The 143,576-nt window shown below is 43.3% G+C and overlaps 1 protein-coding gene and 1 long non-coding RNA gene across 2 annotated transcripts; one reads left to right on the forward strand and one right to left on the reverse strand.

Annotated features, from left to right (window-relative positions):
* Window positions 1-46,867: 46,867 nt before the first annotated feature.
* Window positions 46,868-52,441, reverse strand: slitrk2 (SLIT and NTRK-like family, member 2). Its single transcript, XM_037260986.1, has 2 exons — window positions 51,795-52,441; window positions 46,868-51,633 (listed from the first exon to the last, which is right to left on the reverse strand). The coding sequence occupies exon 2, from the start codon at window positions 51,571-51,573 to the stop codon at window positions 48,925-48,927; it is 2,649 nt and encodes an 882-aa protein (XP_037116881.1). The 5' UTR covers window positions 51,574-51,633; window positions 51,795-52,441; the 3' UTR covers window positions 46,868-48,924.
* A 22,732-nt stretch (window positions 52,442-75,173) lies between these two features.
* LOC119128524 lies at window positions 75,174-97,109 on the forward strand. Its single transcript, XR_005099036.1, has 4 exons — window positions 75,174-75,252; window positions 94,639-94,647; window positions 95,809-95,810; window positions 97,097-97,109. It is a non-coding gene; the product is annotated as an uncharacterized LOC119128524 (long non-coding RNA).
* Window positions 97,110-143,576: the final 46,467 nt, after the last annotated feature.

Raw genomic sequence — 143,576 nt, forward strand, 5'->3', positions numbered from 1 at the left:
AGGGTATTTATTTGCATCTGTGTTTTGGGAATCTCAGCTACGTTTGACATAATTGGATGAGTAAATGATTGACAATATTTAGCTGGAAAATAAATCAAGTCTAATTAGTAAATCAGTTTTATTTTTAAAAACTGTTACAATCATTTTCCAATTCCAATTTTGCGGACCATCTGTAATACATCCACGGACCACTAGAGGGCCGCGGACCAACGGTTGACAATCCCTGTCCTATTTGATAAGTGTTGACTCGTACATGATAAGTTCTGCAAGCATGATCGCCTCACAGGTGTGACGGTGGGGATTCAAATCTTTCCTGTGTGCAAGTAGCATGTTCTTTCTGAGTTTGTGTGGGTTCTCTGGCTTTCTTCCACATTCCAAAAACATGTTTCCTAGGTTAATTAAAGACTAAATTGTCATTAGGCATTAATATGAGTGTGAATGATTGTGAGTATACATATGTGCCCTGTAATTGGCTGTCAATAAGTCCAGAGTGTAACATGCATCTGACCCAAAGTCAGCTGTGGTACGCTTTAGCTCACCCACTATCCTAATGAGGATAAGTGGTGGGTATAATGCAAGGATGGATGAGAAGTGTGCTGATCTGGTTTTAAAAACTACAAACAGTGATTCCCTTGATATGTCTTTTGACCAACATATTATGCCAATAGTGGTAGGCTATTGAATGTAATCTTGCAAACATAGTCATAGTTAACCATCAGTAATGACAGGACAGCAATTATGTTATCCTGAAACGTACAATTATTCATTAACTTGTAAGGGGCTATTGTAAGTACATCAGTCAACTTTTTACTGTGCAATTTTTTTTAAACGGAAGGTGGTCCTTAGAAAATTATTTTCAAAAAATGTTTTAAATAAAAAATAGATAGCTAGATAGTTGATACATAGATAGATGGATGGATGGAGATAGATAGATAGATAGATAGATAGATAGATAGATAGATAGATAGATAGATAGATAGATAGATAGATAGATAGATAGATAGATAGATAGATAGATAGATAGATAGATTCTGTATTGATCCACGGGGGAAATTCATGTCACCATTTTTAGCATCTATCAAACCAAAAGCTCCACGAGTTTTGCTCTTTTCTGTTTTGCAGAGTGAAATATTCACATGTCTTTGAAAGGGAGAAATGTCCCCCAGAGGAGAAAGGATTGAAGGAGGGACTTTGTAATCCCACTTCTGGTGGGGCATCTGGAGGGAGCTGCCTACTTTAATACGCCAAAGGACCTGCTCTTAACCTCATTCCCTTCAACATCTGTTGGAGGTTTTTATGTTAAGTAGACGATCACGTGCTATTACGACGGGTCTTTCACCTGAAAATATCATTGCAGAGAAAGGGTGGAATTTATGGATGGAACATTCTGATAGGATTGGTTATAGATTCTCAAGGGAGAAAATCTTGTCACTTCAAAGTCAACCTCTTTACAGTCTTAACGAGATTTCGGCAGCACCAATATTGGTCTCCCTGCAAAGATTTTCCTTAGAGAGTTTCTCTCCCCATTCTGCACATAAAACCATCGGGAATGAAACTTGCAGATGTTAAACTTGTTCATATTTACATTTGCAAATCCCCATGTGTGTGCTCAACACCAAGGTTGGCTTAGTCACAGACTCTGCAACTGTGTTGTAAAATGGAGCAAATGCCAATTAAGAAAGGACTAGACAAATCGAGAAGCAACTGCTTGTATTAAGAGTTTGTTTGCATAACGTCTTCCTCTACAATAAAAAAATGTCACGGAAGAGAGTTTGCAACAGACTACAATAGGTTTTGGGGGAGAAGACTCAGGATTTTTGGTGGCAATATAATGCATATGGTGTGGTATGTTGAGGAGACCACACGCTAAGAGCAGTAAAAACACACTTGCCAGTTTTCATCATCATGCTTGGGTTAGAGAAAAAAACAAAAAAACAAATGTCAGTGTTGAAAGAAGTCAGATGAGGTGGATCGGGCATCTGGATAGGATGCCTCCTGGAGGGCTACTTGGAGAAGTGTTGCGGGCACTTCCCACCTGGAGGAGGCCCCAGGGACAGCCAAGGACACAATGGAGACGTTATGGCCATTTCTCAATATGAAGAATGCAATATACAATCTCGTAAACTTGCCATGAATGCTCTTTCTAAGAATGGACATGAAAACATTCTTCCGAAGAACGCGGCCTTCTCTGCTGTGTACATGTTAACTCTGAGACTTGTAAACTGAGACTTTTAAAATAATCTGTACTACCGTATTGGCCCGAATATAAGACAATGTTTTTTGCATTGAAATAAGTCTGAAAAAGTGGGGGTCGTCTTACATTCGGGGTCTAGACATTATACCCATTTTCACTTGTGCGCAGCGATAAGTTAAAGGTTGCTGGCATCTACTGAGTATGTTGCTGTGATCGTGTGCGTCCTTGACACAAAGTGAGAATATACATTTCATTGTTACTACTGTCCACTGTTGTGCCGTTTATCCGATCGCGGTTTGCTTCGTGTGCGCACCGTTTGATTGACAGCTCCGGCGCGTTCCTTTAAGTTTGCGAGTAGCCGTTACGCAGCGACACAGTGACTTACGGTCGCCAGCAAATGTATTTTGTTGTCTCGATGACTTATTATTGGTGTGTTTCCGAGAGTATTTCATTTATGGTTATTTAGTATAGCGGAACCGTTACGCGCAGTTAGTTATGTAATGTGTGCCGTCTACTAGTGTTGTGTGACGTCAGAAATTGAGCGTTGACTTACGTGCTGTATTTCTGTCTGTTGCAGAACCACACACACACACATCACACACACACAACCTTCACACGCTTCATACAATAATCACACACACAAGAATCACATTCACACACCCGATGACTCACCCATGTACACTACACACACCTGCTCTCACATCCTTACGACCAAACTTGTGCCTATACCAGTCATCGGCAAACTACGGCCCGCGGGCCACATCCGGCCCATGGGGCCGTTTAATCCGGCCCGCCAAACCTGAATAAACTGTATTATTAAACTTTTTTTTTGTGGTCATTTTCCCTGCAATGACTATGTTTCCCCAGTAGATGGGGAAGCGCCTGCCCGCGCATTTACTCCCGGAAGCCGTGTCAGAAAGCTCGGTGCACACTCACAAGTGCGTGTACGTAATTTCGAGTGTGGACTGTGACGTCAGCATTCTCGTAATTCGTGCGCTGAGCTTTCAGATACAGTTTTACGCTAAAGCCACCCACAAACCTTCCCCTGGAATCCTTCCATTAAAATGAGTGGCCCGAGGAAAAGAAAAGTGGACACTGAGTGCCGAGTGTTAAAAAAAGAGTGGACAATTTGGCTCGACCTACGTGTGTGAGCAGACGTTCAACCACATGAACGTCAACAAAGCCCGTCACAGATCTATGTTAACGGACCGACACCTCGGCTCTATTCTAAGAATTACCACAACAAATTTTACTCCAGACTATGATGCAGTAGCAGAAAAGGGAGACCACCAATACTATTCCCACTGAAAATGAAGGGGAGTTTCTCTAGTTTGTTGTAAATAATATAAAAATAGTTAGCTAATGAGTAACTATTCGCTGTTCAATAAAGCCAAATAACAAATATCCATCCATCCATTTTCTTTACCGTGGGTATGCTGGAGTGTATCCCAGCTGACTACGGGCAGTAGGCGGGGGACACCCTGAACCGGTTGCCAGCGAGGGCAACACGGAGACAAACAGCCATTTGCACTCACAATCACACCTACGGGCAATTTGGAGTGTTCAATCAGCCTACTGTTTTTGGAATGTGGGAGGAAACTGGAGTTCCCGGAGGAAACCCATGCTTTTGAAAGGAGAGCGTTTGGTCAAATATTACCCCGAGATTAGTTACAGTATCGCTCTGAGTGATAGTACGGTTATCTATAGTTATAGTGGTTTCCTTAAATAAGTGTTGATAACGAGTTGGACCAATTATCAACATCTCAGTTTTATCTGGGTTAAGACGAAGGAAGTTGAGAGACATCCATTGCTTGTTCTCCGCAAGGCACGCCTCAAGATTACAACAATCCCGCGGCCATGCAGGCACGGGAAGAACAGGCAAACTCCACAAAGGAAGACCAGAGCATGCAACCTCTGCACTGTGAGGCGGGTGTGCTAACCAGTGTGTCACTGAGCCGCCCTAAATTCCAAATAAATCCTTTACTTTTAATCCTTTTGAATGTCAAGGGCGAGTTTTGAAAGTAGCAATTATTGTATGTTCTATTTGGCACAAGTACAAGTATGTTTATTTTGTTAGATTTTTATAATTAGGGAAGTATTAAGTGATACAATGTCAATACATTTAAAGAACACTTCACAAGAGCTTTAATGAATTAATTAATTGTAATAGTAATAACTCCTATAATGGCCACGGTTTTTTTAGTAGCTTGGTTTGTCAGGAAAAAACGAGCACCAAGCCACAACCTCACCAATCACACCAAAATTCATTTTGGTTCTACATTTTGTAATACTGGACAATACAGAAATATTAAACTGAATCAAGTATGATTTCCATGACTGATTTACTATATAGAACCACCGAGTGAAAAGAACAATGATTAATAAATAATCCCACCCGCATCAGTGTTTGTGAAGAGCCATGTGCTCTAACAGCATGTGGGAAGCAACATGGGGGCTTGAGATCTTTAAATAGCATTGGCCTGATCTGATAACAAAAGACAGAAACTAAACATAGATTACACCAGAGGGAAAGATTCCATTTTGACCCTTCTTAAACTGCATGAGTTGCTTATACTGTTACACAATTATTTTATTCCCCAGAAAAATCTGTGGTATTACATGATGGTGGTTTTTGATTAAAGGCATCCAACCCAGTGGGATGTAGAATACCCTCCAAATTCCAGAATCAACCATCCACCATAACGCTTAATTTTGCGAGGTCCTGGAGAATTGAAGCATATCCAACTTGGCACTGTGCAAGAAGCAGCATACACCCTGACCAGAAGACCATTCACTTCCAGGGCTGACAAGCTGACACCAACGATCTGGACCGTCTGATGAACCCTGTGAATCTGAAGAGATCCCACACAAGCACAGACAGAATATGAACATACTGTTTTAAAACAGATGTCTAGGTTGAGGTGAAAACCTGGCTTGGTGAATTGGCATGATGGACATGTCATCCTATCCAGTAATTGTGTAAAAATGCCTTTAATTTAATTAATATCACCGTTTATTCAACTTGAAATAATTCAAGAGATTTGTCCCAAAAGTATAATTATTTAAATATTTGAAATTGAAACCCTTGAAAGATTTAACTTGCAGTTTCTTGCGTCTTACTAATTGCTGCTAAATATTGGTCCACCACAACTGCTTTTCTTTGCTCTTCCCTGAGTGTCCTCATTCAGCAACTTCTCCAATTATTATTTCCATCTATCCAGCACAATACAGGCACCAGTCAACAGATTTCCATCTTTGTTCTTAATCAGCCTAATTTACTGCCCACTCTATTAGGCCAAGCTTTGAAGATTCTTCTCTCTTGCATACCGGTAACTCTCCAACTGAGCATTCATGTCATCATAACTTTGCTTTTTCTCTGCTTTCTGCTGTCTCCACCACAGCCCTATGTTGGGTTTTTATGTATTCTTGTCTCCTTTCCTCAGTCCTCTCTGTGTCCCACTTCTTCTTAGCTAACCTCTATTCTTGTATCCCTTTCTGCACTTTACAGTTTCACTACCAAAGTATCTTTCGAGGCTTTCCTACCAAAATACATGCCAAGTACTCACCTGCAAGTCTCTCTAATCACCTTGACTGGAGTGACACAGCCTCCCGCAAGCCCCTCCCAACACACTGAGGGCCTGTCTCTCACCTCTTCTCAAAAGGTTACACTTGTACTGTCTCACCTTACACCACATGGGTCTTTGCTCTGCTTTTGTCTTCTTAATCTTCCTCATCACCAGAGTCATATTGCATACCACCATTCTATGCGGTCCAGGCAGACAGTTCCCGACCACGACCTCACAGTCAGTAACCTCTTTCAAATGCAAGATACAGTGTTGCACCTGAATGCGTTCAATGAACATAAGTTCATGAACTCGTTCATATTTTGAATGAATGTCGTTCATTATCTTCTTCTTTTCCCTTCGGTTGACTCAATAAATAAACACAGAATGGTTTCCTTTGTTGCAACACACTTTTTCCATGACAATCAGGCCATGATTTGGCATGGTTCAATAAAAACAGAAAAACAAGTACAATATATTAGATGTTGAGATTCAAAAACTGCTGTAGAGTTGGTAGATGTGTGGTGCTGATCACTTTTGTGTAAACAAACAAACAAACACACAAAGAAACAAACAAAACAAACAAAAAGATTTGTTTTTTCATATTGTACAATCTTGATTATTAATGTAATTCTTCGGTAATTCCAGTTTTAAAAAAGTAGATTTATCCCTATTGTCTTAAAATAATAAACAAATTGCAGGTGTTCCACACACAGACAATCCTTGTCTCCAAATGCCCATTTCAAGGATCTGTGATTTCCCCCGGCCAACTCCTTATTACCCGCCCGTGGGGCTCTGCTTTCAGTGCTAGAAAACATTCTTTGAGTGCTTTCAATTTCCATGTCAAGGACTGCTCCTCTCAGACGCCGAGTCGCTTCATTTAGCGACGAATCAAGTCGGCTGTGTTCACACCCACAACAGCAAAAAACACCCGCTTATAAATGCGGCAAGCTGCGTGCGTCTGTGAAAATACAGAGACCCATGCTAACCCTTGCACAGATTTAGACTGTGCCTTGTGCGAGACTTGCACTGGGCATAACACAGTTTGAAATTACATTTCAGTCTTCCTGCACATACACTCGGCTGCCACTTAAGAAAGAAATACGAAATAGTCAACATTTGGATGTTTGACAGAATGTCTGGTACACTTTGGCCTCAATTGGAAGAAAAGTGTCATCAGATACAGCACAGTGCATAAAACATGAGACACAAATCAGCATGGCAATGTATCACCGAACGTCTTAGTTTAATCAGCTGCTCTATGAATTTTTAAAAAGGATACCTTTCATCCCACATCCTGCAAGCGTCATTCTTTGCAAATCCTTCTGTAATGTAATATATGATATCAGTATGAGACATTGACGTTCTAGTTAGCGTCATGTTTATGAGAGTCTTGCACAGCTTGACTCCAAGTATGTGTCACATAATCTTTCCACCTACCTTTGCACAACCATTCATTTTTTCTTTCACCAAATTCCCGTGTGCCTGTCTGGCATCTTTTCAGTTTTAAGTAAATTGTTCATGTTATTGGGTCTATCCTTTGCTTTCGTCAAAATAGCATGGGATTAAAATGGGAATTAATGACTATTACTAACCAAAAAATATTACATAAAGGTAAGTGCAGTGTGTGTGTGTGTGTGTGAGAGAGAGAGAGAGAGAGAGAGAGAGAGAGAGAGAGAGAGAGAGAGAGAGAGAGAGAGAGAGAGAGAGAGAGAAGAGAGAGAGAGAGAGAGAGAGAGAGAGAGAAGAGAGAGAGAGAGAATTTTAAAATGTCTTTCACTCTAAGGTCATTTGTTCAATCCAGGCTGTCTTTGAGTCTTACTCCAGCTTAGTGGCCTAGAGAATGGATGGTTGTGGGTTCAAACCCCGGCTGGGTCATACCAAAGACTATAAAAATGGGACGACCCATTGCCTCCCTGCTTGGTACTCAGCATCAAGGGTTGGAATTGGGGGGTTAGATCACCAAATGATTCCCGAGCGCGGCACCGCTGCTGCTCACTGCTCCCCTCTCCCCCAGGGGATGGATCAAAATCACACGGGGATGGGTTAAATGCAGAGGACAAATTTCACCACACCCAGATGTGTGTGTGACGATCATTGGGACTTTAACTTTTAACTTACTCTGTTGTGGGCTAGAGGCAAGTTTCAATGTGGCAAGTTTTTTTTGTATAAAAAGTAGCTTAGGGGGACGAAAAGGGGACTTATTCTCCATCACAAAGCCCTTCTCCACCTCTCTTTCAGTAATTGAAACATTTTCAATTTGACCCCCAAGCTTGGACTTATCTTAACTTATCTTATAACCACGGGGAGAATGCCAAGCCTGCAGTGTGATGGATGGATGCATGTTTTTGATACAGACACTTTTGCACTATAGATGCTGATACCTTTTTTGGACAAACATTTCTAGATGTTGCAAGCTAGGGAGCAAACAGTGACTTTTTCTTTTTCCTTCATCAGTTTGGCTCATTTTTCTGAACAATTACAACATTCTCAATATGCTAAAATCTTTTGGCAAAGCAGTCTTACGCACAACACCGATACTAATGCCCACCTGCCAAAGCATAACTCTCACTCGAATCATTTATCATCTGAACTGCTTCTCCCCACGAGGGCTGCGGGCCGGCTGAAGCCAATCCCAGCGGGCAGCAGGCGAGGGACACCCTGAAGTGGTTTACAGCCAATTGCAGGGCACACATAGACACCCTCATTCGCACTCATACCTATGGATAATTTGGAGTGGTCAATCGGCCTACCATGGATGTTTGTAGAATGTGGGAGGAAACTGGAGAACTCTGAGAAAACTCACGCGGGCACGGGTAGAACATGCAAACTCTACATGGGAAGGCCAGACCTGGAATCGAACCCCGCACTTCTGAACTGTGAGGCAGACGTACTAACCAATGCTCCTCTGTGCCGCATTACTCAAATCAATGTATTGATATCAAAAGTGTTTTCTCATATTAATAGTCATAAATAGTCAGACCTCAATGTCTTTGAAAACCTTTGGTTTATTGTCAAGTGGAAAATTCAAGCCAGAAATTTGCAGACAGGCAGTCATACAAGCCAAGGGGTAGCCATAAAATGCTGAGAAAGTGATTGTTGTAAATTTAATGAATTGTATTTTAATTCAGTGAAATGGTTTCTCCATTATTCTAATTCAATAAAACAACAGTGTCTGTAATTACTCTAACACAGGGGTCACCAACTCCGGTCCTCAAGGGCGCCAATCCAGCCTGTTTTAGGTGCAGCCCTACAACAACACACCTGATTCAAATAATCAGGATCGCTATCAGCCTTAATAGAGCTTGCTGATGAGCTGAATCAGGTGTGTTGTTGTAGGGCTGCACCTAAAACAGGCTGGATTGGCGCCCTTGAGGACCGGAGTTGGTGACCCCTGCAGTCTAACAAGTAGGACAGCTAACCCACTTTTTATGCGGCATACCTGATTTGGTTTCTGCACAAAAAATACATGAAGAAATTGTAACTGCAATTTCACAAATTGTTCCGATTCATTGACAAGCACCTGTATACTGTAAATGGCACTTTGCTTATCCAATCATGTCGCTCAGACAATTGAACGGATGGAAATTGTACCACCAATTTACCCTGCCAATTAGTTCAGTAAGTTCATGAACAGACATGCACAATGTTGATAGTATTTGACAGGGTTCTTCTATTAAGTAACAATAAGACATGCACCAGAAAGAGACAGGAGACCAAGAACACAACCTGAGCCAGCAATACTTGTTGCGCAACAAGGAAAAGTGGAGCGCTCAGCGCTCCAAGATCTTTCAAAGTTCTACTTCCCCTGTGCTGCCTTTAACTGCATTCAACTGAAGGAATTCAAGTGGGTCTCATGTTTCTTGCTAAAATCGTGCCATTTTTCTTCATCTTTCAATTCCTTTTTAACATTTCAATTCTTTTTCAACAATAATTGTATACATAATATTTGTATGTGCCCTACGATTGGCTGGGAACAGGTTCAAGGTGTCCCGCCTACTGCCCGATGACTGCTGGGATAGGCTCCAGACCACCATGTGGACAAGCGGTACAGACAGTGGATGGATAATACTTCCATCCATTTTCTGAACCGCTTAGTCCCCACGGGGGTCGCGGGAGTGCTGGAGCCTATCCCAGCCGTCAACGGGCAGTAGGCGGGGGACACCCTGAACCGGTTGCCAGCCGATCGCAGGGCACACAGAGACAAACAACCATTTGCACTCGCACTCACACCTAGGGACAATTTGGAGTCTTCAATCGGCCTACCAAGCATGTTTTTTGGGATGTGGGAGGAAACCGGAGTGCCCGGAGAAAACCCACGCGGGCCCGGGGAGAACATGCAAACTCCACACAGGGAGGGCCGGAGGTGGAATCGAACCCGCACCCTCCTAACTGTGAGGCGGACGTGCTACCCAGTGCGCCACCGAACACTGGATAATACTTGTGTGCCACAATTTTCTATAACTTCTGATATCAAATTCAATTCAATTTAACAATCAATTGCCGGTGCCATTGTGTATATGAAGAATGTGTTGAGGTGCCGTTTTCATAGTCATAACAAGCCCCTGAAGAAAACCATTACTATGTGGCCCATGACAAAAAATGAGTTTGACACCCCTGCTCTAGGCTTGTATCGTTTTTCCGCCCGTGTCCCTCAAATTACACCAGTAAATACATGTATATATTGGTTCTGCCTGCCTTTCAAACCAAAGTTAAGCCACTTAAAAATGTTCTTTTTATTTTATTATTTGTTTAATAATTACTGTTTTATACCCTTCTCATGATTTCCAATGACTCTAAGTTAAGATTCAGAACTTTCTACTATTGCTGCTCTGGTTCTCAGTTCTCTGTGAGATTCCATTGAAAGAGGTTAACTTGGGAACACGGAAATGATTACCTAAGAGTATTTGCCATTGCGTCATTTACAATGACAGTTTGTTGTTGTTGTTTTTATTGTTACATAATATACTAGTTTTAAATCAAATGCATAATTTACCTGTGTGCATGTGTGTGTGTCCTTACATGTCACTTTTCTCCCACAAACCTGTGCTTGTCATGTCTTGTTAAACAAACTCAGACAAGCTGTCACCGAGTAATGGGTTTAGTCTCAGCTTCACACCACAGAAGAGCACTAATTATTCCTCTGATTGAATTCGACGACTCACCTTAGCTACAGTGCCGTATTAGTGACAATATTTAAGGGAGAATGACCAGACAGGATGGGACAAGTGAAGACACGTTACAGGGTAAGGCTAGTATTATCTGAACTCTTGTTTTTGTTATTGTTGGTTGATTGATCCAAACAATGACAAATGCAAACGACAACAAAAAATAATAATAGAAATATTGATTGATTTGAAACGTACGAAAATATTTTGCTTCTTCAATGGATCATAGTACAAATGGACTTTGTAATTTGAGTGTTTATTGTTTTAGACTACAATTTTACTTTCATCCTTTACATTTTAACACAAGTACATTTTTGGCTGTTGGCCATGTGTGTCATGGGGAAAAGTATTGGACAGGGTGCAGGTGGAGCGGAGACGTGACAGTAGATGGTTCAGCAAACTCTGAATTTAATAAGTCCGACTTCTTCCCACTCCTTCTCAGATGTGTAAAGTTGCATCTCTGCGCCTTATGTGCTGTATATTGTATTTTGTTTGTACCAAGTCTCATGCAAAGCCATAATCTACATGACTTTCACTTAGATTTATTGTTTACATGTTTGAAATTAAAAAAAAAAAAAAATATTACATTCATTCATTCAATCGTAAGTTTGGGTTGACTTACCATGAGATGGGAAATTGAGTATCCAGTTCCATAATCGCTGATATAATTTTGGTAAATCAACTCTGCCTTGAGTTAAGCTCGTGCACTACGCCATTGGAACACTGATACCTTTAGTCATCGTGGTAACCATGGAGAGAAAAAAAAAAAATCGATCTGCATACTTCACACATATTGGATTGGAGGTTTTAATGACGTCGTACGATGACTGCAAGTCCGTTCTCATGATAGAGTAACATCTCCGCAGCAGCAAAAGAGAGAGAAGCAGCATGGGGGGAAATTGTTGACCGAGTGAATGCGCAAGTCAGAATGCACTCATCCGATTATTTGAGATTCAAGCGCAAATCTTAGCACATTTGCTGGAAAAGTGGTTCTGAATTATATATTTTTTTCATATCAGTGCAATCCCACAGGAGGGAAACGAACTTGGCTGTAGCTAAAGATGAAATATAAGAATATAATTCAGAGAGGTAAGGCATGTTTCACTTGGCAATAATTGTGTGCCTCCCAAGTTTTATTCATATTAGATTTTTTTTGTGACATCTGAGTTGTATTAAGCCAACAGAACGAGGGCAGAGGCCCGTAAACCAGGTGTGCGAGGGTGCACCCCCTGCACCTCTGGCCAATGTGAAGGAGCTGGCCCTGAGCCAGACTCTGGGCATCTTATCACTGATGGGCACGTTCAACAAAAGCTTCTTTACAGGGAAATAAATGTGTCTATGTGAGATGTAATTGTCCATATGTGTAATTGAATTCTTTTCATCTCACCCTGTCTCTCTTCCTATGTATCTTTACGTGCCATGGTGGAGTAAGTGATTAGATGCAAAATTACCTGAGGATTGGACGTGACTTACTACCTGCACCCCAACCCCCTTACAGTTGTAGATTGTGTTCTCACTTTGATGATTACATTTGATATATGTGGCTGCAGAATGTTGTTGATAAAAATGATGGATGTGCATGTGTAACGATACCCCAGGGAATGACAACACATCAAGATGGGGTCTGAGGAGCCTCCACGCAAACAAGGGAGCGCAAATTAATTGTGCCTCGATGTTGATCAGATTTCTTTCAAATGATTACGACATATCTTACGCTCGGCAAAAGGGAAGAGGCAAGGGTTTCCTGTAGAAAAGCTGCTCGGGAGCAGATTAGCTTCACAGTACCGGTTGCCATGGTGAGTGACTCGGAGTTTCACTTACCTCTTTTCTTGGAACTAAAAATCCGGAGATTTCCTGATTTCTTAACATTCTTAACAGACTCAGTTACTAAACCTGCTTTCTGGATTACACCCCTGAAGAAAAAGCAAATGATGTTTTCTGGTTCAGCCAATCATATGAAGCGCTACACTCGCCCCCCCCCCCCCCCCCCATCCCATCTTGTGATTGGCTCTCTGTCAAATTATGATATGATATGATTATGGTATGAGTGAGTATTCATACCAAAGTTATACAGGTAATTGTAATTATAGTAAAGTACAGAATGTCAGTACATTTCCCATCTCTGAAAACTGGGTAGAGGGCATGTTTCCTGGGAAATAAACAACAGCTAGGGTGCCATTTGTTTTGTTTTTTTCCAGACAGAAGAAAAATCTGCTGCAGTCTCTCACTTATTCTGCAGATCAGATGCTTCAGTTATTTGCTTTGCTGATCTCAGCGATAAGTCTTGAAATTACTTTCAGCTTTCGTTGTTACTTTGAAAACATATTAATAAAGAGAATATATTGTAAGTTCCAGTTCAAGTACGCTTTCATCCATCTAAATGCTTACTTTTCAGGGGTCAAAATAGCATCAAAGCCAAAAAGCCACTTGCTTAGTTGTGAAATTCACATACAAGTGGTACTTTAAAGAACTAGTACCCCAGCTTCTAAGATTTTCCGAGTTGAGTGACCTTTTTATGGTATCTGCAGTGTTCCCTCGTTTATCGCTGATAATTGGTTCCAAGACGTGATAGGTGGAAATCCACGATGTGGAGTCAATATTTTTACGATATCCACACAATACTTTTATAATTGTATTTTTATACAATTTCTTGTATTTTAAAACACTTTTCAAAGTTAAACTGACTTTTAAAAACATTCTTTAGGACTTCACTAAAACTCACAAAGTCACAAAGTAATTAATCCCCGCCAGCCCGTCAATCTGCAGTGGTTCGTCTGCCTCGATACAAATATGGTTGCCACCTGGTTCTCCTATCCCATTTGCCTGATCCGCTGTGTAGCGAAAGCCTGTTTTTATGATCTGCTTTGGACTCTGTTTGGCTCGACCTTCTGCCTGTCCCCGACCGGCTCGTCAACTTGCCTCGTTGTCCTGCATTCCAGCCCTCCTTTAAACTTTGTGTGAGCCCGTGTTGCATTTGGTTGTCCTGCTTCGTTCGTGACAAATGAAGTGCAAATCAGAGATGCTGCTGATTCTGCTGATATGAACGAAGTGGAAGAGTGGATACGTAGCGGGACTGCAGGAGGCTGAGATGAAGCGTGTAAAGTCATACGGGCAGACAAAGCCCCACGCTCCAAGTGACGCCGCAAAAAGCCGCAATGCACCGAAATATCTGCAATGTTTAATATTCTTAAAAACCTGCAATGCACTGAGGCCGCAAAAATGAACAGCGAAATAGCGAGGGATCATTGTATTCTATCATACTCAAGTGTGCCATGTGTAGTTTGACAGATTGTGAACAGTTAAAAAAAAGCTCTGGGCTTGATTCAAACTGGATAATATCACTCACAACTGAGGTTTACTTTAAAACTAGACAAAACAAAAAGAGAATTACAGAATGTGTATGAACCAAACCTTATCACTGCATTGTCCGCACCATAAGGCGCACCTAAAAACCTTTAACTTTCTTAAAAACCAAAGGTTGCCTTTTAATAAGGTGTGCCTTTTTTGTTGACCAAATTCCTAAATCTGTAAATGTTGTTGTGTAGCTGTTGCCACGTAATATGTAGACTCGATGAACCAATCAGAGGACATTAAATTGTATGTAAAATACCTAGACTGGGGCGGTAAACCAATCAGAGAACTGATTGATAAATGAATACTATCGGTTTGTGCAAAACCGATTAAATGTTTCATGTTGAATAATTTAATGAACTGTTCAATTCTGATACAGAAGATGAGGACTTGGATGGATATCCGTAGGAATATTGATTAACAATAATGTGAGTAGAGTACAGTACACGGTTAAATAGTAGAATAAAGTACAACTGAACTCACTGTCTTGGCCCTGTGAAGTTTTTTTTTTGTTTACCGTAAGTCGTGGCATGCATGCGCCCTATAATGTGTGGAACAAATACAGAAAAGACCCCAAAATTTAGTCTGCGCCTTTAAACACAAAGCGCCTTATGGTGCGGAAAATACGGTATATCATCTTACAGAAAAGTCTCATCTTAAATTGTATTTGTGGCGCTCAGAAGGAAAGCTATATATGGTTTGTCAAGAAAACCTGTATACAGATGTGTTTTTGGTTATACTGGCTGCATTAAAGCAAGCTTAATGAACCTATTTGACGAAATGCCTTGGGTGCACCCATGTTGACTGAAAGAAGGGGAGCCCAAGGGGAGCCATGACTCAGGGGCATTGACAGCTGTTTTGACTAGGCCACCTCCACAATACAGCTAAGCCTCAATTTTATACGGACTTTGGGGTCCAGAATTTGGGAATGGCGTTAACCCAGAAAGCACATTATTTTGAAAGTCTTCGAAGGGGAAAGAAATTCAGAGCCATGCATGCGAGTGTATTGGGAAATTGCAGTTAGGAAATACGTACTAAGATACACGTGTTTGCATTTGGGGAGTAACATCATTGTTCTGGGTGAAAATTAATATGATATAGGTAATTTACCACGTAGTTTTTGTTGTGTCGTCACCCTGCTTCTGCTTACTGCCGGTGGGTTTGTACAATTCTGCTAATGTCTAACCTTTATGTTGTTGCTGTGGTCTGTTTAAGAGAGATGGACAAGGGGTTGATGGGAGTGACAAACACTGAAGGAGAAAAAGAACGACACGTCGTTGCGTAGTCAAAAGAAACTGCCTCGTCTTTTCGCACTGCAATTTCTACAGTATTGTCCATTTAAAATACGGCGAAGAAAATTGGAATCCATGACCAAACTGTGTTTGACAGAAAGTCACCTAGAATCAAAGCACGTAAAATTGATGTTTAGCTGTACAATGTGGCATTTTCCTGGTCAGATTCTTATGAATCTGATTCATTCTGGCAATTTTCCAGCATTAATAATGAGGGAAGTTAAGTAAGTAATAAATATATCCAACTGCTCGATGTTAAACGTAGAAGCTGGAACGATCTGTCTTAGCCTGCCGTGTTTTTCCCCACTCCTCCCCTACATAGGATATTAGGGTCACCTCGCAATAAACAAACCCCAAATAAGAATAAAAGGCAGTTTGACAGTCGAAGGCGAGCAATCTGGCGTATCACTCAATAGCAAGTGGAGGGTGCAGGGGACGGCCCAGTCAATTATTTGGCATTCCAAACATGGCACCTTGCATTCAAATAAACCGGGGGGATTATTCTGGCAAATTCAAGACAAGACACAAAAATGGGAGCATATAAAACTTTACAGTATACGTAGCTCCCTCCCCCCATCGAGAGCTCAATGTGGGAGCTCCGGAGGTACACTTTAATGTTAATCTTAATGAACACACCGTAGACAGGCAAAACTAGTAATGCTTTTGCACATAAACATTTGACTGTCTGATATTTAAACACAAACCGTTTAGCAACACAAAGAAAGCATTTCTCACAGCCATTAGTATATTTCATATGATCTTACGTAAATGTATTTTTAATATATCATCAAACCGACCGGCCAACCGACCTACCTACCGACCGACCGACCTACCTACCTACCTACCTACCTACCTACGTGCATTGTTTGCATGTACCGTATGTATGTCAGGTATGTCTTTGATATTAGTGTTCTGTCTTAACTTGTAAGTGCTTCTATAGGTCTGACCTTCTCTATCCCTCAATCTTCTGCCACAAATGTCTGTTCTCATTATGGCCTTCCTTCCCTGAGAGTTTGCAGTTCAGTTTACGTCCGTTTTCTTAAAATGCAGATTTGGCCATTGCTTTTGCAACTACAGTGATCCCTCGACACTTTGCGCTTCATCTTTCGTGAATGCAGTACTTAGCGGGTTTATAATTGACGGAAGAACGGCGTTCAAATACACGCTGATAGCACGGGGCGTGCGTCTGAGCAATGTGCGTCACTGCGCACAAGCGCGAGAACCACGGCAGCCAGTCTGTCAAGGCAGGACAATCAGGTGCAACACTGATTATTTAAGGAACGCAAAAAGGGGAAAAGGAAGGTTGAAATTCCAGCAGAGCAGGGACAAGAGGCAACTGACAAGCGGGTCCGCGAGCTTGCGTTGTGGTAGCATCTCTTTACACAGCGGATCAGGCAAACAGGAATCGGGTGGAAGGCGTGTGTGTGTCAATGCAGCCAGCCAGCCAGCCAGCCGTACCGCTACACACCGGATCGGGGAAACGTGAATCAGGTGGCAGGCGTGCGTTTGTCAGAGCAGACGAAACGGCGAGGACTGACGACGATCGGTGTCTACATGTAGACACGCCCGAATCAGCGGGACAGGTGGTGGCGATCAGCGCCGATTGGCACGCGGAGTTCCTTATTGGCAACACCTGCCCCTGGGGTCTAGCGCGGAGGGCACGTTCGCCGGCCAGTAGGGCGATAGCGGAGATGTGACAGCCACGCACGAAGGAAAAATGCACTGCCATGCAGAAAGAGTCGGGACAGCAACAATGCGCGGGCCGCGGGGCGTGCCTCTGAGCTATGTGCTTCACCGAGGACTCGTGTCGGCGTGCGCGGATTGCTACTGCACACATCGTACAAAAAGCACTGCCGTCCCTACTCCTGGACGTTTTTTTTCTATGTGCACCGGACACTGGCAATGAGCCGATAGCGCGGGGGCGTGCCTGTGAGCAATATGCGTCACTGCGGACGTGACTGAATTCAAGCGCTGGAGGCAGCAGCCGACCACACGCATAGACCGGTGCAGTGGCAGCCGGGACACGTGAAAATTGTCACGTGCCGTGCCACCTGTCATCTCCCGGTAACAATCTGTCACATTGTCTCCATGGATGCCGTTCACAGCCACGCCCCTCTATCAAATCAATCGCCCACACCTGTTCTTGCCCGTCACCGGTCCTCTATTTAAACGCCCCAACCACTCCCATGTCAGATTGACCACGGGTGTTACCCGTCCGGTACTGTGTGCTCTCTGTTTTCCGTCTGATTCCCAGTTGCCGACCAGCTCCATGTTCTGACCGACCCGTCCAACGACCAAGTCCAAGCACCGCCTGCCCACATCCACGCCCGATTAAGGACCACGATAAAGCCTCGACATAGAGCTTCCCAAGCCCGATCCGAATCCCCTCCATTCAATAAAAGTGTCACCCCGCTCGTCTGTCAATCCTGATAAAAAATATGTTTATTCTTTTATTTACTATAAATGTGCAATACATGCACAGAACCGTGTGGGAATTGTTAATAAGGAATTAAGAAATGCAATGATGGTTGCTGTTTCATTTGGTGAATTGTGCACTTGAATTAATTTTGTCTGCACACCACCGTCCTTACAATCAAAGTACTGAATAATTATTGGGAAGATTTTTACGGCATCGTGATTGCTCCCATCGACAGATTTGGATGTGTTGGAGTGCTTCGGGTGCCACTTCAACAGAATGAGCCGCCAGAACACCATGAACAATTGCCTCAGTCTTAGCACGGGCACAATTGACCTTTTTGGCAATGTCAGAATCGGGGAGGGTCTTTTTCAACAATGAACTAGTGCTGTCCATAGATCGATAACTGTTATGATGTTTCATTGTGTGGAATGACCATGCAACCTTCACTGCATCCTCATTCCTTGGTTTTACAAAGTGCTCAGCTACAAAGTTACTCTTGCCTCGCACAGCTGTGTTGTGTTTCTTTGTGCCCAGGTGGCTTTTTAGATCCCTTCCACCTCCATTGGACAGCAAGACATATGTACCTGCTTTGCACACTGTGCACAAGGCTTCCCACTTGTCTCGACCCGGTCTGAAAGCGGGGACACTCGTAAATCGTCGGTAAACATACATTTGTGCTTCGGCATGTTGCTGGCGTACCAAAAGTCGTCTATCTTCTGGTTATGAACAGGGCTGCCCACACCGACGCGGTTCAGTAATTACGTCATGCACAGCGCTGTGCGCAGTGTGCTAGTGCCTGTAAATTTAATGGCCCTATGAAGGTAATTTAAAAACCAGGACATTTCCTCACTTTCAAAGGATAACCCAGACACCTGGGGACAGGATGTGACATATCCCAGGAAATACGGATGATTAGTCACCCTATTAAAGATAAAATAACCAGGAAAATATAACGCTTATGCATGGTATCTTTGTTTTTTATTTATTTTTTATTTATTCCCATTTCATTTGCTTCAGATGGAAACAGATGGTTCGATGTGACGACCCCTTAGGGGGAAAGCCGAAAGGAGAAGAAGAAGAAAATTAATTGGGAGGAAAACAAAGATTAGATCGTATATCATTGACAAGTAGATTAAGTGAAGAATTGAAACATACTACAGATAAGAGGTTGATGCCATGTCTGCAAGGAGAAGTCCAACATGCAAGAGTGACAACCAACTGTCTCTTTCCATTTCATGAAGCATGCAGCTTCAAGGTAAATACGCCTGGGTGTGTCCTCTTGGTTCATCCTTCGGTGTGGCAGGTAAGAATCGACATCACACTTTTTGACCCTTGGAAGTCACTCAGCCTGAATCCTGAAAAATGACATTTATGCAGAGGTCCAGGCTCTACGTACCATTTTCCTTTTATGTGATGCTGTCATGTCCTTCCATTTGGTCTGGGAATTAAACCAGTAGTGTAAATCCTCTTGTCCTTGGGCAGATGAGACAGCCAGATGCAGAGAGGAGAACACTTCTTGCCGGCACCACGTTAAACACCAGGTGCGATTCTGTGTCTCAATAAACAAAACATGCTGTGTACACCCGCAGGAGCTCAGAACAGGCCTGCTGCTTAATGTCCTCGGGATACAGACTGCCTTTTGGTCCACGCAACATCCCCCATTTACAACAATGACTAAAGATCCTAATAAAAAGCTGCTGTGCATGCTGTATAGTGTTTATTACTTCCAATATCACCACATTCATCATTGTAAAAGAAGTCTGCCTGACTCAATTTATCCCTTTGGACATCATTCATTATTCACACCGGCTACTGAATAAAGCATTCAACCAAGTAAAGGTGACTCCTGTAGTTGCATTTTTTTTTCTCAGCTTGGGTCAAATCCTCCATATGGCTGCTACAAACAGCTTTTATTCTAAAAAGTAAAGATGTTTGTTGCTATGAAGGTTTAACACCAGTAACATAAAAGGAATTTTGAAAACTTACAAATCAGATCTAATTAAGACAATCATTCATGTACAGTACATCATCTCTCTTTCCACACATTCCTGCAGTACCCCTGTCATCCGAAATAAATTTATTGTGACGTTGTATTTACAATCTCATACTGTACATAAACCAAAATGTCAGTACCATTTTTACTGTAACTTATTAAAATATGTCTTAAATTCTAACAAGGATATCACTTTTACAGGCACGATTCGATTACTTCAAAAGTACTTCAAACCTTTAATGCAGTACCTTGGACCTGTTATTGATTTACAGAAATAAATTGAGATTTTTTTTACATTATGTACTTGAGAAATTTAATATGGCCATAATCATCTTCTTGAATTTCCATGATGGATGTATACACAGCAAACCCTTGCCCTCCAAAAATTGTGAGTACCGTATTGGCCCGAATATAAGACGACCCTGATTATAAGACGACCGACTCTTTTTCAAAACTCAAGTTTGAAAAAAGACTTTTTGAACACCAAATTTAATTTTTATACAGAAAATAATTACAGTACATCTGAAACAAATTATTATAACAATATATTCGAGAGAAAAAGTATGTTAGTTTGCCTCATTCAAAAACTGTCTATCACATCTTAATATCTGAACATTTAAATATGTAAACTAAAATGCAATCACATTTGTAAATGAATGGCTTCTGGTTTTTGAAATGTAAATAAACCTACTGTTTCTCTATTTTCTGTTATCTCTTCTCTTATTTTCTTCTCTTTTCTTTCTTACCGCTATTTTTTTTTTTCTTCTTCGTGCTACCGCTATTTTTATTTTTATTTTTTTGTGACAGGGGTTCGCTTTGGCCTGGGGAGGTAAGTTCAGCATTCACTTTAAAGATATCTGGCGCCATCTAGCGTTGTGAATGGGTATAATGTCTAGACCCCGAATGTAAGACGACCCCCACTTTTTCAGTCTTATTTCAATGCAAAAAACACCGTCTTATATTCGGGCCAATACGGTAATTGATATTGTTCTAAAAATGTTTAGAATTGACTACATTAATGATTTGAAATGTAGGTATACCAGCAAGTAATATCATTTCAAACTCATAACTTCAGGATACCCTTAAAAATGACACTTTGTCGGTAATTGGATTTTTTAAAATAAGCACCAGAAGTGTGCATGTATGCTGCCGTAGCAACTTTTTCTGCCATTATTGGAGACTCCTGAAAACTCTGAGACTCTCTCCAGAGCAGATTTTCATCCCTGAGCATCTAGAGGGCTTGCACAATAATCTATAAACAACCGATCTAACAGAGTACAGGAAATGATTGCCCTGATAAAAGTGCGTTGCCCAACAACTAATGTGAACACATTTTATAATGCCATTTGATAATGAGCATCTCTAATTGGCAGAGAGAAGTTTCTGACAAGCAGCGACGCAGCATGCTGAATGAAATTCAACTTTGTCAGTGTGACAGACAATTTTGGCTAATGAAATCATTATTTTTGCTCAGATGACTGACAGCAAAGAGACATCTTTACCTAACTGTGTGACTTTTATATTATTCATTTTGTCAACATTTATGTTGTTTTGTGTTTTGCCATTTGATTTAAATTTTATTTATTTTTTTCCCCAAAATGGATGGGCTACTTTATTGTTTCTCATTCACCACTGTAATGAGAAACTCACTGCTGAAACAACAGTTGATTGATGGAATCTTATGTAACATAACTACACAAATACAAGATTTTGACCTTCTGCTGAAGTTCGAAGAACAGCTTGTTGACTGATTAGAGAAGCTTGAGTCCTTTGAAACAGTTACATTGTTGTGAATCCCTTCATCGAGATGAACATGGACAAGATTGCATTACAAAATGTCCACCTATTGCACAGAACATTCATAATAAAATAAATGCTTCCTAGATTTAAGTAATTAGCAACAGAATAAGAAGATATACACCTATAAAATATGAAATGTTGGTATCTTCTGCTTTAACATACAATGCTGCAGTCTATTTAGAATCTAAATAACTATCTAAATTTTAGATAGATACTTTATTGATGCCCGGGGGAAAATTTGGGTTTCCAGCAGCATTCATACAACAGAGTGAGGATGTAAAAGAGGCAGCCTTTTCTAGAAGCCTATTGAGTTGCGCTCATGTCATCAGTATGTCTTATTCCTTTTGTACAAGGTCATCATTAATTGCTGGCCAGAGGAGCTTTGGCATTAATCATTAAACATTTACAGAGCTTGAACATGCATCCATGAAGTTACACCAGCCTAGCGGATTTTAGGTGTTGAATTGACTGCCCCTAGTGTTATCATCACCCTTCACTAATTCTATCCGGCTTCGTCTTAGATCACTCTTTTACGTTCATCTCCATTCCTCCCCTTTGTCATCAAGTCTCTCCTTCCCCTAACCTCTCACTCTACGCTCTCTCTCTTGACATTTAGATCAATATCGGTGTAAGGCCGCATGTTCCCCCCTGTAACCTTCTGCTAGCCGGTGCTTTCACTCACTCAGTGTGTTTAGACTGCTAAAATTAGACACACCTGTCGGCATGCACAGATGAAGACACATGACAGAGGCATGCAGAGAGCTTAGACCAGGTGTCACCAATTCTGGTCCTCAAGGGCTCCTATGCAGCCTGTTCTAGGTGCAGTCCTACTGCAAGACACCTGATTTAAATGATCAGCTAATCAGCAAACTCTGTTAAGCCTGATAACAATCCTGATTATTTAAATCAGTGGGGATGCATCTAAAACAGGCTGGATCGGCGCCCTTGAGTACTGGAATCGGTGACCCCTGGCTTACACTGATCTCACTCGACTCATAGATGCTTTTTGCGTCTTGCCTTGCCTGGCTAGATCGGAGTATCTTTTGGCTTTTCTTGCTCCCCCACCAACCTTTGTATCAAATCCTTCATCACCTTGTTATTGCTGCTTGTTTTTCTTTTTCTCTCATTCGCTTAAAGCTGACGTACCACCACCAATATATCACTCGACAGGTCTAATCCACACACGCTCATCCCTGTGGCAAGAAAATTAAGGTGTCTTGGTTTTAAACTATGCATTAACTATGCAATGAGTTTTCTTGCATTCTGGTTGTTGTTTGGGTATGAATTGAGCATAACAAAGACAAACTAGTTTTTGTGTCACAGCTGAAATTCTGCATTAGTCATTCGAGCATGTGAGCCAAACAAAGAGCAAGATTATCATCAAATCTTCTGCAACAACACAGACGTTTCCTTTATAATAACGTTCCACAATTCCACAAAGCCACTGAGTTGGAAGCGCCACACTCCTTTGTGATGAGATCCTCAAGTGCAGGACGTGATCAGAGTGAATATTATTCCCTTTGGAATGAAAAAAACATGTTTTATCCTTCCAAGTTTTTTTTAATAGCTGAGCAAGGGGTACTTTTTCTGATGGTATTGAGGCAAAAATAGAAAACTGAGCTTGGTTTCAATTAAAGTGGGCTGTTGGAGCTCAACCACGATCAGCTCCAGGAGGCAATTTTATCTTTTAGTTTGTGTCAAAGTTTATCCGTTAAATCTCCATCTTGCAGGCACAGCATATTAATTTCCTTTATGAATGTGGCAGACATTTTCAGTGTTGTTCGGCTGAATGAAAACGATTTAAAATCTAAATTATTGTGTCTGTGGAAAGAGATACCACAACAAAAAATATTAATTGGAGACTAGCTTTTGACTCTTCTTGTGCATTATAGTCTTCTAAAATTAACTCAAAAGACAGGAGTCCATCTCTGCGTTTTGGAGTCGATTGCCTTACCCTAAAGCATACTTCCCACTTGTTGTTTTAACCTGTGCGAGCCTACTCATCTAGTATTCAAATTTATTTCCAATGCCACAGGACACGATATGGTTTCAGAAAGCAAAACAAACCGAAAATTCGAACAACATTTCTGTTGGAAAAAAAAGGTTCGCTACAGAAATGAGCTCAATCTCAGTCTTCTAAATTAATTCTCCTCTATAAGTCCCCTCAACCTGTTTGAAACTCCAAACCCCAGTGCCAATGAACTGTACATCTAGTCTTAAATCATGTTTCCCCTGAGACATGCCTATTGGAGAGGCAGTGGGTTATACAATGCAATTTAATTATCCTGCACTCAAGCCGAAGTCATTTTTCTGAGTCATTGCCGTCAGTGGCAGACGTTCCAGCAGGGAGGGATATGGCATTGATTAACCACCAGTTTTTGAGGTGCTTGGTCACATCGTACATTTGTGAGAAGTACACAGGCGAATTGTATCCAACTAGAATCAAGTTATCCCCATGGCCATTGCCCCAGAAATGACCTCTAGCATACTAAATATATGAGTGATTTTTCCATTCAAAGCATCTCCGTGACCTTAACGTCTTTTTCAATTGCATCACATTACAGGAGCTCTCACTGTTATGGTCGCCGGAATGCATCTAACCGTACATCAACATGACATGATGGCTCGCAGTCAGGAGACGAAGTTGTCTTCAGGCCAAGTTGCCCTTCCAGCAAAAAAACACATACACACTCAGTTTAATTGCAAGAATTTTATGTTGACTACTTTCCCTGAGGCTAATGTTAACCTCCACCCCTGGTGGTGGCTGCAATACATACAATTGAAAGCTTTAAGTAAGAAAATCGGTAGCTTCTGAAGCGTTTTATAGTTTCATTTACGATGGTATTGATCGGAAAATTGATTTATGTTTGAGAGCTTTGGGTCACTCACACGAGTGCCTAATGTTCTGTTTTGAAGTAATCATTTAGCAAATTTCCTTCACATAAGTTGTTGCATTATTCTGTGAAAATATCTCATTGGTTAATAATGTTTACACAATTCACTCATGCAATTTTTGGGCAGTCCTGTCTCGTGGAAGGGGCACTACTGGCCAGGTGATGGCCCTATATACTGCTGATTTTGTTGCAGTGATGACTAGGGACGGAACTATTTGCCTTGAGTCTAAAAAATAAAACAAGCTTGAATTGCAGTGCTTGCCAGTTTCACAAAAACTGCATAGATTGTGTTTTCTATTGTTCAATGCATCTTACACTATGTTGTTTCAACAAGTTGATATTTGCAAATCTTTTTTTCTGGTTATTTTGATAATATGTGGTCTTTTTCATAATATTATTGCTTGATGCTGTAACCAGTTTGCTTTTTCTTTTTCTTAAGCTTCTGAAAACGCAAACTGCAAACTTTAGTGTCGCCACTAAATGCAGCTCCTCTTACTTTTCTTGCTCTGACAGTGCGTCAGACAGTGTAGTCGGGTGGTAAATTGAAAACGGCAGATCTTCACCCGGCCTCGCTGCCAACACATGGTCAGAGAACCCAGTTATGATGTCACTATTCAGAATACTCACGGACACAATTTCAGAAAGTGAGGGGTCTTTTTGGGAAGAAATTCATGACAATCTGGCCCGCCCACTTTTGGAATTTGCTTCCTGTTTTTTTTTTCCCCCTCCCATCTAAGCCTGTTAACGTCACAGGAGGCAGGCAAGAAACCATTCTAATGCGTATTGTTTCCTGGCTTGGTTTGTCACCTTCTGTTGTCACCAATTGTCTCAAATGGTGATTAACTGTCATCAAAATGTAGATGCACATCCCTACTCTTGTTCACTTCAACCTGTGTAAAGCACAACCAAAATTCAAGATATTGTGCAGATTATTTCTTAACATTTTCTTTACAACGGGAGAAATGTGCAAATACGCAAAAAACTTTGGTGGCGATTGGTCATAGTTTTCGAACGTTGAAGATGCTAAAGTTGTTACAGTTTCATAGTCAGACAGCCCTCGTTCGCTGCGATGGCTTGTCGAGGTAGAATTAGCATTTGACGACTAATCAGACACGATCAGTAAGGTTAGCAGAACAATTTAAGCTTCTTGCCAGCCAGACCTCTGCGTCACAGACACCTGCCATCAATCAGCAGCCAAAAATCTGAGCTCACCGCTGACCGCATTAGCCTGCCACCACCAGTGAGCCAAACCCACCAATTGGGTGATGCGTATTTCTGAGGCGGGGCAAACCTGAGCAAACAGGTAGTTTGAATATTGGCAATATTCTGTTCTTAAAAGCCATATCAATGCACACAAAAAAAACACAACTATGCTCTTATTCTGGTCTTTAAAACCAGAAAGCGACGAACCCAAATATTTCAGCATGTACATCACAGGTGTCAAACTCAAGGCCCGGGGGCCAGATACGGCCCACCACATCATTTTATGTGGCCCGCGAAGACAAATTGTGCATCAAATTCGTGTCATTACTAGAATTGCAAATTGTCTTCACTTTTAATAATATCTTTTTTTTTAACTATTTGACCAGTTTTTACTCGTCTGATTTGAAAACAAGTTATTTGTTTTGTAGCTTTTACTGTATATAATATGAGGTGCTCATACAAATGTTGGGTTGACAGTCATAATGGCCCTCCGAAAGAAGCTATGACTACAATGCGGCCCGCGAAAAAAATGAGTTTGACACCCCTGACTATCGAATTGTGGTTGAGTTAAGAAGTATGGTTTGTGTTATGAGGACATAGCTGCTAACAATAGTTGTTAGCTGCCAACTGACAAACTGCTATCTATACATGTGGCAAAGGGCTTTGTACATGAAGATGCCATTTCTTTTAATAAAATAATAAATTGTGACCATATATAGATGGAGGCCATGGTGACTGCTAATTTTGGCCTCAAGCAAAATTTGATCATTTCTCACGGTAAACGAGCTCTTTCACGAATGTGACCCAGCAATGGCACCTTGGTTCATATTTACTGATCCATCCTTCCGTTCATCCACTGTATGCAAAGGTATATTGTAGCAATATACATTTTTTCCTCTTTAGCATATTTGAATCCAAAAGGAATTAAAAGTACAAGTTAAATTAATTAAGTAATTTGGTAACAGTTTATTGGAATTACGACCCAACCTTGCACGTCAACATACTGCTGCAGCTAGACTGGACAGCAGGCAATTTCATTCAGAGGCGTAGCCAAGCCGGGGCGAGCCGGGGCGGCGCCCCGGTTAGGACTCCCTGCGCCCCGGTTGGAAAAAAAAAAATAAAAATCGAGCTTTTTCGATTCTTCATTTTCATGCCGTTTTTTTCTTTCGGTCTTGCGGCAATGTGCTTGCGCTATTCTATGTGCGCGATGTTATCCATTCACCGTTTGCCTCCCGGACGTTGTTTTAGCGATCAGCGAACGGCGTGGGTGATGTTCGATTTTTTTTCCTGTGGGCGTGCGCCCCTACTGGAAAAATTCCTGGCTACGCCTCTGATTTCATTCATATTCATATGGAATGAAAGGCAGCTGTCATGAATGAGTGAAGCAGGGGCAACCAAATGCAACTTGGACCAGGGTTTATTGAAGGGAAGGGAAGTGGGCAAACAAAGACACAAGCGGGACAGACTCACAGACAGCAGACAGGCAAACAGAAGTCCACTCGGACACGGAACAGATTCTGCCCGTGAGACTCCACACAAGACCAGGGGGAAAATGAACGAGCAGGACAGGAACACAAGGCGCCGACACAGATGGGAGACAACAGGAGACACCGCCGACGAGAAACACACGGGCAGGGTTTAAATACATGAGACAACAAGAGGGATCAGGTGACTGACACATTCATTATCATGAAGGGGTGTGGCTGAAGGAAGTTGCCGGCCGAGCGTCCTCTGGCACGGGCGTGACAGCAGCTCCATGATATACTGGTAAAATTCCAGCAACAGCAAAGACAAGCAAATATACCGTAATTTTTGGACTATAAATCGCGTTTTTTTTCATAGTTTGGGTGGGGGGGCGACTTATAATAAGGAACGACTTATATGTGTTTTTTTTCAAAAATCTTCCCCCCCAAAAAAAAGTGAAACCGCGATAAACGAACCGCGATGTAGCAAGGGATTACTGTAATTTGAATTTCAAGTGACGTCAGCAGCACGACACGGCGTGGCGCGGCGGTTGTTTACATAAAGGACAAAGATTGATCACGGGATGACGAAGATGACGAAGGGCCCCACGTACTACCTGCATCATTAGCGGCTTTGTTTCTAAGTGACGCGGCGGACGAAGAGTTTGAAGGATTTAAGGATTTGGAGTGACACAGAAGGTTTGAAAAACTATTATGGCTTTTACCCACGTCTGGTCCTACTCCCCGGAGCTCTCTTTCACCTCCGTGGATTGAAGTCGGGGGCCGGCGCTCGGCCGGGTGGCTGTCCAGGGACGGTGGATGGGGCTCGGACATGGCTTTTACGCACGCCCGGTCCTACTCTACCGAGCTCTCTTTCACCTCCGTGGATGGAAGTCGAGGGCCGGCGCTCGGCCGGGCGGCTGTCCGGGGACGGTGGATGGGGCTCGGTCATGGCTTTTACGCACGCCCGGTCCTATTCTATGGAGCTCTCTTCCACTTCCGTGGCTGGAAGTCCACGCCGCCACACGCCTAGAAGTTTGTTTTGTTAAATAAAGAGCCGTTTACCAAACCCACGTCTTTCCTTGAACTTTGTTAACACTACAATATAGTTATATAGTAGATCTGTGGAATAACGACGAGGCTGACGTCAGGGCGCACGCGCGGCGTTGTTGACGACGGACGAGGAATTTGATCGATGGATTTAATGATTTAGAGTGCACAGATGGTTTGATAACATTATTGCTTATATAATAGTTATTTGATATCTAATTTATATATCGTTATATGGGCCTGTGGAATATTTTGAAGCGCAAGTGCCGTCAGCGGCGCGCACGCATTGTTGACAAAGGACGATCGATGGATTTAATGAATTGGAGTGACACAGATGGTTTTATAACGTGTTATTTATGTACCGTATTTTCCGCCCTAAAAGGCGCACCTAAAAACCTAAAATTTTCTCAAAAGCCGACAGTGCGCCTTATAGGCCAGTGCGCCTTATATATGGATCAACTGATGAATTTGTTGATCCATACTGGTTGTACACAGTGCTCTGCCAAAATGTTTCAGTACGTTTTAGTACGACTAATAAATTACAAGGTCGCATCGCTTCCCAGCATTACGGCAACTGTAGTCAGGGGGCGTCACCGAATAGCTGTTGTACCCGCGAGGCTATTTCCTGTCAAAATAGGCTGCTCTGTTAATGTTTCGAGTAAATCTACGGATCGATATGGAAGGGAAACATAGGTAAGTAGTACCAATGCGTTAGATCGAACTTTAGTCAGTTCCGATCATTTTATAGGAGATCGTTTGAGAAACGCGATTGTTTACACTTTGCTGAGGCTCATGGGAGATTGCGAGGTGAGGCTCGTGAGACTTTGCGGATGGCTAATGCTATTGCGATAGCTGCTATACGTACCAGGCTATTTCATGCCAAAATAGGCTGCTCTGTTAATGTTTCGAGTAAATCTACGGATCGATATGGAAGGGAAACATAGGTAAGTAGTACCAATGCGTTGGATCGAACTTTAGTCAGTTCCGATCATTTTATAGGAGATCGTTTGAGAAACGCGATTGTTTACACTTTGCTGAGGCTCATGGGAGATTGCGAGGTGAGGCTCGTGAGACTTTGCGGATGGCTAATGCTATTGCGATAGCTGCTATACGTACCAGGCTATTTCATGTCAAAATAGGCTGCTCTGTTAATGTTTCGAGTAAATCTACGGATCGATATGGAAGGGAAACATAGGTAAGTAGTACCAATGCGTTGGATCGAACTTTAGTCAGTTCCGATCATTTTATAGGAGATCGTTTGAGAAACGCGATTGTTTACACTTCGCTGAGGCTCGTGAGACTTTGCGGATGGCTAATGCTATTGCGATAGCTGCTATACGTACCAGGCTATTTCATGTCAAAATAGGCTGCTCTGTTAATGTTTCGAGTAAATCTACGGATCGATATGGAAGGGAAACATAGGTAAGTAGTACCAATGCGTTAGATCGAACTTTAGTCAGTTCTGATCATTTTATAGGAGATCGTTTGAGAAACGCGATTGTTTACAGAGGGCTCGTTGGTTATTGGCTAGTGGATGCATACCGCAACCCTAGTCAACCTCAGTTTGATGCAGTATAGCTTCTATTTTATGCGCCTTATAAGCCGGTGCGCCTTATATATGGACAAAGTTTTAAAATGGGCCGTTCATTGAAGGTGCGCCTTATAACCCGGTGCGCCTTTTAGGGCGGAAAATACGGTAATAGTTTTTTGAATAACTCTGAATTTTACGTCAGGGCCGTTCTCAGCTCTTCGTTTGTGTTTATGTCACGTTAGCATACCTATCGTTTGGCCTGTTGTTGCTCGTTCATGACTGTTCTTGGTGTTGGATTTTGTCGAATAAATTGCGACTTATACTCCGGACCGACTTATATATGGGTTTTTTTCACATTTTTGGGCATTTTATGGCTGATGCGACTTGTACTCCGGAGCGACTTATAGTCCGAAAATTACGGTACGTAAGTCCTACGATTCCTCTCTTTCCTTGCGATATTGAGTTGGGATGGAGAATTGTTTGAAACAAAATCAAATGAACTTTGACACATTCACTGGTTGTGATTGGAAAACAGATGCAGTTATGATGATGGTGGCGTTAATTTTGAAATAAACAATTTAACAGTTTATTTGTTGTAATTTTAAAATTTACTGAGGGAATGAAACAAGTGCAAATATTGAACACTGTGTGCATATGCCATCTGTTCACAGTACACACAATAGAGCAATTCCATATAGGACGTTTTGAAACTGAGGTTCTTTTTTCTTTGCTTTGAGATTAAGAGACTGACCAAATTGCTTGGAAATGGTCCAAAACTGAGCAAATAAGATGCGACCACCACCTGTGAAAAGGCTGTGTAAGGCAATTGTCAAAATTTGCTTTGTGTGCACGTTTTTGTCCTGGCGAGCTCAAACAGCATAATGGAAAGCATCCAAACAGCAAAGCACTAATTTTGTGCCCATTGCGCTTGTTTCAGGACACAAGTTCATTTTATACATACTAATGGATAATTGAGCGCCATTGTCTCAGTAGCAAGCTGGAGCTGCTATAAGAGACAGATGGGGCATCTGACACTCGTTCCATCTGTTTTAGCCCCAGTGATAACCCACTCACGACTGGGATATTGCGTGCTTTACTTTATTTATGCTTGCATGTTCACTTGCTATGAGCATCAATTAAAACATACCCATACAATTACCACAAAACTATGTGGAGGACTAATTAATTGTTTGATAGACAATCCTTCTCTTCCTCCAAATTACAAAGCTCTGACAAATATGGTGCAGTCTTGCATCTGGCACAGTCAATTTGGTGAGCAAATTCCTGAATGTATCTCTCTTGACAATCATGCTATTGTTTGTGGTTCAATAAAAAAAAAAAAAAAAATCCTGTTGTGTAGCTTTCAATCGCCCGATTTGAGGCAGGGTGGTTCTTTTTATTTTTTTTCTGCCTCTCCAGTTTTCCCTCATTCGACTTTTGGCTCAGTATGTGCAAATCCATCTCTGATTAAAATTTGCAGTTGACCAGTGTAATTTACATTCTAACATAACAGTGACGCTCCCACCGAAGATGCAACTGTCTGCTGTCATATTTTCAAATGTGAGATTTTTTCATTGTCCTTTAAAATAACTTTAAAAAAAGAACCAATCAAAATCACTTTCTTTTTCATATATTATTGTTCCAAAACAAGTTGGCAGCAGTGTTTAATATTCGTTTGTTTCTCTGACGTTTGAATCGGATGACCACTCAAGCCTCTTGAGCTCCAGTCAGAGATTTCACCTAAGCCTCTGTTATCCTCAATGAAGAGCTGAATCGCTGCAGTCACATTACATGAATGACAAATAAGTCTCCTACCATAATAAAACTATCACAAGGACCCGAGGCTGCTTATCATAGCATCATCTAAGCTCACACTGGCAGGGCACCCAGAATTTGCTCTTCCACATTGAGAGAGCTATTTGAGTTGGCCTGGGCATCTTTTTCAGATGCCAACCAGATGCATTCCTGATGAGGAGTTCTGGGCATGCCCAACCAGGAGGAGGCTTTGGGGTAGATTCAAGAACGCTGCAGGGCCTATGTCTAACAGCAGGCCTGGGAGCGCCTTAGGCCCACCCCAGTCAAATTGGTGTTAAATCTGAGCTTCCCTGTTTAGACTGCTTCAAATCTGACTTTGGCTAAAACTGCTGTTGACAACTAATCAGTCTTCATGGTACATGCATTCACTGCTAAGCCAGAAGAGGGATCTATCACTATTTGTCATTCCAGTGTGACCTCCAAAGTCAAACGCAATCTATTCCGAGTGCTATGGTTGCTAACGGGACAAAGCGAAGAGTAATTGATAAGCTCCCACCAGGCATGGATGCGTGATTGAATTAAAATTCTCCAGTAATACAGGAAAATGAGTCTATAAGTATATTCACACTTGACAGAGCTGATTAGTTTGATGCACATTCAAATTTTCCTCTCTCTTCTATGCTTAACTGTACTGAATGGAGCAAACCAGCGCAGAGATTTGAACCACCTTTTCTCACAAAATTATAGCGTATGTAAAGGCACCTTTAACATGTTTTAAAAACCACTCAGAATGTTCGATTGTATTCACCTGTATCCAAATAATATTATAGCATTTGAAATAAAATTGCATTCGTAAGCCAAACGCAGTCAATTTGTGTGTATTTCTCGATCTTTCCTGCCCTTGTCATGAACCGCGCCCTTCTGAATCACATGGTACCGTGACGTAATGATAGGACTGCCCCCATTGTTTACCGATTGATAGCGCGAAGATCCATACAATTTCCTGGTGTTTTGTCTCCAATACTTCACATATAAGCATAATAGAGACAACGGAGCCCCCCCAAGTTCTCCCATCCCCCCTCGAAAGTGCCAAGACAGAGCCGTGCAATTGCCAAAAGGGAGATTCTTGGGGTATGAAAATAATAATGATAATAAAATGTTACCTTTATGATTTTTGAAAAATAAAGTTTAGGCTTATAACTACAGGTGTACCGTATTTTCCGGACTATAAGGCGCACCTAAAAACCTAAAATTTTCTCAAAAGCCGACAGTGCGCCTTATAGTCCAGTGCGCCTTATATATGGATCAATTGATGAATTTGTTGATCCATACTGGTTGTACACAGTACTCTGCCAAAATGTTTCAGTACGTTTTAGTACGACTAGTAAATTACAAGGTCGCATCGCTTCCCAACATTACGGCAACTGTAGTCAGGGGGTGTCACCGAATAGCTGTTGTACCCGCGAGGCTATTTCATTTCAAAATAGGCTGCTCCGTTAATGTTTCGAGTAAATTTACGGATTGATATGGAAGGGAAACATAGGTAAGCAGTACCAATGTGTTAGATCGAACTTTAGTCAGTTCCGATCATTTTATAGGAGATCGTTTGAGAAACGCGATTGTTTACACTTTGCTGAGGCTCATGGGAGATTGCGAGCTGAGGCTCATGGGACTTTGCGGATGGCTAATGCTATAACGATAGCTGCTATACGTACCAGGCTATTTCATGTGAAAATAGGCTGCTCTGTTAATGTTTCGAGTAAATCTACGGATCGATATGGAAGGGAAACATAGGTAAGTAGTACCAATGCGTTAGATCGAACTTTAGTCAGTTCCGATCATTTTATAGGAGATCGTTTGAGAAACGCGATTGTTTACAGAGGGCTCGTTGGTTATTGGCTAGTGGATGCATACCGCAACCCTAGTCAACCTCAGTTTGTTGCAGTATAGCTTCTATTTTATGCGCCTTATAATCCGGTGCGCCTTATATATGGACAAAGTTTTAAAATGGGCCGTTCATTGAAGGTGCGCCTTATAATCCGGTGCGCCTTTTAGTGCGGAAAATACGGTAACTTCGGTAGTAACATACTGTGTGCAAAGGGAAAATAAGAATTAGCACACCAAAGTAATAATCGTTCATGGGTTTTCCCAGTCCTAAAAATCAATTTTCCTACTGTTTTCTACCCTATAAAAAATATATGTTGCCGAATATATTATTAAAATAAATTTTCTTTGCAACTTTCTTAGAATTTATTAAATTGGACACCCAAAACAATATCAGTATATAGCCATTGATTTTCTCCCGATCTGGCTGTACCTTCCGCGCCTTCGTTTTGCGATGCTTCAGTCGCTGGGGTACTTCTCACGGGTTCAAATTGGTAGCCTTGTACCCCAAGAAAGAAATCATACTCTTCTTCATTTTCGTCAGAAGGTGAAGAATCATCTGAGGGAGATTCGTCAGACGACATCGCTTCGCTATTTGTAAATGAGACAAAACAAAAACGACATCGCTTCCACTTCTGTATCCGCCATTATGCTTACATGGGCTAAGTAACTCGGCAACACTCGCCCTCCTATAGTCTACGCAACAGTCACTTCGGCAATTTCCGGGATGAACTTCAACGATCACATACAAACCGTTGATTTTTCATTGATTACTCCTCAATTCGCAATTTTATTCAAAAATTAACAACAGTTTCCAAAAATACAAGTCCATCTTTATCAAATACATTTTGGGGCCCCATAGTGTCTTTACATGCCCTTTAAGGGCAATTTTTATTTCATTTCGGAAAAACGTATCCCCTAACGCCCCCCCACCCGGTTCGCTGACGTTGCCATGAGTTACCAATGCAATAACTTGCCAGCATGACGGTCTTGCAGGTTGGCATGGTTTGGGTTTGATTCTGGCTGGTTTTTCGTGTGCCTGCATGCGTTTCCTCCGGGTACTCCGGACTCCTTCCATATTAAAAAAACAAAAAACAAGCATGGTAGGCCGATTGACCGCTTAAAATTGCCTGTAGGTGTGATTGTGAGCATAACTACTTGTTTGTCTATATGTGCCCTGAGGTTGGCTGGTGATCTGTTCAGGGTATACCACGCCTATCGGCCAAAAGGCACCGGGATAGGCTCCAGCATGCAACCCTCGTGAGGATTAAGCAATATTGAAGATGATTGAATGAAGGAATGTTCCACTTTGATGCTTCCACAATAAAAGGTGTCTATGTTTTCTTTGAAACCATGGCTTGGTTGTTTCCATATTCTGCTTTCATTGCACATTTGCAGTCCTTGAAGAACTTTGTTAGACCAAAAATGAAATGTGTTTCATGAATCAATTGTAGTTTTCCTTCCCTCCTCATTTCTGCTGTCACATTTCCTTATTACTGCCATGCTTCTTTATGCCATTTTTATCTAAAACATAGTCTTGCATGTGGCACTGGAGTATGTCACTGAAACTAATAACCATATTCAAGTTTTACTTGATGAAACATGTCAGTGGTATTAAATACAAAAAAGGTCGTGATGTGAAGTCATAAGTGTATTTCATTATGTATCAGCGGGGTTGAGTTACAGGCAGTCAGATTTTAAGTGCTGCTGTTCATTAATTCAACGGCTCCATCCTTTTTTTTCCTGCCACAACCACATCTGCCTTTCATCACATCGTCCTTTACAGTATGTTAACTGCTTCATTAATATTGGTGTCATTCCTTTGATTTCTTCAGTCCCCACTTTCCTTTAGCAGTCTATTCTCTTGATGACAACTAGCTTTTTTCTCTTGAACCCTTCCAGAAAGTCTCAGTTGTAATGGAGAAATCATACTATGGGTTTAACGATAGTTGGATAAAGATAGTACCAGTAATCATGTACTGTATGCATGATGTACTTGTGTCAAACAGCCAACAGCAATACTTACTGTAGATATACACTAATTCGGAGTCACTTTGGGTAATTAAGGTCCATTGAAAAAAATAGATAATAGCTAATTTCTATGACTATGACTAAACTGGCTTGAGGCAGCCCACGCACCCCTAATTTCCTTTTCCAATGATTCATTTGCATATATGAAGCTTTTGTGTGTGTGTGCGTGTGCGTGTTTATGTGGGGCTGTACCTCTGTTTATTTCTAAACTTAAACCAAAATGGATCAGTCACTGTGCACATTGAAGAAGGAATCTTCAGGTGCTTCATTTCACTTACAAAGCGAAATCCAGATATTTTCACAGATAGACAGATAGGCAGATAGATAAACAGACAGACAGACAGACAGACAGACAGACAGACAGATAGATAGATAGATAGATAGATAGATAGATAGATAGATAGATAGATAGATAGATAGATAGATAGATAGATAGATAGATAGATAGATAGATAGATAGATAGATAGACAATGTGAGAGAGATAGAAAGACAGTGCGAGAGAGAGAGAGAGAGAGAGAGAGAGAGAGAGAGAGAGAGAGAGAGAATGTTGGAGGGTGTTGTGAAAGAACGTGTGACACAATGACAGGGTGTGGGGAGTATGTGCAGCAAGGGTGTGTTAAAAGTGAGAGGGTGACACTACTTCGCGAATATTCACATATCGCGGGTGGGCTTGGAACCAATTATTCGTGATAAACGAGGGATTACTGTATTCTGATGCAAACTAATTCTTTAGCTCCTATTTCAGGGGTTTTCAACAGTTTTTCCCCAAGGGACCACCATTATACCCAAGAAGCAACTCGAGGACAACTGCTTTGGGGGAATATTATTTTATTTTGCACCGGAGGAGAGACCAATACAGGCTATTTATTTGCATCTGTGTTTTGGGAATCTCAGCTACATTTGACATAATTGGATGAGTAAATGATTGACAAAATTTAGCTGGAAAATAAATCAAGTCTAATTAGTAAATCAGTTTTATTTTTAAAAACTGTTACAATCATTTTCCAATTCCAATTTTGCGGACCATCTGTAATACATCCACGGACCACTAGAGGGCCGCGGACCAACGGTTGACAATCCCTGTCCTATTTGATAAGTGTTGACTAGTACATGATAAATTATGCAATCATGATCGCCTCACAGGTATGACGGTGGGGATTCAAATCTTTCCTGTGTGCAAGTAGCATGTTCTTTCTGAGCTTGTGTGGGTTCTCTGGCTTTCTTCCACATTCCAAAAACATGTTTCCTAGGTTAAATAAAGACTCTAAATTGTCATTAGGCATTAATATGAGTGTGAATGATTGTGAGTATACATATGTGCCCTGTAATTGGCTGTCAATAAGTCCAGAGTGTAACATGCATCTGACCCAAAGTCAGCTGTGGTACGCTTTAGCTCATCCACTATCCTAATGAGGATAAGTGGTGGGTATAATGTAAGGATGGATGAGAAGTGTGCTGATCTGGTTTTAAAAACTACAAACAGTGATTCCCTTTATATGTCTTTTGACCAACGTATTATGCCTATAGTGGTAGGCTATTGAATGTAATCTTGCAAACATAGTCATAGTTAACCATCAGTAATGACAGGACAGCAATTATGTTATCCTTAAACGTACAATTATTCATTAACTTGTAAGGGGCTATTGTAAGTACATCAGTCAACTTTTTACTGTGCAATTTTTTTTAAACGGCAGGTGGTCCTTAAAAAATTATTTTCAAAAAAATTTTTAAATAAAAAATAGATAGCTAGATAGTTGATACATAGATGGATGGATGGATGGATGGATGGATGGATGGACGGACAGATAGATAGATAGATAGATAGATAGATAGATAGATAGATAGATAGATAGATAGATAGATAGATAGATAGATAGATAGATAGATAGATAGATAGATAGATAGATAGATGCAATAATGCAATAAAAACTGAAAACTGGAGGGTGGAAAAAGTGCCTTCACTTATATTAAAATGACATATTTACACATGCAGTATTAATGATCAACCTTGCCAGGTGTGCTGTAAGTCTTTAAGTTCATCCACAATGTCGGTGGGTCGGCTTCTGGTAATCATTTTTGAACCACGAAAAAAAATTATGTGCACCCCTCTCCATGAGAAGACCAAAAAACAAGAATATATGTCATATATTTAAAGCATGTCTTCATTTAAGAAAAAGTCACACACATTTGCATTTGTTGCATCAGCGAAGTTTGGTGATGAAATCATTCTTAATAAATGAACACTTTTTACATTGGCCTAATTTCTGCATTTAATTATTATTCATTGTCTTTTTTTGCATCAATGTACTCCCTGCGATGTGTTCACGCTACTTGTCACTGCTTTTTTGTTGCCATTGATGAGTTTATCGACTGTGTGAACGCACCCGGGGTTGACTGCATAACGTGATCGAAGAGCAAAAATAAACCCAGTGACTAAAAATGGAAATTTACAAGCACTAAAGCATTTGTGTCAAACTCAAGGCTCATTTTATGTGGCCCGCGAAGACAAATTTTGCATCGGCTTTGTGTCATTACAAAAATTAAAAAATAGTGTTTACTTTAAAAAAAAAAGAGACATTGCTTGCAATTTTTATTACCATTCGTCTTTTTAAAATATTTGAACAATTTTTAACAGTCTGTGATTTCAAAACTAGTTATTCATCAGTTTGTTTTGTAGCCTATATAAAAGACATTGACAATCATAATGGCCCTCCAAAGGAAACTATGACTATGATGCAGCCCGCAACAAAAATGAATTTGACACCCCTGCACTAAAGTGTCATTGGGGGCCTGTCTCGACCAGGAGGCTTGTCCTGGACCGCGTCACAGCGCCCAAAGGTCGCACCACCAGACTTCCAACGAGGAGACCCTTCAAATGAGTGCGGCCATTCAAAGCACCTGATAGGCGGTGGTACCCCATACGTGTACTTAGGGGGAAATGTGAGTCAAATGAACCTTTACCGATTTCAATTGACTATATAACGACGTATGAACAATTCAGCTTACACAAAGCCTCTCGGACTGTGTGGTGACTGGTGAAAGGAAATGGACAGGCGTGAAAGGGCACTGCTCATTTCTTGCTCTTTAATCAGCCACAGAGAGGCTAATCCTTGTGATATGTTGAAGTCGTCGTAAGTAGAAATGTCCATGTACATTTTGGTGCCAATTGATAGCTTTTTTTTGGACATTTTAAGCGATAGTCTGTACAATGATTTCCAATTGGGGAATTATGATCGCTTTCTTCCGTGACATCATCAACCAAGACATGGAGGGGAGGGGTGTGTGGCACTATTTCTCATTAAAAGTGGGCATTTTTAAAGTCATTCAGCGTATCATTATTTCTCCAAAATGAATGGTAAAATAGAAAATGTGACCTTATTTCATTTTCCTAAAAGATAAACTAGGCTAGTCTTTACAATGATTTCCATTGGGGAAATTGTCTGTAGGTGTACTGCCCTTCTGTTCTCAAATACCGTTAAATCTCCTCTGAGTTTGTTTTCAGAGGGTAATTGTAGCATTGACATAATTTTTAATACAGTTCTATCACATACGTGTCAAAATTGGGGTTGTTTTACCCTACCTTTGAACAGGTAGTTATATGAGAACACAATTTTAATGTAACTCTCCCAACACTGATTGTCCATCCCTTTTACCTTCGCGAGGGTCCTGGATTGAGCTTGGTCTAGTCCCAGCTGACTTTTAGCAAGAGACGGTACACCCCAGACTGGGTGCTGGCCAATCGCCGTTGAAGACATTGTCAACCCTTCAAGCCTTGATTGGATAAGGTAAAGACAGTGAAATTATGGCTATTCAGTTAAAAGGAAGAACAACAAAAAAATATTTTCCCTTGTTGTATATAAAGTGCGTCTATGGTTATGAGTGCCTCACATTGAGGTAAATCAATTGTAGAGTGTTTTGGCCCATGCACCTTCCGCATCTGTTATTGACAAAATGAGTGTTGTGAGACCCTTAGGGCGGTCACAAAGCTTCGACATTTGATACTCACACAAACACTGTACATTCCTTAAAGGAAAAGCATCCAACCTAATCGATTCTGCTGTTTTTTTCCTCTATCCCTCCTCCGCCTTCGCCTCGTCATTCCTTCTCTTGAAACTGTACAAACTCAACATGTGTTTCCTCTCTCCCACTCTGTAATTGATTCTTCTCCCTTTTCATTCTCCTGTTACAGGATGTCTTTCAACAATGAGGCAAACCTAAAATTCGAGACAGAAAGAAATCTAATCCCAGCAGTTGCTCACCATCTACAGTAGAGGCCCGGATCTCAACGCCAATTCCTTCTAGAAGGAACGTTGAGAAACGAAACCATTGAGTTCCGAAGCAATATTCCACATTGGAAATAACTGAAAACACAATAATCCATTCTCAGCCTGCAAGTTTTTATCCTAACGTTGCCTCTTTTATACCAAAATTGTGCAGCGAAAATGTGCAGAGTTGAATATGCAACATAAATAAAATAAGGAACACATCATTAGAACAGTACATTTAAGATCTACATACATTGACATTGATGAGGCGCTGAAACTATGAACGCAGAGGTGGAGAGGAGGTGTGTGTGTGTGTGAGTGTGTGTGTGCGTGCGTGTGTGTGTGTGAGGGGGGTGGTCATTGTTTGGAAGGGGAATGGACAAATTGTGGAGGAAGTCAAAGTTTTTAAATATCTAGGGGTTTTGTTGGATGACTGCCTATCTTTCTCCCAGCACGCAGATACGGTGTACAATAAGGCACAACGTCTGCTTATACTTAGGGAACTCAGGAGCTTCCAGGTCAATCAAGACATTCTGACAACTGCCAACAAATCTCTCATTGACCCCATAATCTCGTATAACAACATCACATCTTGGTTTAATTTTGTGACTGTCAAAAATAAATCCAAATTAACCAGAGCTATCAATCAAGCAAACAAGATAACGGGCAAATCCCAAGACAGACTCACTCAACTCCAAAGCCGAGCAATGGAAAGGCGAGCAAAGGCCATCTCAGCTGACTCCTCCCATCCTTTGAACAAGTATGTCCAGCTCCTTCCAACATCGTTGTCTTCGCAACTTTCCTGTTCTGCTTTTCTCCTGCGTCTTTCTTGGCACCCATGTTTTTTTCGCTAGTACAGTGTAGCCTTACAGTGGTCTACAACCCGCCAAACAACACCAACCGACGCCGAATAGCGGCTCGCGGAACAAACTGTGTTTTGTTTGCAAGATGGGTTGGTTTCCAAAGCTTTGTCCGAGAACTGGGACAAAGATTTCCTAACATTTTGGGTTGAAAACCGAATATGTTGAGGACCGAGCTAGTTGACTTCCGGGGTTCCACCGTATTCTACTTGAGAGCCAAGTAAAGAATAAGCCTTCAAATTAAAATATGATCTATCTATCTATGCATCTATCCATCTATCCGTCTGCCCGCCCGCCCGTCCGTCCGTCTGTCAAGATAACTCAAAAGTGCATCTTTGATGTCATGAAACATTTGTAATTTTTTATATCAAAACTATGTAAAATGATATTTATATATTTACGAAGTAAAATTATATTTATCATATTTATTATTTATATTATATTGAACACATTTTGCTGCTGATGCAATTAAATGTTCAAAGTGCTTGGAATTTCCAAGTCAATTTCAAAGTCAATTTCATAATCATAAAAACAAAACTGGCCTACTTTATTACTTTACAACTCAACATGTACTGTATGTTGTGGGAATCATATTTACAGTTAATATTCTAGGAATGTAAACAAATGCATTATAAATAGAAATCATACTATATTTTTCATTAAATAAAAGAGAGCAAAAATTCTCCAAATATTGACTTTGATGGACAAAAAGCCCAAAATACTGTAAGCTGTTAGACAACAGGTAAATACATTTTCTTAGATGTCCATCATATCAAAACAAATTTTTGCTGATTAAAAATGAACAAAAGATTTTAGGTTAAATATTACTGCCTAAAATATAATAATATATAATAATTAAATTTAGTTCTGTGGCAAAAATCAGAGTTATTTAACATCACGGACCTAATTTGTTCCCATCCTCAATAATAGTCCATTAGTGCATATTGCACCCAGCATCACAGCCTCTTCCACTCCAAGTGGTACTCAACTGGAATGATTCCAGAGTCAAATCAGATACTGGATGACTCCAGGTTCACTGTGTCAAACTAATAGAGCAGACTGATAAGGAGAAGAACCTTGAAGCCCAATGAGCCTCCCTCCTGCTGAAAGCTTTTAATCTGCGAAATGTCTGCACAGTTATTGAATCACTGGCATGCTGACATGGTTTTATTGTACAGTTCAGCAACTTACATCGCATGATAAATGGTCTGTCTGGTGCTTTGCTCATAATATGCAGAAGGAAAATTAACACTTGTGCACTGCTATTATTGTGAAAGTCATGTGCTTTACGTATGTTTCCTCGATGTAGAATCTCAAGCATGCAGATGCCCGGAAAAAGGGAAAAACTGATAGACCTGATCCATTATCCATCATTGGGCTGATGTACTTTTCTTAACTCTCCTCGCAGAGATGCTTGCACAGCCGTCAGCACCACGGGTAGCGCATTATAAAAAGCGAAGACAGAATGCTGCTCTTGCCACGACAAATCCTAAAAGCAAAGCGAGTTAATACAATACAAGTCTTCTCGGCAATATTTTATGTGCTACCGAATGCATTCGAGTGCTAGAGGGTATCACAGCTTTTAGATAATAAAATACTTTGAGCGTATATATGATCAGGGAATTTGGGGGATTGTGGTAGTTTAAGGTGATTGCAAAGAATGAAATAGCTAATTTTGATCAATATTTCATGTCTCTAAATGATTTAATGTGACGTGCTCTTAAGAAATCAATTCCGCATCACTAAGTTTTATTGTTGCACCTTTTTCAAAACAATGCCACATGGAACGGGGCTCCAGAGCTCTGACAGCAGCATTCATTTGTTTGATGATGCCAAGCCGCAACTGAAGTGAAGCAACCATCTGAAAACCTCTTGACTCCTCACTGAAACAAAGGACACCTACAACATCACTCCATTTGCTTTTCATGCAGTCTTTTTTTTAGATACAGATGCTATTATTAACATTCAAAATGTTTCATGTATTTTATGTGAACAAAATTGCAAGCATTTTTAAAATTGATTGTTTTAAAAGTTGTTGAGGTCTCTCCACTATCTGGTTCAAGTACTGGTTGGAGTGCTGATATGCTTTCTAATGAGGTTATTGTTTGGATGTTGTAATTCTGAGACTGAATAACAAGCGTCAAAATCTGGTTGATATTCTCAGACCCAATGAAATGATGATGGGTAGAACAGTGGTCCACTACTTAGCAAGTCTGCCTTACAGTGCAGAGGTTGTGGGTCCGATTCCGGCTCCGGCCTTCTTGTGTGAAGTTTGTATGTTCTCCCCGTGCCTGCGTTGGTTTCCCCCGGGGACTTTGACTTCCTCCCACATCCCAAAAATATTGCACTGTAGGCCGATTGAATACTCCAAATTGCCCATAGGTGTGAGTGCGAATGGTTGTTTGTCTCTGTGTGCCCTGTGATTGGCTGGCAACCGGTTCTTGGTGTCTCCTGCCTCCTGCCCGAAAGTCAGCTAGTATAGGCTCCGGCACACCTGCGACCCTCGTGAGGATAAGCGGTTCAGAAAATGGATGTCTTTGATGATTTTGTTATTTACAGCCAAGCGTTGATCAGATACAACCTATCAGGCTTTGAATATTGTGGCAAACCTGCCACATCATTGCTGAAAGATTACAACAAATATTGTATGTCCTTAACATTTACAATTAACATTTTTTATTACCCAGATTGAAATTGTCATCTTTTCTGAGAATCCTGGCTAAGACAGCAGCATCCTAGTACCGCATGCTAATATTTAATAGGTGCCATCCTTACAGATAAAATAGAGCACCAGTATATTAGATTATCATAAACCACACACATCAGTGTTCAGGCAAATATTTACAAGCAGATGAGTCATGCCATCAATTCATCCATCCATCCAGCCATCCATCCAGCCATCCATTTTGTATAGCACCTGTCCTGATGTGGGCCACTGGTAAATTGAACCTATATCAGGTGACTTGAATCACATGGCACACAGTCAAGCAAGCGTTTACAATTCCATTCACACCTATGGTCAATTTAGACACATCAAATAACAAAGTCACATGTTTTGGCAATGTAGGTGGTAATTGGAGTGCCCTCTGCCAACATGTTGCCACATTGCACTCCACAATTCCTTTTCCCATTTGACATTTTGCAACAAAGGGCAAGTAAAGGGTACCGTCGCTTTTCAGACAAGTACATCTCAGCTGGGCTGGTATCTGAAGCAATGACTGCACAAACACCAGTAATTTAGCCTCACTCTAAGGTTCTTTATGTCACTGATATCCATTTTGAGAATCAATCCTGTCATCCTCACAAAGGTTGCACATAGATCGAAGAGCTGTACAAGTTTAGAAGCCGCCGATCAATGGCAATGAACAAGAATACCGTTTCCGACAAGAGTTGTCTGATCTGCGGGGCAGTGGAGGTTGATCATGTGCATAGCTTCGGACACGTGCCGGATCTCCTTAGTTACAGCGCACGTCCGATTTAGTTGCTAGCCACCTGGCGGGGCTTCCTTTACTTAAAAAAATACCCCCCCCCCAAAGCAGTAGCAGGCTTCTTGTCAGTCTGGCTCTCATAGGTTATGCATGTGCCCATTCCGATTCAAGGCATAACTGAGAAATGAATAAAACCTAAAGCTCCAGAATTTTGAGGGAAAATGTTCTTTATTGAAACCGCTGTTATGTACTGTGTCTGCTTTCCAACGATTAATCATTGGAAATTTATTCTGTCAGCACAGCAACATATTTTCCACAAAATAAATTACAAAAGATGTGACCCTGAGGCAAGTCTGTGCAAGATTCTGTCAGTTCAGTTTTTTTGGGAAGCCTAACCAATTCATGCAGTGTGATCAGGTAAGCAGACTGATAGCAAATTTGTGATTTCAGCAACCAAGCAAAGATTTTGTCTGTGTGGTATAAATTTAGTCATCTTTAACCCACCTTAGGTAAGGGACAGTTGGCATACCCACCTTACGTTGTAACAATACAAATAGCCTGTACATAAATACATTGTCTCTAGCCTGTGGACATAATCTCTCACGATACTCTTTCGGCCGTATGTGAAACGCATTTTTTAACAGTATCACATGAACGAGACCGTCGGTGCAGCACAGAAAAACAACTAGCAGGATGCAAACTAGGCGTTTCAACAACCTCTCTCGGGATCTTACAATCGAGCAAAAGCAATAACAAACGACTATGATCTTTTCATAATTTCTCTATTGGTTTAGTTAAACCACTTCTAAGTTAACATACGTACCACAACAGATTCCATTCAAGAGCCAAACATTTTGTTGTAAAAAAAAAACACGCTTTTTACATATTCTCCCAAATAGATTATATTTTGCAAGTACACTTGTTAGTGACGCCTTGGTAAACATAATAATGATACAGGCATCCTAAAAGATTCACAAGCTCATCGGTCCGGAAAGGAAAATGAATGGGAGCAGTCAGTTAGGGAAAAAATGATTAAAATTGCAGGTGATAAAATCACCTTTCACACACAATATAACCCACACAATCACGCACCAGAAGAAAAATGGCAACATCCACAGTCACATCCACTAGAAAGAACACGGAAATGGCCTCTATAAATCAACTCAGAGCAACAGCCCCTGTGCTTCAAAGCAACAGCCCTTATGCTTCAAAGTCATCTCTGAATCGCTTAGCCACAAATTGAGCCACTCAACAAGAATACCAATTTATAGTTCTCTATCATATCACTCTTGTTGGGTGAGGTAGAGAGAGAGGCAGGGAGAGAGAGAAAAGTCAAAGAAAACGGCAGAGCATATTAGATGTAACATTTCTATTTTTCCATTTTAATCTTATCTGAGAGCTGCGACGATATCGTCACACACACAAGCGCTGTACAAGTATACGAATGGAGTCTCACCCGCTCAGTCATTCATTCATTCGCTCTCACACTCATACGCCAGAGTCCCAGGGCTTCAAGATAAGAGAAAGGAGTGTTCTGGTGGAGAAAGCCTCCTCATTGGTGTGCAAGGCGACACAATCTAAGCCTTCCATATATCCCGTGTGTGTGTGTGTGTGTGTGTGTGTGTGTGTGTGTGTGTGTGTGTGTGAGTGTGTGTGAGTGAGTGTGTGTGCGTGTGTGTGTGCCTGTGTGTGTGCATGTGTGTGCGCGTGTGTGTGTCTCTTACAAAGAGAGAAAGCATTTTCTCTCCCCTTCCTTCACTGCCACTAAAAAGACACAGAGGAGCAATTGTGCCCAAGGAAGGAAAATCACTCAATTTTCAGAGGAGAGGAGGAGTGAACAGCACACTTTCTCGCTCGCTGGCTCGCTCTCTTTCTGTTCATTTCCCCTAACCTCTCCTTCGCCCCCCTGCTCTCTCTTTTTTCCCCATCCCATTCACCAAGCAGCTGAAATGGCAATGCTTGTTAAAAAAGAGGGTGAAAAAGAAGACCACATGACAGCATTCACAGCTTTGCCTGCCGCAGCATCTCCTCTGCTCGCCTTGTGCCGCTGCACCAGAAACCACAAATGAAAGCAATTCTGCATAAAAAGTTAAACACTTGGGGGCCGCAAGTGAGAGCAGAAATGTTCAAAGAATAGGTAGAAAAAAAGCTTCTGGGTTTGGAGAAAATAAGCGATTGCATGCGGCAGCAAGATTAATCACAGCATTAGAGGCGATTGCTTTTTCAGCTCCTTCCTTCTACGACAACGTTGTGCAAAACTCTGCTTACGGAGAGAAACTGTGATACCGTGCTACTTTATTGAAACAAGCCATTAATCAATGCCTGCTCCTTATAAGGTTTCAGCCTGATTGAAGCGAGTGATTGCTTGACATTTGTAACATTTGAAGAATATATTTTTAGTCTTATCGCTGCGTTCGGCCTTATATCTGCATCAAACTAAAGCAAGCATTACATAATTACGAGCCCCGTTATTCCCCCCTCCCTGCCTGAGCTGCACCTTTTTACGCACACGCGTATCCCTAGAAATAGTAATGCGATAGAATGATAAATGAATAGACTGTTTCTATGCTCATCAGTAGGCAAACACAGTACTGCTGCTGTCTACAGTGCCTCAAATGCTGTCAAAAGTAGGAAACTAAGGTATAGGTGGAGTTTAAAATAGAAATGTTACACAATGGGTTCACTGCTTTTAAATGCCAAAAATATTAAGATTGCTTTTTTTATATACTAAAATAACATCAAATAAGAGCAGATTCAGATTGGGCTGCTGATGTAAGCTGAGCACGGATTGATTTGTGTTTATTACTTCAGCATGTCACAACAACAAGAAAAAAAAATTCACACACGCACAAGCCTGGAAAACAACCAGCTTACATGCAACCTTCTCTCTCACTCTCACAATGGCCTCAAGGTTAGCCAGATCTATTTTCCGTAAATAGTTCCTTCACAGATTGTCACTGTCATCCTGACATCTTAAAATCCAAAGCAGGATTATTATATATATTTTTTTGCTACCTGAATCTCAAAGACATACACCCATAGTTGGCTCCTCGTACGCAAGCCTTGAATTTGGCTCAGCCATCAAATTGGTGCGTGGCCCTCCTGCACAGCATTTCAGCACCTCGGACAGATACACAATGGACAGCGCGGATCCAGCGGGGGAGGATGAAAACACGGGAACAAAAGACACAGGAAACGGTGGAGTGAGTTTGTGGTGGAACAGAAGAAGGGTGGGATTAGTTTTGAAGGCCAGTGACAGAGGAAAATGACCTCATGCGGGAAAACGGTTCCTCCATGTCACTCTCGACGACAGCAGGCTTAAAATCGACCACATAAGCTCGGTTTTCTCACTTGCATAAAGTCCTATTTTAAAATGTGGATAATCTATTTCATGGCAGATTCCAGAGTTTTTGTGTTGCATTGCAGTGCTCATTTAAAGAGGCCAACATTCTTTCACTTCCCCACTACAGGTTGCTCATAAAGATTTTGTATGCGTGTGTCCTTGTGTGAGAAAGACACCAACAAATCAGCACTTCCAGAAATGCATCTACAAATCTTGAACAGTTTCTCGCCCCCTCATAAATTGCATTTTGACACGCACTCTTATCAATATTAAACTGCACTACATTCTATCTTTGATACATGAGACACTTAGTTCTCTGAAACATTGAATACAGCTTCAGAAAAGGGAAACTGAAAATTTCATTGAACTTTAGAAGAAAGTGTCATTACGTTTCACTGGAGAGAGAGAGAGGAAGCACGAGCTGCAGGCAAGCTCTTATTTTCTATTTTTCTGCTTCCCACCACACACACACGCGCATGTGTGCACACACACACACACACACGCGCGCACACACACGTACATACCCTCATTAGAGCAACTCACAGCGTGAGCCGCATCCAAAAATAATCACGAGGTCTAAACAAAATGCACCTCAACCTCAGGATCTTGACAAAGTGCCTCAGTGAAAATTTAATGGCGCAATTGTACCATTCTATGTTGCTCCCTTATAGCATACAATGTTTGTTTCAAAGTTGTACATAGCCAAAGACAATACTGAATTAAAATACATGTCCTCGTCAAAAGATATAGAGCATGTCACAGCCATTTTCAAGTACATTTACTTTGCTTTTTTTCCCGAGCTGACAAATATATTGTTTTAAAAATTTACATAAAGATTTGCTTCCTTAAAATACACTTTCCAGTTAAAATCAATCAGCAGAGAACATCAATGACAAAAAAACAGAGTGCAAAGGCACATGGAGTGAATGCAGTGAGTTTGCTCAGTACATTTCAAGAGGTTATTTTTGATGGGTTAACGCTCACCTTTTATATGTGCAGTCTATGTATGTACAGGAATGTCATTCTGCAGCTTTTTCTCCATCTACAAAGACTCATTGATTCATATTTTCTTTGTCTTGGGAAAAATAAAATTCCGTGTTATAAAACCAATGCACAAGGCCATATATTTTACACAGTCTTGCCATCATTCAGGTCTTCAGGGATTTACTTTGAGGAAGGAAGAAGGAATAATTTATACTCTCTAGGAAGAAAAAAAATAGAACGGGATTCTAATATACTTCTTTTATACATATTGGAAAGAAAATAGAAGAGATGTAATCCGTAAAAATAAGTTTGTTTTCCGTCCATCATCTGAGCTTCAACACAGAAATAAGACAGCGATATAGTGGGCTATAATAACAGTTGCTGATTATTATGAATGTTGCAAAGATCATTGGTGGAGGGGGCGGAGCTTGGGAGGATATTACATCATTATCTTACAGCTGGCTCATAGCCGTGTGTTTCTCCAGAACTTCCAGATAGTCCGGTTCTGTTTTTAGCTTCCCATGAAGAAGAAATTGGTGCTCACTGTTTTTGGAAGGGAGCTCGACCCCAAAGCATTTCCTGGGGGTTCCGTACACCACAGTTTTGTTTAACCTGTCTTGGTTGGTGATATGTCGCGGGGCTGTGGCAGCCTCGTAGGGGGGCACGATGCAAGGTCTCTTGGGTAAAGTGCAGAAATTATAACTGAAGGGCGAGGTACCAGCCGCTGTTGGAAGCTCCTTGTTGGGCCTCTCGCCTACATTTTGATATAACATCTCCGGCGGCGATGTTGGCGATTTGTCCTTAAAATCCACTGCGCCGATGGTAAAAGCTCCCGGGCTGCGTGTAAGAATATCATCTTTCTTCGCATTCAGAGGCCCAAAGCTTAGCTCCTTGAGGTTACGGTAAAATGCCACCTGCTCGCCATCTTTTTGTATGTAAATTGGGTTTTGGCACATGGAACCCATGGGTGGGGGGATGTAATTATACACATGACTTTGGGAATTTTTATCTTGGGTTGGTTCTGGATTGTAGGAGCCATACTGCACTTGGAAGGAGTTCAGATCTATATTGTTAGAGCCCGTTGGGACATGTTCCACCCCTTTGCGTCGTTTTAGAACAAAGACAAAGAGCCCTGCTCCAAAACAGACTGACAGGATGAAAACAATAAGAAGCCCTAGAATGAGAACTGAAAGCGGGACTTCTGGATGCAGCTCAGGGGTTTGCAGTCGGGATTCAGTGGGTCTGACTGAGCTGAAAGAAGAGGAGGAAGAGGGTGTTGGTGACTCAGTACTGGGACTCACAAGTGTCGGGGCTTTGGTAGGGGGGGCATATTGAGGTGGGGGCTCTTGGCTTGGCTCGGGACAGATGGCCTCATTGCGCAGTGAGCGCAGCAGGCGACCAGCGTGCTTAGAGGGTGAGTCACAAGTGATTTCATTAACCACGACACTGGTGCTGGACAGCTCCATCCAGTTTTTGAGTGCCACAATGTGGCAGGTGCAGTCCCAGGGGTTCTCCTGGAGGTCAATCTGGATAAATGCCGATAACTGGTCAAGCACACCCTTAACGGGCAGATAGGAGAAGTGATTATTCCGTAAATTGAGTCGTGTTAGCATGGTGCCCCCGAAGACGTTGTCAGGCAGTGATCTCAGCAGGTTATTGTTGAGAAAAAGCAGCTGAAGGTTATGTAAAGCGTTGAAGGTCTGCGGTAAAATGTCTTTGATGACATTGTATTCCAAATACAGATACTGGAGCGATTGCAGGCCGGCAAAAAGCGATTGTGAAAGCGACTCGATGTAATTCCCGTTCAGATAGAGCCGCCTCAGATTTGTCAGGTTCTCAAATGCACCTTCCTGAATCACCGCGATCCGGTTATTTCCTAAATGAAGCAGCTCCAGCAGACTGTACTCCGTCAGATCGGGTCTGTAGATCACTTGAAGGTAGTTACCGGTCAGGTGCAGTTTCTTTGGGTACGAGGGCTTGGGGTTCAACTCACTGATGTTATGCAACTTCCGCTCTTGACAGTTGATGTTCAGCCCACTGTCCGGGTTTTGGGATGTGCACACGCACACACTGGGGCACAAAATAGGCACAGGCGAGCGTGTCTGGTAAACCATTATAGGCCCAAAGACGTGTTTGTCCTTTGCGATGCGAGGAGTCGGCCGGTAGCGCATTTTAGGGGGTCGCGAGGCTTTAGGGAGACGGGTGGGGGAGATCATGCCGGGGAGGTAGGTTGCGGGCAGCGCCCCTTGGAAGTGAGAGTCAGAGGCAGGGTGAGCACGCTCGCCAGCATTTCTGCGTGGGCACAGATCCTGCTTTATCAGCTGCGTGATGTCTTTACCGTGGAGCCTGAATGGTGTCTCGCATACAATGTCCCCCACAAAGACTGAAATAGTGTCCAACCAGGATTTTAGAGGAATCAGATCACAAGTACAATTCCACGGGTTTTCTTCCAGCTGGATCTCCATGATCCCACCAATGTGCTCCAGAACCCCTGCAAAGGGCAAAGTCTTGAGCCTGTTGCCACGTAAATCCAAATGGGTAAGGAGCACGAAGCGGAAGATATTTGGAGGCAAAGACAACAGGAGGTTGTCATTGAGGATCAAGACTTTAAGCTTGTTCAGCTTACTGAAAGCGCCTGGTTCAATGGTGCTGATATAATTATAATCTGCCTGTAAATACTCCATACTCTCGAGTCCCGCAAACATGTCCTCCTTTATCCCCTCCAGGTTGTTGTTGTTCAAGTGCAGCCTCTTTAAGAAGCGCAGCCCCTGAAAAGCATTGCTCCCGATCTCCTGTAATCCATTATTGCCCAGATGCAGAGAGGTGACATTGCCATAATTGACAAACTCATTTGCACCAATACGAGACAGGAAGTTCCCATTTAGAAAAAGCTGTGAGATCTTATTTGGGGGTGCCTGGAACTGGCTGACGGTGGTAAATCCTTTATTCTCACAGTTAATATTCAAAATGTTCTCTCTCTCCTCGCAGGCGCAGCGGATCTTGCAGATATCTTTGGAGGCTGAAGTTTTGCGGCTCTCCGTCTCAGATGGCGACAGGCTGGTGACCGTGAGGACGCTCAGAAAGAGGACACCGCTCAGCATGTTTACAACCAAAAGTGCTTGTTAATACATGGATCCGGCATTTACGTTTGCATGGTGAGCCTTGAGGTGAACAAAAAAGTCGAGGAGAGAGTTGACATATTAGAAAAATGACTCACACAAGATGTCACGCACACACGTACCAACACGCTGACAAAAATCAAGCAATCATTAAGCTTATATCATATTAATATGTGAGCTTGACACTAAAGATGTCAACTGACCTCCACTTTGGAAGAGAAAACAATTCCAAAATTCCTCAGCACGGAAAAAAACCCAATCCTGTTAAAGACAAAAAGCACTGGAAACGAACGGGATCCTGTGTGGAAGATGGATTTGGAACATTGTCAGACGCAGAGAACCATTGCAAGAAAATCCATTCACTGCCTTCCCTTTTTTGCTCAGGGTGACCACATATTCAGTGGCTTCTTGGCGAGCAGCTCGCCAGCAGCTGCAGCAAATATTCAGAGGGTGACACGGATAGCAATACGCTCCCTCTCTCTCCTCATATCAAATGCAAAAAAGCATGTCATTTTAGTCAATAAAAACCATCTGTAAACATCCCAGAAAATAAAGTGCAGTTATTGCACAGTGATGCGCGACTGGATATCCTTTAAGGTCTTGAAAGAAAACAAAAGAGGGGAATAAAAAGGAACTCTTGGGGTGGGAATCAGCAGGAAGCAGCACAAGCGAGAGCATGTGATAGAGACAAGGGGGGGGACAGAGACAGAAAAAGAGAGCGAGGGAGGGAGGGAGGGAGGGAGAGAGAGAAAAAGAGAGAGAGAATCATGGGAAATCTATCTTCCCTGAGCTGAAGCTTAAGCGGAGCCTATGCTCCTAGTCCTCCTGCTGCGCTCTATACAATGAGAGCAGTACTGAGCGTCTGTTGCTGCTACTGCTGTGTGCGTGCGTGCGTGCGTGTGCGTATGTGTGCGCGTGTATTTGTTTGTGTCTGTGCATGCGTGTGTGCGCGTGGGAGAAAGAGCAAGAAAAAAACCGAAGGAGGCAAACTCACGGGTCATCACATCAGTGACTTTGACACGTTCTATAGATTCTATCTCTCTCTCTCGCTCTCCCTCCTCTCTCTCTCTCTCGCTCTCCGCCCCTCTCTCTCCCTCTCTCTCTTGCTCTGTCTTCTCCCCACCCACCCCCTCTCTCTCTCTCCCTCTCTCTCTCTCTCTTTCTCTCTCTCTCTCTCCGTCCCTCCCTCCCATGCAGCTCATCCTTGCGAAAAGTCACATTAATAAGTCACTTAACCAAATCAAAGTATAACAGTGAATAGAAAAAGCAATGAAAAAAATATTCCATAAATAGAAAACTTGGAATCATACAAAACAGATTCATTATAGCCTCCTCCCATCGCTTTTTTTTACGAAATGATTTTCAAAATGTAATACAGTTCAAAATACCAATTTTCCCAGTGCTGTTATCAAAATGATGAGATGATGACAAAAATCTGTCGCGCGAACATAAAAAAAATATTAATTTCAGTAATTGAAAACATGCTTGTATGATTTCAATGGGCTAAATAGGTCAAAAGAGGAGACCATTTTTCAATCAAGTTATCACATTTGCTTCTATTTTGGTTGGATAGCCTGCATTCATGTCTATTTCTGCCCTTTCACTACTTAAAGTATGCAACTGTTCTTATTATTCATCAAATTCATATTTCAAATATATACAATGTGTATGTACGAAATGTCAATCGTGCTATTCAATTTATTAATTCCAAATTTTGATGCAAATTTAATCGTCAACAACTTTTAACATGCAAGGTATTCCATGAGTCAAACTCTGCATTGTCTTCATCATATTTCCCATTCAACTCTTTATCTCTCAGGCCACCAGGAGGCAGGAAAGGCTGCTTTTCCTACCCAGAGTGTGGCTCTAATTTACCCAATTTGGCTTTGGCATGTTCACTCTCCCAATCAATCTCCGTCACTGTCACCAGTTGTGATCAGAAATAAATGACATATACACATGGACCAAACTGTTGGCACCCCTCTCTTAATGACCTAAAAAATAATAAAAGAAAACATAAATAAAATACTTTTTTTCCAATCCAAATCAGCCATCTTGTGGATCAACCAAATATCCATCCATCCATTTTCTGTACTGCTTTGTCCCCATGGGGGTCGCGGGCCTGCTGGAGCCTATCCCAGCGGTCATCGGGCAGTAGGCGGGGGACACCCTGAACCGGTTGCCAGCCAATCGCAGGGCACACAGAGACGAACAACCATTCGCACTCGCACTCAAGCCTAGGGGCAATTTGGAGTGCTTAGTCGGCCTATCAAGCATGTTTTTGGGATGTGGAAGGAAACCGGAGTGCCTGGAGAAAACCCACCCTGGCACAGGGAGAACATACCAACTCCACACAGGGAGTGCCGGAGGTGAATTTGAACCCGCACCCTCTGACCTGTGAGGCGGACATGCGAACCAGTGTTCCACCGAGCCACCATCAACCGAGTATTTACAGTGATCCCTCACTACTTCGCGGTTCGTTTATCGCGGCTTCACTGCATTGCGGATTTTTTGCAGCCAAAAAAAAGTTCTTATAATAAGAGTTTTAAAAACATATTTGCAGTGTTGGACTTTGTTATAAAATAAGTTATAATAAAAAACTTCCGAAACTATTATAAAAAGTTGTTATAATAATAAAAGAGTCCTAAAATCATACTTACAGTATGTATACTTTAGCTACATACACATCTACAAAATGCGCATAGCGCTGCTATGGTAACTTGTGACCACTAGAGTTCCCTGTTTAACCAAGGTTAACAACAGAACATCACATCTACATGTTACACACACGCACACACACGCACACAAACACACACACACACACACACGCGTATAATATTCATATTTTCAATATTTATACAATATTTCCTGTATGTTATTTCTACTATTAATGTCATATTTACATGTTTGCGACTATTATTTAATGTTATAATAATAACATATGCACTTAAATGGTTTCATATACATTTATTGACACATAAAATATATACAGATACTTCGCGGCGTTGTGTTTTGGTACGAGCTGGCAGTTCAGAAACAATAGTTTCTTTATGTATTCATTGATCAGCTTTTGCTTCACAACCACACAGTGCAGGTTGAGATCTTCCACCCTCCTGCCCCAAACTTTATATAGCTGAAATAATTTTCTCACGAGCCACAGGCGGGGGGCTTCACGGGCTCCCTCTGTAACCACTGTCAGCACCTGCTTAACTCACTCTCATTCTCTTGTAATTGTGTGGATTCTTCCATCCATCCATCCATCCATCCATCCATCCATCCATCCATCCATCCATCCATCCATCCATCCATCCATCCATCCATCCATCCATCCATCCATCGACGTGTTGTAGTTCTTTGTAAGATCATCGTTTCCTACATCGCCATACAGTCTGCCGGTACGCGTCGCAGTGGGTCATGTGGTATGTTCCCGAAGCTGATTGGTTGACTCGAGGCGTAACGCGTCAAAGGTTAACTCATTTGATATCCCGCGGATCGGCGGACTGAGAGTCCTACGCCCCAAATCTCTGCACTCACTTCATTGAATGTGATTGAATCGCGTTGTGAGAAATGCAAGCAACAAATTTGGTGTGAACGCAACATAAGAGGCAAGGATATACCGTAATTTTCGGACTATAAGTCGCTCCGGAGTACAAGTCGCATCAGCCATAAAATGCCCAAAAATGTGAAAAAAAACATATATAAGTCGCTCCGGAGTATAAGTCGCATTTTGGAGGGCAATTTATTCGACAAAATCCAACACTAAGAACAGTCATGAACGAGCAACAACAGGCTAAACGATAGGTATGCTAACGTGACATAAACACAAACGAAGAGCTGAGAACGGCCCTGACGTAAAATTCCGAATTATTCAAAAAACGATTACATAAATAACACGTTAATAAAACCTTCTGTGTCACTCCAATTCATTAAATCCATCGATCGTCCATTGTCAACAATGCGTGCGCGCCGCTGACGGCGCTTGCACTTCAAAATATTCCACAGGCCCATATAACGATATATAAATTATATATCAAATAACTATTATATAAGTAATAATGTTATCAAACCATCTGTGCACTCTAAATCATTAAATCCATCTCGATCAAATTCCTCGTCCTTCGTCAACAACGCCGCACGTACGCCCTGACGTCAGCCTCGTCGTTATTCCACAGATCTACTATATAACTATATTGTAGTGTTAACAAAGTTCAAGGAAAGACGTGGGTTTGGTAAACGGCTCTTTATTTAACAAAACAAATAGCCACGGAAGTGGAAGAGAGCTCCATACAATAGGACCGGGCGTGCGTAAAAGCCATGACCGAGCCCCATCCACCGTCCCCGGACAGCCACCCGGCCGAGCTCCGGCCCTCGACTTCCATCCACGGAGGTGAAAGACAGCTCTGTAGAGTAGGACCGGGCGTGCGTAAAAGCATTGTCCGAGCCCCATCCACCGTCCCTGGACAGCCACCCGGCCGAGCGCCGGCCCCAGACTTCCATCCACGGAGGTGAAAGAGAGCTCCATAGAATAGGACCGGGCGTGCGTAAAAGCCATAATAGTTTTTCAAACCTTCTGTGTCACTCCAAATCCTTAAATCCTTCAAACTCTTCGTCCGCCGTGTCACTTAGAAACAAAGCCGCTAATGATGCCGGTAGTACGTGGGGCCCTTCGTCATCTTCGTCATCCCGTGATCAATCTTTGTCCTTTATGTAAACAACCGCCGCGCCACGCTGCGTCGCGCTGCTGACGTCACTTGAAATTCAAATTACAGTAATCCCTTGCTACATCGCGGTTCGTTTATCGCGGTTTCACTTTTTTGGGGGGGGAATATTTTTGAAAAAAAACATATAAGTCGCTCCTTATTATAAGTCGCCCCCCCACCCAAACTGTGAAAAAAAAACGCGACTTATAGTCCGAAAATTACGGTATATTTGTCAAAGCCAACCCCATATTACAAAGCTTGAGTTCTACATTGCTGATGTAATGTATTTTTCAGACAGTGGTTCCTTTTCATAAATCATCGTATCATATAAACCAGTGGTTCCCAAACTTTTGCAGGCTGGCGCCCCCTTTGGCTCCCCAGTGAATTCCTAGCGCCCCCCAAGGCACATATGGAAACAAACACCTCTTTCTTGATATTTGGTTTGCTGCAATTTGAAAAGAGAAAGGTTAAACACAAATGTGTATTTCACAAATAAAACCCAATTTAGTATTTAGTAAACCAATTTATTTTTTAGCAGTTTTAACTGTTTCAGCAACATAGAATCGTAAATAAACATTCCACCAATAACCTTCATTGTCTCACACGTAATATTAATGGGATGGATGTGCTTGGTGCAGGGACATAAGCTTCTCAACATCAGGCTGGAACTCACTAAGAAGAAGTCGTAGATCCCCGCGGTCAGTAATTTTCAGTCGGTTTCTTTGCTTGGAAAGAAGCAAGGTGACTGCACTGAAGCCCCGTTCTACTAAATATGATGTTGGGAAGGCAATGAAGTACATCTTGACCTTGTTCCACAGCACTTGATAGCAGTCAGAGATTTTTTTTTGTAACCAAAAACTGGCTGGGCCAGAGCGGCGTGTTGTGTACAAATCGACTGCCGCCCCCCTACCGCCCCCCTACCGCCCCTTTCTTCCTCACCGCCCCCCCAGATCGTTCCACCGCCCCCAGGGGGGCGGTACCGCCCACTTTGGGAACCACTGATATAAACCGTCATCATACGTATTTGTTGTACAGTAATCCCTCGCCACTTCGCGCTTCATCTATTCGATTTATAAGTGATGGGAGAACGGCATTTATATACATGCTGATAGTGCGGGGCGTGCCTCTCAGCCACGCACAAATTTAAAGCACTGACATGCAGAAGAAATCGAGACAGTGATAATGAGCGCTGGTAGCGCGGGGCGTGCCTCTGAGCAATATGCATCACTGTGGGCATGACTGAGGAGAAGCGCAAGAGGCGCGGGAGGCCGGCAGCCGGCCACGCGCAAGGGAACAACACCAACTGGTGCAGGAGGAGTCGGGACATGTGACAATATTACGTGTTTATTTTTTTGTTGACTGTAATGGTACAATACGTGTACAGAACAGTGTGGGGATGGTCATTAAGGGAATGGGAAAGGTTTTTATGTAGTGTAAAAATATTGGGGAGGGTTTATAAAACTTTAATATTGTGTACTGGACCACAATTCAACAGGAGAATCATGCGCAACCGTGACTCACTGCGCGTTAGTGTAGTGTGTTAATCCTGAAGATGGACACTTTGCATTGCTTGACAAAGTAAACCATACTTCAAATTAGTTTGCAATACATTCATGCCCTCTAGCGGCCAACAAGAAACACTATGTGTTGAAAATTACAATACAAAGCTGTTTAAATTCTTAATTAATACACGTACCGTTTCTACTTCACGGATTTTGTCTATGATGGGTTCTATTCGCCCACGAAAAATGAGGGTTCACTGTATTTGACCTTTTAATATGTTAATATTTGACCTTTCAAAATGTATTAATACAGATTAAAAATTGCAAAATGATCCGACACATTTGTAGGTTTAATAAAATGCAAATAAATTAAAGAAACTAAACGAACGAATCTGTAACTGCAACACAACGAACGTTCCGTTTGCACTTCAGCCTTGGTAGACATGATCCCGTACCTGCTCGAAACACGATCTTGTTATGGGTTCCTAACTTCAGAGCCAATGGATCAGCATTGAAACGAAAATCAATATAAGACGATGTTTTTTGCTTCGTGTGCACGCCGTTTGATTGACAGCTCCGGCGCGCTCATAATCGACTGAGTATATTGCTGTGATTGTGTGCGTCTTTGACACAAAGTGAGTACCGTATTGGCCCGAATATAAGATTATGTTTTTTGCATTGAAATAAGACGTCTTACATTCGGGGTCTAGACATTATACCCATTCACTTGTGCGCAGTGGTAAGTTAAAGGTTGCTGGTATCGACTTAGTATGTTACTGTGACCGTTTGCGTCCTTGACACAAAGTGAGTATATACATTTCATTGTTACTACTGTCCACTGTTGTGCCGTTTATCCGATCGCGGTTTGCTTCGTGTGCGCACCGTTTGATTGACAGCTCCGTCGCGCTCCTTTAAGTTTGCGAGTAGTCGTTACGAAACGGCACGGCGACTAACAGTCGCCAGCAAATGCATTTTGTTGTCTCGATGACTTATGTTTGGTGTGATGCCGAGAGTATTTCATTTATGGTTATTTGGTATAGCGGAACCGTTACGCGCAGTTAGTTATGTAATGTGTGCCGTCTACTAGTGTTGTGTGACGTCAGAAGTTGAGCGTTGACTTACGTGCTGTATTTCTGTCTGTTGCAGAACCACACACATCACACACACACACACACACACACACACACACACACACACACACACACACACACACACACACACCACAGGCTTCATACAATAATCACACACACAAGAATCACATTCACACACCCAAAGACTCACCCATGTACACTACACACACCTGCTCTCACATCCTTACAACCAAACTTTTGCCTATACCCTTTTGCCAGTTTGCCTGTATGCCCCTATGAGCCACAGTGCCTGTTACATTTTTGCCAATAATTCAGTAAAGCAATCAAAACTGAACCACATCTTCCCTCCTGTGTTCTGACCGACACCCGGGGGCGAAAAGAGCATAACCATCCGAGCCAACCCCCTACACAGTCCTCAGGCTCCCCAACAACAGCAGTAGCATTTTACATTATTTTATTGCAATGTTTTTCCTTATTCAGATTTACTTCAAGACTACAGTTACAGTTAGACTTCACTTTGATGGTTAATGCAGTTATTGCAATGTTGTTGTTTTATCACAGTAGATTGGTTTATTTACATTTCAAAAACCAGAATCCATTCATTTACAAATGTGATTGCACTTTAGTTTACATATTTAAAAGTTCAGATATTAAGATGTGATGGACATTTTATGCATGATTTGAATGAGGCAAAATAACGTGCTTTTTCTCAAATATATTGTTATAATCATTTGTTTCAGATGTAATCATTTTGTGTATAAAAATTCAATTTAGTGTTCAAAAAGTTTTTTCAAACTTGAGTCTTGAAAAAGAGGGGGTCGTCTTATATTCGGGCCAATACGGTATATGTAGTTTTCAAAAAATAAAAAACTTTTTTCTTTAATTTATTTGCATTTTATTAAATCTTCAAATGTGTCAGATCATTTTGCCGGACCCTATATATTACCATTGGTTAGAAATGTTTCAAGATGCCTACATTAGAGTATATAAGTTTGTTCTATTATCATGGATGCATTTCCCAATTATATATTCACAAAATCGCCGTGGTCAGCAAAATTTCCTCAGAGTTTCTGAAGCTCCAATCCTAACCATTAAAATCTTTCAGGCCCCCGACATTGGCCAGCATGGCAGGTTGAGTACCAGCAGCGGAATAAATCTGTGCCATCCATCAAATATTGATTTCATAGCCAGCGTTAAGGGGGAGTATTGAATTATAAGAAGGCTGCCAGATTGATCTGTGACCAAGCATCTTTGAGGTCTCATACTTTCTTCTCTTTGGTGTAGTCTTGTGAGAAAGCTTCTCAGCATGTTGCTATTGTGTGTGTTAATATATATCTCCACTGAATTTTGAGTGTATAACTTGTTGATTTTTCAAATGCATAGCAATCCGCCTTTGGTATAATGTTTCAATTTTCTTATTCGACCAAATACCCCAAGACAGTCATGAATCAGTCCAGAAATGCATTCCCAATGGGACGTGGCTTTAGCTCTGTTAATTAAGGACGTAATTGTAGGAATGGCGTCTGTCTGAGCCATTCAATGGTCTGAACAGTTGTTTGTTTACCAAAGCGCTGAGTTTGAACCTACTTTGTGTTAATGCTGTGATAAGAATTTTGAATAAATAGCGTGATGTCAAAATGGCATCCCAAATCCCAAGTGTTCGTCATTAGCATTTTTATCATTTCACTTGTATCATGCATATCATTAATGAATAACCACAACAACTTTGTGGACACCCATGTTACATAAAAAGCCAACCAGCCAGCACAAATATTGAAAGAATGATGACCTTGTCTCAATTTACTTCCAAAGTTATTTAGGCAGTCTTAAAGCATTTGATTATACTGCCTTTCACGATACTCTAGCACAGTGTTTCCCAACCTTTTTTCATTCACGGCACACCTTTTCATTGGAAAAAATCTCGAGGCACACCACCAACAAAAATCTGTTAAGTGTTACACCAGCTTCTATATTAAAATCAGTTATATTACAACAAAAGACGTAAAGTTCTATTCCTATATATGTATGGAGAGTCGACTAATTGAAGAAAAATAAATACTAAATATTCTTTAAATTGTATTTCTTTTGTAAATAAAAGTGACAGTTTTTGAAAAATGTTTTAGACAGCATAAGGAATAAATTATTGAAAGTGATTGTGATCAAAATCCAAAAGAATCAATATGACTTTGTTTACTGTTTTAGACTAGCTCTATAAATATTGCGACATTAAGAACAAAGTCACTTTTAAAGACGCTCTGCTGTTCTGACAGCGGCTGAGTGGCTATCACAGTCGAGGTGTCTCGACTTGACTGTGTATTTTATGTTGGTGAAAAATGAACAATCCAGGTTCTCCCATTGAACTACCTGCTCTGATTTCCATCGGACCGAAAACGCACCACAGCCGTCATAGTGTCACTGTTAGTAAAAGCACACAGCAACACACACATAAACTGAGTATGTGCCGATGCCACAACATGAAACCTCAAGATTCTCCGATTTGCCCCGCATGCACAATTAGCAAGTGGCTGACCAGACCTTGTGCTAACTGACCAGTGGTTTGGCCAACCTGTTTACAATGCGCTCCGTAATTAATGTTGGACAATTTCCCACGGCACAGCTGAACATGTGAACAACCGCGGCACACTGGTTGGGAAACACTGCTCTAGCAAATATAGATCAGCTAAAATTACATCGGCAGAATCTGGGAATCACTGAAGGTTCTTTAATTGAAATTCAAAGGGCGCCGTTTGCAAGGAATTTTTTAGGGCAAAGGTCTGTAACACAGACTATTTTAATTAATGTAGTTGAACCAGCCATCCATTCTTTGTACCACGTATTTTCACAGGGGAGGCAGATGTGTTGAAGCCTATCCCAGCTAACTTTGGGCGAAAGGCTAGATGTGCCCAGCAGGGCTGTGGACTCGGACTCGGGGACTCGGACTCGGTCGGACTCTGTCATTTTTGCCGGACTCGGACTCGGTGCTGATTTTGACCGAGTCCACCGAGTCCGACAATAAAAAAAATACGCTCTTTGGCTGGTTTCATGCGGCTCTTTTACGTTCATATCAACATTTGTGTTTATTTTTCGTGCGTATTTGCTTCGCTTGAGTTCAATATGGTTTTTGGTCAAACGCGCATGCGCGTGAGGGGAAATCCCGCAAAGGAGGAGGGACAAACAGAGCGATTGGTTTTGCTGACTTTTTAATGAATGGCGACTGTGACTACGGGGGCCCATTAGGTCCAGAAAAGCTGACAAGACGCTTGCCAAAATGGCAAGGAAAAAATGCACAGCTAAACGAATATATGCCGATGAACACAGGACGTTTTTAACAGAGTTAAAGTTGTTTTTTGTTGAACGCTATGGCAAGCCATTCTGCCTGATATGTCGGACGTCATTGGCGCATTTAAAAGCTTCAAATGGTCAGCGCCACTTCAGCTCACTTCATGCCAATATCGATAAGGACTTTGCAAAAGGGACTGAATTTCGCAAGCACAAGTTTGGAGACTTTGAAAAGTCACGCAGAAAAATAGGTACAGTTTTTCAAAAAAATTACGAAGCACTCAGAGACTGTCACACTTGCATTGTTTCAACTGGCTTGGAACATTGCACGGGCTAAACAGCCATACAATGAAGTGGAGTTCGTTAAAATATGCCTCAGTGACGTTATTGAATTTTATTTTCATCATGCTGCTGAGAATGCGCGTAGGAATACTGTCCACAGCCCTGCTTGCTTGTTATGAAGGCGGGAAGAGCGATCCAGGGTGCTTGCTTATAGCACTGTGTTGGCTCATATGTTGAGCTCTTGTTTCGTGAAATAAAGAGCCGGATACCAAACCCACGTCTTGCCTGGTACTTTGGTAACGCTACAATATAGTTATATACGTAGATCTGTGGAATAATTGGAGCCGCAACTGACGACGAGGCTGACGACGAGGCTGACGACGAGGCTGACGTCAGCGGCGCATGTAGTTCCGGAGTCAACAGCTGTTTTTTTTTTTTTTTTAAGTGACACAGCGGATGAAGATTTCGATGATTTTAATGATTTGGAGTGACACGGATGGTTTGTTAAAATTGATGTTTATATTACATTTATTTGATATATCTAGTCTGACGTCAGCGGCGCACGTAGTTCCGGAGTCAACAGTTGTTTTTTTTTCTTTTTTTTTAAGTGACACAAGACAAAGATTCCGATGGATTTAATGATTTGGAGTGGCACGGATGGTTCGATAAAATTGTTGTTCATATTATTGTTATTTGATATATAGTTTATATATTGTTATATGGGCCTGTGGAATAATTTGAACTGCAACGGACGACGAGTCCGACGTCAGCAGCGCGTCGCACACGCGCCGTTGTTTACAGATAGGACGAAGAATTCGATCGATGGATTCAATGATTTGGATTGACACAGATGGTTTGATAAACTTATCATTTATGTTATAGTTATTTGAATAACTTTTAATGTTACGTCATGCCCGTTCTCAGCTCCTCGTTTGTGTTGGTCACGTTAGCATACCGTATCGTTTAGCCTGTTTTTGCTGGTTCATGTCTGTACTTGGTGTTGTATTTTGTCAAATAAATTTCCCCCAAAACGCGACTTAAACCCCGGTGCGACATATATGTTTTTTTCCCCTTTATTGTGCATCTTATGGCTAATACGACTTGTACTCCGGAGCGAATTTTAGTCCAAAAAATACAGTAATTTAACATGTGTTTTCGGAATGTGGGGGCGGAGGACCAGAGTACATTCAAACTGCACATAACAGTGCCAGAAACTGGATGAGACCTTGACTCGGTCCGGAGCAGATTGCGGTCTTCTATTTGATAAAAGCCGGAAGTTCAGGTACCTCAGCTATTTAAATTAGGGCACAATCTGTAGATCGCCAGTGCTGCACGGAGGCAGCTGGCTTCAGATATGCTGCCAAAGTCTGTCCCGCAATGCAGGAGAGTCCCATAAAAGCTTAATGCTTTAAATATGGTGGTTCAATGACACGGCTCTCGAATGATAAAACAAGCTGCAGCATCTGAACCTCAGCTGAGCCTTTCATCACGTTCGCACTCAAGCCTCTCCTGAGCGGCTTCCGTCTAATAACTCCCACATCCCATGGCAATCTGTGTGGAACGTGCTTGACGGTATTGTGTGTGTGTGCGTGTGTGTGTGAGGGGGTGTGTGGACCTGAGAGATTTGATGTAAACAATAAACTGTGGACGTAATGTACTGTAGATCGCCTCTAAGAACACACTTATGACTGTTAAAAAAAGTAATCTCTTGTCAGAGAATGATTTCATTACACTCAAAGCAAACACACACAAACACACACACAAACACTCACACTCTTCCGAGTATACGAAGGTCCTGAAATACACTGGCCTCTGGAGATGATAAATTGTAACATGCTTGCAACCAAATACATCTGTGGGTATCAACATGGAATTTAGAGGTGGAGTTTGTATGGTTGATAGATAGCAACTATAATGCTGTTTGTGTATGTGCATGTGCGTGCATGCCCATATGCTTGTGTGTGTGTGTGTGTGTGTGTGTGTGTGTGTGTGTGTGTGTGTGTGTGTGTGTGTGTGTGTGTGTGCGTGTGTGTGCGTGTGTGTGTGTGCGTGTGTGTGCGTGCGTGCGTGTGTGTGTGCCCAAGCATGTCCGCGCTATAACTCGTGGCGTCTTAGGGATATTCCTAGAGTAAGGTGATGTATAGTTAAGGGGAAGGCCAATCTGAAAAGTGCTGAGGTTCACAACGTGGTGCTCGTTTGAAAGAGCCATATAACACCATAAGAAGCAGGCAACATGAATGATGAACTGGAATGTTTGGTAAGATCAATCTACTGGAGTTTAGTTTCTCTCCCGCTCTCTCTTAGTCTCTCCATCTCTCTCTCGCTCTCTCGCTCTCTCTCTTGCGCACACCAACTGAAGTAATGTAATCAGCCTGCAAAGCTCACAATGAGTCATTGTGTCCTCCATTCTTTCATCTTGAGCTCAACATGATAGAATGAATGAGCAATACCCTTATCCTACCATTTCTCTATTGGTCTGGCAGTTGGTGCGACCCACCATCAAAAACCACCAACCCCTGCCCTCCATGGAAGTACAGATTTGACACCGTTCTTTCAGACTGCACTTTATAATGCTCAGACAGATCACTTATAGTTGGAAACACCTTGATTTTAGAGCTTTCATCAGACAGCTGTCACGAACGGAGTGGAAATGGAGCAGGGCGACCAAATGCAGCTTGGACCAGGGTTTATTGGAGGAACTCAAAACACATACTCGGCAAACTGACATAACTCTCTAACCAAAACCAACCACAGGACTGACCAAAAAAGACGTGGAACAAAGAGACAGGGTGACATTACCAAAGACAGGAACCAAAATAACCTCATGACAGTAACAAACAATGCTCCGACAGGGAATGATACACAGACAGGACTTAATATACAAGACAGGTAACAAGAGGCAGGTGAGAATGATCGCACTGATCATGGGCACACAGGAGGGGAGAGCACACAGACACACGGACAAAACTATGACAACATGGACGTGACCGGGGACGAGTCGTGACAACAGCTCCAGTACCGAAGATACAAGAACTGATCTTAAAAAAAAAAAAAAAGGTTACATCCTAAAGGGAAATGTACTTTCGGCAGTTTGCTAACATATTTGATTAAGGCTGCGTTAGACATATATAATCATATCAATATAATTTTTAGTGTGCTCGTGTGGTGATTAATAAGTGGAAAGGAATGTGCAGGCTACAATGAATTTGTTCTCTACAAAGTATTGTGGAACAGGATGTCCAGACAGGGAGGATATCTCAAGGCCGGTGAGGAACAACTCGCCTTTGTGGTCCAGACACCTGTGCTGAGCAGGGGAAAAACCCAAACGAGGAGGAGACGACCATCGACCAATCACCACACAATATTTTGCATGCTTGAATATTCATATTGTGTTTCTTTAAAACTGGGCAACCCGGAAGAATGTGTTGTCTTTTGATGGTCACAGAAGGCACACTAGTTTTTGTGTTAGGGACCCGAGACCCAGGCGCCTGTATTATCTTGCTTTGTCAGGATTAAACAATTGGTAAATTCGGCCTCATTGATCTACTGGTCTTCTCTTTGACAGAACGAACTCGCAAAATTGTTAGGTGTACCAGTGTGTGGATTAGGACGTAACAATTTTGAGTGGAGTGTTGATCGTAATTTGGAGTCAGATCAATAACTAAAATCCGTAGCCTAACACATCCTCATATAAAACTACAAATGCAGATGGCATTCATTAGAAAAAAACAAGGCTGTTAATATGTCCTCTCAAAAACAAAGTCAAGAAATTGCTCAACTGATTTTGACCCTTCACCTGTTAGTTAATAGAATGACTGGCCTCACTGGATTTAAGTGAGATTTATATTATTTACATTATTTGGTTTAGTTCTATGGGATGGTGTTTCCCAACATTATACCATCATAGATCAATTTCATGTCAAGACATTTTAAAAGACTGCCGTAATCCATGTGCAACAAAGCCTAACTCTGGCCTCTGTGCTCAGCCACCATCGCCATGGAGAGAGTGGCGCCTTTCTGGGTTTTAGACGGTTTTACAGGATGGCAAGAAGTTTTTAACCATGTTTGTGGTTACTGTAGTCTGATGCATAGAAATGGTCTGCCAAGTGGGACAACTTCACTGCAGCGCCGCAGCAGCGCCAGCTTGCTTACATCAAGGCCTTGAGCACTGAGACATAGTAACTTCTGAGCTTCATAGAAGATATTAGACAGTAAACTCACGTTTATCTACAGCAGAACACAGCTACTGTATGGCCTCTCTCTTGCTCTCTCTCTCTCTCTCTCTCTCTCTCTCTCTCTCTCTCTCTCTCTCTCTCTCTCTCTCTCTCACTCTCTCTCTCTCTAAACTGTATTGTTACAGTACCGTATTTTCCGCCCTATAAGGCGCACCGGGCTATAAGGCGCACCTTCAATGAATGGCTAATTTTAAAACTTTATCCATATATAAGGCGCACCGGCCTATAAGGCGCATAGAATAGACGCTACAGTAGAGGCTGGGGTTACGTTATGCATTCATTAGAAGGAGCTACGCTACAGGAAATGTCAACAAAACAGTCAGATAGGTCAGTTAAACTTTATTTATAGATTACAAACCAGCATTCTGACAACTCCATTTACTTCCAATATGAATAAACAGCTGTTTTTTGTGATGAGGTATTTCGTTTATCTTTTAACAACAGCAGGGTATAACATGTAGTGCAACATTTATCTCACATAATGGAGGGGAACTTTTCTTGGATTCAATAAACACGTAAGAAACAGTCTGATCAAGTCTGATTAAGGTAAATCAAACGTTAGCGCTACAATACAGTAACACTCGAAATAGTGCAAAGCAATAACAATATATAAATAACACAACGTTGTTCAAACGTTAACGTCAAACGTCACACAACACAGCACACAAAATAAACGTGTAAAGCTCACTTTATAAAGTTATTCCTCATCCGTGAATCCCTCGAATTCTTCATCTTCAGTGTCCGAATTAAACAGTGGGGCGATTACGGGATCCAATATGCCCGGCTCCGTCTCGTCGGCGTCGTCACTAATCGAGTCACTGTCGCTGCTGTTGTCTAGCAGTTCAGTGACAATTCCTGCCTTCCTGAAAGCTCGGACCACAGTTGAGACTGATATATCAGCCCAGGCATTTACGATCCACTGGCAGATATTGGCGTATGTCGTCCGGCACTGTCTCCCTGTCTTGGTGAATGTGTGTTCGCCTTCTGTCATCCACTGTTCCCACGCAGTTCGCAGTCTAGCTTTGAATGCCCTGCACCAATATCTAGCGGCTGGAGTTCTTTTGTCAATCCACCCGGAATGACGGCGAGTATCGAATTAGTGTGCTTCACTTGTTTTTTGACACCATCTGTGATGTGGGAGCGCATGGAGTCGTAGACCAATAGGGACGGAGCTGTGTGAAAAAAGCCACCCGGCCTCTTCACGTAAATTTCTCTCAACCATTCGCTCATCTTTTCTTCATCCATCCATCCCTTCGAGTTAGCTTTGATGACGACGCCGGCTGGAAAGTTTTCTTTTGGCAAGGTCTTCCTCTTGAAAATGACCATGGGTGGAAGTTTATGGCCATTAGCCTGGCAAGCGAGAACCAAAGTGAAGGAGGACTTCTCATTCCCTGTGGTGCGAACGTTGACCGTGCGTGCTCCCGTTTTATCCACAGTGCGGTTCACAGGAATATCGAAGGTGAGTGGAACCTCGTCCATGTTGATGTGCTCTGGCCGGATGTTTTTTTCAGCAATGTTGTTTTTGCAATATGCGCGGAAAGTGGCCAGCTTTTCTTGGTAGTCTTTTGGCAGTTGCTGTGAAACAGTAGTCCGTGTGCGGATGGAGAGATTACGTCTTTTCATGAACCGAAAGCACCAAGAAGGACCGCCTTTAAAATCGTTAATGTTAAGTTCGCTTGCTAGCGCTGTTGCCTTCATTCGAATAGTGATTGTACTGACACTTCTACTTGCTGCTCTCTGTTCAACAACCCACTGTTCGAGTTTGTCCTCCAACGTTAGCCATCTCGCCTTGCACCCTCGGAAACTCCGTTTAGTTTTCTTTACTTGGCGCAGGTCGTCTTCTTGCTTCCTCCAATTCCGCACCATTGATTCATTAATGTTAAATTCCCTGGCTGCTGCTCTATTCCCGTGTTCTACTGCGTGACTGATCGCCTTGAGTTTGAACTCTGCGTCGTAGGCGTGTCTCTTAGTAGGAGCCATTTTGGGGTCTGCACGTAAACAAACATGGAATTTGAATCTACCGCGCGCTTCTTCTTCTACCGCGCGCTTCTTCTTCTACCGCGCGCTTCTTCTTCTCCCGCGCACTTCTTCTTCTACCGCGCGCTTCTTCTTCTACCGCGCGCTTCTTCTTCTACGGGGGAAAATGAAATCAGCCAGCGGCTGCTTACTGTATTGATCCATATATAAGGCGCACCGGACTATATGGCGCACTGTCGACTTTTGATAAAAATTTAGGTTTTTAGGTGCGCCTTTTAGGGCGGAAAATACGGTACTAAAAAACAACAAAGAAAAATAACCTTCTTTAGAGAGTTTTTTAGTTCAGTTTCAATTTTTGTTGATCAACTTAATGATTTTGAATTAGTTATAATTCAATGCTTTTAAAGTGTACATAGTATGTATAATTGAAGCAGGTAACAAAAGAAAGCAAAATGTTTTGGATGAATGAAGGTTATACAAAAAGAAAAAAGCCTTCACAAATTAAGTTAGTGCTCAATATTAAGCAATGTTATTCTCATGACATGCATAGAACTTGCCAGGGAATGCAGAAAATGAAGCCGAGAATGTGTTGTGTGTGTGTGTGTGTGTGTGTATTTGTGTGCGTGTGTGTATTTGTGTGCGTGTGTGTATTTGTGTGCGTGTGCATTTGTGTACACGCCAACTAACCTCCTTCCACCCTGTTGCCACCCCAGGTAAAACTGACGAGTACCGCCAGTGTCACGCAGCACACACTCGTGTTTGAGCTCAATTAAACTGAGGAAGAAATGAATCAGGACATGAAATGACTCCATCAGTATGTGCACCTAAAATGCTTTGTACACTTGAAGGAGTCATTCGTGAGTGATGCAACACTACTTGAACTATGCAAATACACAGTGACAAACTTGATTGTGTTGCAAATTCATATTTTCAGCGCGCATCACTCTCATTCGTCATGGTAATCAGCTAACATTATTTGATGTGACTAGCTTCTTACTGATTGTTGAAGACACTTTACCTTTAATCCAGCAGGCTTCTTTAGGCATAATTTGCTGGAGTCCTCCTATTTATTTATGTAGTGGGTGTGTCCCTTGGGACTGGTTACGTGATGACTGTTATTGTTCATGTTGATATTTTTTGGCTGGTGAATAGACCGGTTTGCATTGTTCACTAGCCTTCTGGCAATATGTCTCCTTAGAGGCCACTTTTTCCATGGAGTGACACAATTTCGCGAGGGTAGATGTTAGAACATTGTTGTAATAAGCACATAAAAACGCATGTTTTTTCTTGTCAATAGTGTAAGGAAAGATGAAGGACAAAGAAAGGAATTATTAGAATTATTAAACTATTCATCCAGCCATTTTCTATACTGCTCGTCCTTAGTGTGTTGGGCGAGCCAAAGCCTATCCCAGCTGTCTTTGGGGGATGTGGGTTGGACCCTGGACTGGTCACCCTCACACTCAGATTCACATCTATTAGCATTTAGGGGTCTATTTTCGTAGACAGCTCACATGCACTCGGGTACAAAAACTGCCACATTTGTTATGGCAATTTTTCAGACCGTAGTCTGCTATGCTGGGTGTTTCCGCGGACCAAGAGCATTTTCTTTTACATGACCGCGGCACACCTGACAATTTAGTTGAAATTATGTATTTTTAGGGTTATTTTTGTTTGTGCAAACATATATATAGGACTGCGGGATAGGGACAGAGATATGAAGGAATATTAGGAATTTCATAAATTTCATTGAGCCAACTCTTTCAATGTTCTATCCGTTTATTCATTTATTTATTTGATGTCATTTTTTTGTTGATATTTAGAGAGTTTGTTGCACTTAAAAAATGGATATATTTTTACTAACTCAATATTAATGTTCAAATATATTTGGATTTTTGTGTGCAAAAACTAAATTTGTATCATCCGCACATAATACTTTATGTAATACGGAGGAGGAACTAACAAAATATTTTATATGTATATAAGATGAAGACGAGCAGCCCTCCATGCAGGACTCCATGATTGATGGGTCTGTATGATTCAAGATTCAAGATTCAAGAGTTTTTATTCACCATGTTTGAGCGTGCCAAACAAGGAATGTGACATCGGTAAATCACAGCCTCTGTTCAACATTTAGGTGACTAACAACACTCAGGACATGTGAAAAATTACAAATATTCTCAAACATCCCCTGATCTTAAACGCCCAAGAGGGCAAGGAAAAACTCAAAACTCCAGCTAGGTGAAATGAGAAACCTTGAGAAGAGACCACAGATGGGAGGGTCCCTCTTCCAGGATGACCAGGCTGCAATGGATGCAGAGAGGACACATAGTACAAACAGTGTAGACAATTCAAAAAAGGTGTGGAGAGCAGGATGTTATTGCACAGCAATGACTCTGAGACTCTAAGAGTGGTGTGAGTTCATCAGCGCAACAGCCTGGGGGAAGAAGCTGTCTCTGTGTCTGCTGGTTTTGGCGTAAAGGGCTCTATAACGCCGTCCGGAGGGGAGTAGTTCAAACAGACTGCAACCTAGGTGAGAAGGGTCTGTAGAGATGTTACTTGCACGTTTCCTGGTCCTGGACAGGTACAAGTCTTGGATAGATGGGAGGTTGTTTCCAATTATCTTTTCTGCAGTCCTGATTGTCCGTTGCAGTTTGTGCTTGTCTTGTTTGGAGGCCGATCCAAACCAGACAGTGATGGAGGTGCAGAAGACAGACTGGATGATAGCAGTGTAGAAGGTCTTCAGCAGCTCCCGCGGCAGGTTGAATGTCTTGAGCTGTCTCAGGAAGTACAGCCTCTGCCGGAGTCTATGTGGCCGGTCCATTTCAGGTCCCAAGAGATTGTGGTTCCCAGGAACTTGAAGGTGTCTGTGGAGAGAATAGTATTACTGCGGATAGTGAGGGGTGAAAGTGGTGAAGGGTCTCGCCTGAAGTCCACTGTCATCTCCACGGTCTTGAGCGGGTTCAGCTCCAGGTGGTTTTGGCTGCACCAGTGGACCAGCCGCTCCACCTCCTGTCTGTACGCAGTCTCATCACCGTCCTGGATCAGTCCGTACGTTCCTGGGGTGTCCAGGTGGTGCAGGATGTAGTGCAGTCCCATGTTGACCGCATCATGCACCGACCTGTTTGCCCAGTAGGCAAACTGGAGGGGGTCAAGCAGGGGGCCCGTGACATCCTTCAGGTGGTTCAGCACTAACCTCTCGAAAGATTTCATGACCACAGATGTCAGTGCGACAGGTCTATAGTCATTCAAACCTGTGATGGCGGGCTTCTTGGCCACTGGAACGATGGTGGAGCTCTTGAAGCACGAGGGCACCTCACACAGCTCCAGGGAACGGTTGAAGATCCGTGCAAAGGTGGGTGCCAGCTGCTCAGCACAGACTTTCAAGCAGGAAGGTGACACGCCGTCTGGGCCCGGTGCCTTCCTGATCTTTTGTCTCCGGAACATCTGGCGCACTTCCTCCTCGCGGATCTGGAGTGCGGGCGCGGCCTCTGCAAGAGAGAGAGAGGGTGACAACGGTGATGGAGGTGTGGACAGAGCAGTTGTGGGGGGAGGTGAGTATGTAGATTGTGCTGCAGGAGGTCCCGTTGTGTGGGAGAACCGATCAAACCTGCAGTAGAACCTGTTTAGCTGGTTAGCAAGCCTTGGGCTCTCCACAGGACGGGAGGTTCGTTTCTTGAAGCCCGAATATGAATGAATTCAATGAATTATGAATATTAATGGGAACATACTGGTGTCTTTCGATCAAGTGTGAGACCTCTAATACCATAGTGTTGTAGCTTAATGATGAGAATGTCAGTCTATTTACATAAACATCTAAAAATTTATGATATCATTTTTATAATGTCATCCAGTCCTCCTGGGGATTTATCCCGTCCCTTATTGCCTTTTCTGTTTTTGTTGAACTAAGATTACATGGCCATTTGACAGGGGTTTTTTGCTCCTGTCAATCTATTCACCAGGAACAACACCTTTCCCATCCACTTTTAGTGGTATCTTTAGTTCACGCGATCAATTCGACCCCCTTTTAATGCCATAAATTTTGTTTCGCCAATAAAATTTGAACTCTTTTCACATACCGTATTGGCCCGAATATAAGACGACCCTGATTATAAGACGACCTGACCCCCCTTTTTCAAGACTCAAGTTTGAAAAAATACTTTTTGAACATCAAATTTAATTTTTATACAGAAAATAATTACAGTACGTCTGAAACAAATGATTATAACAATATATTCGAGAGAAAAAGCATGTTATTTTGCCTCATTCAAATCATGCAAAAACTGTCTATCACATCTTAATATCTGATGTTATATTTTTAAGGGTGTATTGAGACCAGAAAAGTCCTTTAGTCCGCTTGTTTGGTCCGGACCAAAAGCGGACTTAGTAATTTTTTTCGTTTGGTGTGGTTCCTATTCAGACTGTACATTTTGCAATTGAAGTACACACATCCACGCTTGTGACAATCTGCGCTCCCATTGGACAGCAATGACCAGGGCGGCACACAGAGCACGGACCCGAAAATGGAGAAAAACATATGAGTCCTACGGGGTGCGTTCCTGCGCTGCATATTTGTGCTGTTGGTGCAGATCTTCGCTGTTTTTATTCACACCTGAAGCGAACCGCACCAGAGTTCGTTTGGAAGCGAACCGAGACCACTTGAAAAAGTGTGTCTCGGTCCGTTTCTTTAATCCGCACCAGGATTCGTTTGCGTGTATTCACACCTGCACAAAAGGTCCAGACCAGCCTTCCAATCGAACCCTGGTCCGTTTAAAGCGGACCAAACAGTCAGGTCCAAATACACCCTTATATTGCCCAAATCTTGAATTCTTAGAATGGACTGTTGAGGGGCTCTTTGTGTGACTTTTTCTAAATTGAATCCAATTCAATAAAAAAATGAGTCTGCATAAGGAAATCAATCCTCCCTCTTCTTCCAGTGACGTGCGGTGAGGGTTGGTGTTGGTGAGGCACTGACAGAGTCCGATTTACAAACGTACTGTGTGACGCTAAGGCACTGACTCACAAGTCAGATTTACATGCATACATGGTTGTTATCCCATTCTTGATTAAATGTAATAACATTTTAAACACACCACTGTACATTTAAACACACCACTGCAGTATTCTTACCTTTACTTGTAAATGAAGTCCATTCTCCTGTCCTTCTGGACGAAGATCTCGATGACAGGGAAAGCAATAAAGTCGATTTTTGGCAGCACAACCACAAAGCCAGTCTTTTTTAGAGTACCAATCCTTTTGAAACGAACGTGTTGTAGTCCGTCCCGGGAGGCCCGTAGTTTGAATTAATCCTCGCAAATCTGGCGTTGGTCTTCCCTTACTTATGGTTTCTTGCTTTGACTGAAAGTCACGTTTTGAAAAATTTCTTATTTTCAAGATTATATCCTCCATTGTCAGGGAAAACAAAGCCAAATAGCAACGCGTTAGCACCGAATGTTGTTGGTTGTTTTTCTTTTCTTTTTCTTCTTCTTAATTTACTCTCGCATTTACTCGTGTCGTGAACTATTAGCCGGAGGCTCACTCTCGCCCCATCTTCGCGGCAAAGGTACTGGCTGCCTCAAGGCTCGTATTTTCACCCGCTGACTGCAAGCAAGCACGCGCCGTTTGCACGCGCTCAGTACAGTGTGTGAGTGGTGCACACTCTCACACGCACGCCTTGAGCGGCACAACCTGTCACTGCCGCAGCCTCCATGATTCTCGTCTCCCGTTGTTATTTGAACAAGAAATACAGCTATTTTGACTATGAAAATGATCCAAATGTATAGGAAACACACCAAAATTGCATTAAAAGCATAGACCACAGGACAGATATTATATTATGTTTTATTATATTATTCATTTTTTAACAGCTTATGGTGACAGCTGAGGAAACCATGTTGAGCCCTTTACTGCCCCTGGTGGCAAGGTGAGGCACTGCCTCACCTGCCTCCTATGAGTGCACGTCCCTGTCTTCTTCATATCAAAATATGTAAAACATTTCTAAAATAATGGCACAGAAAAAATCAAAGGATTTTCTTTACACTAAATAAAATATGCTAGTAACTGCAATTGCAATCAAATATTTTAATCGCTTGACCGCTGTCACGCGTCCGCATTTTCAGCACCTCGGACAGTTCGGTTTCTCTTCTCCTGCAATAATCAGCACTTATTGCCCACACCTGCTCATCACCCGCCCAACAAGGCGCCGAGTTAAACACACCTCTCGAGTCACACTTTCCCTGTGTCAAAATTCACAGGCTACGTTTTTTCGGCCGGTTTTCAGGCTACAAGATGTCATTTCCGGAGTGACGCGACGGCATGTCTCATGACACTCGAATGCAGCCTTGAAACTGGCCTTTGTTTCCATGGTGAGGGCCTTGTTTTTTATTATTACTTTTTAAAATATTTATTTAGGAACTCATAACATGTAAACAAAACTGCCAGTAGGTGTCAAACATAGAGCTTAAGAAAGAAAGCAATACAAGGTTTTTGTGTGCTTTGGGATTTTGTGGATTGCACGGGTAATTAATTAGATGTGTTGATTTGATTGAAGAGTTTGTCCTTAATGACTTGAGACATCAGGCCGTGAATGGCTTCGATGGTCGTCTTGCAGCTGTCCCGGGTGGCTTTGGCCAGCTTGTCCTCGGACTTCCTGTTAAGTATTTTTGATTCACTCGTTTCTTTTCATTCCATTGTTAGAAAAGATATTTGTGACGGCGACTTTGTGGCAAACTTTCGTGACGCCAACATTGCTCCACTCTCTACTACAGCAATGTATTTAACGCTGTTTCAAACGCCCACTCGCCCAAGTTGGCGGTATCAACGATGAAAAAGCTATTGTACGCATGTGTTCAGTGTTTCTGGTGGAGCGCTTACGTTGAAGTTCCAGACACAAGTGGCGTGTTGTCGCAAGACCAATCGGGGTGTCTTTGGGTGGCTCGACGTGTTAAACGTTGAGGAGAGGTTAGGAAAGTGTATAAGTAGAGAGCGGCAAAATGGAGGCTGCGAAGGTCACATATGCATAGCCTTAATTCGGCCGGTCTCCATAGAAACCAGACCAGAAAGGCTGGTTGTCAAAGCCTGCACAAATTTGAACACCGACGGTGCGGCCTTTTCGCACCGGAAATGAAGCCACGTCGTCGCCATAATGTGCATTGAAGGACGCTGCCTATTAATTTGTAAAGAGTTAGTCCGCTGAAGGAATGGGGTCGAAATACAAAAAGTCCTGCCTAGCTACAAAAACAGATATGCTCGTTCATTGAATAAAGTACCGTAATTTTCGGACTATAAGTCGCGTTTTTTTTTCATAGTTTGGGTGGGGGGGCGACTTATACTCAGGAGCGACTTATATACATATATATGGGTTTTTTTCACTTTTTTGGGCATTTTATGGCTGGTGCGACTTATACTCCGGTGCGACTTATAGTCCGAAAATTACGGTACATAAGCAGAAAAGTATATTCACAGATTAAATCAATAAAATAAATATTTTAAGCATATAATTATACCTACACACCAAATCAATAAAGAAGACATAACTAGACATTTTTAATAGGTGGTAATGACAAAGGTTTTTATAACTTTATGATCTGATATATATTTCTGAGCACTGTGAAATAACAAATGTTTTTTGATATATTGCCTGAATAGCTTAATGACCCTTAAGGAACTGTGTAATGCATGCCTGATGTTTTTTCTCTAAATCATGGACACGGCCAGAGTTGTCTTGACCGTTCAGTACTTGATTATATCTTGTGTTTTGACTAAACGTCATATGTCGCCTAAATGTGAGACGCCAGCTTTTCGATTACTACTGAACGCTCTGCACAGAGGGAAATATTTTGCTTAACAAAGAAGAGATACGGTTGGAAGCATGATTAAACTAAGAATGTAATGATGTAAGCAAAGACATGGAGTATCAAAAGAACAAACTTTGCATCGTCAGGGAACATTAATAAATTGCTGATGTCACAGCCAAAAGCTCACATAATTCCGTACAAAATGACAAAATTGAAAGAATGACGAATGGATGAGGTGCGACAGTGTAAGAATGGAGCAGAATGTTTACAGGAAGGTAACTTGGAGATAAAACCAGCTGGTGCCAGAGGGAGACAGCCAAGGACTCGGCCAAAGATGAACACCAAGGCCGAAAGACAGGATGGAAGACGGCAGCCCCCCCACACACACCGAATCGCCCATACCAGCACCCACTCCCATGGAATCAAACTCTACTGCGATCTCGCCCCACCCCAACGACTCATCACCCATCAAACTCGCCCCACACCGGCCTGTGCAACTGAATATAAGCTGACCAAAGAACCTTGAACGTTGCCCTTTTCTGAATGGAGACTTTCTGCTCTTGAAAGGCCCAGCGCTGTATTGTACTTTCCTGAAAACAGAGCTTTCTTAACAAGAATTATGATTGAACTCAACCAACCTGTGTAAGTCTAATTTCTGCTTCAGTGTCTTTGCATTTTCCTAAATCTGAAGAAATTAAACGAGCACGCAGTGAGTAAATTGGATAACAGGTGATTGGCAATGGCTTTTGCCGTGAGGCGCAGATAGCGCTCCCTAGATTGTGGACCAAATCCAACACCGCTTGTCCAAATCCGCCACAGCTTATGTGGTCCACGGATGCGGAGCTTCCAGGCCTGCCTTCAAACTGGCCTCGGTGGATGCAGCCTGCAAATTTGGGCACAGGTTTTGTCAGTTTGTCTGCAATACTATACCCTCACTGTCTGCCTTCTGACTCTGACTCCCGTTCCCGACCTTGCCTGTTTGCTCGACAATTCTGAACGCCGCCGGGCCTGACTCTCTCTCTCTCTCTCTTTCTCTCTCTCTCTCTCTTTCCCTCTCTCTCTGTCTCCCTGTCTTTCTCTCCCTCTATCTATCTATCTATCTATCTATCTATCTATCTATCTATCTATCTATCTATCTATCTATCTATCTATCTATCTATCTATCTATCTATATATATATATATATATATATACAGTGCCTTGCGAAAGTATTCGGCCCCCTTGAACCTTTCAACATTTCGCAACATTTCAGGCTTCAAACATAAAGATATAAAAGTTTAATTTTTTGTCAAGAATCAATAACAAGTGGGACACAATCGTGAAGTGGAACGAAATTTATTGGATAATTTAAACTTTTTTAACAAATAAAAAACTGAAAAGTGGGGCGTGCAATATTATTCGGCCCCCTTGCGCTAATACTTTGTAGCGCCACCTTTTGCTGCAATTACAGCTGCAAGTCGCTTGGGGTATGTCTCTATCAGTTTTGCACATCGAGAGACTGGAATTCTTGCCCATTCTTCCTTGCAAAACAGCTCGAGCTCATTGAGGTTGGATGGAGAGCGTTTGTGAACAGCAGTCTTCAGCTCTTACCTCAGATTCTCGATTGGATTCAGGTCTGGACTTTGACTTGGCCATTCTAACACCTGGATATGTCTATTTGTGAACTATTCCATTGTAGATTTGGCTTTATGTTTTGGATCATTGTCCTGTTGGAAGATAAATCTCCGTCCCAGTCTCAGGTTTTTGCAGACTCCAACAGGTTTTCTTCCAGAATGGTCCTGTATTTGGCTCCATCCATCTTCCCATCAATTTTAGCCATCTTCCCTGTCCCTGCTGAAGAAAAGCAGGCCCAAACCATGATGCTGCCACCACCATGTTTGACAGTGGGGATGGTGTGTTCAGGGTGATGAGCCGTGTTGCTTTTACGCCAAACATATCGTTTTGCATTGTGGCCAAAAAGTTCGATTTTGGTTTCATCTGACCAGAGCACCTTCTTCCACGTTTGGTGTGTCTCCCAGGTGGCTTGCGGCAAACTTTAAACGAGACGTTTTATGGATATCTTTGAGAAATGGCTTTCTTCTTGCCACTCTTCCATAAAGGCCAGATTTGTGCAGTGCACGACTGATTGTTGTCCTATGGACAGACTCTCCCACCTCAGCTGTAGTTATCTGCAGTTCACCCAGAGTGATCATGGGCCTCTTGGCTGCATCTCTGATCAGTCTTCTCCTTGTTTGAGATGAAAGTTTGGAGGGACGGCCGGGTCTTGGTAGATTTGCAGTGGTCTGATACTCCTTCCATTTCAATATAATTGCTTGCACAGTGCTCCTTGAGATGTTTAAAGCTTGGGAAATCTTTTTGTATCCAAATCCGGCTTTAAACTTCTCCACAACAGTATCTCGGACCTGCCTGGTGTGTTCCTTTGTCTTCATGGTTCTCTCTGCGCTTTAAACAGAACCCTGAGACTATCAAAGAGCAGGTGCATTTATACAGAGACTTGATTACACACAGGAGCATTCTATTTATCATCATCAGTCATTTAGGACAACATTGGATCATTCAAAGATCCTCACTGAACTTCTGGAGTGAGTTTGCTGCACTGAAAGTAAAGGGGCCGAATAATATTGCACGCCCCACTTTTCAGTTTTTTATTTGTTAAAAAAGTTTAAATTATCCAATAAATTTCGTTCCACTTCACGATTGTGTCCCACTTGTTGTTGATTCTTGACAAAAAATTTAAATTTTATATCTTTATGTTTGAAGCCTGAAATGTGGCGAAATGTTGAAAGGTTCAAGGCGGCCGAATACTTTCGCAAGGCACTGTATATATATATTAGGGGTGTAAATCGCGGGTTTTGTCACGATACGATATCATATCGATACAAAGAAGCGCGATACGATATTTGCCGATATCTTAAAGCTTGCTGTGATTCATTCACGATACATCACGATATAGTGCTCTACGATCGATATAGAACAATATCCTGATTTATAACAATTCATACGCAAAATCAACAAGGTACTGCAAACTCTTTATTTAGGAAATTACAAGAGTATTGTAGTATACAAAGTGCTTATTTTAACACTGAACTTTATCAAATTCCTATATTTTTTCTCATATAAGTAAGTAAAGAAAAATGAATATTCTTTCTTTTTTTGTAATACCATTAACTTTAAAGTGCATTACTGAACTATTTAATTACAATAATTTTAATTGTCCGTTGAGCCATCTTTTCTTTGGAATCCAAAGTGCTTCCAAACGAATGACTTGAAGCCCAAAGGGGAGCGAATTTCCTCGTCTTCTTGGACACTAGCCATAGCACCAGCCCAGGAGCCGCGTAGTTGTCGGCTCCCCTTTCACGTGCCTGCTCTGCTCACAACACAACACGCCGCGCACTGCTCCCGGAAAGAGGAAGCAAGCAACAATGAACTGGATTTCAAAATAAAGTCGCGTCTAATGTCCGAGGTCAAAAACGGGCGATATAGATCGATGTTTACGTTTAGCATCGATGCCAACAAATCGTAGAGCATTATATCGATGAATCGATGTGTATCGATGAATCGTTACACCCCTAATATATATATATATATATATATATATATATATATATATATATATATATATATGTATACTATATACGTATATAGTATACATATATATATATATATATATATTAAAAAGATTAAAGATTAAAGTCCCAATGATCGTCACACACACACCTGGGTGTGGTGAAATTTGTCCTCTGCATTTAGCCCATCCCCGTGTGATTTTAATCCATCCCCTGGGGGAGAGGGGAGCAGTGAGCAGCAGCGGTGCCGCGCTCGGGAATCAGTTGGTGATCTAACCCCCCAATTCCAACCCTTAATGCTGAGTGCCAAGCAGGGAGGCAATGGGTCCCATTTTTATAGTCTTTGGTATGACCCGGCCGGGGTTTGAACCCACAACCTTCCAGTCTCAGGGTATATATATATATATATATATATATATATATATATATATATATACACACACGTACGTATATGCGGAAACAGTTTTAGGTTTGCTCCAAGCAGAGTGTGTATCTTGCATGAAGATGATCTAATGAAATAATTTTAGTGGTTGAGAGCTCTATGCACTCAGAAAAAGGGTGTGCCTTTTCACTCTAAATCACATGGGAGAACAAGTCCATTTGTGAGAAACATGGTTGCTGTGACGGAGTCTTAGAAGTTATGTCACAACAGAGACAAATTAAGCCATGTGTGTGTGTGTGTGTGTGCGTGTGTGTGTGTGTGTCCATTGCACGGCAGGCCTCTAATCGACTCTTCAAGTGAATTAGAGAGGGGGAAGTGCTGTGCTGTTTACGCATCTGAGCTGAACTACTGTGGGTCAGCAACCCGGGATTCGGCTGTAAATGATGAAAGTGAAACTTTTTTTCTTGCTGAGTCTTTCTTCTGAGGTTTACAAGAAAAATTGTGATTTGAGGGTGTTTCATTTGCTTCAAAAGTGGGACACAGAGACACTTGTCAGGGGAGAATATATAGTGCTTATGTATTCAGCTCCACTACAGAAAAAGTAAAAGCCACGGCAGGGAGGAAAGAAAAATGCTTGCACTGTGGTTTTCAGGTTTGTATTAGAAAAAAAAAGAAAGCAGAAATATAGTAATAGTGATGTGTCTATTCCGATGCAATAATTAAATTCAACTGGTGCCATATGCTTGATCAACAATGCTGTAAATTAAAATGTCGACGTGACTGACCGGAGGACAAATAATGGGTGTATAATGGACTAACTAGATGAGTAGAAACCTGTCAGAAACCATTTTATTCTGTTGTGGTAAATGGCTGTCCTACTGACTGCAAGTGAGAAAACACATTTGAAAATGGCAACTGAGATAGCAACAACAAAAATTATAGACACTAATCTTCAAAGCAACAAAGGCAAGATGATGAAACAAAGGACAAACAAACTGCAGGCCTGCTGGGTGAAAGATCCGCCACATCAGATTTTATGTCTCTGCATCTGTCGAAGGAAGAGGACCCAAATGGAGCAAAAAGGCATACAAGGTATTAGGGTGGATTAAAAACTAAATTACGAGAAGCCAAAACAACAAGGATTCAAGTATCAAAATAAACACTTCAAAAAAGGACTTGGACAGCAACAGGCCATAACATAGACATTGACCCAACAAGGAAAAGGGGAATTAGTGGCCCATCCACATGAAGACGAGTTTCAGTGTATCAGCCAACAAATTGGAATCTGTTGAGAATGGCAGAGAAAAATGGACTATACTCACTGTCAAATATTGAATCTGAAGTGCAGCAGCACTCTGGATTTTATAAGAGAGAGTGACAAATGGATAAAACAATTTTTAGAATATGCCACGCTGCTGTGAGGTACACGGGCAGCTCAACAAATCTTATTACACACATGAGATGGCAGAATGGTGGGAACGTGGAGATTCCCTGGACACTCCTGCTTTTTGTTCGAGCGCATCAAGAGTGTTTAGCAAAGTTTTCTATAACTTTTAATAATGCCCCGCAACCTAACAGCACCACTTGTTCAAAAACCATGACAGACACCGTAGCTATTTTTATTTGTAAAGGCGAACGGCCGCATAGTGTCACAGAAAATGAGGACTATCAATACCACCACCACGTCTTGTAGCCCAGAGACAAAATACCAAAAAGAAAGCCGTTAGCCAAGAAACAAATCCCTGCTCTTTACAAGAAAGTTACAACCATTGACCGATGACCAAAAAATTGCTCTAATAGAGGCTTTGCAGCTGACGTCATCAAGCTACCCACATTAGCTTGGCGGCCATCATGGCGGTCAACTTTTCAGTGCCGGTCAACGACTCACACACGCTTTCTTGTTATATCTGCTGCTATTTGAGCTTAAAAATGCCGGATACCTGCTGTGCTGTTGGATGTAGCAATAGACGAGGCGATAAACCAAATCTTAGCTTCTATAGATTTCCGGCGAACATGAAAAAACGTGATAAATGGATCGCGGATATTCGTCGTGAACGATGGAAACCTACGATTTACACAAGGATATGCAATGAGGACTTCATATCAGGTATGTAAACAAACTATTCACCCCTGATTTGTTTCACAAAATGTGAAATAATACAATATGGGATGATACAAATATGATTGTTGAAAATGCTGGGTGCATTTTTAGAAAGGCAGCAAGAGCAGCAAGGCAGGGAATGGGATGATTTCTTCAGTTCACCCCCCCGTTTTTATTTTGTGTTTATTTTTTCATGATGCTTGAAAACGTTATCAATGTAAATATTGAATTATATTTATTGGTTAAGTTTTCAAGCCAATCAGATGTGGCATCATGCAAAAATAAACAAATAATAAAAATGGTAGCAACTTGAACAGACAGGTACAGTATCTGAATGATTTCACTCTATTCAGTTTTTTAATATGTCAAGTTATGAAATGCCATTACAAAACAAATCGACGAGGTAATTATAAATATGGATATGAGCGTTCAGGCAGGTCGGCTGTTGCAAAATGCTCGGGCGATTTTAGCATGCTTCTCGGTAAAAGGTACGGATCCGTTGTGCCAACAAGGTTCAACTTCTCTCTGTGACGATTCTTGGAGTCTTCATCCAAATGCCTAACTTCGTTGGATAGCAAATCAGCCATAATTCGGAAGAAATCGGTGAAAACGTAGCGCAGAAATCAGACAATCCATACAAACACGTAGGAACGAGCTGACTAGTTGACCGCCAAGATGGCGGCATAACACAAAATCACGTGATAAAACCACGTGACTGCAAAGCCTCTATACAAGAAAGTTACAACCGATGACCAAAAAATTGCTCTAATACTGGATGGCTGAACACTTGTTAGGCCATATTGCATTACAGAAGGACTGGGTTTTGGAAAAACAGGGTGTTTGTTTAATCTGTTAGCTTCACTGCAAGACGTTTGCTGTGAGTGAAAAATTATAGGCAAGACCAGAGAGTTGGCTGGGGCTGAATCCGAGATGGACACATAGGCACTTTTACAGGGTTGCAAGGGGCAGGTTTGGGGAGTAAAGGAATACATATTCAGGATGCAAAAAAAAAGTGTATTCCATTACAGTTACAGAAAACAACACATAATCAGATAACAGGAACTTTGAAAAGATGTGGATTACTTTGCAGGATTACTTTTTCAATGCAGGGAGAGGGATGGTGCAGTTGAGTCCTCACTGTTTTAGAATTTGTTGGCCAAATAAGATTTATTGTAATTTTAAACACTGTATTGTACTTTTAAATGATTATTTTGTATTTTGAAACACTTTTGTAAACATTTTAAAGTCAAACTGATTTTCATTCACATTCTCCTTTATTTAAATAAGAAAATAAAGTAAATAAATAAGAGTAAGTACATATATTGTTACAATATCTGCACAAGACTTTTGTGAACCTTTATTGTAGTTTTATACACTATTGATTTTTTTTAAACACTTTATTGTATTTTTAAACACTTTTGTAAAAATTTTAAAGTCAAACTGACTTTCAGAACCCCTTATGAAGAAAACAATAAGTGGACTTCGTTTTCCCTCACCCGACGCGGTTCACCGGGGCCCCCCTCTGGAGCCAGGCCTGGAGGTGGGGCTAGAAGGCAAGCGTCTGGTGGCCAGGGCACAGCCCGAAAAGGAAACTGTGGGAGCGGGCAAAAGGGTCGGGTGCAAAGTGAGCTGGGCGGCGGCCAAAGGCGGGGACCTTGGCGGTCCGATCCCCGGCTGCAGAAGCTGGCGCTTGGGACTCCTATTTATCCACACTTGAATTCTGAAGACTCCACCTGGGGGTTATATGTTGCCATTATGCCTCGTTTACACAGCACTTAACAGGCTCTGAGCAATGTATTAAAGCTATTGGCATGATTGTGCCATTATAGTGGCGTAACAACTCCCACCAGCGAGTGAATATGCTCCCTCACATTTAGGATGGACATATGGATATGTCCTTTGAGGGTCATTTACAGATGACAAATTGAAGAGAATCCCAAGTAAGGTGATGGGCAACCTAAAACTGGAAACGTTTACTGAACTTTACCCTTGATAACTACAATCATATCCCTTTCTAACGTTCACACTTACAGGCAATTTAGAGATCTCAATTAACCTAACAAACTTGTTGGACTGTGAAAGGAAACCATCGTGCCATACATGGAGATAACCCACGCAAGAGTGTGAGGGCAATATAGAATACGTAATTACACACATACCAGCGGCAGAAATGTCAGTTCTTGTTCAAATATTAATTATTGTGCTGGTAACCTGAATATAATGTGAGGTAAACCTGAACGTATAGTTCCTTGATATAGAATTAGAGCATGTTGTAGGACTGTTGAATGACTAATGTGAGGAGATTGCCCAGCTGATTTTAGTGTTTGGAGAATTAAACTGAAACACCTTTCATGTTAGTGTGGAAGGTTTCATGACTAAATTGGATCAGCCTGGTGGCCAATCTTTATTAATTGCACATTGTACCAGTAAGAGCAGCGTGAGGAGGTTCAAATTAGCAGGGTCAGACCACAGTTTTGCTAAAAATATTGCAATGCAAGCAACATTATTGGTGACAAATCAGAGTTCAAAAGAGGACAAATTCTGGCGCAAATTCTGGCGCATCTGTGACCAAGACAGCAAGTCTTTGTGATGTACGGATACCACCGTATCCAGGGTAATGTTAGCATACTACCAAGATGGACGAACCACATCCAACAGGATAAACTGTGGATGCCAGAGGGAGATGTCTGAAAGGGATATTTGGGTGCTAACCTGGATTGTATCCAAAAAACATAAAACCACAGCTGCCCAAATCATGGGAGAATTAAATGTGCACCTCAACTCTCCTGTTTACATAACTGTCCGATGGGAGCACCACAGGGTAAATATTCACAGCCGGGCTGCTATAGCCAAAACTGTTGTCACTCGTGCCAATGCCAAACGTTGGTTTCAATGGTGCAAGCAGCACAAATCTTGGGCTGTGGACAATGTGAAACATGTATTGTTCTCTGATGAGTCCACCTCTACTGTTTTCCCCACATCCAGGAGCGTTAGTGTGGAGAAGCCCCAAAGAACAGTACCACCCAGACTGCTGCATGCCCAGAGTGAAGCATGGGGGTGGATCAGTGATGGTTTGGGCTGCCATATTCGTATTCGCTTGGCCCAATACTTGTGCTAGATGGGCGCGTCACTGCAAACGACGACCGAACCATTCTGGAGGACCATGTGCATCCAATGGTTCAAACATTGTATCCTGAAGGTGATGCCGTGTGTCAGGTTGAAAATGCACCTATGCACACAGCAAGACTGGTGAAAGATTGGTTTGATGAAGATGAAAGTCAAGTTGAACATTCCATGGCCTGTGCAGTCACCAGGTCTAAATATTATTGAGCCACTTTGGAGTGTTTTGGAGGAGCAAGTCAGAAAACGTTTTCCTCCACCAGCATCACGTAGTGACCTGGCCATTATACTGCAAGATCACTGTGCAGTTCTTGTATGTCATTTCCAAAACGAATTGACGCTGTATTGGCAGCAAAAGGAGGCCCTACATCATCATCATCGGTTTAAAGTCCGCTTTCCTGGCGCCGCTGGGTTGGACTGGGTTCTCGATATGGCCTTCTTCCACCGGGAACGGTCCATGGCCATCTCGTGGTTGATGCCGAGTGCCTTCATGTCGGCTGCCACGGTCATCTGCCAGGTCTTTTTAGGTCGGCCACTGGGTCTTGTTCCCTCTACGTTATACGACATAACTTTCTTCACCCAGTCATTCTCGTCCTTCCTCACTACATGTCCGTACCATCGCAGTCTGCCTCTCCTCACCACATCCACTATGGTTTCCACTCCCATCTTCTGTCTCAGCTCTGCACTGGTCTTTTCCTGAGACAGAGGAAACGGCCCTACATCATACTAATAAATTATTGTGATCTAAAACCATGTGTTTCAGTTACATTGTCCAACCCCTATCTATACACAGTGGAAGCCCAGATCTCAACGCTAATTCATTCCAGACCGTTCAGTTCCGAAGCAATTTTTCTTATTAGAAATATCTAATAACGCAATAATCCGTTCTCAGCAAGCAAATTTTTATCCTAACGTTTCCTTTTTCATACCACAATTGCGGAGCGAAAATGCGTAGAGTTGAATATGCAATATAAATGAAACAAGGAACACCTCATTAAAACATGAAATTTAAGATCTAAATACTGTACTTTGACATTGATGAGGTGCTGAAACTATGAATGTAAAACTATGAGGTGAAGATGAGGTGCGGGGCGGAGGGTGCAGTCATTGCCCGACTCTGATCCAGCCACAGGCCCATCCATCTGGTCCGTCAAGAGTCACTCTTATCTCACCAGTCCATAAAACCTTTGTCTTGAGATATTTCTTGGCCCAGTCTTGGCGTTTCAACTTGTGTCTTTTGTTTACTGGTGTACGGGTTTCAGCTTTTCTTACCTTGGCCATGTCTTTGAGCACAGAACACCTTGTATTTCTGGACACCCCAGGTAGGTTGCAGTTCTCGAATATGACAGCACTAGAGGATAACGGATTCCTGGTGGCTTCACGTTTGACCCTGTTGACTTTATGCACCAAAACGTTTGATGGTTCGATGATCACACCGCAACATCTTGGCAATTTCAAGAGTTCTGCATCCCTTTGAAAGATTTTTTAAAATTTCTGACTTTTCAGAATCAGTTAAATCTCTTTTTTTTGGCCCATGTTGCCTAAGGAAAAGACTCTGCCTGATAATTATGCACACCTTGATATAAGGTGTTGACCTCCTAGGCCGCACCCTCCCTCATTACACAAATACACTTAACTTGATATGCTTAAAACCAATAAGCCTTCAAGTTTAAACAACCTGAAGTTGGAAAATACGCATGAAAATGATATGGTCAAAATGCTCACTTGCTCAATAATTGTGCACACCGTGTATATATATATACAGTGGAGCCTCGGTTTTCGAACGTCCCGGTTCTCGAACAAATCAGTATTTGAACAAAAAATTCGAGATTTTTTTGCTTCGGATGTCGGACAAAATTCGGTTGTCGAACCTCGCGAGATGAGCCGAGAGGACCCGCATGCCAACTGACTGCGTTCGTTATTAGGTTCTCATTACTCTGAGGATTACATCAACTCTAATCATGCCTTCAAAGGAAGCAAGTGGGAGCAGTAAAGCCATCCTAAAACACAAAGACGCTCCTAAAGCAACAGTGAGCGCCCGGCGCGCTGCGGTTGCGCGATCGGACCAAATGAAGCTCCCTGCGCACTGAGGTCCACTTAAATGTTGGAAATTCCATTAGGACTTTAAAAATATTTTCTAAATTTCAGCAACGGCTCTGTCACAATAATGCGACCAGCGCGGTGCAGTTGCGCGGTCGGCGACGCGCTACGGTTGGGCGTTCGGCGGTGCGCTGCAGTTGCGCGATTGGACAAAAATGCGCAACTGAAAAAATGCTTAAAAAAGGGGTTTTTTTAAGTCTTGGAACGGATTAAAAATTGTTCCATTATTTGTAATGGGAAAACATGATCCAATACATTAAAGTTTTTAAAACCTCCCCAATACTTTTACCCTACATAAACCTTCTTGTTCCTTTAATAACCATTCCCACACTGTTCTGTGCATTTATTGTACCTTTACAGTAAAAAAAGAACAAACGTGATATTGTCACGCGTCCCGACTCCTTCTGCACCGGTTAGTGCCGTGGCCGGCTGCCGCCTCCTGCGCTTGAATTCAGTCATGTCTGCAATGACGCGCATTGCTCACATTGCCTTGCGCGATCAAGGCTCACTGCCGCTGTCCCTAGTCCTGGACGGCAGTGCATGCTCAGAGACACGCCCCGCGCTATCGCGCTATGAGTGCTCATTGCTGGCAGCTGGCCCGACTATTTCTGCATGGCGGTGCATTTTTCCTTCGTGCTCGGCTGTGTCACATCTTCTGTCTCACCCTGCTGGCAGGCTGACGTGCCCTCCAAGCCAAACCACAGGGGCACGCGTCACCAATACGGATACCAATGCGCGTACTTATCGTCGCTCACCGACACCACCTGTTCTGTGTTACCCGCTGATTAGGGCGTGTATAAAGAAGCCGTTAGTCGCTGGTCAGTCCTGCTCTGTTGTCAGGAAAGTCCAATACAGCGCTGGGCCTTTCGTGCGACCATGCTCAAGAGCAGAAAGTCTCCATTCAGAAAAGGCAACGTTCAAGGTTCTTTGGTCAGCTTATATTCAGTTGCACATGCCAGTGTGGGCCGAGTTTGATGTGTGATGAGTTCAGGGGGTGTGGCGAATTCACAGGAGAGTTTGATTCCATGGGAGTGGGTGCTGGTTCGGTGAGCTGGTTCCGTGGGGTTGGGTGATGATTATGGGCGATTCGATGTGTGTGGGGGCTGTTGTTTTCCTTTCCATCTTTCAGCCTTGACGATCATTCTTGGCTGTCTTCCTCAGGCACCTGCTGGTTTTATCTCCAAGTGACCTTCCTGTAAACATTCTCCTCCATTCTTGCACACACACTGTCGCACCTCGTCCTTCCACTTTTGTCATTTTGTACGGACTCGTGAAGTTTTCTGTGTGACATCATCAATTCGTTAATGTTCCCTGAGTATGCAAAGTTCTTACTCACCACTTAGCATGCATTTGTTTGTTTGTCACATTCTTAGTTTAATTATGCTTCCGAACGTAGTTTTCATTATTAGTCAAAACATTTTCTTTCTGTCCAGAACATTCAATAGTAATCCAAGGCTGGCGTCTAGCATTAGGCAAAATACGACGTCACATTAAGCATTAATCAAAACATAAGATATAATCAAGTACAAAACATTCTTAGACACCTAGGGCCACGTCCGTGAATTAGAATAACATCAGGCATGCATTAAACAGTTCCTTAAGGGTCGTTATGCTATTCAGGCAATATATCAACAAACATTGGTTATTTCAAAGTGCACAGAAATACATATCAGAACATGAAGACCATATATAAAAATGTCTAGTTATGTTTTCTTTATTGGTTTGGTGTGCAGGTATAATTATATGCTTAGAATGTTTCTTTTATTGATTTAATATGTGAATATACTTGTCTGCTTATGTACTTTATTCAATGAGGTTTGAACATATCTGTTTTTGTAGCTAGGCGGGACTTTTTGTATTTCGACCCCATTCCTTCAATATATACTATATATGCTCATTACTCAGGATTAGAAACCAACAGAGCCTAATTCCACAGTCCTTCACTGTTTGAAAATTAAGACCTAATTCCTGTTTTTTTATTTGGTCTCAAGGCTGTTTTTTAAGCGCAGTATCTCATTTCTGATTGTGTTTTAGCAGTATGCTTGTTGATATTATGAATAGAATAGAATAGAATAGAATAGAATAGAATAGAATGCCTGTATTGTCATTGTACAGCAGGTATACTACGAAATCGGGAGCGCTGCTCCATCGGTGGAGGGAATAGGCGTGTGAATGCTCCCATTGGTGTTTTGTCGGAGGGAATGGGAGTGTGAAACATAGTGGGATAGTATAGAATAGAGATTAGGCATATATAAGGACAGTGTAGAATTTGTCCGCTGGAGCAAGATTGGAGTATTTGGTGAGTTGCTTTGCATCGAGGGTCGCACAAGTTTGTATTCCCAGTAGTAGTAGCAACAGGAGAGCGACTGACTTTGTATCTGGAATTGCATAAAATATTATACATATTCAGTGTTCGGCAGATCCAATATTATATTGCACATGTTATTAACATGTCATATCAGACTACATATATACGTATTTACATTTCAAGTCGTGCATATGGAATAAGTGGCTTTGAGAAAGTTGGGTGCACAAAGTTTAGTAAAGCGCAGAATGAACAGTAACAGAGGTGTGTCGGCAGTGGTTATTTATTAATTTTTTTGCTGTTGTTCAGCGCACTTAGTATGGCTCTGTGGAGGACGCTGTCCTTGAGTCTATTTGTACCAGTTTTGTGAGCTCTAAAGCATCGTCCTGAAGGCAATAGTTCGAAAAAATGATGTCCGGGTATGTGGGGTGTATGAATTATTTTCTTGAAGTTATCAGTCCTCCATTGGCTCAATAGAAAAACAGATGTTGTAGCAATGAGTGAATGCAATGTACTATTAACATTCATTCATCTAGCTTATCCTCACAATGGTCACCGGCGATCCAGAGCCCATCCCTGCTGTCTTTGGCTAGTAGGCTGGGTACACCCTGACAAAGAACTTTTTACACTCACACCTACAGACAATTTGGAGTGGTCAATCAGCATGCTTTGGAATGTGGGAGGAAACCGGAGGACCTGGAGGAAACCCACGCAGCAAGGCCAGAGCCAGAATCGAACCCCCCACCGCTGAACTGAGGCTGTGTCATGGATGGAATGGAGCAGGGCGACCAAATGCAGCTTGGACCAGGGATTATTGAGGGAAAAGGGAGATGGAAGGGAAGATGAGGGGGAACAGACAAACCGAATCGCAGACAGGTACAGAAACTAACAGACAAAGGCTGGAGACAAGAACGATGAGAACAGAGACGACAAACGAGAACAATCCGACAGCGGAGTGAGAGGCAGACAGGACTTAAATACACGACAGGTAACGAGAGGCAGGTGACTGTGATGACACTGATCGTGGGCAGACACAGGAGGGGAGGGGCGAGTCCACAGAGACGCAGACAGAACCCATGACAACATGGACATGTAGTAGGATGACCGGGGCCGAGTCGTGACAGGCGGACGTGCCTAACAGTACTCCACTATGCCGCCCTATTTATTATTAGTAGTAGTCGTGATAGTTACCGTATTTTCCGCCCTAAAAGGCGCACCGGATTATAAGGCGCACCTTCAATGAACGGCCCATTTTAAAACTTTGTCCATATATAAGGCGCACCGGATTATAAGGCGCATAAAATAGAAGCTATACTGCAACAAACTGAGGTTGACTAGGGTTGCGGTATGCATCCACTAGCCAATAACCAACGAGCCCTCTGTAAACAATCGCGTTTCTCAAACGATCTCCTATAAAATGATCGGAACTGACTAAAGTTCGATCTAACGCATTGGTACTACTTACCTATGTTTCCCTTCCATATCGATCCGTAGATTTACTCGAAACATTAACAGAGCAGCCTATTTTGACATGAAATAGCCTGGTACGTATAGCAGCTATCGTTATAGCATTAGCCATCCGCAAAGTCCCACGAGCCTCAGCTCGCAATCTCCCATGAGCCTCAGCAAAGTGTAAACAATCTCGTTTCTCAAACGATCTCCTATAAAATGATCGGAACTGACTAAAGTTCGATCTAACGCATTGGTACTACTTACCTATGTTTCCCTTCCATATCGATCCATAGATTTACTCGAAACATTAACAGAGCAGCCTATTTTGACATGAAATAGCCTGGTACGTATAGCAGCTATCGTTATAGCACTAGCCATCCGCAAAGTCCCACGAGCCTCAGCTTGCAATCTCCCATGAGCCTCACCAAAGTGTAAACAATCGCGTTTCTCAAACGATCTCCTATAAAATGATCGGAACTGACTAAAGTTCGATCTAACGCATTGGTACTACTTACCTATGTTTCCCTTCCATATCGATCCGTAGATTTACTCGAAACATTAACAGAGCAGCCTATTTTCACATGAAATAGCCTGGTACATATAGCAGCTATCGTTATAGCATTAGCCGTCCGCAAAGTCCCATGAGCCTCAGCTCGCAATCTCCCATGAGCCTCAGCAAAGTGTAAACAATCGCGTTTCTCAAACGATATCCTATAAAATGTTCGGAACTGACTAAAGTTCGATCTAACACATTGGTACTGCTTACCTATGTTTCCCTTCCATATCAATCCGTAAATTTACTCGAAACATTAACGGAGCAGCCTATTTTTAAATGAAATAGCCTCGCGGGTACAACAGCTATTTGGTGACGCCCCCTGACTACAGTTGCCGTAATGTTGGGAAGCGATGCGACCTTGTAATTTACTAGTTGTACTAAAACGTACTGAAACATTTTGGCAGAGCGCTGTGTACAACCAGTATGGATCAACAAATTCATCAATTGATCCATATATAAGGCGCACTGGACTACCGGCTTTTGAGAAAATTTTAGGTTTTTAGGTGCGCCTTATAGTCCGGTATACAGTCAAACCTCGGTTTTCGACCACAATCCGTTCCAGAAGGCAGTTCGAGAAGTGAATCGGTCAAATTCCGAATCTATTTTCCCATTACAAATAAATCCGTTCCAAGACTAAAAAAACCCCGCCTTTATGAAGCATTTTTTCATTTGCGCATTTTTGTCCGATCGCGCAACTGCAGTGCACCGCCGAACGCCCAACTGTCGCATTGCTTTAAGAGCGTCTTTGTGTTTTACGATGGCTTTACTGCTCCCACTTGCTTTCTTTGGAGGCATGATTAGGAGTTAATACAATCCTCAAAGTAACGAAAATACAATAACGAATGGAGTCAGTCGGCATCCAGGCCGCGCAGTCGGGTTTTCTCGGGTCCTTTCAGCTCATCTCGCGAGGTTCGACCTCCGAATTTTGTTTGACAACCGAAGCAAAAAAATCTCGAATTTTTCGTATGAATTCCGATTTGTTTGAGAATCGGGACGTTCGAAAACCGAGGTTTGACTGTAGTTGTATTTTACAGGACACTAAAAAATATTTGCTTAATAAAAACATGTGCTTTATAAAAAAAAACTTTGATGTGGGATGTGTCCTCTAAAATGCTTTCATTCTTGGTTATCTTGCTTGACCTCTACATTCTGGACTATGTTTCCACTCATAGAAGCAAGCGCCCACCAATTGAGCTACATATGCTGGCAAAAATGAGACAGTTATATTCAACTCGCTGGTTGGCATTCTGTAAAAAAATTGTTCACCATTGACCCAGCAGTGTATGGAGGTGGGATGAGTGCTAGCGTACAGCATGAGACATATGTCACCCCTAAAATGAGAAAATGCACCATCAAGAAATTGGTTGCGCCTAAGGGTATTTTAATGAATGCACACCACAGAAATATTATAAGCACACCTGTCAACTCTTGCCCAAATAAATCTCCTTTGAGTTCACGGCTCGAGTGTGTTCCCAAATAATAGAAATGTCCTGTCATTCTGTGACACCATGAGCACTGGTGACCCTGCAACTTCTTTGCCCAGAGGAAGAATTGCAAAGATTCCTAAAAAGCTATCTGGCACCAGCTAAAGCAGTAATTGCCTACAAGGAATAGATTAAAGAAAGGAAGTGGGGCAAGAAAACATTGCATTAATCAGCTGGCACTGGGTTCTGGACCAGCAATGGAGCAAAAATTAAATGTTGAATAGAAGTCATGTGGACGTTCATTCCAGCTGGCCTACTTTCCTGAGCTCTATTTTATATTTAAGCACATCCAACAAATACCAACAACAAATGTCATAAATTAAAACTAATATAAAATGGAATTCTTCCTACTTTCAAGTTGGAAGTCAAAAATATTCACAGTAGTTTTGCACTTGCCAGTAGCAACTTTGTAGTTTGTTTGTCTGTATTGTATGAGTTTGTATTATGAATAATACAAGAAATATTCATGTATTGTTCCCATTATTGTCTAACTACGAGTTATTGTTGTATTTTTTTCTTTAGTTCCAAGTAACGGCTATCTGAAATAAAATCTCACATCTCTGCGGCCAATGGTAGAATCAGGGTCGGTTATTATTGACTTAGACTTAGACTTAGACAAACTTTATTGTCATTTTGTCAACACTAGGTGTACACAAAACGAAATTTCGTTGCATACGGCTTTCAACAATGTAGTGGTATTTCGGCTGGTTAAAAAGTGACATTCTATATAAAAATATGAAATAAGATAATTATAAAGTACAAAGTGCAGCAGTGATAAAGTATGTAAACAGTGCAGGAGACAAAAGCAGTATTTACAAGTGTGCAGAGGAATGCTACGTTTGAATGTTCAACAGTCTGACGACAGCAGGGAAAAAACTATTGCAGAACCTGGTGGACCTGCAGCGGATGCTGCGAAACCTCTTCCCAGAGGGCAGCAGGGAGAACAGTCCATGGTGGGGGTGTGATGGGTCACTGATAATATTACGGGCTCGGGACACGCAGCGCTGGGATGACAAGTCCTGAATGGAGGGAAGAGGAGCCCCGATGATCCTCTCTGCTGTCCTCACCACTCTCCTCAGGTTCTTCCAATCGGAGGCGCTGCAACCTCCACACCACACCGAGAGACAGCTTGTCAGAATGCTCTCTATGGTGCTTCGGTAGAACGTCCTCATGATGGGTGGGGGCAGGTGGGCTCTCCTCATCCTCCGCAGGAAGTACAAGCGCTTCTGTGCCCTCTTGACCAGTGTTGTGGTGTTCACAGTCCAGGTGAGGTCGTCTGTGATGTGGACTCCCAGGAATTTTGTGCTGCTGACCACCTCCACAGCTGAGCTGTTGATGATCAGTGGAGCGTGGTGAGGCTGGTTCTTCCTGAAGTCGACGATGATCTCTTTCGTCTTCTCCACATTCAGGATCAGGCTATTTTCTCTGCACCAGCCCACCAACTGCTCCACCTCCTCTCTGTAGTCCAGGTCGTTGTTGTCCCTGATGAGGCCCACCACCGTTGTGTCGTCTGCAAACTTCACGATGTGATTGGTGGTGAACCTGGGGGCGCAGTCGTGTGTCATCAGGGTGAACAGCAGGGGGCTCAGGACGCAGCCCTGAGGGGAGCCTGTGCTGAGGGTGATGACATCTGAGGTGTTCTGTCCGACCCGGACTGACTGAGGTCTGTTGGTGAGGAAGTCTAGCAGCCAGTTTCGAAGGGGGGTGCTGAAGCCCAGGTGTTCCAGTTTTTCCACCAGATGTTGTGGAATGATGGTGTTAAACGCTGAGCTGAAGTCCATGAACAGCAACCGCACGTGGGTGTTCCTCTCCTCCAGGTGAGCCAGGCTCAGGTGAAGAATGGAGGAGATGGCATCCTCAGTAGAGCGGTTCTGCCGGTAGGCAAACTGGAACGGATCGAATGTTGGGGGGAGTCTGGAGATGATGTGTTCTTTGAGCAGCCTTTCGAAGCACTTCATCATGATGGGAGTCAGTGCCACAGGTCTGTAGTCATTCAATGAGGTGATTTGAGGTTTCTTCGGCACCGGAATGATGGAGGCAGCCTTGAAGCATACTGGCACTTTGGCTTGGTCCAGCGAGATGTTAAAAATGTCTGTGATGACACCAGCCAGCTGGCCTGCACATTCCTTGAACACCCGCCCAGGTATGTTGTCGGGGCCTGGGGCCTTACGTGGGTTGACTCTTCTCAGAGTCTTCCACACGTCGGCTGAGTCAAGGCAGAGGGCCTCCTCTTCCTGGTGGGGAACAGTTTTAACTGCAGGAGTGCTGTTTAGTGCCTCAAAACGCCCAAAGAAGTTATTTAGACCATTTAGGAAGTCAGCATCAACCTCACCCACCGGGGGGGAGGGTAAGTTGTAGACCCGTTGCACACGTTGCACATGTTTTGCAAAATAGAGATTAATGGTAGGCGGCTCGGTGGCGCGCTGGGTAGCACGTCCGCCTCACAGTTAGGAGGGTGCGGGTTCAATTCCACCTCCGGCCCTCCCTGTGCGGAGTTTGCATGTTCTCCCCGGGCCCGCGTGGGTTTTCTCCGGGCACTCCGGTTTCCCACATCCCAAAAACATGCTTGGTAGGCCGATTGCAGACTCCAAATTGTCCCTAGGTGTGAGTGCGAGTGCAAATGGTTGTTTGTCTCTGTGTGCCCTGCGATTGGCTGGCAACCGGTTCAGAGTGTCGCCCGCCAACTGCCCGATGACGGCTGGGATAGGCTGCAGCACGCCCGCGACCCCCGTGGGGACTAAGCGGTTCAGAAAATGGATGGATGGATGGATGGATGGAGATTAATGGTCTTTGTGGCCGCTGTAAATAAGATGAAGAAGAAAAGAAAAAGGCGAAGAAGACCATACAGCTAGTGTTTTTTGCTTTGTTCATTGAAACCCTTCAGCTATTTTGACAGAAATTAGTTTGTTGCAAACATTAAAACCACACGTGGCTTGTATCATTGTTGCATGTCTGAAGTATGACACAAGCCACGTGTGGTTTTAATATTGACGCTTTAACAAAGAAACCATTGCAGTAAAATCACTATGTATCAATGCCTACGCCGGCGGCCGCCTGCCTGCATCGAACATAGTTTTAAGATATGAAAATCTTAGTTTAATATCCACGATCCCTCGCTATACAGTGGCCTAGGAACCATCATATCAATTCCTGAACTGGTGATTGTTTTGGTCCAATTTTAAATCCATCTGCTGTTTCATTCAATTTGCTAGTTAGTGCGTTGTGTCTTCCTCCCTTCGAGAATCCAGCCACTGATCATATTCCCTTTGATGGCTGTCATTGAAATGATCTAATCCTCATCCATGGTACATTACTCAGAAGCGGGATTTTTTTAGGAGGAAGCAGGTTTTCCCCTCAACACAATCTGCTCACAACAAGCAGCGGCATAAGCAGAAATGACACAGACCTGCCGCGACCCCTGCTGAATGGGAGTTGCCGTGACGTCACACATCTAATCTGACTGCGCAAAATCTTGAATCGTAATTAAATGCGCCTAGCCAATTCGCGCTTCACCTTTCGCGAATGCGTTACTTTGCAGGTTTATAAATGGCGAATACGTTACTTTGCGAGAATCTCAAAGTATTTCATTCCACATAAAAATCTGACGCAGTAAAAGGTGACATCACTGAAAAGACATCTCAGGCAAAAGTGTGTTTAAAAACTACTGTGGCCGAAACTAGGGCGAAGCCAGTGGGCTATCGGGCTACAGAACTGCTTTTGTGAAAAGAAATGTCTAAAGTCCGCTTTTGAAAGAGTTAACCGACTGTGGTGCTCTCAGGTGGGCTGGGAGGGCATTCCACAGTTCGGGGGTGACAGAGCAGAAAGCCCGATCTCCCATGAAGCGGACGTTTGTCTTGGTGGTTTTGAGGAGGTAGGTGGTTGAAGAACGGAGACTCCAAGTGGAAGGCTGAAGAGTGACCAGTTCCTTGAGGTAAGGGGGTGCATTGCCGTGGATGCATTGATGGGTTAACAGGAAGATTTTATATTCAGTCCGAAAGGAAATGGGAAGCCAGTGTAGTGATTGGAGGATGGGTGTGACATGATCGTATTTGCGCACTCTCATCAGGATCCTCGCGGCGCTGTTTTGGATGTATTGGAGCTTTTGAAGGTTCTTGCTAGGGATCTCGATGAGAAGTGTGTTGCAGTAGTTGAGCCTGGAGGAGACAAAGGCGTGGACAAGTTTTTCCGCATCCTACAGTGACAGGGCTTGGCTATATTTGTGAGGCGAAAGAATGATGTTTTGCATTCGCACGCCGAGGTTGGTGACGGTGGATGACAGTGGGATGATCTGACCAGAGAAAGTGATGGTTGTTATTGGAGATGATTTGACCTAGTGTGGAGTGCGAGGAGGATGGCTTCTGTTATGCAACTGTTTAATTGCAGGAAGTTTTCTCTCATTCATGCCTTTATCTCCTCCAGGCAGATGGTGAGTGCAGTTGAGGTTGAATAAGGTGTTTGGTCCAGTTTTATGTAGAGCTGTGTGTCATCAGCATAGCAATGGTAGGACAAAACATCCTTGCTGATGACACGGCCGAGGGGTAACATGTACAGGGTGAAGAGAGTGGGACCGAGTACAGATCCTTGGGGGACACCACAGGTGACAGGCTGAGTCCGGGACTTTGCACCTCCCAAGGATACGCACTCGGTTCGTTCGGAGAGATAGGTTATGAACCATTCCAGAGCGGTGTTGCAGGGTCCGATGGTGGAGTAAAGGCGGTTTTGTCACGCCCGTGCCAGATCACACTCGGCCGGCAACTTCCCTCAGCCACACCCCTTTCGTTACCGTAATGTCTGTCACCTGCTTCCTCTTGTTACCTTGTGTATTTAAGCCCTGCCCGTCTGTTTCTCCCTGTCGGTGTCTACTGTTGTGTTCCATTCCTGTCCACGCCCAGTGTTCCTGTCGTCTAGTTTCATGCGATAGATGGTTTTCTCAACTTCCTGCTGTGTAGTGGGGGAAAAGCAGTCCAGAGGCTGTGGGCTGGCAGTCAGAACGGATGGAGTGGAGGCAGCAGAGAGGGAAGAGCGAATATTATCTATTTTCGTTCTGAAGAACGAAAGGAAGTTGTTGCGTTGTTCAATTGTTGTTCTATTTGTGGGAGTTTGCGGTTTCAGGTAGTGGTTTATAGTTGAGAAAAGCTGCTTCGAGTTGCCAAGACTGTTTTTGATGATATAAGAGTAGAACTTTGCTTGTGCCTACCTGAGCGACTTAGAGTAGGCCTTTTGATGGTCCTTGATGGCCTTTTTGTGGACTATACGTCCCGAGACACGCCCAGCCGCCTTCATTTTCCGGAGCTCGCTGGTGAACCAGGGAGCTGATTGAGAAAAGGAGACAGTTCAAGTTTGTAATGGGGCATGGGTGTCCAGAACACTGCTCAGGGATGTGCTGTAGAATGCAGATGAATGGGTGGCAGAGCACAGATGATTGAGGTCTGTAGTTAGGGTGTCCGGCTTTATGCGTTTGAGGTTTCTGAAATGTATTTGCCCCTCTGGTTTAGTGTGGGAGGGGGGGAAAGGCAGAGCCATGGAAATGACCTTGTGGTCGGACACTCCCATGTCATAGGCAACTAGGTTGCTGACCGGGGTGGTGGTGTCAGTGATGACCAAGTCCAGTGTGTGGCCCTTCCTATGAGTAGGGACATGGACATGTTGTTAGAGGTGGAGGCAGTCAAGGAGTTGCATGAATTCACGGGCAAACGGGCAGGAAGGCTTATCTACATGGATATTTATGTCGCAGAGAATTACAACATTTGAAGATGAAGTGCAGAGTGATGTGAGAAGGTCATGTATTTCTGAGATGATTTGTTTGAGTTTGGGTGGCCAATAGATGAGTAGTAGTGTCAAGGGAAAAAGTGGTCTACATTTAACAGCATTTGTGTAGTGTGGTAATTCTGAGGTTGGACACTTTGCATTGTTTGCCAAGGTAAACCATCCATCCATTTTCTGTACCGCTTTATCCCCACTGGGGGTCGTGGGCGTGCTGGAGCCTATCCCAGCAGTCATCCGGTAGTAGGCGGGGGACACCCTGAATCGGTTGCCAGCCAATCGCAGGGCACACAGAGACGAACAACCATCCACACTCTCATTCACACCTAGGGGCAATTTCGAGTGCTAAATCGGCCTACCAAGCATGTTTTTGGAATGTGGGAGAAAACCGTAGTGCCCGGAGAAAACCCACGCGGGCACGGGCAGAACATGCAAACTCCACACAGGGAGCGTCGGAGGTGGAATCGAACCGGCACCCTCTTAACTGTGAGGCGGTCATGTTCAGTGTTCCAGCGGGCCGCCCAACAACAAGAAACACTGTGTTGGAAATTTCAATGCATTGGTATTCTCAATAACGCATATACTGTTTTTACTTCGCGGGGTTTTTTTTTTCGCGGGTGGTTCTGGAACCGTGAAAAACGAGTGATCACTATATATATATATATATATATATATATTTATATATAAATATATATATATATATATATATGAATTGATTAGCAATATATGTACACACACCCACACACAGATGAGTTGATTTATTTAATCCTCACAGTAACTTGGAACTTGCTCGAGACTTAAGGTTTACAACTTAAAACTTGATTGTGACATACTCATACCTCTGCATATTACACCATTAAAAATAATATAGATGACCATGTCCGCGATTGCCAGGGTGTGCAACAGTTGACATCTATTAGTCCTCGGGTCGATATACCTCGCAGGTGATTACCATGGTCTCACGGCAGGCAAATCATTTAGTACGTAGCATATCATTGCCCCTTCACTGAACTCGTGGTGCCTATACCATCTTATTATTTCAATGTCCAATGTTTTTATATTCCACTTCAAGGATGCTGTCTGGCTACAGACCAAAGTTGGAACAGAGAAGTGTTTCTCACATCGTGCCTGTTTGTGAGCAGAGATGTGGGAAGTAATATATATTCACATGACACATATTGTGGTCGCTGGTGCCAAGAGCTCTTGGTATAATTTACTTGGAAATGTGTTTAGTGCTTCAGTGCTGCAAAAGCTAATGGGATTTTACAGTCTGACAAATCTATTTCAAACTCTTGAAACTCATTTGAAATTATAATCCATCACACTGGTAGACTAACTTATATCATTTCATACTAATGCACTGCAGATGTAAAATGTACACAGGTGAAAAAAATGTCTCAGCAATCTTTATGATCAAACGGCTCACCATAGCTACCCTGCAAAATTCAATAGGTCAGTACCTTTTGATGCTAAGCCTTGAGGACATGGAAATGTTTGTCCCCAAGTAATCACAGAGATGTGGCCTCAACTAATTATGAAGGACATCTTCTAAAGCAGCCATATGTTTACATATCTAGCAAATACCACCACCAGAGTGCAAACATGTTTGTTTAGAAAATTTTATGGATTATAAAGTTGTGTGTAAATGTAATTTGTACTCATATCTAGAACATAGTTGACTACAACAATCAAATTAACAAGTGTTCATTTTAGTAATAATGTCTATTTGTGATGATGACTCACTCACATTCATACCTATGGAAAATATAATGACCTGTCTAATCTTTGAGGTCACTGCAATTGCCTCTGTTGCTTTGCAGCAGAAAGACATGGACCATAAAAAAATTTTGGGGGAGTTTTTCAAAGTGTTTCCAACAATAGAACAGAGGAAGAGTTTGAGCAAATCTATAAACAGGCTTCAGAGATGGCTGCATCAGATTCCAGGTAAAGCCATAGGAGGAAAATTCATCAGCGTTAAAGATTACTGCCACGACAGCGACTGCTAACCAGACTTTCTCTACTGTGTAAGCGTATTCTTGTGTTAAAGTGTATTACGTTTTAGTGGCCGCACTGACAAGAGCTACAGAGATGCTTTGGAGGAAAAAATAATTCCACATCAGACATGAATTCCCTGACAGTCCCAGAAAAAACAGCAAGCATTCCAACAGGGAAATTGCAAGCTGCAAATTAACTATGCCAACATTAAAGAGGAAGAAAAATTGGAGACGGAACTTGTCATACACATCCCGTTCATCAGTCAGTGTGACATCTATTCTTTCCCTGATCTAAAAAAAACAAAAAACATCTTTGCACATTTTCCCTAACTGCACTGAGCTGCTGAAGACGTACGGCAAATTTTCAGTGTCTAAAGCAAATGTGGAACGTTCCTTTGATATATTAAAGCTATTTAAAACAAAAATGTGCACCTTTATCCAAGAGGAGAAGTTCTCAGAGCTTCTTTTAACGGCAATTGAGAAGGACATTCCAATCAACTGAAATGAAGTCATTGACATTTTTAAAAGCACGGGCAACAGGAGGATTCTTCTATAACTTTTGACAAAATGGACCCACATACACACTCTATCAGTTTTTACCATTATAACGTGTGGTATTTATCCACTTTGTTTGCAAATGCACAGTTACACTTATATGCCTGCAACAGCTCTTGGTGTGTAGCATCAATATTTTCTGTGGTCAGCTTTTGCTGTGCTTGGTTCCAGCAGTGTGCCTCTCAGCATGGAGTCTCCAAACTTGTATTTATACAGCAGCTAAGTCCCTGCATATTTGTGCTGACATCACTCTTGTCTCCTCGACTACGCTCTAAAATGTGTTTCATGTAGTTCATTCAAACTCTGCTATTTAAAATGGGACAATGTAGTTGATTAGATCGTGAAAAATTATTTAGACATTATTTTACTTTGACATCAAGTTTGATTTAGATGTAACTAAATGTAAGTCCAAAGGAAAAATGTTTGTTTGATGTTACTGAACTCATAAAATTGTTATGCAAAATAATTAAGCCATACACATTTATACCGTACACAAAAAAGTTAGTTTTAATTGTACACACACACAGACACAAACACTGAATAAAGTGCATCACAGCAATGAGGAAAGTATGTGCTTGGGAATCGAGAGACGAAAATTGACCCAGCTAGGCTGTATCACATACCCTGGGGAGTGGTTTAATCAATAATGCAGCAAACTGCAATACATCCGTTCTGTTTCATGCTTTTGTCCCATGCGGAACCATTTCTATTTTTTACCCATAAATGTAACCACCGGGAAAGCCCGTGTGTAGCAATGACTAAACCTTGCAATAAAAACAGCGTCATTTATTTCATTAATCCTGGGTTGGTTCAAGTCTGTGTGCTTACATGGGTCATTCTGAGCCGTCTTTTGAACGGATGAATGTTTCATACCATTTTGGCTGTCTCATAAGTACTGTGCAGCAGATCTCTCATAAACATTGGCTACACATAAAAATTATAAAAATGTATTATAGTATACATTACCACTTTGTATTTTGAGCTAGCTGGCTATTTTGTGAGACCAATTATCAATTATAATTCAATTATCACTATTATTTGTGTGTAAATTAATTAGAGTACCGTAATTTTCGAACTATAAGTCGCGTTTTTTTTCATAGTTTGGGTGGGGGGGCGACTTATACTCAGGAGCGACTTATATATGTTTTTTTTTCCAAAACATTTCCAAAAAAAAAAAATAAAAAGTGAAACCGCGATAAACGAACCGCAATGTAGCAAGGGATTACTGTAATTTGAATTTCAAGTGACGACAGCAGCGCAACATCGCGTCAGCAGCAGCTCCGTCGAGTCAATCTTTGTCCTTTATGTAATCAACCACCGCGCTGCTGACGCGGCGTCGCGCTGCCTCGTCGTTATTCCACAGATCTACTATATAACTATATTGTAGCGTTAACAAAGTTCAAGGAAAGACGTGGGTTTGGTAAACGGCTCTTTATTTAACAAAGCAAACTTACAGGCGTGTGGCGGCGTGGACTTCCAGCCACGGAAATGGAAGAGAGCTCCATAGAATAGTACCGGGCGTGCGTAAAAGCCATGACCGAGCCCCATCCACCGTCCCCGGACAGCCACCCGGCCGAGCGCCGGCCCTCGACTTCCATCCACGGAGGTGAAAGACAGCTCGGTAGAGTAGGACCGGGCGTGCGTAAAAGCATTGTCCGAGCCCCATCCACTGTCCCTGGACAGCCACCCGGCTGAGCGCCGGCCCCCGACTTCAATCCACGGAAGTGAAAGAGAGCTCCGTCGAGTCAATCTTTGTCCTTTATGTAAACAACCGCCGCGCTGCTGACGCGCGGTCGCGCTGCTGACGCGCGGTCGCGCTGCTGACGCGCGGTCGCGCTGCTGACGCGGCGTCGCGGTCGCGACCGCGCGTCAGCAGCGCGGCGGTTGTTTACATAAAGGACAAAGATTGACTCGACGGAGCTCTCTTTCACTTCCGTGGATTGAAGTCGGGGGCCGGCGCTCGGCGGGTGCCTGTCCAGGGACGGTGGATGGGGCTCGGACAATGCTTTTACGCACGCCCGGTCCTACTCCTGTAAGTTTGTTTTGTTAAATAAAGAGCCGTTTACCAAACCCACGTCTTTCCTTGAACTTTGTTAACGCTACAATATAGTTATATAGTAGATCTGTGGAATAACGACGAGGCTGACGTCAGGGCGCACGCGCGGCGATGTTGACAAAGGACGAGGAATTTGATCAATGGATTTAATGATTTAGAGTGCACAGATGGTTTGATAACATTATTGCTTATATAATAGTTATTTGATATATAATTTATATATCGTTATATGGGCCTGTGGAATATTTTGAAATGCAACCGCCATCAGCTGCGCGCACCCGGCCGGCATTGTTGACATAAAGGACGATCGATTGATTTAATGAATTGGAGTGACACAGATGGTTTTATAAACTTGTTATTTACGTAATAGTTTTTTGAATAACTCTGAATTTTACGTGAGGGCCGTTCTCAGCTCTTAGTTTGTGTTTATGTCACGTTAGCATACCTATCGTTTAGCCTGTTGTTGCTCGTTCATGACTGTTCTTGGTGTTGGATTTTGTCGAATAAATTATACTCCGGAGCGGTTTATATATGTTTTTTTTCACTTTTTTGGGCCTTTTATGGCTGGTGCGACTTATACTCCGGTGCGACTTATAGTCCGAAAATTACGGTATGTTGATAATTTTATTTATGGTGTACAGTCTGGAATTAATTTATTGCACCAAATATTAATTCCAAAATTTATATATCCATCCATCCATCCATTTTCTGTATCGCTTAGTCCCCACGGGGGTCGCGGGTGTGCTGGAACCTATCCCACCGTCATCGGGCAGGAGGCGGGGGACACCCTGAACCGGTTGCCAGCCAATCGCAGAGCACACAGAGACAAACAACCATTCGCACTCGCACTCACACCTTGGGACAATTTGGAGTGCTCAATCAGCCTACCAAGCATGTTTTTGGGATGTGGGAGGAAACCGGAGTGCCAGGAGAAAACCCACGCAAAATTTATATAAAGAAAATAAAAATCTTATTGATCCAAAAGTAGTGCTCTCCCACCATAGATTTAAAACATTTGACATACATAACACACAGGCCAAAGCATATAGTTAAAGATCCTTATTACTGTAGCTAGGTCGGCCATTCTTATTGTCCATGCGCCGAGACGCGCGCGCACAACACACGTCCACGTAGCAGGCATCAGCACAAGTCAGAGGAGCCCCTTGACCTGATGAGCCGGCATCTGCTGTAGCCTAGTCCACCTCCCTTCACTGTGGTTAGGTTGGCATAGTAAAAAAATGCTTTTGGGGACTTCAGAGTGCCGATTTGACCAAGGCACATGAAGAAATGACCACCTGCAACGTTTGGTTGCTATTGCTCCAATAGCATTTTCAGGCTGCGCTGAGCACCATGGACAAACGATCAGGAAAGCGGATAGATCCGCGCAGTATATAGTGCAGCACCATGGAAAACTCCACATCGTGTGGGGCTCAATGCTATGGATAGCTCTGCGCCGTAGATAGTGCAGCCTCGTGAATAGCTTTCACACGCTTTCAGCTATAGCAGACGTGTTCAAAGTCCGGCCCGCGGGCCAAATCCGGCCCCCAGTCAGATTTAATACAGCCTGCTGCTTCGGTCTTATAATGTATTATTTATGGCCCGCCTGCACTGTCAAACTGAATAAAAAAATCATGAAACTTGAAACTGTAATTCCTCCTATTACCAAAAGGTGGCAACACCACCCCTCTCCTCTCATTTCTGCCATGGCGACTGCAAAGAAAACGAGGAAAGTTGACATTGAGGGCCGTCGCTTTCATGAGAAATTGGAATTACAATACTTCACTGAAAATCAAGGCAATTGTGTTTGTCTCATTTCTAAAGAGACGGACGGTTGCCTTGTTTAAGGATTTCAACCTAGAGAGACACTATCAGACTAAATATGCTAACACATACGACAAGCTAACAGGGAGTGACCGCGCTGATCAAGTGAAGCAGCTCCAAGCTGAACTGGCATCACAACAGTGATTCTTCACGCGGGGCTGGAAGTCAAAAGTAAATCAAAAGTAAATATTACTTAATATTAAATATTACGAAGTGGCCATGTTAATACTGTTGATGTTATGAACCTGTAGACGTGACACAAACTATTACTTTCTGAAATATATTGTAAATGACAAGAGCATAATTCACTTGTTTTAAGTTTTAATAATAACAGCCAACTTTTCATTACTTATAACTCCTGTTTAAAATGTTCATGAGGCAAAAATAATTTTAAACTCGTGTAAATTTAAGGTATTTCATACAGTTTGTTCAATGTTATCTGACTCTGCAGATATGAATGAAAGGCAGAATTTGTGTTTTTAGAGTTGTTCACATCTGCTTGAGTGGCTTATATTTGGTTATTTTGTCATTTAAAAATAAAGACAATTGGGACAATGAAATTTGTTTTATAACAGTGTGTATTTGCATGAAATTTTTGTTGTTAAAAAATGTCCGAAAAAACGATTGGCCCCCAATATCAAATATCAAATCTGGCCCTCCTTGCAAAAGGTTTGGACACCCCTCGGCTATAGGGAAGTGTTCTTGCTATACAGCACCGCGGACATGGTTCATGAACTTTTTGATTGTTAGGGACTAACGCAATTTTGATTTTAGATGTTTGCACAACTTGAGAATAAGAATGTGTAAAAGTGGTCTCACTGCAAAAGTGTTTTTGCTAATTCAGCACCGTGGACAGCTCTTCTGAACTTTAATTCTGTTAGGGACTACGGCAATTGGGATTTTTTTATGCAGTCTTTCAAATCCCCTGCTTTGTGCTCGGTAGCTTGCTTCATAAACTATCTCTAGTACAGCTAGACAATATTGAAATATAGAGGGAACTATGATCCAGGGGCACTGTTGACCCGCATGCTTCAGGAAATACGTATGTTAGCTTTACTAGCTACAGTGTGGTTGCAAATTTTGTATTTTCCTTTTAAAATATCTAAATCAATATTATGTGGGGCCCATGGTGGTTTTGGGGACATTTGAATGGACATTCATAATCACCCGAGTGTGGGGCCCATGGTGGTTTTTGGGACATTTGAATGGACATTCATACTCACCCGCCATGTTAATTATTTTTTTTGAATTACTTTGTGAATGTTTCTGAACACGTTATATGCAAATAGTATTGTAGTGTATCACTGGCTAGTATTTGGGGATTTCAATAAGGCACCTGGGACAACTAAGGGGGGGTCCTCTGTAACCGTAAGTTAGGAGACAGTGAGCGGGAGTTTCGCCAGGTCTTGACTGTAAATGCCACTGTTGTGCTGTATGTTTCAGTAAATTTATTATTTTGACAACAAACCCCGCGTGTGTGGAGTGATTTGCGTCCATGCGTGCGACAATTAACTAAATGAAACCAGATTAAAAGAAAAAGTATTTAAAAGCAACTTAAACCTCAGTAATTCATTACTCTACACAGCATAATATTGAAAAGAAAAGCAAGTTCTAGTAATATGTAAGTACTGTGACTTGCAAGAGCAGTTGGAGCACACTGGTAATGTGGTGGTACACATTTCTGCCATCTCTGCAGCCAGTATGAAGGATAACTGAAGCACATTAAGGAACAGGATCCCCGATAGAAAAAATTAAATCAAATTTGTTGTGTTAATACTGGTAAGGAGATAGGTGTAGGATGTAAAGCTGTGTTCAAGCAGTGTGACACAGAGCAATAGGTTAGGACTGAGTGATTGGCTATGTAGCTACATTTCTGCACTAATGTATGTTGGGACATAGGTCATGGTAATACATTTTTTGTCTGGTTGCAGTGTCTGTGCTTGTGACTGCAACCATTTATCATTATGTAATGTGTCTCATGCTGCTTATTTCCAACCCTTGAGCTGGTTATTATTGAGCAAAATATTCAAAATTGGACAGTAAAATATTTAATATACACCATCAACACATGAATTGCATCAATATTCTCAGACTCTATAATCTCACAGTAAATCCATCAGTAAAAGTTAGATGCTATAATTCAAAAGCACCAAAATGAGATTTGTGACAAAGACTCACGCTCAACATCGCTGTCAACTTCAAACTGATTTATAACTCTAATAATCAAATTCCTTGTGAAAATACAGTGAGTGATTATCTTGGAGAAGCCTGCGGTATTCATATGATGGCTTTACTGAGCACTCTCAAGTCTGCACTAATCAATATTATTATATGAATAATTGATTCCATGACCGTGTAAAAGTACCACTAAGAATTATGCAGGTTGTCATCTTTAAGACCTTTCTGTTATTTAAAACAAACAAATAAATAAAAAGTTAAACGTAAATTAGATGTAAATATTTTTTCCTTCTCCTAGTTAGTCTGCAAAATGAGTTTTGTGTGAAACAAAAAATAGCTAATGCACGACTAATGAGTTTAAATACACAGTGATACACACATACTGAGGTGCAAAGAATGCTCAAAGAGGGTGTGTTGTTGACAGGTGAGACAAAACATTAATCCAGACAACAACGTGATATGATACCCTGGAGCTCTCACGTACCGGTCCTTCAAATTTCATGAGAAGCATTAGTCGGAGTACTTAATTGGAGATTACTGCACAAATTGAAACATGCACAACTTAATCTTATATTAAACCATTCTCATTCTGTTAAGAACTGCAGGCGGATCATAAGACATTCCAGTCCAGCTAGCAATGATCTCTTGAAGATTTGAGCCAGATTTTTACTGCTCCATCTCCATGCAGAACAATTTGGACAAAAGTCAACCGATGTCACAAAATTATTTGTCAAATTTGGCATCTTCCTACGACCTCTTTCAATGAGAAACACTGAACTGAGACGGACATGCTAACTAGTGCTCCACCTATTTTTGAGGCACAGAACTAAGATCGAAACTCTATAACGACTTATGTTTATGACTCAAAAGTGAATCCTTTTGCATAGATTGCATACGACATGTTAAATCTTTTTTTTCCTCAAAACGTGAGCAATCACTGAATATACATGAATGACGTGCAGGCTCGATCAAAATAAGTGACCAAACTAAAAATGTGCATACCAAAATAAACATGCACCTGCACAAGCACACACACATGCACATGCACGCACGCACGCACACACACACACACACACACACACACACACACACACACACACACACACACACACACACACACACACACACACACACACACATTCACAGAAATGCATACACACTCACATAGGCACATCTTGACAAGAGGCATTCTGTAGTATTATTTTGAAAGTTTTGACAAGATCGTGTTATAACAAAATGCTTTGACAAAATAACAAGCTGATTTAAGACGACCTAAAATTCCCTAATGTGACAGGGAGATTGAGTGAATGATGATACTATCTTTCATAGCATATCCACAGACATGTCGTTGATGGCTCACGTCTAAGAATTGATCACCATTCCGGCTTATTGTTAGCCGTGAAAGACTCAGGCTGACTGAAAGCTTGTTCCCAAAACAACCATTATCTTGGACCTTTATCTCATAGATGTCGATGCTACCGGACACTTCCTTATCTCCCTCACTCCCTCAGACACATGACTGCATTCATGCCACTGTTTGGGACTCAGCGAGGTCGTCTGTATGGGAACGAGACAATATGTTTTGCTGTGCAAAACTCAAACTCAAACTCAAGCACACACTCACATGATCACACAACACAATACACAACCCTATCGTCAAGGCCTTCTGTCAGGTTTCCCCTAATCCAGACATGCATGGGCAAACTACGGCCCGCGGGCCACATCCGGCCCACGGGGACTTTTAATCCGGCCCGCCAAACCTGAATAAATCGTATTATTAAACATTTTTTGGGGATATCCAGAGTTGGTGCGTAAGCACTGATGAGTGTGGCAAAGCATTTCTTTGCCAGGGGAATGTGCCATGTCATCAGCTTTTCATTGGTGCCAATAGGGGATTCCGGGATGCGCTGCAGCAGTTTGTACTTCACAGCAAAACCAAGTCCATGGAAAATAGATGATGAATCAATCTGCCAGCAGGTAATGTTATTTACTGGTAAAAAGTTAGCACTGGTTCCTGTGCCTTGTGATACTGGAAGTGTATGGGATTAATAGATTAATTTTCAAAGAAAATAGCATTCTTTGTTTTTTTATAATTAATAACAAACCACAAGGAATGGAATCCAATATCTTAGGAAAAGTAAAATCACATTGCAAAATATTCCAGACATATCAATATGCCTTAGTGTGGTAGATGTTATCACGAAATAATAAATAAGTCCAATGTTTCATTCATTTCATCTATCATTGCCAACACATGTTCCATAACATTTGAGCATTCAGCATCCAAACCTGATATAACCCATATACTGCAGAAAGAAAATGATCTTTAACCCAACATATGGATGCAGCATGTCAATTTTGTGCAATTAATGGAAAGGTCACTACTTGATTGAATCTACTCACATTTTGAGCAAGACATTTGAAATCAACTGTGTTTTTATTATTTGAGCAATAAAGAAAGGTAGTATTGCTCCAACCTTGTCTTACTTTTTTCTTTTCCCAAAAGAGATGTTACGACTGCGCTGATTTCCTCAGAACACAGCAGCAAATCATGCACATTGCTATCATGATTGACCGAACAATATTAGTGACATAGGTGGTCTGTGTTCATCTACACCAGTGGTTCCCAAACTTTTGCAGGCTGGCGCCCCCTTTGGCTCCCCAGTGAATTCCTAGCGCCCCCCCCCCAAGGCACATATGGAAACAAACACCTCTTTCTTGATATTTGGTTTGCTGCAATTTGAAAAGAGAAAGGTTAAACACAAATGTGTATTTCACAAATAAAACCCAATTTAGTATTTAGTAAACCAATTTATTTTGACACCCGAAGTGATTTAAGGTTTGTCTTTTATTGCAGGATGCTTGGTCTCCATGTGTTGAAGCAGTTTTGAATGCTTCACTGCCTGGTTAGTTAGCCTGTCGCCACATATTAGCTTTGCGGGCTCGACTGGGGAAACATGTCACGTGACCGGGACGAGTGTCTTGACCTGAATTAATTGATCGTCGATAAAAAAAAAATTCTGTGCGGCTTGGCGGCCCGGTACCAAGTGACCCACGGACCGGTACCGGTCCGCGGCCCGGTGGTTGGGGACCACTGCCCTAACCAGCTCAACACAACACAACACGGCGCGTTCTGGCGAGTCCCCAATTTCATGTTGACTTGAACTCAAGATGATGTTGACCGCCAGAATGCGGTTTTTATTATAAGATAAAATTCTGAACATTACAAGCTTGAAATTACAAACCTGAGCTTTTGCTTTTGTAGTCTATGCTGTCGGATCTGACTGGGCCAGAGCGGCGTGTTGTGTACAAATCGACTGCCGCCCCCCTACCGCCCCCCTACCGCCCCTTTCTTCCTCACCGCCCCCCCAGATCTTTCCACCGCCCCCAGGGGGGCGGTACCGCCCACTTTGGGAACCACTGATCTACACTGTGCAACATACATTGGCAAGATCCCGTCCTATTTTAAATCAGTGATTAGCATGCACACAACCACCGCACTCCTCATTCCAGTGGTTTTCTTAAACTTTTGGTTCCTAGAGTATGTACATTCATCCATCCATCCATCCATCCATCCATCCATCCATCCATCCATCCGTCCCTCTAACCAAAAAGGGCAAGACCTTCCATCCTTCTCTGGACTACCGTGGTCTCAACAAGATCACAGTCAAGAACTCTTACTCCTGATTGATTCTGCTTTCACCCTCTTCATGGTTCAGATTTTTTTTTTTTAAACTGGACTTGCGTCTGGTCCAAATTAGGTAGGGGGATTCATGGAAGACTGTCTTCAACAGTCACAGGGGACATTATGAGTAACTGGTTATACCTTTTGGTTTGACCGATGCTCCCGGGTCTTCCAGGCTCTGGAGAATGATCTTTTGCGTGATACGATTGGCAAATTTGTGTTTGTGTATCTTGATGACATTTTGATTTTCTCTAGTTCCAGCTCTGAGCATAAACTCCATGCACGCAGGGTGCTCCAGAGGCTTCTTGAAAATAGTATTTTTGTTAAAGGTGAGAAGTATGAATTTCATGTTGCCAAGATCTACCTTTGTGGGCTATATCGTTGCTAAAGCCCAGCTCCAGATGGACGCCGCCAAGGTTACACCTGATTCAAACGATCAGTTCATCCTCACGTTCTGCAGGAGCCTGATCATTGAATCAGGTGTGTTTAACGAGCGAAACTTGGAAAACATGTAGGAATGCGGCCCCCCGAAGACTGGAGTTTCACACCTGTGTTAGATCATCATGATTGTTCCTGCAATCGGTCAGCATTATTGCAGCAAACTAGCCCTGATGGCTGATGCCACTAGTGCAGTCCTTCTCAAATAGTGAGGCGCACCCCCCTGGGGGGGGGCACGGTGCGTTACCAAGTGTGACACCAGGGAACATGCTTTTCTTTTGGCTGTACTAGATTATAGGGTAATTAGACATCCACTGCAGTAGTTGGGAGTGGTGGTATCACTGGAAGAGTGTGCGCAAGGAGTATTCGCTCTACAGTGTAGAGCGCACGGAACATATGCACACACAGCACAGAGCAGTAGGTTATAGTTAACAGGACATCGGTCAGCAGTGCAAAGGAGATGGATGGAGGAGCAGGAGGGGCGGGAGCGGAGGTTGTTGAGGTTGCCAGTACGGGAGGTGGGGGTGACGGGGGGTTGGTAGTCCAAAAAGAGGAGATGGGTGAGCCATCGGGGAAATGCCGGTCCAGATGTAGCGGCGACGGCGAAGGATCCCAGCCTCGTGTGGAAGCAGCAGTGGACCAGGTGGTGATGCCAGTCGACCTCGACTGCACCCGCTCGAACGGCAGGCCCCAACGCACCACGGCGGCACACAGCAGAGCCACGGTTGGCGAGCCCGCAGGGAGTGGAGCCCGTCCCCCGAGGACGCCGGACAGAAGGCCAGAGAGCCGGGCCAGAGCTGCCGTCGAGTCCACAGCAGGCGGCCACAGGCTCCGAGTCGGGAGGCAGGAGGGTCCGGTGGTGGTTTTGGCCAGTTGGCTGTTGGCTAGCTGGCTAACGTAGCTGGTAGTCCGAGGGAGAGGAAACAGATAGGTGAGAGCGGAGCTGCGGGGATGCGAGGTGGATGGAAGACAACACGAGAAAAATAAAAAAAGAGACGGGTGCACTGAAAACGGGAAAACGAAAAACAAGTAACGGACACGGTCCGGGACAGAAGCGGCAGTCAACAAATCTGACGCCAGCGTGCTCTAACCCGGAAGACAACAGACGGTGGGGGAGGAGGTGATGACTTCCTGACTTTTAGATGAGATGTCAGTAATCCCTTGCTACATCGCGGTTCGTTTATCGCGGTTTCACTTTTTTTAAAGTTTGAAAATTTATGAAAAAAACTCACATATAAGTCGCTCCTCAGTATAAGTCAGCCCCCACCCAAACTATGAAAAATAAAACGCGACTTATAGTCCGAAAAATACGGTATATACATTTCATTGTTACTACTGTCCACTGTTGTGCCGTTTGCCCGATCGCGGTTTGCTTCGTGTGCGCGCCGTTTGATTGACAGCTCCGGCACGCTCCTTTAAGTTTGTCCTCGCATCGTACGAGTAGCCGTTACGCAGCGGCACGGCGACTAACGGTCGCCAGCAAATGTATTTTGTTGTCTCGATGACTTATGTTTGGTGTGTTGCCGAGAGTATTTCATTTATGGTTATTTAGTATAGCGGAATTGTTACGCGCAGTTAGTTATGTAATGTGTGCCGTCTACTTGTGTCGTGTGACATCAGAAGTTGGGCGTTGACTTACGTGTTGTATTTCTGTCTGTTGCAGAACCACACACACACATCCCACACACCCTTCACACGCTTCATACATTAATCACACACACAAGAATCACATTCACACTCCCAAAGACTCACCCTACAGACACCTGCTCTCACATCCTTACAACCAAACGACCCTTGATTTGCGACACTTTGGAAGACCTAACCCCCTGGGAAGTAGCGATTAAAAGAGTTCAACTACTTTCTCTGGCCTATCTTCTTTTCCTTTCGATTCCTCCTTCCCTCTACTAATTTTTATTGTCTTCTGAGAGTTTCTTGGACACTCTCCAACTCCTCAGCTCTGGTTGGCCGTCTCCTGTTTTGATGATGTAACAGGCTTGTAGGTAATGACTGATCCCAGTATTCTCCTTGTTTTTTTCTGGATTAAACTGTGCTGATGTTGCCTATTTTTAGAATAACATCGTTAGGTTTAAGTTATTACTTTGGCTTGTGAGACTAGTACATTGTAGGCATTCTACTTGCGAGGTTTCAAACAATTAGGAACACATTATTTGATGATTGACACATGCTGCGCAGACATCCAATGACCAGCTCAGTGGCCTAGTGGTAGAGTGTCCGCCCTGAGACTGGAAGGTTGTGGGTTCAAACCCCGGCCGGGTCATACCAAAGACTATAAAAATGGGACCCATTGCCTCCCTGCTTGGCACTCAGCATTAAGGGTTGGAATTGGGGGGTTAGATCACCAACTGATTCCCGAGCGCGGCACCGCTGCTGCTCACTGCTCCCCTCTCCCCCAGGGGATGGATTAAAAATCACACGGGGATGGGTTAAATGCAGAGGACAAATTTCACCACACCCAGGTGTGTGTGTGACGATCATTGGGACTTTAATCTTTAATCTTTAATTTGATACAATGCGCTCTGAATATTAAAGGGGACCCTAAACCAACACATTCTAGAGTTGGACGGATGAAATATTCTAAATTGAAAATCTTTATTCATCACATAATGGAATATGTTAACAACAAAATAATGACATTGAATGAAAAATCATCTTCCCACATATTGTAGGTTTGTCTTTGTTTTGTCTTGCCTATCATTGCGCTCTCTCTCTTAATTCGGCCGGTCTCCATAGAAACCAGACCAGAAAGCTTGGTTGTCGAAGCCTGCACAAATTTGAAAACACCGACGGTGCGGCCTTTTCGCACCGGAAATGAAGCCACGTCGTCGCCATAATATGCATTGAAGGACGCTGCCTATTAATTTGTACAGAGTTAGTCCGCTTGTCCAAATTCGCCACAGATAATGTGGTCCACGGATGCGGAGCTTCCAGGCCTGCCTTCAAACTGGCCTCGGTGGATGCAGCCTGCAAATTTGGGCACAGCTTTTGTCAGTTCGTCTGCAATACTATACCCTCACTGTCTGCCTTCTGACTCTGACTCCCGTTCCCGACCTTGCCTGTTTGCTCGACAATTCTGAACGCCGCCGGGCCTGACACTCTCTCTCTCTCTCTGTCTCTGTCTCTGTCTGTGCGCGGCAAAGACATGACATTGACTTTAGAAGTAAGCAGATCACAAAGCTTAACGTCATTTCCCCAAAAAATGTCTACCCCCGGCATTGCTCCTCTGTAGATAGATGATAAAAAGATGAGCCCCTAGAGCAGGGGTCACCAACCTTTCTTAAACCGAGAGCTACTTCCTGGGTACTGATTAAGGCAAAGGGCTACCAGTTAGACACACACTTCTGAAATAGCCAATTTGCTCAATTTGGCTTTCACTATGTGTTATTATTGTCATTTCCAGTTCAGATGTAAGTGTGATTTTAACAAGAATAGCAAAAATACAGTCAAACCTTGGTTTTTTACCACAATCCGTTCCAGAAGACGATTCGAGAAGCGAATCGGTCGAATTCCAAATCTATTTTTCCCATTACAAATAATGGAAAAAAAATTAATCCGTTTCAAGACAAAAAAGTCATGATGTACTTTCCAAAATTTAAGTGAACCTCCTTGCGCAGGGAGCTTAATTTGGTCCGATCGCGCAACCGCAGCGCGCCAGGCGCTCACTGTCCCATTGCTTTAGGAGTGTCTTTGTGTTTTAGAATGGCTTTACTGCTCCCACTTGCTTTCTTCGGAGGCATGATTAGGGGTTAATACAATCCTCAAAGTAACGAAAATACAATAACAACGGAGTCAGTCGGCATCCAGGCCGCGCGGTCGGGTTTTCTCGGGTCCTCCTGGCTCATCTCGCAAGGTTCGACTATCCGAATTTTGTTCGACAACCGAAGCAAAAAAATCTCGAATTTTTCGTTCGAATTCCGATTTGTTGAACCAGGACGTTCGAAAACCGAGGTTTGACTGTAAAATAAATAGATGCAGCTCCCTGACAAGTGCCGCTATTTGAGCTAATTTTAGAACAGTCCTGCGGACCTCACGGGCGACCTGGTGCCCGCGGGCACCATGTTGGTAACCCCTGCCCTAGAGGCACTGGACCCTATTTACTTCCTGTACACCCTATGTTGTGAGTGACGTCTCTGTTTCTGCGCTTGCGGGTCATTTTGCAGATGCACTGGGTTCATACACCAGGCAGACTGTGGTTGCATTTAATATAAAATGTGTATATTTACATACACACACAAAAATTGGATTTACTAAAAATTCCAAATTTATAAAATACAAAAAGTAGCCTTTGTGTGTCTCAATGCAATGCAGTATATCTATAAAACAGTCATAAAGAGCAAACAGCCCGACTACCGTAATTTTCGGACTATAAGTCGCACCGGAGTATAAGTCGCACCAGCCATAAAATGACCAAAAAAGTGAAAAAAAACATATATAAATCGCTCCGGAGTATAAGTCGCATTTTGGGGGGCAATTTATTCGACAAAATCCAACACCAAGAACAGTCATGAACGAGCAACAACAGGCTAAACGATAGGTATGCTAACGTGACATAAACACAAACTAAGAGCTGAGAACGGCCCTGTTAGGGTAGTGTTCACTCTAACTTATTTTGCAAGAACCACACTGGAGACAAGTTAGTCGTTTCAAACACCTGCAGGCGGAGAGTTCACTCGTCGCTGTGCTTACAGCGATGGTCGAATGAAGTCTGAAGTCAGGCCTCATCAGGTGCATATTTATTGAGAAGAAACACAGTGGGGTTGAAAGTGGGGGTGTGAGAACCCAGGATGGGGTGAAGACGCCCCCCTGCTGATCAAAGCATAGCAGGGGGCCTTTTACGACTTTGTGGAAACAAAGCAACTTTGATTGCTTCCTCTGCAGCTAGTCAATCAGGTGAAAATATCTTAGCACTTTGGTCTACTACTTTTGGTAAGACAGGACAAGCTAGGTAAATTATTACAGGTTACATTCCAACATAATCATACGATGAAGATATTCTGCAAACCCTAACATATCCCCCCTGTTTTATCATATGAGTATGTCAAACCCGATCAATCAAACATAAGAAAGAAAATACAATGACAGCAATAATTTCCAGTGAAGACGAGGTATTTCCCTCAATGCTCCAGTCCAAATTTCGTGTGCAACTGAAAAACCTGCGGCCAGATTAAATGCAGGAAAAGAGTTACACGGCCCCTCTGCCTTAGGCGACCAGAATGTTATCAATAAAAAAAGAAAAAGAAAAACACAGAAACAGTACATCATTGTACCCATCACTTGCAAGGCATTTTCGATGGTCAAATCATCAAGTTTCTGTAAAAGAATGCTGAGCTAAACAGCATCTACGCAATCCACGTCTCGCAGCACATCATAGTCATCACATCCGTCATCTCTAAGAAGTTGTATATGCACTTGTGCCACGGTAGAAGACACAAACCTTGTCACAGCAGACTTCAAACACGGGATAACACAGGTCGTAAACAAGCACAACAATACCAGCACAGCAAGCACAGGAGTCACAAGTTTCAACAGCAACTGCCACCACGCGCCAGAGAATAGCCATGAAAAGAAATCCCATTGATGTGGGATGTTATCCTCCGACATGGCCTGCTGTAAATTCCTCAGTGAGTTCATGGCTTCCTTGATGTGCGTGTCGTTATCTCCTGGAATGTATGTGCAACAGGAAGTCCCAATGATGTGGCACACACCACCTTGTGCTGCCGTCAACAAGTCCAGAACCATCCTGTTTTGCAAGACCATTAGTCTAATAGCCTGGATCTCTCTATTTTGTCCATCATCGACTTGCAGTGAGAGGTTCACAAAGGATTGAAAACGATAGTTCAGTGTCTCGATGAAGAGAGATTGTTTTCCAACTCCGATCCAAGGAAAAAGCGCATGAACAACTTTGTTTCCGACAGGCCATATTTTATGGTCGTCCGGAACATTTGCACCCCAGACAGGGTCATGGGGGTCAAAGGTTGTAATCGCCCTGCGGCGACGTCCAGAAGAGTTGTGTGCTGTCGTCAGCTGACGATGTTGTATCCTGTAGGTGTGGTCTGTCACCCACACTGGTGCACACACTCCTGTCCAGTTGGCGGGCAGCATCGGATAAACCTTGTGACCACAAAGCCACCAGCCGTTCTGTATGAAGTATGTTCCGTTTGATGGTGCAGCCATGTTGGTCGGAGAGCCCTCACCACCTGAAATGGCTCTCTTATCCTGACACTCAGTGGCGATGTCCAAAGCTCCCATCCAGTTCCCTCCTGGAGAGCAGTCACTGTCAATGCATTTGTGGGTCTCACTTCCTTGGATGTAACACGTATAGTTCACTCCAGGTGGCCGGTCTGTGAAGGCCACCTGCGGCAGTGTTCGTCCTTTAACAGTCACATTGAGATTTGTCCAGAAAAGCTGATCACAGGTACCTTCCGCAAGTCCAGGGCGGGACGGGTCGGCCTCACTGACTGCGACAGCACGGTGTTGATATCCAACTCCTCCCATGGATGCCATGCATTTCGCTTCAGTGACATTCATTGCTCTGGCCTCCAAGTGAACTTGTGTGGAGGACGGAGGGAGTTTGGAACACACATAGCAGCCCTCCTGTGTGTGCGATCTCACAGTGAATTTGACGTAGCGGTACCACGTGTTGGTTTCGTATGGGTTTCTCGGGTCCCATGACCAGTCCTCAAAGTTCTCATCGTGTGACCATCGTTTTCCACGGTCAACATTGTCAAGTGGTCTGTCCAGTTGAGTCCATAGACCATAGCACGCTCCAACCACAACGCAGCAGAGGATCCATCTGGCATATGGAGCCCCGTTGCTACTAGGATGGCAGAGACACCGGGACATCCCCTCGCCTAGCGGAGTGGGGATCGTTGTTTTCTTCACCAACATTGAGACGTCCCACCCTAAACGATAGGACTCCTTTGAAGTCAGACTTCCCCCCACTCCGAATTAGGGGTCCAGCACTCTCTGCAACTTGCAGTGGCTGAGGTGAATCCAGCTGGGCCGTTCAGCTATCTTTACTGCGGTGGGGGTAGTCAGCAGGACTTGGAATGGTCCTCCTTACTGCGGTGGGGGTAGTCAGCAGGACTTGGAATGGTCCCTCCCACCGTGGGCTGGCCCAGCTCTTTCTTTTGATGACTTTGATGTAGACCCAGTCTCCTGGTATGACGGCGTTGTCGACCTGTGAGGATGAAAGATCAGGCGGCAGTAAATTTGCATTTGACACCTCTGTCAGTCTGAGCGTTCTGATCATGTAATCTGCCAGGGACTGTTCTTCGTCTGCTTCTTGCATATATTGTATCATTCACCAGTTAATTTTATTGCCCTTTTGAATTGGGCAAATAAGAGTGTTTGCGAGAAGTGTTTGAGCACTTCCGAATGACTCCTCCTGACCAAAGACCATTTATGACAGAGGCTATCCCATTTATTGCCTCCTGTTTTATCGGAAATTCTCTGATCTTGGTTACTGGAGGAACGGACCTTAAGTCCTGTAGCAGATGGTTCCTTTGCCCATCCCCTTATCAGTTAAATAATGTTGATTAGCCAGGGAAACGCATAAGCGCGTGCCCTTCCAAACAGCTACACCACTTCCTCATAGCTTCTGTTTAATTCCTGCCAAATGACCATAATTCGCTCGTTTTCGAAATACAGTTCGCACTCTTTGCACAAGATCATTCCATTGTGCTGCATACTCTCCTACCAATTGATTTCCCTCAACGGGATAGGGAAAGGGCCCTTGATTATTTCTACCCGTATAATGACCTCTAACTTTTGCCCAGTCCTTTCCCAAGGAAGACATTGCAGCTTCTCCTGCTTCATGCCCATTCAGTCTATAGGAATGTATGATTCCAGCCATGTCTTCAGCCCATTTATCTGGGTCTTCGGCAACAGGGGTAACCCCTTCAACTGCTTTTCTTGCCTCTTCCAAAGTCCATGGCCGAAAAACATACGTATGTGGAGGTTGGCCTTCCCCTACAATAGGGTTTGGCACCTGTATCATTGGGCACACATCAACATTGTCCAAATTTTGGGAAAATCTAGCAGCAGTGGTCAAACTTCGTGTTTGTACAGGACTTCTAGTAATGTGACCCTGATTTTTTTTTCTGTTATATGGGGGAGGGTGCAGGTCTGTTAAACCTGGATACAAGTTTTGCATACAAGCGGATGATCCCGCTTGCTCCGCTTGAGCTGCATTCCCAGCTGCGGCTGGAGCCGTGGCCGGGACAGTGCGCCTGCGCACTGTGGCCTCATTGTCTTCCGGCCTGACAAACATAGTCGCAGCCTCATCACTTTTCAACTTTCTATCTTTTGTCTTTTGGATTTGTTCTCTTCTCTCTTGTGAAGCATTCAACCACATTCTAGCACAAATCAATTCTTTCTCTTTACTTTTCTTTTTCAGTCCCTTTGACTTCCTATTCACACTCTCCTCCAAAACATCAACCACTACCTTCCACACTTCAACTTTCAACTTCCCTTCTACTCCATACTTTTTCTTCCACTTTGGCATGTATTGCATACAATTAAGAAATTTACTCGCCATGTACTTCTCATCTCCTTCAAGAGCTAGGGATTTACCGGTTTTGTTTCCCATCTTAATTAGGTATTTTAGGTTTATACAATCTATTTATATTTTTATTTTCTTTGAGGATCCTCAATGCAGGTTTAAATTGACCTTCCACCAAATTCTCTTTGCAGTCAATTTATCCTACCAGTCGCACTCTCAACCACACAAACACCAGCGCTTTTTATTTTTAGGCCTATCCAGGATGGGTGTAAAACCCTCCAACACAGCTTGGAGGAACGGACAGAAAAAAGAATCTACGCCCTTCTTCAATTAGGAAAAAGAAACTCTGTTCTTTCTTAGCCCGTTCCTTCCACTGGGACTTGAACCCAAGCTGTTCTTTGGCCGGAGAAACGTACAAAGAAATATCTACACCCTTCTTTGATTAACAAAAAAGAAGCTCCGTGTTTCTTAGCACGTTCCTTCCACTGGGACTCTAACCCAAGCCAGATCCCTCAGCTTGGAAGAACAGACAAAGAAGAATCTACGCACTTCTTCGATGAACGAAAAAGAAGCTCTGCTTTTCTTAGTCTGTTACTTCCCCTGGGACTCGAACCCAAGCTATATTCCGTGCACCTCTACCTTTTACGCGTTTCACAACAACACAATCACACAACTTTAGGGCGTTAACTTACTTGTCCCCTGGTTCGTTGCACTGCCGGGTCCCGTCAATCCACCTCTGTCAGACGAAGGCAGACCTAAGACGCTGGCCCAGCGAAGGATTTCCTTCCCAGGTCTTTCTTTACCAGGTCCTCCTAATGGACGCTGGCCCGTCGACGGTGTACAGCGCGTCGTCCTCCGTCAGCCAGATGGCGGGTATGAGGGTCCCGGGTTTCGGCACCAAAATGTTAGGGTAGTGTTCACTCTAACTTATTTTGCAAGAACCACACTGGAGACAAGTTAGTCGTTTCAAACACCTGCAGGCGGAGAGTTCACTCGTCGCTGTGCTTACAGCGATGGTCGAATGAAGTCTGAAGTCAGGCCTCATCAGGTGCATATTTATTGAGAAGAAACACAGTGGGGTTGAAAGTGGGGGTGTGAGAACCCAGGATGGGGTGAAGACGCTCCCCTGCTGATCAAAGCATAGCAGGGGGCCTTTTACGACTTTGTGGAAACAAAGCAACTTTGATTGCTTCCTCTGCAGCTAGTCAATCAGGTGAAAATATCTTAGCACTTTGGTCTACTACTTTTGGTAAGACAGGACAAGCTAGGTAAATTATTACAGGTTACATTCCAACATAATCATACGATGAAGATATTCTGCAAACCCTAACAGGCCCTGACGTAAAATTCGGAGTTATTCAAAAAACTATTACATAAATAACACGTTAATAAAGCCCTCTGCGTCACTCCAATTCATTAAATCCATCAATCGTCCTTTGTCAACAATGCGTGCTCTTGCACTTAAAAATATTCCACAGGCCCATATAACGATATATAAATTATATATCAAATAACTATTATATAAGCAATAATGTTATCAAACCATCTGTGCACTCTAAATCATTAAATCCATCGATCAAATTCCTCGTCCTTTGTCAACATCGCCGCGCGTGCGCCCTGACGTCAGCCTCGTCGTTATTCCACAGATCTACTATATAACTATATTGTAGCGTTAACAAAGTTCAAGGAAAGACGTGGGTTTGGTAAACGGCTCTTTATTTAACAAAACAAACTTACAGGCGTGTGGCGGCGTGGACTTCCAGCCACGGAAGTGGAAGAGAGCTCCATACAATAGGACCGGGCGTGCGTAAAAGCCATGACCGAGCCCCATCCACCGTCCTCGGACAGCCACCCGGCTGAGCGCCAGGGACGGTGGACGGGGCTCGGACAATGCTTTTACGCACGCCCGGTCCTACTCTACCGAGCTGTCTTTCCCCTCCGTGGATGAAAGTCGAGGGCCGGCGCTCAGCCGGGTGGCTGTCCGAGGACGGTGGATGGGGCTCGGTCATGGCTTTTACGCACGCCCGGTCCTATTGTATGGAGCTCTCTTCCACTTCCGTGGCTGGAAGTCCACGCCGCCACACGCCTGTGAATTTGTTTTGTTAAATACAGAGCCGTTTACCAAACCCACGTCTTTCCTTGAACTTTGTTAACGCTACAATATAGTTATATAGTAGATCTGTGGAATAACGACGAGGCAGCGCGACGCTGCGTCAGCAGCGCGGCGGTTGTTTACATAAAGGACAAAGATTGACTCGACGAGCTGCTGCTGACGCGACGTCGCGCTGCTGTCGTCACTTGAAATTCAGATTACAGTAATCCCTTGCGACATTGCGGTTCGTTTATCGCGGTTTCATTTTATTTATTTATTTTAAATTTTTTGAAAAAAAAACACATAAGTTGCTCCTGAGTATAAGTCGCCCCCCCACCCAAACTATGAAAAAAAAAGCGACTTATAGTCCGATAATTACGGTACTTCTTATCAAACGCCTTTAAATTGGTCATAGACATTCATCAAATCACGAGCGCTATGGTTTGCTGTGCTACATCACCCAGTTGGTAACCTTCCACCACAGTCAATCAGTCACAGCCACGCCCACTCATCAACTCAATCAGCTGCACCTGTTTCTGCTCGTCAGCCAGCTCCTATTTAAACACCACTCACCAGTCACTTCCTTGTCAGTTTGTCCCCAAATGCCACCTGTTCCTGTAGTTTTCGCGATTGCAAGCTGCTTGAAAGCCGATCACTTCTGTTTCGCCAAAAACTGACAAAACTGCAATTTGTTAAGGTGCAAAACACAAGTACCCTGCAGTCTACCATCACAGTCAAGCATCAGTCATTCTCCTTAACAAAAGCAGTGCTGCTGCAAACATGCTGCCAAAAAGGTGGTGATTTTTTATTTTTTCCAATAGCTGTCACAGTGTTGTACAACAGTCAAAAAGATGGGGAAATAAGTGAAAAGAAAAATTAGCGAAGTTCTTATAGCAAGTAGCCAGATGCCAATTTTGAAATAATTCTAAGTTGCTTCTACCTCAAAATTTTGTTTTGAATGTCATTTTAAACAGACTTTTTTACCAGCATGAGAGGTTTTTTATCATCACAAATTTGAGTGCTGTCCCCCCCACCGCACGTAAAATGTAAGGGGAATAGTCTGTTTTATTTGTGCTGAGTTTGTGCTGGTTTGTGCTGTAAAAATTTTCGTTTGTGCTACTAGGTTTTAGTTATGATTATTTTTCAGGTTATCCAAAGTTCACCCAGCCCTCCCATCTGCTCCAAATAAACCCAAGATGGTACAGTTTGTTTGTGCTGGTTTGTGTTGCAAAAACTATCATTTGTGCTGCTACGGTTCTATAGATATTACATATTTGATTTCTGGTGAGGACGTCACCCAGCCCCCCATCTACTGCAAAATGGAACCAAAATGGTACTGCTTTGTTTGCGCTGGATTGTGCTGTAAAAACTTTCATTTTTGCTGCTACGATTTTATAGTTATTACACATTTAATTTCTGGTGATTACGTCACCGCGGTAAATACTCATGCTCATGTTGTACTCCATTTGTTTTGGATGCGGTTCAACGCGGCTTGACTCCTGCTATGACGCTCAGCAATCACCCAATTTGTTTAAATTCCAGTTTGGTTTTCTATATTTCTTTGTTCGTGGCATATTTCAAAATGCTGGAATGCCACTGATGCAGGGCAAACTTCAGGTAAATGTGTTACATTATTGTGGCTTTTTTGCTACCCAACAGAAAACCTTCTTACCGTTTTCACTGAGGGAAATGGCTTTAAGTATGAGCATATTTCTCTAAACATGTTCTCATGCTCATTCGTTAATTTCCTTATTATTCAATAAGCCTAAATGATTATTTCTTAAATTACATTGGATGTGAAAAAAGGCTCGCCACAACCTAAACACCTGGTGAACCTATCGTCCATTGCAAAACATTAAATTAATACAATAATTAATACATGTATGTGAAATTGATGACAGCCTGGAGAAGAAACAATAACTTTGTGTCAAAAGGTACATTATCAAACAATGTGTTTCAACAATCAAGCATCACTGCATTGTATAGAACCACACCCTGTGTAGTGATGGTTTTCACCAGGTGGAGGAATTGGTTCCCACAATCATTCCGTTCCGCAGTCTTTTCAAATGAAAAGCTTTCACTAAACGAAAAGCATAAGCACTGCAAAACAGCATCAAATGCAAAAGTGTTTAGCACAGAGACTTTTCATTTGGCAAGTTTAACAGGCTGTTGATGGTTCCCGTTTTTCTACAATGGTTCCTTGACTTTTTTCCAGCTCACATGTATCTATATGCATCCATTCAGGACAAGGAGAGCGATATTAACTTATCGTCCTTTTTCTGGGTGGAACCATTAAACCGCTCCAGTTTTCAACTGCATTGTCATCCATTGGAAGACTGTTAGCTGCTGCATCTGACTCCTCTCTAGGATGAGCATAGATTTTTCTTTTGTTTACTTCACTCTGAGAAGTAATGGAGACATTGTCAGGCCCTATGACAGTCGTAGCGTCACCCACATTTTTTGTTTTGCAGATCAAATCTGCATGTTTTTTTCAATGAAGGGAAGATGACAAGCAATGAACCGGTCAACACGAATGGGTAGGCTTTCATGCTTGAAAAGTATGTCATGATTTTGAACTCCCCTGTTATGTTTTTGAACCCTACTTAAACAGCAGCGGAAATTGCGGTGATGCTGGTGCTTTGGAAGAGAGGGACCATTATTCCTGTTCAGAGTCGTAAGTAATTTCCAAGTCTTACTATGTGAGGAATAATCTCAGGAAGGAATCCTAATCAGATTTATTAGCCAAGTTTGTGCATGCCAAACAAGGAATTTGACTCCGGTTGATCTCAGCCTCTGTACAGTACAACATTTGAGTGACTAACAACATTCAGGTGACTAACAACGTTTAAGTGGCAAGAACAGGATATTATTGCCCAGTGACTCTATGAGTGGTGTGAGTTCATCAGAGCGACAACCTGGGGAAAGAAGCTGTGTCTGTTCCAGAGACGTGGGGCGGTGCGGCTGAAGGCCCTAGCCCCCATGGTGGACAGGCGAGCTGGGGGGACGGTGAGGTTGATGGAGGAGGCAGATCTGAGAGACCGGGTGGGGATATTGGTATGGATGAGGTCAGACAGATATGGGGGGGGGGCAGGTTATGGATTGCTTTGAATGTTTTGAGAAGGATTTTGTAGACTATACGTTATTTGATGGGAAGCTAGTTAGTTGGTGAAGAATGGGGGTGATGTGACAGATGGAAGGAGTTTTGGTGATGATACAAGCAGCAGCGTTCTGAACCAGTTGGAGTTTATGGAAGAGTTTGTGGGGGAGACCAAACAGAAGGGAGTTGCAATAGTCCAAACGGGAAGTAACAAGTGAATGAACCAGGATTGCGGCGCTGTTGGGAGTGAGTGAGGGGCGGAGGCGGTTGATGTTTCGGAGGTAGAAGTAGGCTGACCGGATGGTGTTGTTGACGTGTGACTGGAAAGATATAATGTGCTCTCTGACCTCCTTTGGTTTGCCAGCGGGACAAAATGGCTCAATACGCAGCCATAATGACTCAGCAGGCCCTAGATGCTGGGGCTGGTCAGGCAGCTGCGCCACCACCACTGGATTACAACATTGTGGGGGGTAGCAACATCTGGAACATTCAAAACCAAAACTGGAACAGTGCATCAGCCCTCGAGGACAAACTAGATTTCCTCAACCTCTGCATCCAGAAACTGGACAAGATGAACAACATTACTTTACCTTATCGTCCTTTCCCTCTCCACTAGGGGCAACTTGTCTGGTGACATGATCAACCTCCTGAGGCAGGACTTGTCAGGGCTCATGGGTCTGCTTGTGGATATGCACAAATAGTTCAAACGGGCCAGTCCGGTGGCCGAATGGTGGCCGCGTGACCGCAATCTCCTTCTCGTCGTTCGGAAACAGCGGCGGTTGATAACCTAACGAGACTTCAAATGGAGAGGGACCTATTGCAGCGGAGACCTGGGAATTGGGTGCATACTCCACCCATGGAAGATACTTGTTCCATTCAGCCGGGTTATCGGAGGTTAGGCATCGGAGCGCGGCCTCGAGCTCCTGGTTCATGCGCTCGGTTTGCCCGTTTGTCTGGGGATGGTAGCCCGATGTCAGGGAGACCTTCGCATCTAGGGCCGAGCAGAATTGTTTCCACACCTGGGATATGAACTGGGGACCTCGATTGGACAGGATTTCCTGTGGAATGCCATGGAGACGGAATACGTGTTTGACGAGAAGCTGAGCTGTCTGGAACGCAGAGGGGAGCTTTCTGAGCGGTACAAGATGACATGACTTGGAGAAGCGGTCGACGATGGTGAGGATGGTGGTCATTCCCTGTGATACGGGCAGGCCTGTCACGAAATCCAACGCAATATGGGACCAGGGACGTTTGGGTATGGCGAGAGGCTGTAGAAGACCAGGGGGTCTATGGGAAGACTTGTTGCGAGCGCAGATGGGACAGGCGAGAATTTATTCCCTGACGTCCTTGTGGACGGATGGCCACCAGTAGCATCTGGTGATCAACGCGATGGTGCGGCTGGTCCCGGGATGGGCTGAGAACTTGGCTGAATGAAACCAGTGAATTAGGCGAGAAAGGACTGAGGAAGGGACGTAGGTCCTTCCCTGTGGCCCCGTGCCTGGATCGGGTTCCCGTCGCTGAGCCTGAGCAACGAGCCCCTCGACATCCCAGGAGAGGGAGCCTATGGTGCAACTGGGGGAAAGGATGGGAGCTAGTCCCTCCACTGATTCAACGGGAGTGAATTGTCAGGACAAGGCGTCTGGTTTCGTGTTCTGGGAGCCTGGGCGATAAGAGATGGACAAATTAAAACGAGAGAAAAACAAGGACCAGCGAGACTGTCGAGAATTCAGGCGATTGGCGGACTGTAGATACGACAGATTCTTGTGGTCGGTCCAGACCAGCACGGGTTGCTCGGTGCCCTCCAGCCAGTGACGCCACTCCTCAAGTGCCAACTTAATGGCCAAAAGTTCCTGGTCACTGACATCATAATTCTTCTCTGCAGGTGACAAACGTCGGGAGAAAAAGGCACAGGGGTGAAGCTTCCCATCAGAATCCGAGCATTGTGATCTTGTGTCGGAAGCGTCGACCTCCAGGGTATATTGTTTGCAGGGTCCCGGATGGATCAGGATTGGTGCCTGTGAGAATCTTTCCTTTAAAGCGATGAACGCGGCGTTGGCTTCTTGAGTCCAGGTGAAAGTTGTCTTGGTTGAGGTCAAGGCTGTTAGGGGAACGGTTGTCTGACTGCAATTGCGGATGAATCGGCAGTAGAAGTTGGCAAACCTGAGGAAGCGTTGGACCTGGTTGCGGGTCTCAGGAACAGGCTAGTCCAGGACGGCCTTGATCTTGTCGGGGTCTGGTCAAACCTGTTCACTCTCAAGGATGTATCCCAAAAACGTGACGGACCGTTTGTGAATTTCGCACTTCTCAGCTTTGACGAATAAGCGATTCGCCAGGAGACGCTGCGGCACCAGGCGGACATTACGGCAATGTTCGGAGGGGTTCCGTGAATAGATGATGATGTCATCAAGGTAGACAAAGACAGAGATGTTGAGGAAGTCCCGAAGGACATCGTTTACTAGTGCTTGGAAGACTGCGGGAGCGTTACAAAGCCAAAGGGCATGACGAGGTATTCAAAATGGCCAAGCGGGGTCTTGAAAGCGGTCTTCCACTCATCAACCTGGCGTATCCAGACCAGGTGATATGCGTTCCGGAGATCAAGCTTGGTGAAGATGGTGGACTCGTGGACGGGTTCAAATGCTGAAGAAATGAGGGGAAGGGGATACCTGTTCTTTGCGGTGATGAGGTTGAGGCCACGGTAGTCGATGCAAGGGCGGAGATTCTTATCCTTCTTGCCCACAAAGAAGAAACCGGCCCCCAGGGGTGAGGAGGAAGGGCGAATGATGCCAGCGGCCAGTGATTCATTGATGTATGTCTCCATAGCTTGTCTCTCGGTGCGTGAGATATTGTAGAGTCTGCTGGACGGTAGCGGGGCTCTGGGAAGAAGCTCTATGGCGCAATCATAGGAGCGATGTGGCGGTAAGGATAAAGCCCTGCTCTTGTTGAAAACCTGTCTTAGGTCATAGTATTCTCTGGGCACTTGTGAAAGATCGATCGGACCAGGTTCCTCGGGTGCTACTAGGGGCGGGCGAGATGGCACGGCAGACTGAAGACGAGGACAAGCACATTGTGGACCAGGACTCCATATGGCACTCTGACCAGTTAATCTCGGGATTGTGTCTCTGGAGCCAGGGGAAACCGAGTAAAAGGAAAGGACTTCACGATGGACTTCACGAATTCCTGGTCGATCAAGTTTCTTTCGTACCCCGAGTCGACCAGCACGGATAGCTTGTCGCGATGGTTGTGGACCGTAATCATGGCGGGTAGGGAGAAGCGAGGAGACTTAACACTTGTCAGCTGGCCCGGCGGTCTTTACCTCAAGACCGTCGGACCTTCTCTTTTGGCCGAACCGGACAGTAGGCGACGAAATGATCCGGGGAGCCGCAGTACAGACACTGTACAGACGCCGCTGCAGCTCCTCCGGGGATAGTCGGGCCCGGCCAATCTGCATGGCCTCGGGCTCTGGAGAGGACTGGCTAGGCGATTGCCTGGGCCGACTGGGCCTGGCTAGAAAAGGCCGTGATCTTTCCTCCGTCTCTCTCTCTCTATTTCGATTGTCCAACCTAATGGCCAGGGAAATCAGGTCGTTCAAAGTCCCTGGTTCTTCCAGGACTGCCAGTTCGTCCTTTAAGGACTCATTCAAGGCTTGAAAAAAAACGTTTTCAAGGCTACAGGGCCCCATCCGGACGCGGCTGCTAACGTGCGAAACTCAATGGAGAAATCTGATACAGGGCTGTTCCCTTGCCTAAGTCCCCATAACCGGCGAGACACACCGGTCTGATCGGTCTCGGTCGAGAAGGTCTGCTTAAATTCCTTTAAAAACTCTTCGTAAGAACCACCAAAATGCCTGCAGTCAGAAAATCGGGCTTCTGCCCTTTTTTTTTTTTTATTTAACCTTTATTTACCCAGGCAAACAATTAAGAACAAGTTATTATTTACAACTGCGGCCTGACCCAAAGAACAATGGCTCTTTGAGGGGGGTGGGGGATGGAGTGCTAAAAAATAAATGAATACATAAAACAAGGTTATATAAACACACAATCAAAAATAAATAAACAACAACCAAGAACAATAAAAACTATACAATATAACAACATATTTAAACTAACAGCTGCAAGAGTCGGTTAAAACCTGTTGCAATTTTTGTTTGAAAACTGTAAATGATGTGATGACAGTGAATTTAAGGGTATTTTGCATAGTATTCCAATCGTAAACTGCAGAGAAATGGAAGGAGTTTCGACCAAAAACTGTACGTACTTTGGGTATGGTGAATTTAATAAGATTACTGGACCTTAGATTGAGGGAACAATGATGACGGTGCAGGAGGGAGGAGAGATAGGGAGGTGACATCCCGAGCATGGATTTGTAAATGAGATGAAACCAAATCATCGGGTGTGGAGTGATGTCCAATCAATTAATCTATACAAATCACAGTGGTGAGTGCAGAAGTGCGCACCTGTGGCGAAGCGGATAGCGGAGTGGTGAAGAGGGTCCATCTTATTGAGTGGAGTGGGATGGTGTCGCCATAATCAAAAATGGGCAGGATGGTCATTTTGACAAGAGAGTGTCTAGCTGCACGGGTGAAGGAGGCCTTATTGCGATAGAGGAAGCTAAGACGAGATTTGACTTTTGACGTAGGTGTTTTATGTGGGTAGTGAAAGAGAGGGACGAGTCCAACCATAAACCAAGATATTTGTAACAATTTACAAACTCGAGTTCAGTGCCATCTGCACAAAATATTTTAGGGGTATTGTTGGGAGCACGAGACCGGTTAAAAATTATGCATTTGGTTTTCTTAGTGTTAAGAAGGAGATGTAGGTTACGGAAATATTGTTCAATGGAGGTGAAGCTAAGTTGTAATGAGGATGCTGCAGAATGTGGAGAAGGACCTTCAGAGTATAGGATAGTATCATCAGCATAAAGGTGGATCTTTGAACTGCCGACATACTTGACTACATCATTAATGTAAATGGAGAACAGCAATGGGCCTACGATCGAGCCTTGAGGAACACCCCTTTGGAGATTATGAGAGGGTCAGAAAGAATATTTTCCAATTTAATTTGCTGGAGTCAATGATTTAGGTAGCTGGCAAACCAATCACATGCGTGACAATAATAGAGAGCCTCTGCAGGAGGATGGAATGGATGACTGAGTCAAAGGCTTTAGTCAGGTCAATGAAGGCAGCAACACAAATCTGCTTGGAATCCAGGGAAGTAATGATATCGTCTAGGACTTTCAAAGTAGCTGTCGTGCATCCATAGGCAGGCCGGAACCCAGACTGCAGTTCGGACAGGATGTTATTTGAGGCCAAAAAAAGACTGAGCTGTTTGTGGACCAGTTTTTCTAAGACCTTAGCCAAGCAGGGCAGGATGGAAATAGGTCTATAACAGTTGGGGTCAGAGCCAGAACCTCCTTTAAAGAGCGGAGTAATCAATGCGGATTTCCAGTCTGGAGGAAAGATAGACAACTCCAGGGACATATTAAAAAGCCATGAGATGGGGGCAGCAATAATGGGAGCAGCAATTTTTAAAAATCTTGGGTCCAACTTGTCGTAACCTGCCATCTTATTAGTGTCCAGCTTAGAGAGTTCCTCAAAAACCTCTGAGGTCAGTATGGGTCTAAAGGAGAACCTCACCGGGCTAGAACACATGTGGATGAATGTAAAATGGCAGCGGTGGGGGGTATGACTGGGAGGTTAATAACTGAATTAACAAAATATTGATTTAAAAGAGAGGCCATAAGAAACTTATTGGTAACAACAGTGTCACCAAAAGTCAGCACTGGGAAATAGGGGAGGTGTCAATTTATTTTCCATGGATTTGGCTGTTTTCCAAAATGTTTTGGCATCAGAGGAACAGGATGCAAATTTATCCAGAAAATGGGTGACTTTGGTTTTTCTGATTACCTGTGTACATTTGTTTCTACATTGCCGAAAAGCAAGCCAATCACTTGGAGACTGGGAGGAACGGGCTTTCCGCCATAAGGTGTTCTTTTGACGGATTAACAGCGAGATCTCGGGAAAACCAGGGACTGCAGCGGTCTTTGATTCGTAGTTTAATGAGCGGAGCATGTTTATTGATGATCGGTCCAAAAGTCGATATGAAGTAGGACCAGGCAGCATGTACAGTAGAAAAAGTGTTATTTTTTTCCCAGCACACTGCAGCAATGTCCTGGAGAAAGGCGTCTCGGTTAAACTTTTTCAGGTAGCGGTGAGAGACCATCATGGGTGGGCGTTTAACCGAAGAACCAGAGCGTATGCAAGCAATAGCACAATGATCACTCAGATCTTGGCTAAAAACACCAGACTTATAATTAGAGGGAGCGTTTGTAAGGATAACATCTAGCAGTGTGGCAGAAGAAGGAGATTTCAGGTTATGTCTAGTGGGTTCAGATATAATTTGAAAGAGGTTTAGGGCATCAAATTGTTGCACAACCAGTTCCGGTGGGTTAGTCATATCCCAATTAAGATCACCTAAAACAATGAACTCAGAGGAGATATGTGGGGCCAAGAGTTCACTGAGGGTAGTTAAAGATGAGACAGGGGCAGAAGGTGGTCTGTAGCAGACAGCAACAGAAAGGGAGAAGTTATTAGACAGTTTTATCTTTACCACTAATAATTCCAATTGCTTAGAGACAGACCCTGATAGGGAAACAGTACATTGCAGATGGTCTTTAATATATAAAGCAACACCACCCCCTTTGGTGGCTCTGTCCTGACGGAAAACAATGTAACCTGGTATAGAAATTACAGAATTGACAGTACTTTTTCTAAGCCATGATTCTGAAATAGCAAGAACATCAGGAGTAGCAGTATGAATCCATGATTTCAACAAATCAAATTTGGGTAACAGACTGCGAAGGCTAATATGTAAGAAACCCATAGATGTGCGATTACAAAAATCAGCAAATGACAAATTAGAAACATTCTAATTAAGAATAGCTGGACCTGGGTTTGGATGTATATTGCCTGAGATAAGCAGCATGAGTGATTAAATTGCGCCTGAGCACATAGATAAAAGTTTTTTTAGGAGTATTGCCGTTTTCTTTCAATGAGGTTTTAACATATAATAGAAAGGGAGAGTCACTGAATTGCTGCAATAGAAAAAAGGAATACAGTGGAGATTGTAGCCCAGACAGATTAGGAAGTCCTGTATTTCTAGTGATCTAGAAAGTGAGAATGTCTCTGGGCAATAGCCTGTAGTCCATCGTGCCACCACCATAGTAGACTATGGCTGGCCTGTGCGAATGACTGCCAGTGGTCCTTCCGGATTGATCCAGAACGCTCAAGCAGATAATAGTCAATATAGGCCAAAAGACCATAGGCAAGCATCTGTAATAATACATGTTGAAAAGTGCACAAAGTACCGAGGCACTGAGAATGGTGTTCATCTTTTGGAGCAGGCGCCCCCCGACGCTGTCGTGGGTCCCGAAATGGCGGTCGCGAAGGGAAGCGATGAGAGAGGACGGGCCCGACTCGAGACTCGTTTTCCGGACTTTTGTCGACCCAAATCCGGCGCGCCAACTCACCGGCTCCGCTCCAGATGAACAACACGGCGGCGCACGACACCTGATCGGGCGGCAAGCCGTCAGCGTCCCTCCTCGGCCAGTCTCCTATTGCCCGTGGCACCGTCAGCTGATAGGAGGACAAATGCCGCGTCGGGGGTGTACGCTGTACTCGATTTATCCGCTTCTGCCAGTCCAGCCAGGAGTCTTCGAGATGATTGGAGATGATTGGCCTCAAGTATGACGTCCAAAATCGGCGGAATGGAGCTAAGCATGTGGTGGTCTCAAATCCTCAAACAGGGATCCAACGTTGGCTGTCACCAGCAGACTGGTTCTGGGTTTCGGTGATCTCCGGCTCTGATGTTCAGCTTGTCGATGAATTGCTCTCCGACATCAGTTTTGGTGTACTGCCTTCAGTACCTCGCGCCCCACGCTCTTGAGGACAAACTGCAACCATCTTAGCGCCTTGCCCGTGAGGAGTCCTAAAATAAACGAGATCTTAGCTCCATCGTGGGAAAAAGACTGGGGAGACCGATTAAAAACTAGTGCACGTTGCAGGAGGAAACCTCCGCAGCTACCACCCTCTCCGGAGAACTTCTCTGGATGAGGGGAACTAACCTCGCCGAGGTGCAGTCTCTGCTGCGAGACTGAGGTACACGTGGCGCCAGCTGGCGGCGCAGCTGGCGGCGAGGGGGGTTCTCTGACCTGGGTGTCCTGTAGCAGTCTTCCCACTTGTTCCAGATGACGATTGGTTTGTTGCTGCTGCTCAAAAAGGGCTTGGAGAGTGGACTCCTGGGACTGGAGCTGGTGTTGCTGTTCCGTGAGGGTTCTTCTGAGTGGCTCTGCTGGGTCTGATTGGCCTGAGTGTTCTGTCATCGTTTTGGCGATCAATGTGACCCACATGCAGGAAAACCAACTCAGAAGTCCAGAATGAGTGATGAGTGTTCATTGGAAGAGATGCGGTGGAGGTAGAGCGGCAGGATCTGAGCCAGGAGCAAGGAGCGGGAGCAGCAACGGCGGAGCGTGTGGAGTTCAGCCAGGACGGGGTGGATCTTGGCGGTAGTCCGTGGAGGGAATCTACGAGTGGAATACAAGACTTGGTCAGAGAATTTAACGTGGCAGTGGCGGAGATCTTACTGCAGACCGGAAGATCAGGAGAACATGGTGTTGATGAGCTAGGCGAGAACTAGGAGCAAGATCCAGTAGCTAGAGGCACAACCGTGGAGATGATCACACTGGTAGGGACACTCAGGCGACGAGCGGTTGACAGCACGCTCCTTAAGAGCCCTCCTTTAATGAGCCTGATGAGCTGCACCGGAGTCCTCCGCCACCCTGCTCACGGCTGCTCCCTGTGGACAAAAGAAGTACACCACCCCGGACCCTGACAGGAAACTCGAAAAGATTTGAGAAATGAATAAGCAATATTTTAATTATAAGATTACACCTTTTCTTTTCATGTTAGGTGTGTATTGTCCAAACATCCACTGCTTGCCCTAAGAAACCAACTGCATATATAGCCTTTATTCATTTTATAGAGTATAGTATATCTGTTTTCCAATTGGTTGTAAGGTTATGCCATTATAGTTGCACCATCAACTAATATAAGGTAACACCATTATCAAATCTGCTCATATTCTCTTTTGAGGCACACTTCTGAAATATTTAGCACCTCTTTAAATCTTGGGTCACCTAGACTGCAACCACCTCCTCTACCTCAGGACAGAGTGATGCAGCACCTCATCCTGTCCCCTCTACCTCAGCACCTCATTCTGTCCCCTCTACCTGAATACCTCATCGTGCCCCCTCTACCTCAGCACAGCCCCGCCATGTACAAGGTGCAGTCATAGACCCTGCGGAGTGGCCATCTGTTTTATCAAATAAGGTAACAACAGAATTTGTTCTCCGAGGACCATAATTGTCACGTGCCCGCATCACCTGTCGTCCAGTCTTCTAGCTTTCCATGACGTCAATTATTCACAGCCACGCATCGCCAATCAAGTAATTAATCCAGACCTGTCACGCCTCGTTAACAGCTCCATTTAAACCCAGTCATCCCAGCCAGTCCTTGTCATTCTGTCCCATGATGCTTGATGCTTCATACATGAGAAGAAGCTGACAGAGATTTACCCAAATATGTGGATAGTTATGGAATCTCTGCAACTCTGTCTGTTACAGTGGTTGCTGCTGAAAGGAGCTTCTCAACCTCATCAAGATTTACCTAAGATCTACAATGGGGCAAGAACATCTTAGTGGCCTTGCCATCGTAAGTATAAATCACGTGATCTGAAAACAGCCGTCTTATGTCAATGTTATAGATCATTTTGCTGGCAAAAAAGACAATGTAAGAGTCTAGAATTGAGTTGGGTAAGAGTCTATTTGAGGCCATTAGACCACTCCAAATGTCAACAGTGGACTCTGTGTTTTTCTCTTGTTTTATTTAATTATGTCACTTGTTCGATTTAATGACAATGCTACTACGTTGAGTTGTTTTGTTTTCCTTTGAGAACGTTGTGTGCTAATTTTGTACATGCCCTGCTGTTTATTCTAGTTAAATTAATAAATGTTTTGTATTGCACTTTAAAATGAATTCCAAAGACGTGAAGGTGCCCTGTGTGAGTGTCTGAATCTGTTGTGGTCGGTTTAATAATCCGTGGGGGGGCACTGCTGGAAATCCTGCCTAGGGTGCCAAATTGCTTAGGAACGGCAATGGGAATGCTGTCCCGCTAAAGACACCTTTAAAACTTGTCTTAAAATGAATTTATCGCCTTTGGGTTTTGTACATAGACTTTTTGGTTTGATTTTATGTGTTTTTATTGCCTTTGTTATTAATTTGTTTTGCCTGTGTTTGTTGTTGTGTGACTTAATTTTGCTCCATGAACAGTGCTTTGTATGCAGTGGTGGTTGCTTTAAAGTGCTCTATAAATAAAATGGGGTAGGGAGTTGAGTTTATTTTTATGTGCTCTGTGTTTGCCATAGCAACCATTTCAGTGTGCATTGCCTCTCACCCAATATTAGCTGCAATAGGCTCCAAGCTCACCTGTGATGGACGGCTTAGTGGATTCTTACTTGTTTTGTTACCAATGTTTATTTCTTCCTCTCGTGCAGTTTGATGGCTGTTTGTTTTAGTGTTCTTTAAATTGCGAGATTGATTGGTTGGTTGAGAGATTGTTGATTGATCGATCGGATTGAGTCCTAACTCATGCAGTGTTTTCTTTTTATTAGGAACTGAAGCCGTTTAGCGTTTCTTTAAACTCGTACAGCTATAATACAACGGAAACTATTTTTTTCATACCAGTCAGATCATGAATAAGGTTGAATATGTAGTAATAGTTGATTGTCTGCTATTCAAATTAAGACACCTGAAGTCTTTCTCAAAATTGTACAAATAATCCCTTCAATCTTCCCCATTCATGTTCACCATACGAACATCAGGAATTTCAGATAATGGATTTTCAAAGCTTGTGTCAGTGGAAGTAACTTTAACAAAAGATGACAGATGAGTATTTTATGTAAATGTTAGGCACATTCACAGAGATTTCTACTCCTTATGGTTCAATTAAAAGATTCCTAAATTGAGGTGACAGCGTACAACTGGGTAATTAATAGTGAAAAATATTAATTTTGTCTCATTCCTAATCCACAATCACAAAAGAATAATATCTTCTTGACAAGACAATGGTATGTAATTGAATAGAATTAAACTGAAATGTAAATGAATCAAATATAAAAATACTCTCCGCATTTCCTGGATTATTTTCATGGAATGTCATGACAGGGCATTCTCAGAACATTTTTCTATTATTAGGGGTTTGAATGCTGGACGGATCAGCAGGAAATGCTTGATCAAATATGACCTAGTTAGCTGCTGGAGAGGCACCAAAAGACCACTATGGCAATTAATTAAACATCTGCTTTATTATTCATAATTAGCACACAAAGAACAGAGTTCAAATGTGCAGTGACAATGTGTTCTCTCAAAAACAGGCACCTCAATGCCAGAAGAATAGACGAGAGAAGTTATTATTAATCATATGGTGGGTTGTGTTTGTTTGTACGGTATATTTGGTAACTTTGTGTCATGTAATTATATGTGTGTGCAGAATGAGGCTTCACATTTGCCGTGACTTCAATGCAATGACAAGCAGCGGTGTCTCTATGGAGTTAATTTTCAAAAATTCCTCTTATGAAGGTTGCCTGTGTTGTCTCTCAAGCCAGCAATTAGTGCCTGCTTGAATGAGACTAATTTCAAAACTGCACTCACAGTACACCTCTCTAAATGATAGGAGGTTGATAAGTGTGTGTGTGTGTGGGGGGGGGGGGGGGGGGGGGGGGGGTTATGTAATGATAAAGAAGTGCCAGTGTGTAAGTGCAAAGCTGAATAAGTGCCAAAGTGATGATAGTGTTATATGCAAAGTGCAGCATAATTAAGCATGCTGTGTGTGAGTGACGAAGAAAAGAGTGAATAAGAGGAAATTAATATGTGAGAAGAGCAAAAATTCCCATGAGAGAATGTGTGTTTGCACCATTGTGCACAATATGGTTCTACTATATGCTGACAATATCAAGTAATCCATCATTTTGACCTTTTAATATACCTGCCTCATGGATTCTTACTGCCCAAAGGACATCATCTAAAAGAAATATGACTTTTGGGTTTAGAAAAGCAATCCAGGGCCTACCTTGGACACTGTGATGCTGTTTGACAACAGCTTCCCCATCTCCCGCCGTCTTGACTGGATCCGCCGATCTACCCGTGCAGCCAGGTCCATGGCATCTTCAAGGGTCTGAGGGCGTCGTAGGACACCATCTCATCCTTGATGTAATCTGCGAGTCCATGGAGGAAGGTGCCGATGGGAGCCGGGGTGTTCCAGTCACTCCGACGCGCCACCGTCTGCAATTTGATGGAGTACTGGGCGACTGATCTGCTGCCATGGTGCAGCGTGATGAGTTCCTCAGAGGCGTCTTCCGAGGCTGAGCCCAAGTCAAACACACGCAAGATTTCAGCTGCAAAAGCGTTGAAGGTCGAGTAGGTGGGTCCCTGCCGCTCATATTCTGCCGTTCCCCACAGCCACGCCTCGCCCGTAAGGTGAGTGAGTACAAAGCCCACCTTAGCTGGTTTAGTGGCGAACGTGACGGGCTGGAGGTCGAACAAGACACGGCAGTTTGTCAAAAAGACCCAGACGTACTTGGGGTCACCGTCGAACCTCTCAAGGTTGCTGAGTCTGGGCTCCGGGATGTCCACGAGCTGCCTGGGCTCTGGGGCAGGACGGGGCGTGGACGTAACGGCGGGCTGATCGGTGGGGCTGAATGGGATTGTCGTGGACAGGTCTTGTGCAGATTGGGTCGCAGCAGCCAGAGGAGCCAAATCTTTAAGGACCTTGAGAGGTTCTACAAGTTCTTGGTGTAGCTGATGCTGCTGCAGAAGCTGGTGTTGCTGCTGCCAGACAATCTTTGTTAAGGTCACCATCTCCTCTGCGATCTTGCTAATGTCCCACTCTGCGTGGGACAGGCGGTCCAGGGCAGAGGGTCCGTGCGCTGGTCGCATAATGGTCAGTTCATTCTGTCAGGAACAGAGACAGGGCAACCAAATGCAGCACGAACCTTTATTGAAAAGAGGGAAAGGGGAAGTGGAACGCTGGACTCGCGATCTGGCTGGCGTGGCTGAGCAGAAGAGCGCAGGTCGTAGTCGGAGGCGGGCAGGTGGTCAAGGCAGGCGTCGATCAAAGCGAGTCGGGTCAGAACAAAAGCACGTTCGGCAACGAGAATCGTTCAGGGCAGAAAGAGCAGTGGTGTCACAGGCAGGGTAAGCAGACGAACTGACCACCACTGGCAGAATACACAGAGTTTAAGTAGAGGGGACCTAACGAGCTGTAACAGGTGCTGGTAATTATTTGATTGGGGCTTGGCTGAAAGTCAGGTGACGCTGGCACGTGACAACACCACAGGTCTTGGAGCAATGGGATGGAGGGGCTCATAGGCAGGAAGGTGATTCCCCATTGACGAGCCAGACCAATGTCCGTGATATTCCCCTCCGCCCCGGAATCCACCAAGGCTGCCACGTTCTGGTCACCCGCTGCAAGCTGGACACGAGCTTGCAGCGTGAGTGTGCCGGGACTGGGGGAGCCGGTGCTGGTCGAACTCACGCGGATCCCCCCGACGCCGCGTAAGCTCTGGCCTTTTAACAGGCACCTCGCTGCCCGATGACCCCCCCCACCCCACAGTACAAACACAAGCCCTGTGAGAGGCGTCGACGGTGCTCCTCTGAGGGGACTCGAGGTCCTCCCAGCTCCATGGGCTCAGCTGGTGGTGCGGTTGGCGGGTTTCGAGCAGACGGAGGAGGGTGACCACGCGGATTCCGCAGGAACTTCCGCTCCCGATCGCACCGCCGAGACCGGATCTGTCGGTCTACTCGGGCCGCTAAGTCCATCGCGTCGTCCAGGGTCCGAGGATGATCGTAGGACACTAATTCGTCCTTCATATATTCAGCGAGCCCGTTGAGGATGGTACTAACGAGCGCCGGCGTGTTCCATCCGCTGCTGCCAGCCAACGTCTGGAACTTGAGCGCGTACTCCGCCACCGATCGGCTACCTTGACGCGGCATCGCCAGTTCCTCAGTGGCGTCTTCGGTGGCGGAGCCGAGGTCGAATAGGCGGAGCAATTCCTCCGCGAAGGCGTCGAACGAATTACAAGCCGGAGGAGCCATTCTTTCGTATTCAGCCAGTCCCCACAGCCGCGCCTCGCCCATGAGGTGGGTCAGGACGAACCCCACCCTGGCAGGTTCGGGCTGGAGACTGAACATTATGCGGCAGTTGGTCACGAATGCCCTTACGTGCTTGGGATCTCCGTTAAACTTCTCAGTATTGCCGAGGCGGGGCTCCGGGACGTCCACAAGCCTCCTGGCCTCGGCAGACGGGCGGCGCGTGGTTGCCGCAACAGCCAGGGACGTATTTACCGACAGTCCCTGGAGGGCTTGGGCCATCTCCTGCTGCTGTAGCTGCAGCTGTTGCTGCTGTTGTTGACCCATCTCGATCAGTGTCTGAATGTCGGCTGACAGGCTGCTGAGGGCGGTCTCGGCTCGTTCCAGTCGGCTCAATGCCGTCTCGTCGTTCGCTGGCTGCATAGCAATTGTCAGCCTGTACTGTTAGGGTGCAGACAGTACAGCCAAGTGCGGAGCGACAGAGACTTTATTGTGGGGAAAGAAGGGAACAGTGGGCGCTGGAGTGGCGATCCGGCTGGGGGGCGGACAGGTGGACTTCTGGGAAGGGAACTGACCGCATGGACTCGCGGACTATACAGGCAATTCTGCGGGAGTACCAAAACGGTCAAGTGAGTCAGGCTTACAGGAACGGGTGAGCGAAGCGGCATCACGGGACAGGCTGACACGCGGGTTTGCGCTGGCTGCGCTGATATAGCGCACTCAATGAGCCCGCGACAGGTGGTGGCGATTCCGCTGACAGGAGGGGCGCGGTCGTGTTGCAGGTGGTGCAAGCACGTGACACATAGATCACGAGGGGTGGAGAAGGAATTCACCCGAGACCAGCCCCTCATAATTAGTGGAGCAGAACCGACGAGTAATTTATGTGTTCCATGAAGGGATCTATTCCAAACCCAACTCTAAATATTGTGGTGAATATCAACCCAACTCTCTCCTCAACTGCTATGTTAACAGCCTGTCTTGACTTGAGACAAAGAGAGAGGTTATCACAAATTACAAATAACTAATTAAATAAATAAATAAATAAATAAATACATAAAAATAATACCCATCATTCCATTTTCTAAACATTTGCCTTATGGCAAATTATAATTTCAGAGTTTATCATGACTTTATATTTGATCAAATAACTTTGTGGGAAGCATCCATCCATCCATCCATCTTCTGTATCGCTTGTCCCCACGGGGGTCGCAGGCGTGCTGGACCCTATCCCAGCAGTATGCAGGGGACACCCTGAACCGCTTGCCAGCCATTCGCAGGGCACACAGAGACAACCAACCATCGGCACTCATACTCAATGAATGGCAATTTGGAGTGCTCAATCGGGCTACCAACCATGTTTTTGGGATGTGGGAGGAAGCCAGAGTGCCAGGAGAAAACCCACGCAGGCACGGGGAGAACATGCAAACTCCACACAGGGAGGGCCGGAGGTGGAATCAAACCCGCACCCTCCGAACTGTGAGGTGGACATGCTAACCAGTGTTCTACCGAGCCGCCCTTGTGGGAAGCAAATAGGTTTTATTTACTCAACATGAATTTACATGTATATTTGGACCTCCTTAGGTATACATATTCTATTTGAAAGCTAATGTATTAACATTCTAGCAATCAAATATTTGGTGTCTATTATTAACACCATTTGTTGGGTTTGCAGCTTCATAGTTCATTTTCCTTGAGAGACAACACGATGGTGGCGTTTGGTATTCTTTCCTTTATTGTTTGTCACACACTCTTCCACACACTTGCACGTTTTGCCGCGATTCCTTATATATCACTTCTACTTCCCGTTGCCGCAAACAAGGTAAAATCAATGTAAAATGTCCACAGTACATACATGAGAAAACCTCACGTCACTGCAGTAAACACAAAATATGGCATACAACACAGAACAAATATCACAATGACACTCCATCATAACATTATAATGAGAGCACAAATAACTCAACACTATTCTTTTAGTTGCTCTGATTCATCCATCCATCCATCCATCCATCCATCCTGCTTGTCCCCACGGGAGTTGCGGGCGTGCCAGGGCCTTTCCCAGCAGTCAGCGGGCAGTTGGGGGGAGACACCCCAAGCTGGTTGCCAGCCAATCGCAGGGCACACAGAGACAAACAAGCACTATACCAGGTTGTCTAAATTCAAATCTTGTTGTTATTCAACACTTCTCAGCATAGACACATTTTTTCAGAATAAGGTGGTGTGGCTGCCAGATCTTGAACATATGCAAGGTTAGGATTGTAATAGGACTTTGGCCATCCAACACCATATAACTTTCATATACCTGTTTTTGTTTGATCACATTGCAACACGCTAGTCGCTCTCTGTATGAGCATTAGCAGCTGGTGTTGAACTAGGATCACTGTCACTAGGCAACACAAGGAAAGGCAGCTTTATTTATATTGCGCATTTCACACCCAGGGTAGCTCAATGTGCTTCACATACTTAGTTAAAAACATTGGTGGATAACATGGGCCGTATCTTGAGTAACTACAGTGTGGTGCGAAGTGATTCAGCAGAAAGTAAACATTCACAAACTCATTCTGTGGCAAATTTATGTTCCGTGTCAGACGCAATCCATAAAGCCGATTGCAATGATGTTTCAAGCATGTTAGTCCTTATTTAAAACGACTGATGGATTATGTAATGCATTGTGATTGTGGCCAGGCCTGACTGTGCTAGCTAATGTATATTTAAACTTATTTTGTACCAAACTTTCAAGGTTAACATGAGTTATTTAATGTTAAAATTAAACTTTGTCCTTGTGGCCGGATTTCCCAAGTACATGTTTGATATAGAGCCTAGTTTTTGGAGTACCAAATTAAAACTGGTAAGAAGAAATGATTCAGATTCCTCCTGTGTTCTATATTTGAAGAATGTGGAGTTTCTCTGTTGAGGAAGGAAAAGATATGTAATTAAGATTCCGCTTCATGATTTTGACATTTTAACTACCTTTGAAACTGATTCTCCAGGCTTCACTTAGATTATACAACCAAACAACCATTTAAGTACAATTCTTAATTTCGCTTCCAGAACTAACCTTCAAAACACCTGTTCTTCTTTAAGCCCCATGTCGAGACAATGTTTGTTTTAAAATATTTTCATGGTATTTACTCACTCTTGCCTATTATTAACAAATGCTCCACGTGTACGCTTAATTCCTCTCCGAACACCAGACCAAATGCTTTTTTTAGTAGTTCAAGTAGTTGCTTTGATTAGTTGCTTTGATTTATATTTCACACATTTCAACTTGATTGAAATTGGGGGAGGTATGAAAGAAATACTGTTTACAGCAGTATATTGTGGATGGATCAAAAATGTATTGCCTATGTGTACCAAATAGAACCCATAAGTGTTTTTATTTCTCTTGTGAAAATTATGTCTGTTTGACAAATTGTGTATCTCAAATCTTTTAGTCTTCTTTCTTTATTTTATTATTATTATCACTCTCCTCAGTTACCCTTGTTTTTTACAGGCTTTCGCCTGCTTTATGTGTTTAGCAATTTCTAATCAAGTCTCTGCTCTTCATTCATTTATATAACAACCTATAAAACGCTAGTCATATTCATCTCATAAGATGACAGTGACGCAGGATTTATGTGGGGACGGTGGGTTGGGGGTGGACGGATAATTGCCTGTTCAAGT

Source organism: Syngnathus acus, chromosome 10 (genome assembly GCF_901709675.1).
Source record: "Syngnathus acus chromosome 10, fSynAcu1.2, whole genome shotgun sequence".
Classification (NCBI taxonomy): domain Eukaryota; kingdom Metazoa; phylum Chordata; class Actinopteri; order Syngnathiformes; family Syngnathidae; genus Syngnathus; species Syngnathus acus.

Excerpts from the sequence above, each read along its gene's own strand:
- slitrk2 (XM_037260986.1), bottom strand. The coding sequence starts at position 51,573 with ATGCTGAGCGGTGTCCTCTTTCTGAGCGTCCTCACGGTCACCAGCCTG.